Source organism: Thalia democratica, chromosome 9 (assembly GCF_965202585.1).
Source record: "Thalia democratica chromosome 9, ktThaDemo2.hap1.1, whole genome shotgun sequence".
Lineage (NCBI taxonomy): Eukaryota > Metazoa > Chordata > Thaliacea > Salpida > Salpidae > Thalia > Thalia democratica.
The window spans coordinates 16810730-16954908 of record NC_139173.1 but is presented as its reverse complement, the minus strand read 5'-3'; the positions used below and the strand labels follow the sequence as shown (position 1 = coordinate 16954908).

General features: G+C 24.8%; 5 protein-coding genes across 8 annotated transcripts in view; 3 read left to right on the top strand and 2 right to left on the bottom strand.

Moving 5' to 3' along the window:
- Positions 1-24914: 24914 nt before the first annotated feature.
- LOC145844095 (uncharacterized) lies at positions 24915-31556 on the bottom strand. The gene is made up of 2 exons (XM_082951442.1): positions 31061-31556; positions 24915-27018 (listed from the first exon to the last, which is right to left on the bottom strand). Exons 1-2 carry the CDS (start codon positions 31464-31466, stop codon positions 26951-26953), a joined length of 474 nt encoding a protein of 157 aa, XP_082807568.1. The 5' UTR covers positions 31467-31556; the 3' UTR covers positions 24915-26950.
- A 14418-nt stretch (positions 31557-45974) lies between these two features.
- On the top strand, positions 45975-66117 carry LOC145844047 (uncharacterized). Of its 4 annotated transcripts, none has more exons than XM_082951380.1 (18): positions 45975-46155; positions 46901-47301; positions 47508-47624; positions 48973-49052; positions 60755-60907; positions 61080-61145; positions 61248-61353; positions 61426-61481; positions 61557-61610; positions 61709-61931; positions 62414-62577; positions 62818-62878; positions 63113-63312; positions 63424-63541; positions 64890-65057; positions 65135-65284; positions 65391-65528; positions 65633-66117. In XM_082951380.1, exons 1-18 carry the CDS (start codon positions 45993-45995, stop codon positions 65771-65773), a joined length of 2559 nt encoding a protein of 852 aa, XP_082807506.1. In that variant the 5' UTR covers positions 45975-45992; the 3' UTR covers positions 65774-66117. The 4 variants fall into 4 exon arrangements, with proteins under 4 accessions (XP_082807506.1, XP_082807505.1, XP_082807507.1 ...); XM_082951379.1 differs by having other exon boundaries at positions 62809-62878; XM_082951381.1 differs by lacking the exon at positions 61557-61610 and having other exon boundaries at positions 62809-62878.
- A 9961-nt stretch (positions 66118-76078) lies between these two features.
- On the bottom strand, positions 76079-90413 carry LOC145843976 (DNA polymerase eta-like). Its single transcript, XM_082951277.1, has 16 exons — positions 90294-90413; positions 89448-89582; positions 87656-87787; positions 87141-87229; positions 84909-85072; positions 82961-83064; positions 81168-81287; positions 80328-80517; positions 80053-80219; positions 79754-79812; positions 78589-78681; positions 77875-78408; positions 77614-77708; positions 77298-77381; positions 76769-76919; positions 76079-76452 (listed from the first exon to the last, which is right to left on the bottom strand). Exons 1-16 carry the CDS (start codon positions 90389-90391, stop codon positions 76319-76321), a joined length of 2349 nt encoding a protein of 782 aa, XP_082807403.1. The 5' UTR covers positions 90392-90413; the 3' UTR covers positions 76079-76318.
- A 10561-nt stretch (positions 90414-100974) lies between these two features.
- LOC145844151 (histone deacetylase 3-like) lies at positions 100975-107966 on the top strand. Its single transcript, XM_082951514.1, has 11 exons — positions 100975-101156; positions 102285-102427; positions 102564-102676; positions 102980-103061; positions 103377-103504; positions 103891-103977; positions 104657-104795; positions 106429-106577; positions 106791-106870; positions 106972-107135; positions 107310-107966. Exons 1-11 carry the CDS (start codon positions 101004-101006, stop codon positions 107377-107379), a joined length of 1308 nt encoding a protein of 435 aa, XP_082807640.1. The 5' UTR covers positions 100975-101003; the 3' UTR covers positions 107380-107966.
- A 34887-nt stretch (positions 107967-142853) lies between these two features.
- LOC145844258 (uncharacterized) overlaps positions 142854-144179 on the top strand; it is a 10744-nt gene continuing 9418 nt past the window's right edge. The window contains exon 1 of the mRNA XM_082951637.1: positions 142854-143188. Within this exon, the coding sequence (XP_082807763.1) occupies positions 142903-143188 (286 nt within the window). The 5' untranslated portion in view covers positions 142854-142902. The remainder of the gene's footprint in view (positions 143189-144179) is intronic.

The window sequence follows — 144179 nt, the reverse complement described above, 5'->3', positions numbered from 1 at the left end:
AATGTGGTGTATGACTCGATAACCAAAAGGTTTTTTTTTCGATCAATAAACAATATATATTACTTTTCTATACCAAAATAAAATTATGTCTGGAATATACCATTATGCGTATAAAGTCAACAACATAAAGTTGCATGCTGTTTCTAAATGATGATTTTTATAAATAAATAACTTCAAAGTTTCTTTTCCTACGTAAATATTGATTATCGATTCATACACCATGGATATAGTTTAATTTCTTGTCCAGGATTAGATAAAATTATTATGTCAATTATTAAAAGTTTTTTTTTACCCAATAATACAGCAAAAGTTAATAGAAATTAAAATGGGATTAAAAATATCTCTTTCTCTATGTAATAAACAAAAGTTAATATGTTTTTTTTTAGACATCGGCTATTATTTTTACTTGGTGAAACTAATATTTACAGTAATGCTATTTTGGTTGTAAGTAGGTAAATTTAAATAAATTTAGTGTTTAGAATATTTTTATTACGTATTTTTTTGGTAAAATGTTTTTTAAATGTAGTGTAAACTTATTAAGTCTGTCATGAAGATTAACACGATTCTTTAAACACAAAAGCCTGACATGTTTAACTAAATGCTAGATAAAAAATATCTTTATATCCTAACTTTACATATCTAAACTAAAATAAATTAAAGGCCAAGTCAATATCAAAATAAACTGAATAAAAATTATTATATCTAATAAAATGTTTTATTTTAATTAACAGATTAACACGAATGTGGACGTCCTAACAAATGAAGAATTAAGAACGTACAATTGTTTGTTAAAGGTATTTTCACAAATAAAAAATATTTTTTATGTAATATCTTAACTTAAAAAAATTATAGATGATGAAAAGAGTAAAACAAGTCAAAAAGAACTTGCCTCTAAAAGTAAGTTTAAACGGTTATTATGAATATTAAGCATCTATGTTTATTAAAGTGTTAAAAATATTTTTACAGGAATTTAGAAAATTAAAGAGTGTAATTGCAGAAGAAGAAAGTAAAAGAGTAAGCTACTTTTAACAAAGCTAATAAAAAAACAAGTTTATAAAAAGTAGAAGATATTGCAAGCTTACTTTTTATACTTTATGTTTTTTGAACTGTATTAATTAACAACTTTTAATGAATTGATAAATTCTAGTTTTTTTTATAATATATGTACTAACAGCTTAATATAAAGCATAAAATTTAATTTAAAATGTTGTTTTTAAAAATTATTTTTACTTTCTCTTAGAACCCGTCTGATGATAAAAAAGCTATAAAAAAAGTAAGTTTCTTTTGTTTGTTTTTTTCTTTTAAAAAGTGTTTAGTTAAAGTGGAACTTTTTTTTTGCTTTAAACTTATCATTATTGTAGCCAAGCGAAAAAGTAGATTCATTTGATGACTTAAAAATTGATGACAGTGAAAATAATATGAAAAAAACTAAGAAAATAAAGAAATGCTGTAATTTTTTTTCAAAATTTTGCAGTAAGAAATTTCTAACGTAAGTTATTAAAGGTTGTTAAATATAGTGCTTAATTATCGACAGAGTTATTGTTTAAGTTTATAATGTTAGTTTCGTTTTACGAAAAATCTCTTAGGTTTCCTCTCAGCTAATAAGTTTCATAAACAGCTTAAAGTCTTAATTTGTAACTTATATAATTGATTATAAAACTAAGTAAATATTTCAATAGTTTTTGAGAACTTAAGCTGTACTTTTTCTTTAATTTTATTGTCAGTTTTCGCATATGTGTCCATATTTAGTTTACAAAGTATAAGTGACGGAGATTTTAATACTTTATTTAAATCTTAATTATAAAAGAAAAAGCCCTTTGTTAAAATTGATAATCAAAATCAATTTTTCTTACTAAATAGACTTAAGTCAAACGCCTATTTGCTTATCATACATCTTATATTAAGTATTTAAATAACCAATACATTTCAGAAGTTACAATATAATGTTTTTATTGTAATAGTTTAAAAGTTATCTTTTTTTAAATACTTAAGAAAATATAAAACATTTTATAACTTGGAGTTATATACTTTACAAAGTTATTAATAGAATAATAACTAAAAAGCATAGTTAAGCTACTCATGTTTACATATTTTAAACTTATTATACTAAATACTTTATTTTTACCATGTGCACACAGTGTGCCCACACCTAGAAATAAGAAAAAATAAGTTTTTTTTATATTTTTTCAAGTTGTGACCAAAAAGCCAAGATCCTAGCTCATTTATACAAACTAAATAAAAAATTCTGATTGAAACAAAAAATATGCCAGTTGGCGCGATGCAATTAAATCATATTCGCAAAGATAAATTTTGATTTCATTAAAATTAAAAAAATAACCGTGAAAGTTAAAAGATGTTGTGATGATATAAACATCTTTAATATGCTACATCAAGTAAAAGTTGAAATATAAGCTTTGTTTTCTTTTTTAATAGTAAAGTAAATTTAATAAAAAAAAGCATAGAGCAAATATATTTTATAGAGCTACTAAATAAATTCTGACAACTTTTGTTTGTTTAAGTTTGAAAGTTCAATAAGTATAGTCCCTGGATAGTTTAAAATTTCCTTCTTCCAGTTTAACGCGATTTTGGCACAATGTGATGCAGTAATTAACAGTTTTATATTTCTATATTTTTGTATTTGTATCTCAATATATCTTTAAAAGATTATAGTCCGCTGAATTAAACAGAGTGTTTACTGGAATTTGTCAATAAGTTTGTTTAACAATACATATTAAATTATCCCAGATAAGTACCTCAGGATGAAAATTTATACTGAGTACTTGACAGACTGTGTGATAATAGCAACTATTGTATCATTCGGACTTTAGATAGATAGGGATGTACTAATTTTATAGAAACTTTCCAATTATAACGAATGTGTTTTTAGTTTAAAAACAAATTGTTTCAGGGTTTACTTCCGAATGGTAAACTTTTTTTGAACTGGTTTGAACTGAACAACTTTTTTTAATTTAGTTTTTTGAGGTAATAAAAAAGATCAAAAAACTATTTTTTTAGTTTTAGCTTACTTTAAAACTTTTATTTCTATTCTCAGTAAAGTAAAAAACACTGTAGAGTTAGGTGTTGTTTTTTAATTATATGTGATTTTTATGAAATTTTAAGCAGTTTTACAATTAGAAATGGTTTATTTTATAGCTCAAAATAGATAAAACCAATGAGTGGTGTGTATTCTTAAGATCCATAAACTTTTCGCAATGTCAAGTTTTTGAAGAAAAACTGTTTTTATATATTGGTAGAAAAAGTTAGGTTTTTTACATACAAACATATCCTATTATTATTAAGTTAGTTTATTTTAGTATAGCTGTAATTATAGTTTTGATGCTATTTTTAATAGATAAACGTCACTGGTTTCTTGACCACCCTTTACAGCAACTCAGTATATTAAACGTAAAAAGCCATCTATTAGATACATTTCATAGTTTTGGATACAATCAAAAGTAGAAAATTTAAAAATAAGCTATAAAGCTTTTGTTTCATTTTAATTGTAAACTTTTTTCTTCATAGGTTGAACGATCGTCCAGGTGCAACAGTTCATGAGCTGACAAGAGAGTTTTTAGAAAAAGTATTTAGCAAATATTAATTTACTAGAAAAAATAAAATTGTAAATTTATTTTAGTCAATAAGTTCATTTTAGCCACCTTTTTTTCTAACTTTTTTATAAGCTGAATATGTTCTTACTTAAAACTTACACTTAAGTAGTTTTAAACTTTTTTTTGTTTCATCATATATAGCTTGTTATATAAATAGTCAGTTTTTACCTTATCAAATCATAATGCATAACTTGACTATAAGTTCTTACAGTATATTTGCTTATTTTTCTAAAAGTTGAAGTACGCAAAGAATAAAGTATTTCAAACAAAAATTTGTAACAAATAAATTTTTCAGCAATGGAGAAAAAACACAGAAATGTTAGTAAATAACGAGGAACCAAAAAAACTAATAAAAGATAAGAAAATTTCAATAGTTTGTTATTGTTTGTTTGAATAAACTCTTTTATATAGATAACAGCTTTAAAACATTCTATTTTTATACAGACGAACTCACTAGCGTCTGAAGAAAGCATTGCAAATTGTGTGGTAAGAAAACTTTGTTAAACAATTTTATTCAATCTTTAACATCTACTATTTGAGTAGCAAATTAACTATGCTGTATTTTAATATATTAAAGCTTCTTTCTATATTAAAACTAACTCTGGAATGTGTAGAGAAATTGTTTTTTTTTAAGTATTTTTAATTTTTTTTTAACTCTAAGTAAAAAATAATTAACTATCCTATTTAGCATTTTAATTTTTTTCTTGTTTTAAACTAAAAACTAGTCTAAACAAAAATATTATTTTTATCAATTTTCTCAAATAACTTGAGAAAAGTAAAAATAACTTTTTAATAAGTTATATTTTGATTTTTTTTTAATGATACTTTGCATTTTATCATATAAAAATTTTTAGTTGATCAAACTAAGAAACTTTAACTAACGTTTAAATTTTTGATTTTTTAATAAGTTTCCAGGATGTTATGGACAAAAAGACTTTCGACAAGTACTTGGGCATAGTCAATTTAAAAAGCTGTATTCAGTATTGTCACTGATCAATTTAAAAAATATAAGTCAGCTCTTACCGGAAAATCTTTACAATGTTGTACAAGTAAGTTCAAATTACATTGTAAGTAAATCTGGAAAATACAAATTAAAAGTAGTATTTTTATCAGTATGTACTTTTTTTTATTAGAATAGTTTGATATATTCAAAATTTCAATAAAATAACAGATAAATTTATCTCTCTTTAGTTAGTATACTTCAATTACTATAAAATGACTATAAAACATAATAATCAGGTAGTTATGGTATAAAAACCAATTTCCTATTTTACTTTTTAGGATTGTAATCTATCTGTTGAAGACTTTAATGAAGTAACAGCAGAACTTCTAGTAGAAACCTGGAAAAATCAGCTAAAAGAAAGAAAGGTGGAATTAGAAGAGGCCTTGTATTCAATATTTTATCCGATTCATTACGTAGATTACTGTGAACAAAAAGATTTTATCAAGTTACAAAACGTAATCAAAAGTTGGCTTTCAAACACCAAAAAAGAGTAAGCCATTTTTTAATTTAATCTTGTTATTAGAAAACTAAGTTTAACAATACTTTTTTTTTGTAAATACTTTTAAGTTATGTCTAGCTTTATATATAAAGAATAAGAAAACTACTTATTATAAGTTTTTAATAATAAAAACTGTGGCATTTACCTATAAACAATGATACAAAACTTTCTGAGCGTCGATTTTTTATTGTGTTCAATAAACTATTACTAATGAAAATTACAAACTTTTGATTTCTTACTTTTTTAGTCTTTTTTAAACCTTCCTGTATAACGCTTAAAAACATAATTTATGTATCAGGTGTATATTTTAGAAAAAAATATTATAATACAACTTTTTTCAGTTTTGTTTAAAGTATACAAACTTCAAGTATATTTAAACTAACATTAACTATTACATGCACGGTAGTTTAGGAGTAATTTTAATGCATCAATCAAATTATAATAAATACTTTAATACTTATTATCCTTGTTTGTATTAAATTTTTAGGGAAGAAATTATCCCAATCAGAAAATCAAAAAAATACATAAAAGATGCTGCATTTATAGGTAAGAAAGCTTTTCTACTTACATTTTCTTATTTTACATGTTTTAAAAATATTCTTACATACAGCTTAGTTTAAAAATATTTAGTTTTAGCAAAACACAGTACTTAATAAAATTCTTTTCTTTAAAACCTTCTATCGCAAAAGTATAATTTACAAAAACTTTTTTTACTTTTTTTACGATGATAAATTAAGGCTTGAAAGACACAACAACTTATTTACAAATATATGCTACTTAGTGTTATATAAGGATTTATTAGTAGTTGTAAACACCATAACAAACTATTCATGCATTATTGATAAGATACTATAACATAAATTTATTTTTGTTTTAAAGTAAGTTTTGAAACATTATTTTTCTAATGCTTACTGATTGTTAAAACCTTTTTCATATTGGTTCAAATAATATTCATTGATGCATTATTGATAAGATACTATAACATAAATTTATTTTTGGACAAGACGTTAAAAGGTATCCAAGTAGTGCGCGACTCGAAAACAGAAAGGTTTTTTCGTGCACCAGGTTCTAGAACTAAATATTTTGAGCGCTTTTATTTTTGTTGTTCAATAAAAATAGATTATACAATGAATGAAGTTTAATTAACAAAGTTATAATCTTTCATGATTAATGCAAATATAACAAAACTACTTTTTTGAGAAAATATGGTCTTATTTAAAATAAACTAGATAGACCTAATTTTTATTAGAAATAAGTACTTATTAGCTAATATTAGATGGAAAAGGGTTAAATTTGTCTCGAAACTGCAAGGTACGCAGTTCTGCCCGAGTTTGAGGTGCATACAACTTATCGATGCTCTACTTTGTTTAAATTCTATTATTTTTTCTTTAACACTTGTTAGCAGTTAATTTCAAAACAATCACTCATATATTTTTTTTTTAATCTGAATACTTATAGATGTAATAGTCAATAGAGGTGACTTTATCAAAAATTACACAAGTACAGTGAGAAGGTTTAGAAATAACCCCGATTTCAAAGATTTTCAAGACTCTCCTTACGCTCCACATAATTTAGAGAATGAAATGAAAAAAGTTGTCAAAGAGATTGTAAGTACAGATTTTATGAATATTTAAGCTGTTCTTGTACAAAAGTACTTTTAACAGCTTTTTTTTCAGTTTTTGAATAAAACTTAAGTAAAGTAGTATTATTAAAAAATTTTATGTAATTTACGTCTGTGAATATAACTATCATATCTGACTTTATTCTAATATTTTAAGAGCGTATTTGAACGTGCCCGGGTTCTAAAACATAAGTATCTACACAAAAAGTCGCAGGAATTGAAAAAAATTGTGCAAGCAACCGTAAAATGTAAGTCTTTATTTTAAGTAATATTTTTAACTATTGAAAATTAAATGCAGTAATGGTTTTAAATAAAATAAAAGTTTGATAAACCAATGAAAATTTTATATTAAATAATAAATTATTAGTTTTAGTAAAACTAAGTGTTTTCTTAAACTTTTTAAACAACACTGTCCATTCTTAATTATTCAAAAGGGCTCTCACGTTTAAGTATTTTGTAGCAACCTCAATTAAAGTTCTATACAACAACTTTATTTAAATATTTGCTTTTATTTAACAATAAAACTACTGGTTTATAGTTTGAAGGTTTAATTTTTTTAGTTTTTTAAGTAGAAAATTAATTTTAACACTAGAAGATATGTTATTTTTAAGAAGCAAAGACTTGTTTTTTACAAACGTACGCTTTTCGAATGCGCTTTGCACTAAACTTGACAGTTAACATTAGTTTTTTTGAACAACTCTCAGTTCACAAAATATATGTTTTTTAACAATGTATTTAATTTAATTTCTTTTTATACAAATTAATTTGCAATGTAATTTAAAACTGAAAGCAAAACATGTTTTTTATATAGCACATAAGTACCCCAATCCGGACTTACTAGCAATATTAAGAACTAAGAAAAACGAATCTTTGATAGAAAGATGTAAGTTCCATGTTTAGTGATTTTTATTTTAAATAAGTAGTTTTTAGTTTTAACTTTTATTTCATATTTTAACTTTTAACTTAAAATATTTTTTTATAGAGCTTACTTTTTTCTTTAACACTGTAAGCTAGTTTTTTTTTAAACAAAAAATTACTAACGTTATGTGTTAAAACTATATTGAGTTTTTGACAAAATTGCTGTCTGCATGTTACTTAAACTGACCTATTTCAATATGTTAAAAAGTATTTGTGTTGAAATATGTATATAAATTTTAAAACATAAAATACGAACTTTCAAATAGTAATCTACCGAGTCCACAAATTAAGACCGACCGGATCCCGACGAGGATTTGTTTTTAAAATTAAGGTCACGCTTAAATACTGCTTTAAACAAAAATTTCACTACAATAGTGATATAAATTCAAATAAAGTGTTACCTTAAAAGCATATATATATACATACATTAAAAAAAATATATATCTAAAACTACATTTAAACACTAAATTTAGTGTTTTAGAAGCATATGTAAAACTCTTTGAAAAAATCCATATAAGTGTAAGTATAGTCCTATATGTAAGTATAAGTCCTGGACAAGACATTTAGCTGTACCTGTGATGTATGACTCGATAACCAAAAGTTTTTTTTCATACACCAGGTCCTAAGACTAAAATTGTAGAGCGCAATTTTTGTCGTTTAATAAACTATAAAGCTTAAAACAAAATTTGCGTCACATGTTTCAACTTTAAGAATATTACATGCATAGGTTTAAAAAAAGGATTGATTTTATCAAAAATGTATTGCTAAGACTACGAAGTTTACTGTTTAAAGCCTCATATTTATATTTAATTAGACTTTATGCCATTTTATCACAATGTTTCATTTAATTGAATAATTTCTATTAAGTTAAACATTTATAAAAAATTAAATTAATGAGTTAATATAAAAAATTGATAACAGTTATTTTACTTACTATTTACATTAAGGCAATGGAATTTATTTTATTTATAACACTGGAGTTTAAAATAGTTTTTACATGAATCAAATATTACTCTTTTTGAACATATTGTTTAATTCACTTTTACATTATTGTAATCTCCAAAACTTTCTTTTGTTAATTCCAAAACCACAGTTTCACTAATAATTTAGTTGTTTTTAATCAGCTTCCACTGCGCCTACAATAAGAACGGGTTGTGTAGATTTAGGACAACTATACAAAACTGTAAGTGGTTAATTTTTTGGTTTAATATATATTATTATTACTCTGCTTATAAACTTTATGAATTTTGTTTTTTTTTATTAGCTTTAAAGCGTAATACTTTTGTGTTTACATTTATTATTATTAATAGTGTTCATCTATAACTTTTTTTCCTTTTTTTTTTGGTTCTTTTCTTAAAACATCAACAAGTATTAATCTGAAAATCTATTGCTACTCTTAAATCAGAGGTTTTTTAATGAGGTTTAAAAACAAAGTTGTACTTATTTTTTATCATATAAACTCAAAAACAATGTATTCATAATATTTTACATCAGAATCTTAGAAATTTATCAAGTTATATTTTATTTGCTTTTATTGCTCAAAAATGTAGGTTTATATAGATAAGTTTTGTTAGATCAAGCACAATTTATTACAATAACTAAATACTTTGTACATTTATTTGAATTTATACGTACATTAAAATCTAGTCTTTTTCATCAACTAAATTACAACATCTACAACTTTCCTACTCTGTAAATGTTTTTGATTAAACATAATAAAAGTTTCTAATAAATATTATACTTCTAACCAAATAAATTATTTTCGAGTAATATATAATTATCAGTGGACAATATTTTGAATATAAGTATTGTAAATAATTTAAAGGAACCTAAAAGTTCAAATAAAAGAGTTCAGCATAACTTGATGACGGGAAATAGGTTTAATTCAACTACGAATTCGCCAATTGCTAGCTCCATCATTTCAAGAAATCGAAGGTATGTTATTGATGCATGAAAAATTTAAATGTTTTTAAACTATAATAGTTACACATACCACACTAAAACATGTTTCAGCTTGTTTAAGATTAACGCAAGCGACAACAAAGCAGTTAAGTAAAATAAATAAATCCAAATATATGTTTGTAAAAAAATACCTTTATACTGAATAAAGAGTAAAATACAAGTTTTACTACAAAAGACTAATTTAAACATATGTTATCAATTAGAAAAATATAGTATTTTATCCAAATTACAAATGACTAAACATACACGTATAATATTTTTTTTTTATCGTAGCATTTATAATAATCATTTATTTCTGCAGCAGTTAATAACTTTTTGTGTTTAGTTAAATAAAGATTTTTTTTAATCTATTTTATTGAAAATAAACTACACGTTTGTTAAAATTAACTTTAGCTGAATATTAGGCATTTCAAAGAAGATTACTACATTGTTTTAACACATTCTAAATTCTTTTTTAAATGATTGATATTTCAAATAAGTACTAAACATTAAAAAATAAGTAATTTTTGCACTATATTGTTTGGAACATTTTTTTAACTGTTTTCCGAACAAAGTTTTCTAAAGTTCTTAAGTTTTATTTTTTTATGACAACTTAATTTTTATTAAACAACATGTTTCAGTATATAAAACTTTATATTCTTTCCCGACCGAATATGAATAATTTCTAATATATATTTCAAGGTACTGTGATCGATATGGTGTAAGTTGTGTAACACTAATCTGACTATTTTATTTATAATTTACCTTTATTTCAAAGCAGCTTTAAAAATTTGTTTCGATGATGATATTTCGGTTTTTATATTCATGTTTTAACTTTATTTTCTACCTATTTTCGTTATTTACATATCTTATAAGATTTTTTTATTCTATATGAATAATATTATTTAATTACAATAAAAACATCGGCGAAAGTCTGCAGAGTAGAAGCCTGCACTTTCGTTTGCCGTGAGACAAGCTCAAGTTTAACAAAGGGTTGAGGGTATCTGTCAAATTTGAACGAGCGTCCAAAATTTAACGAGGGAACAAAACTGCACGAGGGCACAAAATTACACGAAGGCACTTTTGCACGAGGGGATGAAATTGCACGAAGAGACTTTTGCACGAGCTGACAATTTTGCACGGAGACACTTTTGCACGGGTTGCTGCAACCTCTCGTGCAAAAATGACCCTTAGTGCAAAATAGTCTTTGTGCAATTTTGTCCCCTCGTGCAATTTTGACCCGTTCCCAAGAGTTGATCATGCCAATTCGATCCTCAGACCACAAGCTTTCGGTAGACTGAAACCGGTCTCAGTCTACCGAAAGCTTGTGGTCTGATGATTGAATTGGCATGATCAATTCTTTGTTAAACTTAATTACAATAGAACACTTAAATCTATACGTAGATTCTACTATAAAGATTTTATTTAAAGTAGTATAAGTTCATTGAAACTAAAGTGTCACAAAACCTAACAATTTGTCAATAATGTTTAAACAAAATTTAATAGTTTTGTCCATTATTTTTAACTTTAAATGCTTTAATTTCACTTCATAAAACTCCATCTTTGTTTTATTTACCTTAATAAATACTTAAATAGATTTATGCAAATTGTATATTTTATTCGCGACCTTTTCAAGCAAAAATAAAATATGAAACTGCATATAACAATGTTAGTTAATTATACTGTTGTTTAAAAACTTAATAAATACTTAGAAAATATAAAATTATAGGCACTACAGATTTAATAAGAAGCTTTAAATGTAACATATAATAAAATAAAGCTTTCAAGTTTTATTCAAAGGTATATATGCAGATTAATATTAGAATATAAAATAATAATAGAATAATTAAACTATGAACAAAGCAGAACTTGTTAACTAATTTGTTTCATTCTAAAAGTTTTATATTTGCCTGAACCGTTTTTATATAAGGCACTGAAGAAACTGGTTTGACATTGGTCAACATTAATAACTTATAGTGCTGATGAAATTAGATTTCCACAACTGATTTGAACTATCTATTCAAAATCTATGTACAGAACACACGTAATTTTAGAGCTTTAATCTACGTCCATTTAAACATATTGGCATCTACTAAAATGAATAGCAGTATGGATATTTGTAAATGCTCAATTTGCTTTTAATTATATTACAATTAAAAACGCTTGGAGTTTTTTAGTTTCTAAATAAAAATAACACAAATTTATTTTATTAATTTAAAGTACCTTTGTGTTTTTTAAACCTATTTGTTTCATTATTTTAACAACTTTACAGTGGATCAAGTGTACTCTCGTCAATAAATGAAGCATATAAGCAAAGCTTATACAATCCTTCACAAATCATAAGACATGCTAGACAAGAAGTACAGCCTTTCAGGACAGAACTCAAGCGACCTATTAGACCTAGGAAGCTTAAATCGTTGCCGCTTAGCGCCTCAATTAAATCAGAATTTCAAGAATTCTCAGACTACAATGACAAAGTTCCAAGATCCCTTCAAGTTTCTAAAGAAGACTTTTTTAAAGTTAAACTGACTTGTGGTACAGAGTACATGAGACGACGTCCTTTGAAATTAAAACCCCTAACAAATAAGAAAGTAAAATTTGATATGTTTGTCGAATAACTTTTACTTGTGTGTAATAAATCTTTATCGATTTAAACCTCAGCTATCTAGAAATTTTAAAACCATTTTTTTCTTAGTTATTATGTACTACATTTAACAGCATAACTTTTTGTCAGAAAATACACCCTACTTTAAAATATTTATTATAAAGAACTAAAATTTACTTATTTATACAAATTGGTTTCAAGCTAGAAATATGCGGTTCGAAGCTTACCAACGCCTGATTTAAACTTATTTAAAGAGTTATATAATTCAGTATAGACAAATCTAAAATATTTTAAAAAAAATTTTTCTAGGCCAGGGTTCGGCAGGCATTTGGTGGTCGCGGGCCAAATTTTCATAAAATAAGTATTCGTTTGCCGCATGCAGCTGTAGTGTTAACTCTTTTAAAATATCTAATGTAAGTTTCGATCATTCCGTAAGTTCTACCTAAGACCTTTTTTCGCTCTTCACTTTAAACCTCAGAATATTTAGAGTAAGTTTCAAAAAAATTCTATCACGGTTCAAATTTGCATGCTCGAAGGCCTCATATTACCGACCCCTGTTCTTGTTGATTGTTTAGAAATATGCACTTCGTTTTATCGTGAGTAAACACTAATAATTACTTTTTTTTAATCTTGTTGCAACTTTTTAATACATTTTTAAAAGGTGTTTAGTATATATATTTTTAATTGTTGTAATTATTGAAGACTTTTATCTAACAAATTAGGCCCGTGAAAGACTTTTTTAGTGAATCTTGTCCTAACTTATATAAGCCTGCCGATCCTGCTATAAATGTTAGGGTTCATCAGTTGTTAATCCGTGAAATAGTATCTCGTTAGAATTAGTATTCTTAATGTTTAATTAGTTTGATTACTTAACTATTTAATTATCTGTGTTTTATAAGTTATGCTTATAATACTAAGATAAATACTTTAAATAATTGAATTTTACAAAGTGTATAACACTTAAAAAATTCAAAATGACGTTGCTCTTCGTCCTTTAAAACATTTTTTTGAATAACGGAAATCATAGGTTTATTAATTTTTTTTAGTTTAAAAAATCAGCTATTTTACGAAATCACGATTGAGTATATAGTAAGGATTAAGCCTGAAGGTTCTCTAAATAAACTGAATTTAAATGGAAAGTGCTGTTCAGGTTTACAAATTATTGTTCAAATATTAGTTATAAATTAATTTTATTTCTATTAAGAAACGACTTACGTACCAAAAATACATGAAAACTAGACAAACAACCACAATTAGCAATTAGCGGTAATTTTCTACACAATTTTTTTCGAGCTTTATTAATTATTATTTTCAATTCAATTTCTTTTCTTATTCATTTAATAAACCACTAGTGCGCGTAAAAGTACTACACTGTCTTTCTCAATGTATTTAACAGTTTCTTTTATATATTCATTTAGAAAGAAACATAAGTAATATGTCGGGTGTTGCTTCTTCTTATAAGGTTAAAGAAAAATATGTTTAGTAGTTATAAACTTAAGACTTAATTATTGATGGTCATATTATCTTCATACTAAAAATGAAGAAAACTTTTTTAAAACAAACTTCACATTTCATAAGTGCACACGTTAGGTTAAATGTGAAACACGAAAACAAAAACAAATATTTTGTTGATTTCAAAGGTTTTAACTACACAGCTTCATGAAAGAGACAGACATTCTCAACAACATCAAAGGACATCATCCTGTACGAATTCGAACACCTATTGTGACATCATCTACAAAAAAAAACAGGATCAGCCTGGTTGTCAACACGGTTAAAACTAAATGTTATTTGTCTGCTGAGGTACGATCTCTCAATGTAGAAAAAGAAAGCGATTACTACCTAAAGTTAAAACAAGGCGCAGCATGACGCTATTCGGTTCAGAAACAGACTGTCAATTGGAAATAAACTACTTGTTTCAGAAGAATATCAATCCAAATCATATTATTATTATTATTATTATTAAAGTTTATTGTCAAACGATGGACCTAGGCATTAAAACCCAGGCCACTTAAACTGAAAGACACTAACATAAAAAGAAAAAAACAAATTACAGTAATTAAATAAACGTAAACATAAAACTTATACAAGGCACAAACTGAATAAACTAAAACTTTCACAACCAAAATATTCAACAATTCCAAAGTCACCAATCTCCAATTGTACATTCCAAAGCAACAAATCCCTGAAACAAGCATATCCTATCAAAATTTTTCAGAACCTAGCTCGAAACTCCATTAACCATCTTGAAGACCACTTTTCATCAAACACGAACTTTTCATATTAAAAAAAAACACATTTGTTAACAATTACTTTTTTTTTGCAAATTATACTCTCTTACACAACTTGTAGTAATTTTTGTTATACAAGTTCCAATAACTATTAAGAAATGCTTATTAAAACTTTATAAATTAAGGAAAAACAAAAAAGTTTATGAGCTTTAAAAAATAAACTTTACTCATCAATCAAATAGGCATCAAAAACTTACACATAGTAATAATTTATTCTAAACAAATTAGTTTTCAATATTCCCAGCAAAAAGACGATGTATTAAAGAATTTAACTGCTTTGTAAACTTATTTGGTCAAAAGTTTTTTTTACTGATAAAGAGATGTAGGGAGATAATATAGATATATGTTATTTAGTTTTTATATCTGGCTGTTTTAAACAATTATAAAACTATTTGTAACTGTATAAGAATTTTCAAGACTAAAAATAGTGTAACTTAATAGATATTTTAAATTTAAAAATAATTAGGTTTGAAGCAACAGTAGTTTTATACCAAATGACCTAGACAAAACATTAAACTGTATATATGGTGTATGGCTCGATAACCGAAAGGTTCTTTTGTTCACTAGGTCCAAAAACCAAACTTTTTGAGCGCTTTTTTTGCGGTTTAATAAACAATAATTTTTAAGAAACACACTAATTTATTTTAGGTTTAAATGTTCAAAATGACAGTTAAAATGGAACATGGTTTTTTACTTTTATTAGAAAACCAACTTTAACATGATTTTATCAAAAACTTTTTTTTTATAAACACAATGAAACTATAAAGTTTAAAAGCCAAAATATAAACAACCAAAAGCCTAAATATATAATTGATTTCTATAATAATGTAATTTAGGTTGAAAATTTTAAATTACGTCTTTAGTATCAAGCAGGGGCGTCGCGTGGGGTGGCACACTGGAGCTGCAGTCCCACCTATTCAAAAAAAAAAAGAAAAAACAAGAAAATTTCCCTTTGTTTCAGTTTTCCTGCTTTTTTTAATTGAACTTGATAAACTTGTTAGTTTTTCAAATTTTACATTCAATTTTCAAATATTCGTTAAGTGGCTGGCGCTGCAAGCTGAAACTGTGTGTGCTGCATTTTAAACATATACAAATATCCTATACAAAAAGTTGTTGAAAAGCTTATTTTTGGAGCTGCATTCAATGCAGCGTTATGTGAATTAAACTGAATATAAAGAATATAGTGAATATGAATATACTGCTAATTAGTTTTTGAACATTGTACATTGAAAAAACTACTAAATGTAAACAACTTGAATACAGTGAAAGCAAAGTTTAGTTTTTGAGGTGGAAGTTGCAAGATCAAAACCCAGTGGTCAACACATATACAAAAAAATCTATATAAGCCAATAGTTTTAACAAGTTTTTAAAGGATATTATAAAAAAAAATTCAAAACTCAATAAATTTGTGTGTGTTTTATTGATAATTCTTTAAAAAATGGTCATTAAGTTTTTTTTTTATATATCATAATTTTTTATTCCAGATTACCTTAAAGTAAAAGAAAACAAAGACTACCTATCTTATTTACATAAAATGATTGAATTTCTTTTAAATATTACTAACTTTGTTTGATAATTTTTAATATTGAAATAAGCAATATGTAGCTAACAAGTTACATGCAAGTTTTAAATGTAACTGCCTTATATTGATAATAAAAATTGTGTAAAAAATAAAAATTTTCAAGTTTAGATCTACAACCTAAAGTTTTCTCAACTTAATGTAAAAATATTTAGAACAAGATTATGATTAAAGATATAAAAAAAATATTTTAAACTAAATACCACTCAAAAATTGAAAACTCTATTCTTAAAAAATTTCAAAAAATCTTAATTATTTTGCTTAAAAACTTAGTTAACAATTGCTGAAAATAAAGGAAAAGGTAAGATATAGTGAAATTGTTTTTTTTTCTGTAAAATTGCTTACATAAAGAACCTGTTGTTGCCCTAGTTTTATTTTAAGCATCTATTTGATTTTGATCAAAATAACAAAAAAAAATTTAAAAAGAACTCTGATACCACTCCATGGTTTCTGTATGGTTTGACATGAAATTTAAATTGATATTAAAGCATTTATAAAATAGGTTAATACAGCTTGAGCTTACTTTGTAGACTTTAAAGTAAACTATAAATTGTTTTGAATTGCTCTTTGAATTGAATTTTGACATATAGTTAATTAAAGTTGGAGAGCACTAAAATTTTATAAAGAGAGGAAAGTACAAACTGACTTAACAAAAGAAAAACTAATTGTTTATCTCCAATTTGATTTTTTAGGCAAATACATTAAAGTTTTTAGATAAACTTACTTACACAACAAAAGACAATTCTCATAGTTAAACTTATATCAACCTGTTTTAAAACTAACAAGTTTTATCTATCTAATTTAAATGAAAAAGTTGTTTAATACAAAGGACATAGGGGGTCTATCATATTTTTATAACAAAAATTAGCATTAGAAATTGTATTAAAGCGTTACTTATATATTACAAGATACTTTTCACATTAAAAAAAAAAAGCTTTGAAATATCAGTACCGTGTAAAGATTTTCACAAATAGTTCAACACGAGCATAATTAATTTTTTAGGTTGTTTTAAAAAATAACAACATGCAAACTACAAATTATAAAGAATGGACTGTGGATCAGCTTAAACGCCTTGATATAAATGCTTTGTATGAGGTTGAAAAGCTCAAGTTAAAAAACAGCAGACCAACACCAGATATTTCAATTACCCAAGAGTGTACATCAAGAGGTTTGAAGTTTATTATATGACTAAGCTAAAAGTTTGAACTATATGAAAAAAATTATTTTATTTTATATATGTGTTTGTTACTTTAAAAAGAAAATATATTATGAGGAAAAAGTTATTATGTTTACAAAGATTGTTGCAGTTTTAACTAAAATGTTAGCTTTATAACTTAAGTCTTTAGAGCTAAGGTATATTTGAAACATTGTTTCATCCTAATATATTTTTTAGCTGACATTAATTAAGATTATTTTGTTTTGTGTTTTTGATTAATATTTATTGTTATTAAGTATTAAAGTTTATATGTTACTTTCAAACTTTTAATTTTAATAGTTTGCAAATAGGAACTACCTAAAATATTTTATTTTATTTTTAATTCTCTGTACTGAATGCTACTTTTGACTAAACTTTATGTTTTATTTTTTTTCAGATACATTATATGTTTTTAGTTAGTATTTCATTAATTAGATTATAATTCTTGTAGGTTATTTTACAAATTTTATTTTTTTTTAGTCAACAAATTAAGAACTATCACATAGATTTTGCTTTGTTTGTTAATTTTGTATATGATAACCAGGGGCGTCGCGTGGGGTGGCACACTGGAGCTGCAGTCCCACCTATTCAAAAAAAAAAAGAAAAAACAAGAAAATTTCCCTTTGTTTCAGTTTTCCTGCTTTTTTTAATTGAACTTGATAAACTTGTTAGTTTTTCAAATTTTACATTCAATTTTCAAATATTCGTTAAGTGGCTGGCGCTGCAAGCTGAAACTGTGTGTGCTGCATTTTAAACATATACAAATATCCTATACAAAAAGTTGTTGAAAAGCTTATTTTTGGAGCTGCATTCAATGCAGCGTTATGTGAATTAAACTGAATATAAAGAATATAGTGAATATGAATATACTGCTAATTAGTTTTTGAACATTGTACATTGAAAAAACTACTAAATGTAAACAACTTGAATACAGTGAAAGCAAAGTTTAGTTTTTGAGGTGGAAGTTGCAAGATCAAAACCCAGTGGTCAACACATATACAAAAAAATCTATATAAGCCAATAGTTTTAACAAGTTTTTAAAGGATATTATAAAAAAAAATTCAAAACTCAATAAATTTGTGTGTGTTTTATTGATAATTCTTTAAAAAATGGTCATTAAGTTTTTTTTTTATATATCATAATTTTTTATTCCAGATTACCTTAAAGTAAAAGAAAACAAAGACTACCTATCTTATTTACATAAAATGATTGAATTTCTTTTAAATATTACTAACTTTGTTTGATAATTTTTAATATTGAAATAAGCAATATGTAGCTAACAAGTTACATGCAAGTTTTAAATGTAACTGCCTTATATTGATAATAAAAATTGTGTAAAAAATAAAAATTTTCAAGTTTAGATCTACAACCTAAAGTTTTCTCAACTTAATGTAAAAATATTTAGAACAAGATTATGATTAAAGATATAAAAAAAATATTTTAAACTAAATACCACTCAAAAATTGAAAACTCTATTCTTAAAAAATTTCAAAAAATCTTAATTATTTTGCTTAAAAACTTAGTTAACAATTGCTGAAAATAAAGGAAAAGGTAAGATATAGTGAAATTGTTTTTTTTTCTGTAAAATTGCTTACATAAAGAACCTGTTGTTGCCCTAGTTTTATTTTAAGCATCTATTTGATTTTGATCAAAATAACAAAAAAAAATTTAAAAAGAACTCTGATACCACTCCATGGTTTCTGTATGGTTTGACATGAAATTTAAATTGATATTAAAGCATTTATAAAATAGGTTAATACAGCTTGAGCTTACTTTGTAGACTTTAAAGTAAACTATAAATTGTTTTGAATTGCTCTTTGAATTGAATTTTGACATATAGTTAATTAAAGTTGGAGAGCACTAAAATTTTATAAAGAGAGGAAAGTACAAACTGACTTAACAAAAGAAAAACTAATTGTTTATCTCCAATTTGATTTTTTAGGCAAATACATTAAAGTTTTTAGATAAACTTACTTACACAACAAAAGACAATTCTCATAGTTAAACTTATATCAACCTGTTTTAAAACTAACAAGTTTTATCTATCTAATTTAAATGAAAAAGTTGTTTAATACAAAGGACATAGGGGGTCTATCATATTTTTATAACAAAAATTAGCATTAGAAATTGTATTAAAGCGTTACTTATATATTACAAGATACTTTTCACATTAAAAAAAAAAAGCTTTGAAATATCAGTACCGTGTAAAGATTTTCACAAATAGTTCAACACGAGCATAATTAATTTTTTAGGTTGTTTTAAAAAATAACAACATGCAAACTACAAATTATAAAGAATGGACTGTGGATCAGCTTAAACGCCTTGATATAAATGCTTTGTATGAGGTTGAAAAGCTCAAGTTAAAAAACAGCAGACCAACACCAGATATTTCAATTACCCAAGAGTGTACATCAAGAGGTTTGAAGTTTATTATATGACTAAGCTAAAAGTTTGAACTATATGAAAAAAATTATTTTATTTTATATATGTGTTTGTTACTTTAAAAAGAAAATATATTATGAGGAAAAAGTTATTATGTTTACAAAGATTGTTGCAGTTTTAACTAAAATGTTAGCTTTATAACTTAAGTCTTTAGAGCTAAGGTATATTTGAAACATTGTTTCATCCTAATATATTTTTTAGCTGACATTAATTAAGATTATTTTGTTTTGTGTTTTTGATTAATATTTATTGTTATTAAGTATTAAAGTTTATATGTTACTTTCAAACTTTTAATTTTAATAGTTTGCAAATAGGAACTACCTAAAATATTTTATTTTATTTTTAATTCTCTGTACTGAATGCTACTTTTGACTAAACTTTATGTTTTATTTTTTTTCAGATACATTATATGTTTTTAGTTAGTATTTCATTAATTAGATTATAATTCTTGTAGGTTATTTTACAAATTTTATTTTTTTTTAGTCAACAAATTAAGAACTATCACATAGATTTTGCTTTGTTTGTTAATTTTGTATATGATAACTAATTCTGACTTAACTTCAATTATGTTTTTAGTAAAAGTTAGTTGTTTTAGATAATAATTTTTTGATCCTAGATATAAACTTATAAAGGTTATTTTACAACTTGTAGTTATTTAATTTGCAAACAAAAACCTTTTAAACAAACTTTGCTTTATTTGTTTATTATCTATATTGAAAGCTAATTCTGAATAAATTTTTCTTTTTAGTTTTTTATAAGTGATATTAAAATTATATATGTTTCAAAACGTATGTAGAATTTTATTTAATTTTTTAGTGTGTAAAACTATTTTAATAATAAAGTCAATTTTTTTTACTGCTGTAATAATTATAACTTTTTCAAGACCTTTGTGTTGCATTGTAAAAGTTTTAAAAGAAAATTCCTTCTCGTGTGATTTTTTTTCAATTTTAATGTTATTTTTTACTATTGAAAAATAAGTAAGTAACTCAAAAGAAACAAAGTTACTGTTTAAAGCAATTTGTTTTTAATTGCTTTAAAAGTTATTTTACTTTTTGAGTTAACTTTATAATCTACAAAAAAGTTATTAATGAAATTTTTTGATCCTTAGTTTTAATTTTTTAAACATGTTTTCGTTTTTTTTGTTAATAAAAGCATTGATACTTAAATAGTTAAATACGTAGTTTTTAATTTTTTTAAAGTTGTATTGTAAGAAGTTATTTAAACACGAAAAATAAATATTTTTTTAATCTGTAAAAAAAAAACTTATTTTGCTCTTATAATTAAGTTATGTTAATATATACAAACTTTTTATCAATGTATGATATATTGTAAATTTATGTACTGTATTATGATAAACTTTTTTAGCAACATAGTAATATATTTACTTCATTAAGTACTTTTAAACAAATTTCTCGTATATTTCAAATTAATTATAAAAGTATAAAATATATATTTTTAAGTATATCATGTTTTTTTTTATATTCATATTAAGAAGTATTTAAGCTAGTATCTTAAAGACTTTTAGCTTGAAAATTTCCCTATTTCTCTCTAACTCCTTGAGCTTTATTTTAGTGTTTCAAATTAGGGGATTTTTTTAAGTTGACAACTCCATCTGCAGCACCCCCTAACAAAAATACCACGCGACGCCACTGATGATAACTAATTCTGACTTAACTTCAATTATGTTTTTAGTAAAAGTTAGTTGTTTTAGATAATAATTTTTTGATCCTAGATATAAACTTATAAAGGTTATTTTACAACTTGTAGTTATTTAATTTGCAAACAAAAACCTTTTAAACAAACTTTGCTTTATTTGTTTATTATCTATATTGAAAGCTAATTCTGAATAAATTTTTCTTTTTAGTTTTTTATAAGTGATATTAAAATTATATATGTTTCAAAACGTATGTAGAATTTTATTTAATTTTTTAGTGTGTAAAACTATTTTAATAATAAAGTCAATTTTTTTTACTGCTGTAATAATTATAACTTTTTCAAGACCTTTGTGTTGCATTGTAAAAGTTTTAAAAGAAAATTCCTTCTCGTGTGATTTTTTTTCAATTTTAATGTTATTTTTTACTATTGAAAAATAAGTAAGTAACTCAAAAGAAACAAAGTTACTGTTTAAAGCAATTTGTTTTTAATTGCTTTAAAAGTTATTTTACTTTTTGAGTTAACTTTATAATCTACAAAAAAGTTATTAATGAAATTTTTTGATCCTTAGTTTTAATTTTTTAAACATGTTTTCGTTTTTTTTGTTAATAAAAGCATTGATACTTAAATAGTTAAATACGTAGTTTTTAATTTTTTTAAAGTTGTATTGTAAGAAGTTATTTAAACACGAAAAATAAATATTTTTTTAATCTGTAAAAAAAAAACTTATTTTGCTCTTATAATTAAGTTATGTTAATATATACAAACTTTTTATCAATGTATGATATATTGTAAATTTATGTACTGTATTATGATAAACTTTTTTAGCAACATAGTAATATATTTACTTCATTAAGTACTTTTAAACAAATTTCTCGTATATTTCAAATTAATTATAAAAGTATAAAATATATATTTTTAAGTATATCATGTTTTTTTTTATATTCATATTAAGAAGTATTTAAGCTAGTATCTTAAAGACTTTTAGCTTGAAAATTTCCCTATTTCTCTCTAACTCCTTGAGCTTTATTTTAGTGTTTCAAATTAGGGGATTTTTTTAAGTTGACAACTCCATCTGCAGCACCCCCTAACAAAAATACCACGCGACGCCACTGGTATCAAGTAAAGTTTACAAATATCCAAAACAGTTTAATTTGGTTTACAGCTGTTTGATGAAATTATAAGCCAATATCAACATAAACCAATTAGCAAAAGTATTCTTGTGTTTTAAACATTTGAAAATATTATGTTTTTTTAGCCTTTATGCGCTAATTAGTTCCGTACTAAAACCTTTCACAATTGAGAAATTTCAATTGAAAATGATAGATTATTAAGTATATATCTGAGATCAAGTTTGGAAGTTATAAACATTTTAAAGGTATATATTCTATATATATTTTTTTCTTCTTTATTAATTTTTTTATACAAATACAAACAATATAAAATAAAATTTTTAAGTTAATTCAACTTTTTTTGTTTACAAAATTAAAACTCTAAAAATTACCAACAACAAAAGTATGATGTCGTCAAAATCATTATTAAACTTTTCTTATTTGCTGTTGTTGTTATGCAGAAAAAAAATGTACCCATAGAAAAGTCCTACCAGGTATTATCTACTATCGAGAATTTCTGTTTACGTTTCTTCTATAGTGCAGTCTAAATAAGGAACTGAAGTATGTAAGGGCTACTATTTTTTTTACAAAAGTTATCAAAACAAAGTTGTTCAATACTTGAACAAGCCAAGTGCTTGCAGTAGTAATGTCTTTTAAAAAATCTTTAATTACCTTTATTATAGTAAATTAATTTCCTAACCATTTTATTAATTAAAGAATTTCTTTAAAACAAATTAAGCAACTTATTCTACAAATAAATATATACAATAGTTAAGCTATTTTCGTCTAAAATTAGATGTATAATTTTTTGCTTTAACTTAATGTTAAAAACTTAATCAATTGAAATTTTTACAGTAACAACAACCGTTATCTGGCGTTTTTAAGCTACATGTTTTTTAATTGAATGGTTTTTGAGTGCAAGTTTTCTCAGTAGTAAATTTCCAAGCCAAATTTTTTCACGCATGGATGAATGCATTGTTTGGGCGTGTATCTTGCCCCGGCGTGTAATTTTGTTTTTGAGTGAATGCAGATTATCATAAAAACTGTAGTAGTTTAGCAAATACTTCTAAATAATTTCCGTTCAATATAAGAAAAAAATACTTTTAAAGTACACCAATTTTTAAGCAGTTTTTATAGTACTTTTCGTTTATTAAGTGTATTTTCTTCAACTAAACCTAATATGTTATAAAAGATTTCTTAAATCTATAGCTTATTTTAAAGTTTGTTTAAAAAAATAATCCTTTTACTGTTGCAAATAATCTATCTTTTAAAAGAATGAATACAACAGGATTGATTCAAGAATTGCAGAAATTAAAAACATTATAATAAATTTGTACATGCTGTATGCAATATGATAAGATATCTGCAAATCATTTCGTATAAGTTTAATACTTTTAGTTTTAAATTTCGGTTCCAACTATATAGTTCATAGTTTTTTTTTTAAGCTAATATTTTTTACTCCTATCATTGTAGTATCACATTATAAAAAGTTTAACACATGACTGTTTTCACCGATACAACTCAATGAAAAAAATATTTGTCAACGTTTACTAAACTTGAAAGTTATAAAACAGCCCTATTGTAATTTTAATAAAGCACTTAGAAATAATTTATAAATATTATTGCTGTTAAGAAATAATAAACTGAACGTTTTTATGTATTTATTGTGTTAACAATGATGTAATTTATAGTAATTTAAGCATTTAAGAGAAGGAATAAGTTTTAATTTATCAGCTTAAAAACTATAGAAATTTATTATGTAACAAATAAATTTATGATACAAATAATATACTCTTAACAACATGTGACAAACTGCACTATTATAGTCAGTTGTGTTTACGTTTTTTGATTTGTTATTTAATTTGAATTAAAGATGAGACTATATATTTAATTTAATTGTGATACTATAAAAAGTTGGTAACTATCGATAGATATCAAGTTACTTGACTTCAAAAAGCAATTCATTTCAAAAAACAGTATAACATTCAATTATTACAGTCTATTTTAAAGATGCAACAAGTCAGCTTTTTAAAAAATTAAGTTTCTTATTGACTCTAGGAAATTTGCTATCATATATAAGTTTGTAAAATAAAATTTAGTTGTTTATATTGTAACTAAAAAAATTACTTGTGTGATTAGCAGTTTTGTATAATATGTTAAACTGAAATTTAAACTAAAAGATCTATTTTGTGTCTAATTTAGATTACTTTAAGCAGAATAGCCTAATTTAACAACTTAATTATTTTAAGCATAATAATAAAAAAATATCTTAATAACTCGTCGCTTGTAGGTTTTGAACAACAATATAAGATTTAAAAAAATTCAGTTACACATAATAAATACTTTAAGGTAAAATATTTTCATAGTAATTTTTTTTAATCAAAAACGATAATAATAATAAAAGACGAAGTATCTATAAATACAAAACGATAGTTTATTGTGGTAATACAAAACTGAAAACGTACACAAACAATTTTAGTACTTTATATGTTTCCAGAATAGGTCTATACAAAAAAGTTATTTTTATTTCGGTAAATTCAAAAAAAAAATCAAACAAAACTAATAAAAAGCTCTGACTTTATGGAGAAACCAAAACAAAATAATGCAAACACAGTAGTGTAATACAAACGCAACATAATAAATAATTATAAAAGTGCTCACAGTGCAGTGGCAGCCAAAAAATAAACAGAAGGAATAGATAAAAATTTTGGATTTTTTCCTGATTACAAAACTGATTGTGTTAAACCAATTCAACTTTTATCAATAATCAGCTGGTAATGAAACAAGTTTTTAAAAGGAAAAAAATGTAATTATTTTATAACAAAATATTTATAAAAACAAGTTTGACAATGTTGTTCTCAACTATTGCATGATAATTTGCCTTCTGTGATAAGAAAATCAGAACAGATTAAAATGACTTCTTTGGAATAAAAACGTGTGAAATTAAAACAGTGAAAAAACTCTTTGTACAAGAAAGTCGATTCAAAAATAAGGTCATGACTTAGCTTCAAGACAAAAACAATTAATTCTAGAAACCTTTGAAAGTTTGATAAATAAATGAATAAAAGCATTTATAAATTCCAGTAAAGGCTTATAAAGCATAAAAAAATTACAGGATAACAATACAAAACAGGACTACTAATGTTAGCCGTGAAAAACCCACACTTTAAAAGACTAATGTGCAATGTAAAAAAAAAACATATAAAACTTGACCATAACATAACTTAATCATAATTAAATTAAATGTAATTATTAGAACTTGAACAACTAGAATAAAAAAAATCATGTTTTAAAATACAATCGTTTATTTCTTGAATTTAAACCTACTAAAACTTATAAATTAATTTCTATTTCTTAGTATAAAATTTATTTGAGACAGCTTTTAGTTACAAGCTATTTTTATTTTAAAACATAAACAAGCCATCTTTTAAGAAAAGTCAATTTTGAAGTACTTTGTACTACTGTTTATTTCTTTTTAATATAACCTTGGGTAATAGAAAATTTTTGAGTGAATCAAAAACTATGATTTAATTTTCAATCAAGCCGGCTCAAATTTCTTAACACAGTTATCTTACTTACCTTATATAATACGAAACTAAAAATTGCACAACTAAAATTGAGTTTAGAAACAAGGCATGTAAATAATCAGTCTTTTCAGGCAAGTTTAATTGCTACATGTTGAAAAAATTATTCTGTACCTTTTAGTAATTACTACTTTATGTTTGCAGTAAGCTATTACGTTTTAAAGTAAAAAAGCCATTTACTTCATTAAATCAACGGCTGCTACAACATCAACTATTTAAAAAATAATAAATTAACAGAAAAGCATATTTTAAACAAAAGCAAAAAGTAACAAAATCAAAGATAAACCAGAATAAAAACAAAAATAAATCAAGCTTCGTAAATTAAAAACTATGAAAAAACAAAACTAAATACATCTTATAATTTAGTGCCTTATGTGTCAAACAGAGATATAAATTATAAACAGCTGCAAACTTTTATATGGTACTTTAAAGTAAGATTCAAAATATTGTAACTTCATTTGAAATTTAAAAACTTCATGTATATGGGTCAATATTATTTCTAAATAAAGCAAAAAAATCTTCGTTAAACTACTATTGAAATTATAGTTCCAAACACTATGATATACTGAGTGCTTATCAATATTTTTAGGTAGATCCAGGGTGTAATATTTTTTGATGATTTTTATAAAAAACATATTCTATCATTATAAAGCATTAACAAAATATATTTGTATAAATTAAAATATTTCTGCAGCTATTTAAAAAAAAAACTACAACCAAGTTTCAAACTTTAAATTGAGTTAAATTTATCATATAATTTAAGATTACATAAAATATAGAAAATAGCTTTCTTGGTTGAATACTATAAGATTTAAAAGAAGCTTTGGACGGAAATTAGGTGCTGTAAAGTTTTTAATTTTAGATGCTGTCACAGGTATTGTAGAAATGATATTTAAGAACTAATTTTTATGAAGTTTACTTCCACCAGTTGTTTCATTTGGATTATTTTTATCAACTTGATGATTACCTAAAAAAGTTATTTATATAATACTTTTCAAGTTGTGTGTATGATAAATAGATAGACTAGTTTGTGAAATACTATCTTTTAAAATTACAACTATAAACATAAGTATATTTACATTGACAACCACTATTACAAAGGTATTGTTAATTGTTTCCAATATTTACAACATTAAAAACAACGAAAAGTGCTAAAATACTAATAGAGAATTAAATTAAAATTGTTCTAAAGTATTTAAACTGCTGAATTGCATACAAGCATAACAACTACAAACCAAATAAAGTAATTTCTCTTTAAGCATTTTACTACAGCATTTAAATTATGTAACTGTTATCGTAACAAGTAGTAATTCGATAACTAATAGTATTAAGGATTTTGTTTCAATTGAAATAAGTTTATACTTTATTTAGACCAAATATTTTCAAGAATCAATCAACAAGTTAGAATTAAAATGTTTACTGTTACTTAAAAAAAAAGTATTTATTTAAAATATATAACTTAAAAGATTTTTTAATTATATAAAACTTGTACATTTGCGACAACTAATGCAAAATTTAATTAAGAAGTATGTGTCGGTTTTTAGTGTTTATGAAAAACCATATTTTTATTTATATTCCAGTGAAGTTACTTTACTAGGATCTTTTGTTAGCAAACAATTAAAACTATATTTTGAACAGTTATTTATATTTTAAGAAATGTAGCTTATTTAAATAATAAAACTACCAGTTTAAATATATATATATATATATATTAACAAACTACTAAAGTAGTCTTTTATTCACTTTTTAGTTAAATGACATTGGACGAAAATTTGAACTTATTTCACATAAAAGTAAAACAAGAGAACCTAGTAATCGAGTAGTAAACACTAGCACAAGTAAAAAGTAAACTTAAAACAAAATAACCTGTTCCCAAATACTACTTTGCTTGAAGTAAAAGCAGTATGGCTAACAACTTATGCCACATATAATTCTAATTGGGCACACAACTAGTTATACGTGTACTTAAAACGAGTTGCACAGCTTTTTATGTTAGTGAAATTACATGAAAATTAAATTATGTTTGGGAAATTTATTTCCATTATTTCACTTGTACTTTAATGATATAATAAAAGCACATGTTAAATTTTTAGTTTAAACTTGATAAGGTAGAAATAAGTTAAGTTGCAAGTAAAACAGTTAGTTTAAACTTGTAAAAAATATAATTCACTCTTAAATGAGAACTCGTGCAATAAATTTAAGTTACTTTTAAAGATTATTCTAATATTCAGCAAAAAAAAATCTTCTAGTTCTAATAAATAAACTTACACTGTGCAGCTTTTCTAATATTAAATTTCATAAAAGTAAATTTTATTTATAACTTATACATAACTATCCAGATTTTTAAGGCAACTGTTCAAAAGTATAGAAATTTTTACATTAAGGGCATAAAGAATATTCAAACTTTTTTTGTCTTATTTCTACTAACTATACTACAAATTGCAGTTTTAGAAAGCAATCAAAGTTTAAGAAATTCCAAAATAAAAGAGGTTAAAAAAAGATTATTTCACTAAAAACATATTTATTCTTAAATTATGGAGAAGTCATTTAAAAACTAACTTAGTCTAGGCTTTGTAAAATTTATGTAAATTAAATAAATCAATTTTCTATTACTAATTTTTTATTTTAAATAAACTTAAAATATAGCATTTTATTTATCATTTAACTTTTAATATTTGAAAAATACTCCAACATATTTTTCTAAACTTTGCAAGGAATACTTCTTAAAAATTTGAGGTTTATTGCTCCTAAGAAAAATAGTTATACATAGCATTTTGTAAATAAAACATTGGACACCTTATGCCCTTAATTTAAGATTTTTATAACCCAAGTATAACAAAAATTTAAAAACTTATAAAAACATGTAAAAGTCAATTCTTTAAAAACCCTTTACGCTTAATAAAAAATGACTTACATTTGAAACAAATTCTACATTCAAATTACTTCAATTAAATGATTAAATTTATGAAAACCCTGAAAATTTGTTTTATTTATAACATAAAAAATATATTTAACAAGTAGCCTTTTTATTGTTATTAAATTAGCATTTTCAAATAGAAGCCTGGGAAGCTTTTTATATTTTGAAACTTTACATCAATAAAAAAAATAATTCAAATAATTTACTTATAAATCTACAAACTGATTAAATTGGTGAAACAAAAAAAAATCTTTTGTGAAAGCTAAAGAACAAATAAGGTGAGGGAGAACAATAGGCTATTTTTAGGGGGGAATTTTGTAAAATAGTGAATAAACAAAAATTGCCAAAAATCTATCTCCTTATGCTATTTTTAAGATAAAAATCTCAAAATTTCAGGAAATGCTCCTTGCAATATTTAGAAATATCTCTCATAAAGAATTTTAAATATTTAACTAAAATTAGTTTTTTCTACAAAATTTAATTTAAAATAAACTTCTTTTGACCTATAATTTTTATTTTTTTAATTTATTTGTTACTGAAAAATTTTCTAAAAATTGCAAAGGTCATTTCCTGATCATTTGAGGAATAAGTCTTAAAAAACACATTGTTTATCTTAAAAACAATTAAAGACAGAGTTATAGTGATATGATCCAACTTATACCTTATGTAAAACTCAATATATTATAAATTATTTAAAATTAAATCAAGTTGTAAAAAAAAGGAAATACCTCCCCCTTATGCCTCTAAAAGTTGAGCTGATAGGTTAAAAACTTTAACATCGAAAAACTTCAACAATTTATTTAACAGAATAAAGCTTTTTGGTTATAAAAAGTAAGAAAAAATATTCTTTAAAAAGTTATCATTAAGATTTTCATCTATTAAGGGCAATAAAGGGGTTAAATCACTATTTTCACAATTTGATCTTATTTTATAGAGTTTTAACTAAGCTACAAGATGCTTTTTACAGATTTTAAAAACTCAAAACAATATTTGAGATATAGAAGGTCAAAGTCCGAGGCAACAATAGGTTCCTTATGGGAAGCGCAAAATTAAACCATGCAAAAAAAGACTATTTCACTAAAAATCCATCTTCTCCTACGTTTTTTGGGATAAATACCTTAAACTTTCAGGAAATGTTCCTTGCAATATTTGAAAAATTTTTGTTGCAAGGAACTTGAAAAAAAATTATAAAAAACACACAAAAAAAGTTTTGTTTTGTTTTTTTGTTGTAAAATTTTTATTTTTAAACTTTTTAGAATTTTGTTTGTTCCAACAGAATTTTTTAAATATTGCAAGGAACATTTCCTGAAAGTTTGAGGTATTTATCTCAAAAAGCGTAGGAGGAGATAGATTTTTAGTTATTTACCGTTTTAGTTTGCGCCTACAGTAAGGATCCTATTGTAGCCTCCGACTTTGACCTTCTATATCTCAAAAATATATTGATTATTTAAAAAATCTGTAAAAAGCAACTTGTAGCTTAGTTACAACTCATCAAAATAAAACTAAATTGTAAAAAAGGTGATTTACCCCCAATGCCCTTAACAGAATTAACTTTCATAATTATATAAACTTAAAATTAATTTGGACCCTGTTTTGTGTACTAACAATAAAATGTATAATATAACAAAATGGTTTTATAAAAGTATCAAACATACGATAATGCCTATAAGTATGATATTTAATTTCGCAAACAAACAAAAATGACAATTTAATACATTAAATAGTTAACTTTTGCTCAATTATATAATAACAAGTTATCACTAAGTTTGACCAGTTAAAACACTTAAAGAGATTGTTAACGTTAAATTTATTTAAATTACAAATTTAATTATTTTAAACATTTACCTTGTTCACTGTATATAATATACAAAACTCCAAACATACATAAAAAATATGAGTAATTGAAGTTAGGAAAGCAAAGTATTATATTATAAATTTAATTAAAAACTATATAAGCTATGCTTTTTATAAAGTTAGTTGTATTATAAAGTTAATTATTTTAAAGTTATATTATAGTTAACACAATGCAAAAATTCAATTTAAATAATGTAAAAACTTTAAAACTACAGCAAAATAATAAATTTATACTTACTTGACGGGCTACTTAATTTTTGCTTTTTAGCTGTGAGCAAATGAGGATCAGATGATTGTACTACTGGGTTAATTGAACTATCCTTCAAGTGCAATGCATTGTAAGCTCTAACATCAGCTGGTATATGTGTAACACTAACATGACTGTTGCAATTGTGCGGAGACTGCACAGTTCCCAGCAATTTCCATTCAAAGTTTCCATTTGTTGGCTGTTGTGTTGTAGGATTAAAATTCCAGGCTTCTGAAAAACGCTTAGCTTCTTCCTCTTGCATACATTTCACTTCGTTTTCTAATTGCTGGCAGTCTTCAACAGTCATTCCTCCAAAAAGGTTTCTTGCACATTTTGGTTTGTTCCTTTTTGGCGCTTCATTTTTCCATTGGGAATTGTTTCCTTTTCCTCCCATCATTAAGTTTATGACATAATTTGTAAGATAGATATGTATAAAACTAGATTACTTTCCAAATTCATGTAATAAAATTTGTAAAATATACTGTACTTTTTTCTGAAATCGTGAGGTATAATAACTTCTGAATAGTTAAAAAATAAAGTGCAAAAAAAAAAACAATAATAACTCTTTTATTATATAAAACAAAAAGTTGAATTAAAGAAAGTTGTTTTGTTAACTTTTTAATAGTTTAAAGTATTTTGAAAACTTTAGAAGCTAAATTAGAATGTGACATTTATTTACAAAAATAACAGTTTATAATTAAAATAAAAATAAGTGAAATTTTACTTTTTTATAAACTTATTTGATAACAGGGTAACTAAGTAAAGCAAAACTTGTATGTTTTATATTTTCTGTATATAATCTAAATTTTACAATTTTACATGTAAAAACTGTTTTATAGTCCAGGTTTTTTAGTTATTTGTGTTAAAAAATTCAGTTTTTTTACAACATTTTTCAAATTCAAAGTTTTTTTTTTTGCCTAACTTGTCAAACTCCAGGTATTTCCAGGTTTTTTGGCAACCTTGTGAAAATAAGTCAATTGTCTAAAATATTTATAAAGACTTATTATTTTTGTATAATTAGTAAACCTCTGTTTTACATTAAGTCAGACATAAACTTAAAATTACAGTTGAAACTTTAAAATTCCACATTTCTCTCATTCTTAGATAGAATTACAAATTTCATAAATCTAAAATATTAAAACTTAAAGAAATAGTTAACAAACTCTTTTCACTTGGTAAAAGTTTTATAACTAATAGCACTGAACTTTTTAACTTCCATTAACTACTGTAAAAATTGTTATTAAATTGCAAATAAAACTACCTAAAAGTAAATAAAAATAGTAATCTAAGGTGCTTTACTTTATATAATGGTAAAACAGTGGATTAATCTTTGTAATTTGTACTTTATTATAAGCCCTTCCTACTAAGTATAACAAAAAACATTTGAAATCAAAAATAGACAATTTTCTAACATAACTTTGATACTAAAACTCTAGATATAAACAAGTCATCTTCAGACCTAAAATTGGTTAGATTTTTACATTAAAAAATTACTCTCACTTAGGGTTAGGGCTTGATAAATAATAATTTTCTGATTGGTTGATAAAAAGATCATGTTATAAAAGTTTGTATTGTTAGGATACAATAAAAGATTAAACTATAATAACCTTGCGACTATCCAATTGAAATACTTAAGTAAGAAAAGACAACAACAACACTTGAGTCATAAAGTGTTATAGAAATCTTAAGTGCGAATTTTATTTAAAAGCATATTGATACTGCAAAAAAAACCTTCAACTACTCTACTACTTAAACTTGAAAAACAAAGTTGCAATAAAAGCTGATGCTTAAAACAAGCAACTTTAAAAAGCAAACAGCTCTAGCTTAAGGGTTGTATATACACTTATTTTATAACAAAAAACTCTAGTTAAGATATAACTAATTTTATCTTTTATAAATCAGTGTAAACTTAAACAAGGCTTACTTGAAAGAAAAAAACTTGTTTAGCTCATATGTTTACCTATATCTTATAGTAATAATAACTATTTTCAAATTTTTATAGTAAAAATAACTGTTATTTGTTGGCATGAGTTTCATTTTTGAAAAAGAAAATCAACTTCGCACTACAAACTCTTCGAAGTCATCAAAACAAAACAAACTACTGCTAAATATTTTTATTTCCAGTGCTACAAAAGTATTAGTATCTAGCAAATACTGATTTTTTAACTAAGTGAATGTAAAACATCTTTTTTAATTAGTTTTATTTCTTATAAATAATCGCACGACAGTTGTTAGACAAGTAATAAATTATAATGTCCTGGACAAGACGTTAAACTGTATCGAAGTGGTGTAAGATTCGAATCTCGATTACCGAAAGGTTTTTTCGTATACTAGGTTCAAACCCCAATTACATTCAGTTCTTTTTTTTTGTTATTTAATTAAGAATAATAGTATATTTTGCAAAGTAAACACTTTTTAAAAACGGTTAAAAAGTTTACAATTTTAATTTGAATAAAAACATTTTTGTCTAACATGCTTTTTAATTTTTTTAATTTAGCTTTAAGCATAATAGTCCTGAATATCAAAATTAAAAGCAAGAAATAATTTTAAAAACTTGTAAACTTATAGTAAACTATTTTGCTGTTCAAAGTACATAACAAAAAAGTATTTGTAATATACAAACTATTTTTATAGTCTATCTTACAGCAAAGAAAACTTAAAGCAACATGTAAGAAAGATAACTGTATTTTTGATAGTAGAAATTGCGTTTTATAAAGAAATAGACAATTTAATCATCTTTTGATGTATTGATTATAAAATTTAATAAATATAAATTAAAATCTTTATATTCTTTAAAAAAAAAATTATATTGACTTTCTAATAAAAAGTATATGGCGCAACAAGCCGCTTTCAAAAAATGTTTTAGAATATTGTAATTATACTTTCTTTAGCAGGGTTTCAAGTGTTATATAAATAAAAAGATTTAAATACTGAAAAAGATATTTTTTGTTTTTATTAATTCAAAATGCTATATACAAAGAGTTGTTAGGTGTCTTTTTTTATAAAATTTTTTAACTGTTCTGCTTTTACTTTTTACCTAAAACCTTCCATTAAATATTGCTTATTCTTCGCCATTGTTTAAACACTTAATTATGTGAATATACTTATTTAAAGAGCTGGTATTACAAACGATTTTAATGTATAAATATCTTAAGATTTTTACTCAACGAAAGAGTTTACTAAAGCAAAAAGTATTTACGAAAAAATTTTTGTGTTATGTTATACATTGTTTAAGTTAACAAATGTTGAAATAAAAATTGATTAACTTTTTAATAGCTTGATTATAAATAATTGTTGTGCTATAAAAAATTTTTTGTCTTACTATATTTTCTTTTTAAGTATTTAATAGTTGTTTGTTTTTTTACTTGAGTAACATAACTTTAGTGACGTATCGTACCAATTTTTTTCTAGCTATATACTACTTTTAGTTTTGTCTTTGTTATATTTTTTAGTGTATAAAAATTATCCCAATTAACAAGCCTCCAAAACCAGTCAATTTAAATAAAAGACTCACAAAAACTAAATAAACAGAAACAAAACATTACTTAGCTTAAAGTACATTTTAACAACTAAAAATAAAAATATATTAAGAAATTAATTTTAAGTAAATTGATTAAAAAAAACATAGATAGTAACTTACACGTGGAAGACTAAAACCACACTTAATACAATCAAAAAGTTTTTAGACTAATAGTTAAATAAGTCTAAAAATTTATAAAGCTAAAGATTTTAATAAAAGAATTTTAATGAAATTAACCAATCTATTTTTAGGGGTAAGGCGATGTTTGTAAGAATGAAGTAACTAAGATGTGGGTGCTAAGCTTAAATTTTTGATGAATGTAGCGAAATCATATACGATAATTCAAATATTTCTCTGGTCTTTGTTGTATCAATTTACTTTTATATTAATATCGTACATATACTATTTCTTTTAATATCATTAATTTAACAATACAATATATCACAACTACATACTATTTTATTTTGTACTTATGAAAGTAAAATACTTAACTTAAATTAATATTTTTATGTATACTGATTTTAAATCTTATGAGCTAAAGTGTTTTTTAAACATTGTTTTAATTTATTTAGCTAGTTTAGTTAAGTTTTGTATATAAACGAATAGCAGAGGTTTTTATTCATAGAAGTCCAAAGTTTAGAGTGATCGTACAAATTTATAACAAAGCACACAAACAAAGAGAAATAAACTTAAACATGTTTTTTTTAGTCTAAAAAAAACTAAACAGAACAAGCTTTAAAAAAACTTAAAATGGAAATACTAAATGTAAAAAATAACGAACATTTTATTGACAGTTTTTATAAAGTTAGCTGATTTTATTAAAATTTTGTTTTAGTTTATTTTGTGATACAATATAAATGTAAAAAAAAAAAACGTTTATTGCTTCCTTTAAGTTAAAAAATATATAGACCATTTATTACTGCTGAGCTATTTTTACAAACAAAACTAACAAAACTTAATTATTTTCATCAGATTGTACTAAATAAATACAAATAAACATAAAATAGACTAAAGATACTTTTTTAAAGATATTTTTCCGCTTACGTTACAATGTTTTAATTAAGTTATAAAATAAGTTTGTACTTATTTTATTATTAGGTAACTTTTTTTTTCCACTTTTCAAAATATACTGACGTTTATGTTTAACTATTAATTGGAAAGAATGGTGTTGTGTTTGTATATCAAAAAGTTTAATTTAATGCTTTATTTTAAACCTATTGTGCACTTCACGGAGCTTTAAACAGAACATATAGTCCTACAGTTTTTAGTATTTGACTATAGATGGAAAAAAGTATAGCGGTTGTAAATACTGCTGTTTCTAAAAATTAGATTTTCAAGCGTCTAGTGTTTAAGATTTAAAGACAAAAAAAAATCTTATACAGCTAAGTTTAAATTTATTAGTTTTGTAACAGCTCTGCTTTTTAAAAAATATTACGAGTAAAAAATAGTTTATTCAAGGAAATATTATGATTCAATATCGATTTTATTTCAAACAAACATTTTGATTTTTTCTTTTTAATATATTATTATTTCTGCAAAATCTATTTTTAATTTTTTTTAAATTTTATACGTTTAATTCAGTATAAAATATGAATTGTTAGTATGATAACAGAGCGTAATTTTTGTATAAAATGTCATACCTATTGTCACATGATAAAAGTTTTACAGATGAGAAATTTCAAACTAAATTTAAACCATTATGCTTTGATAAGTGCATATTTTTTTTTGTTGAAGTAGACTTTGGTTTTTCAATTTTATTATTATCAAAAGGATACCTAGAATAAAGTTTAGTACTAACTTTGATTAAAATGAACAGTTTATTGATGTTTTGTAAAGTTATTAGCTTACATTATATTTTTTATATCAACCTTTCACATTTTGAATTTTTGGGTGGTGATAAACTTATATTTTTCTAAACTTTTAGTTCTGTTATTTGTACAAAACTATATATTTCTATCTAGTTCTTTTATTAGTTACAAACTGTATAAGTTTTTATTCTTAGTAGTTTTAAAATTTTAAAACCTTTTTTTAAACAAACAAAAACTACTTTTAAATATAAAAAACCTTAAACTTAATTTTAAGTTCAGGATTTTTAGTATATATTAGAAATAAGAATTTCAGTCTTATTGTTTTTTAATTGAATAACTCGAATAAGTAGTTTAGTAAAATTTGAATTCTGTTCAAAAGGTAAACCGTTGTAAGAAAAATTTAAAATGTAAACTTTATTAAATTTAGTTTATATAAATAAAAAAATTCTAAAATAATAGTTCTATGTAAAATGGTTAATTTAATAAACATAACTGTAAATCTAAATATTAATTGATTTTATATCGTTTTGAGTAGAATGTCTGATTTGAAATAAAAAGCACACTTGTTTTACTTTCATCTAAAATTTACACATTTTTTAAATTGTTTGTATCAACGAGAGTAAAATACTTAATTCAAATTAACGTTGAATAATAAAATTGCTATCATGTTAATTAATAAAAAATTACTTAACATTTAATTTAAACCTTAATAGCTAAATTATTTTTTTAAATTGCTTAGTTTTTTTTTTACATTCATCAGAGCAAAAGTAAATCAATAATGTTTAGTAATATTTTAAAAATCATTAGAACTTTAATCTTTTTTAAGTAAAAAATAAAAGGGTTCAAATCATAAATTTTATTATATATGGTCTTCATAAAAGTCAAGATTTCGTTGTGATGTACTGTTATTTCTTAAATACACAAGATCATTACTGTTTATTTGCCACATATATTTTTCTCATAAAATGTTAACTATTAAAAAAAAAGTTCTTAAAATATATATTATTAGTTTAAATCTAAACTTGTTTTATAAAAGTTATAACTTTTTGCTTAATATTATAAGTTTTATCTTTTATTTACAATATTTAACTCTCGATTATTTTGTCTAAAATGAACTTTTTCCTTTAACTTAAGCTTACTAAAAATAGATAATATTAATAATTAAACTTACTAAAAATAGATAATATTGATAGTATTAAAAATATTTTAAGATAATAAAGCTAGGAGTTGAAAAAAAAGTAAGGTAACTTATTATAATTTGTTTTTGTAATAGTACGACATCTAGCTAGACTTTTATTTCAAATCTACTATTTTACCTTGATTAATGAAGAAATGTGGTACTATTTCTGCACAAATTATAATTCTTCCGTTGTTAATACTACCTAATCATTACCTAGTTTTAAAACGACATTAAAAAATTATATTCTAGCTAAAAAAATAGGAGTTCAGTTATAAAGATTAAATCAGCATCGAATTAATTTTTATCAATGTATAAAACTTATTTTCCTATTAAATAATTCTGTTTAAAACTGATCATATAGAACAAATCATCATAGTTTAAAGAATATTTAGTTATAATTAACAGTTTTCAAAAAATTGTGAGTTTTAAAACAATTATAATAAAGGCTTGTCTCCCAGAGTATGAAAAAAAGCTAAACAGAAATGTAGACATAATTATTTTTTAATTTCTCAAAATTTTGTTTAAAATGCTCGATCATTTATATACAAAATAAAACAATATATATTTATTACTTAAATGTTGGTTAAAAACTAAGACTTAAAATTTTAGTGTATATAAAACGAAATTAAAAAGTTATCAACATAATTTCTTGTTAAAAGTAGGTGTATTTATAAAAGTTTTACGCCACATTAAAATAAAATTTAACATTTTAAATTAGGCTCGGTGAGATTATAAAATTTAACGTTTTTTTTTGGTAAAAAATCATCAGTCTCAAACTCTACCCTTTGCAACGATAAACGTTTAGACTTAATTAAATAAAAAAACTTAAATGTAGACTTTTGTTTTTCTTATTAAGTCAAAACTTCAGTTTACATTTAAAATATTGTTAAGTCAAGATATAAATTCGAATATATTTTTTTACTTTATAAAAAGACTATTTAATCCAATGATTTTGATATTTGATCACAAAAATTCAAAAAAAGTTTAAATGTGCATTTTAAAGTTCTAAAATATTAAAAATTGTTTATCAATTTAAATCAAAGAATTTGATTCAAGTCAGCTGTTATTAGCAAATTTCTCAGTTTATTTACAACATTTGAAAAGTTTTAAGAAAAACTACTACATATTAATTTATTTTAATTTTCTTATTGGTTTTGAAAAACCAACAAGTTACATGCAAACTAATCGAATGCTTAATTTAACGTGATTTAAAATTGTTTAAGGTAAAAATAAATTACAGTTTCCAATATCTATATATGAGCTTGATATTAAAGCTACTCAAAGTTTTTGCTTTTTTTAGAAACTGAATATTTATTGTGAAAATATAACTTTAAATGACATATTTAAGATAGTAATCGGTTTTATTCTCATTACGTAAAAGCCTTTAAGTTAACTAAGATAGGTTTTAAACTACTTTTATTTGTTCGTGGTTTTAAGCATAGCTACGTAAACTACAAAATTAAACAGCATTAAGAGTCTAAATTTAGATTAACCTAATAAACATATACTTTTTAAAGTATAAGCTTATGCAAGTAAACTTTTAGCATCAGTTACAATTTTTTCAACATAAAATTAGAAATATGATTGCACTGACTTGAAACTTGAAATAATATAGACATTATTAATTTAAATTAGTAGCTTAATCAAATCTCTTAACTTAGCAATGTTAATAAATAATTAAATCAGATTTCTATTTTGACAAATTGATACAAAAATATTTCAGCAGAAACCTCTTAAAAAGTATATGTCTAATAAAATTTACCTTAATATGTATAATGTAAATGTCAAAGAGTTAATAACTTAATTACTACTAGCTATTTTTAAAATTAAATTTACACTTTTATTTTTTGTTTTCAAGTGGATGTTCAAACATACTTGTTTAAAACTTTTATTAAAATAAATTTAAATTTAAATATACAAAAGTAAAAAAGTAAACTGGTTATGTGATACTTAAATTCCAACAAAAAAAAGTATCACATATTAAGTTTCGTATATTCAATTTAGAAAAAAATCTAGGAATTAAGCTTATTAACAAACTAAAAATAAGCAGCGGTTTACCTTAAAAAAGACCTGTAATAACAATAATAACGTATTTGTAATTATCGAAAGTTTTTTTCGTACACCAGGTCCTTACTCCTTGGATCAATATTTTTAAGCGTTTACTGTTTTTCTTGTTCAAAAAACATATTAAAAATATTTATAGTATAAGTAAACTGTTATAGTTTTAGAATACATATAACTAAAACACATAGCTAAAATAATGTATCAAATTCTTTTAAAACCAATTAAAAATATGTCAAAGTTTTAAATGTTTTGATATAGAAAAAAAGACAGTGTTAAATATAGCTTTAGTTTAGCAACCTTAAAAAAAGAATTAAAAAACTATTAATGATCAAATACTTCTAATAATAAAAAAAAATTGTCTATGTTTAGCTATAGTTACATAGTTATTCTAATATAAAAAAAACATTGATAATCGATAATAAACACTGAAATTCTAAATAATTAAGTAATTAGTTCATTAATCGTTATATGTTTAAAGTATACTAAATTAAAGATCCTTTCCTGTATTTCTCAAACAATTCAGCTCTATAGTCTTACCAAAAACTCAGGTATTTCGGATATTCTTATAAGTTCTGTTCTGATTGTTTTACTAAAAGGTTACTATAGGTCAAAATGCTTACCCCAAATAAAAGACTAATTAATGCTTCAGCCTTAAAGTTAACTTAAAATCAGCTGTTTAAATAGTATATTTAAAAAAGTTTATATAAACACACTAGGAAATCTATCTACATTTTTGAAATTTCGTTTCTTATAATAGAAAAAAATCATAAACAAAAACTTGAGCTAATGAGAAAACATATATGATTGCACAAGTTTATTCCACAAAAACTCTAAATACTGTTAGACAAATAAAATTGCAAAATAGAGTTGATCTTCAAAGTCCAAGTCTACACACTACACTATTTCATTTCTAAGAACAATACTTTTAGATTAACTCCTTAGACAATTTCCTTTGTCTATCTGTATCATAAGAGCAATGATATTAATAAACTACATATTCAAAATTTATTTTTAACATATAAATTAATCAAATACATTTATACGTAAATAAAATCAAAAAATATGTGTATACATCAGCTCAAACTCTAGCCTCCTTTGCGTTAATAAAATTTTTTGGCAGACTTTTTACAGCTTTTGATCTAGAATATGAATTTAGAAGTCTGAGGAAAAAAAACAAAAGCTTTTTCGTAAACATTTTCAAACAGTCTGAGAAAGTTTCAAAGTTTAATTTTTTGAAAACTAGTTGTTGTGTGATTAATGGAACTAACAAGTGAAATTCTATTGGGTTTGGTCAACATCAAATCCTGTCAAAGTAAATTGCATCAACTTTTAAACTTACAATTTAAACACATTTTATTTTAGCAGATAAGTTTTTATTTAACAGAGGGTTTGTTAGAAAACATATGCATAAGACAAGCATATGAACTTATTCTTTTTTTATACAAACAATTGGTTTCAAGTAGGAGTCAGCAGGACTGCCTCAAAAACATTTCAATACTGATTTTGGAATAAAACATACTATTGTACACAGTCTAAAAGGTACATTTGTGTCTAAATCATACCTAAAATCAGACAATACAAAACAACTTCAAGACAGTTTTGATTTAAAAGACCTTAACTGTGTCCTCCAACTTAGCTTATCATCTATAACGATACCTTAGTATTTTACACTATTACTCTGCTCAATAACAAACCTATTTATCACCTTTAAGGGACATTTTTAAAGCTATATTGGAGACTAAAAGTTGTGTTTTACTATAGTAAATAGCAGTCCTAAAAGCACCAACTATTTATAAATAATGTCAAATTTAATATTAATAAAGCTATTTTTTATAACTACGATCATTATTACAGGGTTGCCACTTTTTGAGTCAAAAACCTGTCCTAAGTGACCTTAAACTGTCCTGAGTCTTTTTAAATCATAAAAAAACTTTTTTTTTTCACAACTAAAACAAATCAGTTTATTCAACAAGTTTAGTTATAAAATCACAAAACATTTCAACTAAATCAACTAAACCTAATTCCAAAAGCTTTAAAAAAATGTCCAGAGGTTTTCAAAAAGTCTTAAAAATATCCTAAATTTTTATAAAAAAGCAAAACTATATTGAGTTTGTGGCAACCCTGCTATTATAGTAACTCAGGCAGGCATCATACTAAAATAGTTTCATATTAATATCTAGCTAGAAAAGGAGAATTTTCTATTGTTCTTTATCTGCAATATACATGTGTTAGTAAAATTAACAGGGTTGCCACTCTTTGCGTCAAAAATTCTTACCTGAGTGACCTTAAACTGTCCTGAGTTTTTTCAAATCCTTTTTTTTTCTTCAAAAAAAAAAAATAAAGATTAAGTACTTCAACAAAATTGCTTATAAAATAATAAAATATTTCAAACAAATCCCGTTAAAATCTATAAAAAACTGTCTCAAGTTTTTTAAAACATCTTAAAACTATCCTGAGCTTTTTATAACTAAGCAAAACTATCCTGAGTCAGCCTGAGATTAAAAAAAAATCTTCAGTTATCATAAGCTGTCATGAGTCATCCTGAGATTTTCAATAACTTCAAAATGTCTCTTGAGTATCCTGAATGTGTTGCAACCCTAAATTAATAAGTGGTTTTACTGTATTATCCTGACTAAATAGAATTTTTAAGCAAATTAAGATTTTGTTTTGGGTTAAATTAATTTTTAAAAATAATACTTATTCAAAGTATTATTTCAATTTAGTCTTTAATTTTAAACTCCAAAACAAAAAGAAATTTTTATTTTTATTCTCTCAGTTTTTTGACCATTATTAAAGAGAAAAATGTCATTAAACATATATAGATAGTCTTTTTGAAAATAACTACATTCTACTTGGTAATTTGGTTTAATAATTTTAAACTTATTTTTAATAAAAAATACTACTAAATTAAAACAAAGATAGTGGTTGTTTTTTTTAAATGAACATGCATTTGATGTTTTTGCTTTAGAAAAAATCTAACTAAAGTTGATATCTAAGCCTAAAATTTGAATGATTTTTTATAGTTTATAATTTAAATATGTAATACAAATTAAATATTTACAAGATTTATAAATATAATATCACAATAGATTTATATAAGGTTTAGAAAAAACTAAGGTAAGTGAAATTTCTTCTGTAATACTTCAAAAAATATAATAATTAAATTTTAAAATTTTTTTCTTAATTAACTATCTGTTATTATAAGTTTTTCTCTTAAAAAGTCTCAAGGGGATTTTTTTTGGTAATTTTAGTCATGAAATTAAAAAGTAAAATTCCCAAATTACTTTTTCCAACATTTAAATAATTTAAAGGATACTTAGAATTTAAAGAAATCTACATAAAAAATTTGATATTCTTAGCTAAATAACATAGGAAAATATGTATTTGAAAAATATATCAACTTTTAAGACTATTTACAATTGAAAATTTGCTTGTATGTAGTCCTGGACATGATGTTAAACTGTTCTGGTGTATAACTTGATAACCAAAAGGTTTTTTGTACACCAGGTCCTTGGACCAAACCTTTTGAGCGCATTTTTTGTTGTTCAATAAACAATAATGTATTCCAATTTTTAAGATTTTTTACAAAATTGACTGTGTTTAAAACTTTTTTCTTTATTTTATAGAAAATGGCTTTAACTTTCTACACTTAAGACTTCATATAAAAGACATTTTCAATTTTTGTATACAAAAGCTTAAACTTTCAAAGTTTAGATATTACAATGATTTTTAGTATTTATATTCAACTGATATGTTTAATTTAATTTATTATACTTAATACACTATTGTTTATTTTGAAATCATATCAAATAACACCAGGTGCATCACTCAGGAAAAGTATAATAAACTTGGTTAGAAATATATGGGAGCTTATTTAGTGTCATTTTTTACTAAACTGAATTTAAACTTTAAAAAATACCTACAATATCTACATAAATTCTACAATAGTATTGTAGTTTATAATCTGTTACTAAAGTGTAAATATAATTATATTTAAAACAGATGAACATGATTAGTTATTTTTTTAGTTCGTAGATAAGCTAAAGTCAAAATTGTACCTAAATTTTGTTCAACCAATACAATAGACTTAGGTTAGACACAATTATTTTTTTACTGTAAATATTTTTTGGTAATTTAATACTAAAGATAACTTTTTAATTATTATAATTTTTAAGAGCTTAAATTTTTGCAATTTTAAATTTAACTTTAGTTACATACTATGTATTATTTTTGTATTTAGAATAGTTTAATAACAAATATTAAACAATATAGTAAGTTTGTGTACCATTTGCAGATTAAAATATTATAAGTATTTATATAGATAAAAATGTTTGAACAATCTTACAAAAAACCAACAAACCAAAAAGCAAATAAAACATCCATTTTATATATTAGACTTGCTAAAGAATACTAACATATAAACATATTGTTAATATAAATGTTTGATTTAAAAATATAGTACTTTTCTAAGGCTAAAAGATTAATTTTAAGTTTGAGCTAGCTATCAGTTTGTTTTAAAAAACGTTAGTAAAAGTATTAACTTCTAAAGTAATTTTTTAAAGACAAATATAAAACAACATTTTTTTCTAGACAAAACTTGTTGTAATCATGTTTGATGATAGTAGCTTATTTAAATTATTATATTTATACTTGTTTACAAATATTTCATTAGTAAAATAATAAATCCTAATTTTATAATTGTATAAACTGTTACTAAAAATCTCCAAAAAACAAATAATGTTAAATTAGTTATTAAGTTTTCAGCAAATAAAATGATCTGAATTTCATTAAGCTTTTACAATTAGTTTCAACAGTTTTACTGTCAGCTTTGAAATGGTTTGAAGTAGTTTCTCTCAAATTTGTGTTACAAAATTATTAAAAGCATGCTGCGCAATTTTTTTTTTCATTTGATACGGTTGAATGGTCTTGACGCTAAAACTTCTTTGTCATCTAATTTAAAATACCTGTATACTTGCCTAAGCTAAATCAAACTATATAACATATCTAGTTCTATTTTACATTTATTGTTAGTTACTATTTTTTCTTAAGCTTAACTATTTAATAGAGTAAGTGAAACTTGGTTAGCATTAAGTAAATATTTACTTATATGAAGCTTTAAACTAAATCAAGTTTAATTAGTGAGAATAATTACATAATGTTAAAGTATTATAGTTTTATTTATGTAAGTGTTATTTGTTTCAATTACTAACGGTCTAAAGATTTCAAGGAAATTAAAATAGTATAAATTTTCGAATTATAAAAGGAAAATATTGTCATAACACACAAATTGCATTTTAGTTATTTATTTTGTTTGTCTTGTAATATGCTTTATAGAAAAAGATGCTTTGGTCAGTTTTAATTACGGATATCATTCATGTTCACCTAGTTTTTGTTGTTAAGTCTGATTAGTTTAAATTAGTTTTTGTATAAATGATTGACTTCTTAGTTGTTCTGTTTGATAATAATTTAAAATTTATATAAAAAACTTACTACTGTTTAATAAATATTAATATTTATAATTAGTATTTTTTTTAAATGCTATGTTTTTTTTTACTAAAAAATTTAAACATAAGTCACTCATTTAAAAAAAAGTTAATTAATTAATTTTATTTAGCTCATCATCAGAATGATCTTGCTAAAAACTGATAAAAATACAGTGTAAATTTAGTTATATACAATGATTTTGAAATGTCTAGCTAAAGATAGTTACGTCATAAAGAGTTAAGTGTAAAAGTCTGTTTAGAAGGTTTAAATTAGAGTTAATTTATACTTTTCTGATTTGAAGTTATTTATAAGATATAATTGTTAAAACAAAAGTATTTAAGATAGTAAAAATTTTACTTAAAACTAAATTAAAAAGTACATTACAAAATACGACAAAAGTAATACTAAAAACAAGTTTTTTTTAAATGAATTACTTAATTCACTAAAATTATTATTACAACATGTTTTGTATGTGCTAATTATTTTACGAAGAAATATAGTAAGTTCAAGTTGAAATATACAGTTATAAAACTATTGTTGTTATCAAATTATTTATCTATATCTCTATTTTAAAAGTTTATAGTTTAGGTTATAAGGTTTTGTTTGTGAATTTTTAATTTTAGAATCGAGAAAAAGATTATGAACTAATATACCAAAAACTATGTAACCAATTTTGAATAAATTTATTGTTATATGTAGTTTGATAGACTTTAACACTGTTTGATTTTAGTTAAAAACAAATGTAACTAACTTTTTAATCTTTGTAATGCAGTACTTTGTTTTAATATAAACTATAATTGTAATTAATTTTTTGTAAATTACCAAACGTTTATTTATTTTTTAGTTCATTAAATTGTAATAAGTTTAATGATGGAATTTTTAACATCAAATACTGCGAACGAAGAGAATCAAGCCAGTTTTAAAAATAACTCTAAAACTTGGGAAGAAACAAGAAGAGTTGTTGATGCTTACTTAAAACGAAGTTTAAGTCAAAACACACATCTTGCTACGAATACGCTACATCCAGAAGGTTTTTATAGTTATAATTTTTCTGAAATTTTCAAAGTTTTTTGATTGTATACTTCTAAAATAGACAATAGTAATAATATACAATTAAGTTAGTATACTTTTTTTTTATGCTGAGCGATTTAAAACAAAAGAATGTTTCCACATTTTGCTTCTATACTATTGCAGTTTATTAAGCATATTTTTATAGTGTTATGTTTTAATCTACCTTAGTAATTATTTTAATGCCGTGTTTTATTGAATCTCATTAAGTTATTTTGATTTTATCATGAAATAAAACATTTCTATAATTGGTTTTTTTTTTGATGTAATCTAAGTGTGAAAGTTTTGGTATTGTAAAATCTAACAAATAAATAGTTGAAACAAAAGTTAGAAATGGGATAAAAGTAGTATATTTCTAATATATATCAAGCCAAATTGAAAATTTTTTTGTATGTAGTTTTGTAGTTGAATTTTAAAGTATGAATAGTAGCTTACAGTACAATATTAACCAAGTACAGTAGCAAATTAAATTTGTTATTTTAATAATATTACAAAGTTCTTTAAAACTGTTATTCTTATCAATTATCAAAAACTTGATTACAAGAAACATTTTATAAAACTTTACATATTTTTGTTCAGAATTAGCTTATTAAAGTAACAAGTTAAATTTTTTACAAAGTTGTTTATAATTACTACAATTAAACTTAAACTTTTAGATTATTCATAACAATAATATATTGTTTTTTTTAACAAAAAAACTTAAACAGGTTATCACACACTGAAAAAGAATGGAAAACTTAAAGATGATAGTTCAGTTGAACTTCAAAAGAGCACATCAGATAATTTAACTGATAATCAAGACTTACTTACAAAAAGTGCTCCTCAGACTGAACTTAAATCTGTCTTTAGGGCAGCTTCTAACTGTGATACGATTTGCAAACAACCCTCATCATATTTTAAAAATCTACATGATAAAGCAGCAGCTTTTGACAAGAGCAAAAACTCAGATTCTAGTTTTATAGGAAAAAATGAAAATGGCTATAGTGGTCTTATATTGAATTTGGATACAGATATTCGATGCAGTGCATGTTTTAGTGTTGAATCTCATAGTTCGCGAACTGTCGAAGAAAACCAAAATAATTTAATGAAATATAATTACGCATCAACTGTTAGTATTCAGAAGTTACTGTAAATTAAAATCAGTTTGAAATATTTTTATTCTACTATACAGCTTAGTAGTGATGTAATTTTAAATTAAGATCAATTTTGAATGTATTTATTTTAGAATATTTTATATTTTATGCATGATTAAAAAGATAAATACAGTAATTAAGAAAAATAAGTAAAAGCAAAGTTTTTGTATATATTTGTCAGGATTCAAATGAAGATGTTTTTCAAGAAAAGCCTACTTCTTCAAACCAACGAGTACATAGAAGACCAACAAGTTTTTACAAGGCTATGAACAGACAAAGTTATTTAGATGATAAAACAGTATGTTAAGTTGTTTTTCAAGCCATCAAATAGATTAGATTAGGGACCAGGAAGTTACTTAACTAATTTTAAAAACTGATTGTCAAGCAAAAATTTCTGGCCCTTCATGTATCTTTTAGTTGAAAAACCACAAGTGCAAAACAATCAATACTTAATTAACGTACAATAATAGTTAACAAACAGGCTATAAACTTTAATGCTATTAGATGTTGAAGCTAATTTATTAAAGCTATAGAGGGGGTTGTCAAAACTTCTTTTAAAGTTGATATAATTTTATACATCTTCAACTTATCACCCGTTGGTTTTCCTTGTTTTGAATGTTCAATAAGTTTTTAATTTATAAAACTACAAAGTCGAAAAATTCAATAGGTTGTTTATTAACAGACTAATTAAAAAATGTGAAAAGTACTGTACCATTAATTAAACATGTACTTTTTCCTACAGTTTAAAAAAATCTTTTTTAAACTTTCTCCTTCTAATCTAATTTTATAGTTATTCTTTAATATTTTTTTTTGATTAATTTTATCCAATCTTCAAAGAAAATAAAAAAACACTGAACTGACTACTTTTATTTTTGGTCATAAAATTGTTAGTTTTAATTTTCAAATCTTTACATTAAAAATTTTTAGTTAGTGCAATAAACATTTCCTAAAAAAATGAGGTTAATTGCTTAAAAAGTCATGGAAATAAAGATTATTTATAATTTTTTCGTGGTTTATATAAAATTGGCAAAATAATTATATTTTTTCTATATGTATGTAGTTTAAAGTTTAATTTCTGATTGTATATAAAAAGTTATATGTCATAGAGTTTTTATGCTTTTCATTAGGAATCGTCAGGTCAAGTAAGAAACCTTTTTAATATGATGAAAGAAAACCTATATTTTACAAATATTTTTTAAGAAAAAAAGGAAATAAATTATTATTTAAACATACCCCTAAAATTATTTTAAAATGTTTTTTAAAAACAAAAACGCATTTTATAAAATTAAATAAAACTTTTTGCATTCCTTAGAGCTTTCAAATAAGGGTCAATGTCTGTTTATGTAAAAAAGTTTTAGACCCCTATTTTGACCTTAATATTTTAATAGTTTTTTAACTTTATTTTAGTAGAACTTTTAAAATAGGGCTGTCAACAAAATATTTTTGTTTGGTAATTTTTTTATTAGGCTACCAACATTTGTTAAAAAAATATATATTTTGTAAATGTTGTAATCATATATTACAAATTGAATTGATTTCGAATACTTCAGTTTGTGTTGAACAATTCGTAGATTTAATTTGTTAAACTTTAGACAAACTACGTAATATTAAACAAAACTTCTTATTTTACCAATACTTTAACACAGCAACAAATGAACAATCTACCGCAAGTTTGTCATTCAAAATCAAAAGAAATCAATGGCTCAGCAGAAGACCTTGGTCAAAAGTTAGTTTTTTGTGTAATGAAAGTTTTTATTTTACTCATTTACTACCCTTGTATTTTTTAGAAATCTTTTGTTTTGATACTTTAGGCATGAGTTAGGTAAGTGTAAAAAGTAGCTATAAATCATAGCAATAAACAACATTAATAAAATAAAAAATACTTTTTTTTACTACTAGTATAATTTTTTGTACTTTTTAATGAAAATTTGTTGACAGTAAACTTACAGAAATTAGTTTAATAAATCTTTGAAAACAAAAAAATAGCGTAAGTGTACTAATTTAAACTCTAAAATGTCATAGACTTGTAGAGTGTGTTTGAATTGTAACACCAACGCAAACAGTTTCTTATGGCAATAACAAAAAACAAGTGTATTAACACAAACTGTGTTCTACTGATTAACGTATTCAAGCTTCAAATTAGTTGTTTAATGAGATTACTTATATTAGGATTGCCAAAAAACCTAGTAAACTGGAAAAACTGGGAATTTTACAATTTAGGTAAAAAACCCGGAATTAAAAATTTAGAAAAAAAATCTGTAAAAGCCTTAATTCTAAACATTTTAAAATATAAAATGATAAAATTTTGATTAGATTCGAAAAATCTATCATATAGAATTTCTTTGTATCATTTAGAAATTTATTAACTGTAAATCACACTTAAAGTAGCATTACAGTAACTTTCAGTATCTTTTTATACTTTTTAAGACATATTTTTACTCTAAACTTAATGTTATACAGAAAATTGACAAAAAAACCTGAAGGAAATTTATAAAACTGAAATAAAACCCAAAAAACTTTTGGAAACCCTGTTACCCTTCATTTGTAGCAGTATACTTTCCATAATGACAGCTAAATTTATTTTTACAATAAAATATAAGCTTAATTGCAGAGTTAAATGTATAAAACGTTAAACTAACTAACATAAGTTTAAATTACATTGTTAAGTACTTCAAAATACTAATGTGAAAAAATATTAGATTATAGAAATTTTCTAATAATAATACACATATTATTAGTAATAAAATGATTAAAAGGTTTTTTTAAATTATAACTTAAGTTACCGATAACAGTGTATATATATAAAAGTTTTATAACTAGGAAATTACTCAATATCTTGTCAAAATTAAAATCTAATAAAAGTCATACTTAATATTTTTTAAAATATTTATGTAAGTTGTAAATAACTATTTTTTAAAACGAGTAAAATGTTATTTTATAATAATAATGAAAATAAACTATAAAAAAATAGTTTTTTCATTTATAATATTTACTAAACTTAAGTTCCCCCAAAAATGTTTTTAAATTGTATTAAAATAGAAGGTTAATAATTTTTTTTACTAAGCCCTAAATTGTTCACTGTTACAATTTGTTTTATAGAAGTAAAAACAAAATGTTAAAAGTAGTTTTTTTAATAGCAGTTGAGTGATATTTAGAAAATAAAACTAGATTTGCTAACACGAAAATATAGAGTTTAATTTTACAACATGATAGTAAAAAAATCGTTAACGGTTTTCTATAAGTTACCTTAAATTTTTAACTAGACTAAACAAAGTTGATATGAAAACTTTTTTTTTTTAACTCAAAACCAATATTTATTTATAGTTTAAACTTGAAAAATAAATGAAAAACTATTACTAATATTATACAATTAATAATTTATACAGTAGTTTTAATGTATTTTTTATAGTTGTTTGCTATAAAATCAGCTTTACTAAGTTTGTTTTCTATTGAAAACACATTCAAAATTGCTTTGAAGCAGTGTTACTTTTTATAGCAATAAGCGTTTATCCAAATACGGAATTGATTGTAACAATAGAATACAGCTTTCAAAAGCTTGTCTGCAGTTTTACTGGTCTCAATGATTATATTACGTACATTTCTTTTGTTTATTTATGACGCATTAGCTAAAGGTGGGGTTTCGAATGCTTAAACTATTACAACATTTATTAAAGTTGAAACTATGTTAGTTTTTTAGTTAAATATAAATAAATACGTTTAGATCTTATCAGTAAGTATTAATGTTTTTGAAATTACAAAATAATATTTAGCCAAAAAATAAAAAAAAGTAAATGCGTTTTTTATTTTTATAGCAAAATAAAAGTTGTTTAAATATTTTGTTTATTTTTTTGCATTTTATTTTACTATAATATAAAGTACAAACTTCTAGTTCACTGAATACTTAGCTAATAAATATTTATTAACATTTGCAAAAAAGAAGTTTAATTGGTTCCTTACTTTTCTAAATAATTAATTTCACTGAAAGTGTGGTGAATTTATTGATTTAATTTTACTTCAAAAATAATCAGGCGTTCAAACAAGGACACTAAGTTGTTTATTTTTTCTTTAAATAATAAAAATATTTTTGTTAGAACAAAATTGCTTGTTTGAAAAGGCTTAAAACTATTTCTTTATTCAATTTGTTTGGTATCAATGACAGTTTTAATGTAACCTATAAAAAATTGCATCTGATGTTTTTTTTGACAGAACTATACTTAAAAAAAAGTTGTGAAAAATATAATTTTGAAAGTTTATATGATTTGTAGCTTGGTATTTTAAGCATCGATATTAAGTGAAGTGCTCAATTTTGTATAAGCAAAGGTATACTGTTATAATTTATAAAAAAAAAAATAAAAAAGAAACATACACGAAACAGTTTTAAAAACTGCATTTTGATTATAACATAAGTTAGATATATATATATATATATATATATATAATTATTAATAATTATCTTGAAAATAAGTTATAAAAAGAGTTAATTTGCGTAGTTGATGATTTATTTTACTGTTTACTACAAAAAAACTTCAAAAGTTTTTTTGTTAACTGAAAGTTAACAATTTCGATAACTATATTGTATAATAAATATTAATACTATTTTTAGATCAGAAAAAATACAGTTAAGTTTGCATCAAAAATAATGTTAAATCACTTGTCTTTGTAAATATTTTTTATAACATATTTACATTTAAGTAATATTACATTTGTTTAAATTACGTGAATTAAAAATATATGGTTAAAACCTTTGACGTAACTTTTTAGTTAGTAACTTGTGAAAAGTTTGTATATTACATTTTCATATGGTTTTCAATTGTTTTAACACTTCTTTATTGTGTACGCACGCTGAAGGTAAAAACAAAAAAAAATTAAGAACAACTTCCGTGTATGTATTGAGTTTTATACCTAAATTAATGAAATAAAACTAAGATAAAATAAAATAAAAATAAAATAGTCCTTTAAAACTGACTAAGGTTAAGCAGCTCTATTGAATAAACATTTTTTTTTTCACTAGTACAAAAAATTAATTGTTGCCCACTTAAATATAAAAAGCTTTATCTGCTGTATAAGTAACAAATTAAATTTAAAAACAGGAAATTAAACACTGTAGGGTTTTTAAGCATAAGTCTAAAGAATAATTCAGAAAAATATATTAAAAACTAAGATATTTAAGTCTTTATTTTAATCATAGTTATATGATAAGTTTTTATAATCTCTTTTGTTAGAATTTTTTTTTACTTAAGAGGCAATGAAACTCATAATTTTTGTATCATTAACTAATACGTGACTATCTATAAAAATCTGCTAAAGGTAAAGTATGTATCTATTAAGTTACTTGACATGTCATTCAAAAAAAGATGTGAAAATTAAATATATTGTTTACAACTAGGATTCGGTGTCAAAAAATTGCGATCTTTTCAAGTATAATTTCAAGTGTAATAAAGTAGTAAACTGCACATAACAATATTGCTTATCTATAATATTTAATTTGCACATCTTTATTTAAATAAGCTCTTTACATTTCAGTAAATTGAGCAATCTTTTTTAGTTAAGACAAATAACTATAGAACATAGTTGTTCAAAAATTTTGCATTAGTAAAAAAGTGTTCCTATTTTTTAATTTAAACTAATAAAAAAACGTAAATATGGTTTAAATTTGAACTTTTATCATTCAAAATTTGTGTTTGATTATACAAAAAAAAATCAATTATTATTTTCAGACAATTTCCAGTTTCTTACACGTTTAATTATAATTTTCAAGTGCATTTTCAATAGCCATGTACTCTATCTTAAACAGCCAATTATGTAATTATATTGTTTGCTAAATCTTTAGAATTAAGCTTATAATGTTGTATTTTGTGCTGATTTTTCATAACTTTTAAGTATTGTTTAACTCTGTATTTTAAACTTAAAAATTTTATTGTAGTTATATGACATAACATAATTAGCTGCGAAAGTGTTTGATCACAGGGTTTCAGCTAGTTTTATTCGAAAACAAAGTAAATTATGAACAATTTAAAGTAGTCTTTGTTTTAATATGTTAACTCATTTTTATTTTAATTAACTATCTAAGTTTACTTTTTTATCTTTTTTTTTTTAAAGCTAAATTATATTGCATAAATTTAATGATAAAATATAGACTTTATTTTACCTATTATCTTTAAACTTGTAATATTTTGAAAACTTTTATTTTCTTTACGTGTTTGAATTTTAAAATCATCTGAATTTATAAAAAAAATATCTATTAAAGCAGAAACTTTACATAATTATAAAAAATGCTACACGCAAATGATTTAAATTAAATTGATAAAGACCTACAATTTCCAAGAAAATTGCTAAAAAACTGTAGGAGGAAATAAATTTTTGGCGAATTAATCTTCTTTTTTTTTAGTTTGAACCTTACTTAAAAATATATATAGTTTGTTCAGTTTTGATTGTTTATATACCAAAACTACATTGTTATTTTTATTTGTATATCTCTCTAAGAATTTAGTTACTAAAATAAAGTTTACAAAATATGACCATTTTTTTAGAGCAAAATTCTGACTATCCTACGGCCTTAAAAGTATTTATAAGCTAATGTAGAAATTTAAAAAAAAGTTGCTATAGACTTAAGAGTTTTCCATTTACTTAAACTAATTTTAAGTTCTAAATCATAGTGTAAACTATTAAAAAAGCACTATTTTTCCGAAGGAAACTGCAGAAAAGAAAAAAAAATTGCAAGTTCCTAAAGTCTTGTAATATTATACATTATTAATATTCAGTTATTTACATTACCCTAATATTTAAATTAGCGTTTATTTGAATTGTATTGGTATACCTTTTAAACTTATTGTTTTTAAATATTAGTAGTCTCTGTATAAAGTTTCAATATACAGCTCCGTAAAAAAGCTAAGATTTTTTGCTTGCTTTAGTTAGATAAGGCTATTTGTGAATAACTAACTTAAAATAAAAATACTTTTTTATTAATATAATTTTTTTTGGAGTTGTACTAAATAAAAACTATGATTATGCATACAAAATGTAGTAAATTTTATCAAGAAAAAAAAAAAACGACACTATATGCAGTTTTTTATTGCTATTCTATCAAGTTTAAACTTAAGTTATAATCAGAGTTTAAAGAATGCAGTTTTGTAAAAAATTCTTAAATAACTAGTATATTTAAATATTTATATTTAAATAAGCTCTTTGCATCCCAGTAAATTAAGCATTCTTTTTTAGTTAAGGCAAATAACTATACAATTAAATAACTAGTAAAAAAAATGTATAGCTATTTGAGTTAATATTAAAAGAATAAGTTAATAAAAGTTTTATTAAATAAAGTTGATTGATTTTTGGTATTTAACTTCCGTGTTGTTTTTTAACAATAAACCACTAAAACTATAGTACTTGCTAAATATAGCATTTATAAAAGAACCCTCTCTATACTTCAACTCTAAAGTTGTTTTCACTTATTTATTTTAAAAGTTGCATTTATTATCATTTGTTTATAAGTAACTAACTTCCAATAATTTCTTACGTCGTCATTAAATATAGCATACCACAAGCAAAAATTTAGTATAAGCTAAGACTGTATAGTTATGACTATAAATAGTATACTAAAAAATAATTACTTTTATTAAATGAAAATACCAAGTAATTAGTTGTGATCGATAACCTAATAACTTAAGCGTGTTTTGTGTCAAAGTTTCTTAAATAGTTAAATTGCAAGACTATCAAAATTTATATTAGTTAATTAACTAATTTAGAATTTGGAAGAGCGTTTTACAAAAACATATAACTCGTGTACTAGCTATTCAACTCTGTATTTTCCCTTACAGTTACTAAGGGTATTTAACCTTTTTGAAACTCGCAAGATTATCTTTAATGACCAATTATAGACCAATTTAATACTCATAATTCAATATATGCGCGCAACAATAAAAAAGAACAAAATTTACTGCAATGGCAAAACCGCACTGCAAACAGATTTCAAACAATACTACTTTAATACTCGAGTTGTATACTTCTTTAAAATGTTATTAGATTAACCGAACGCTTCGAATCAATCACAGCCACGTAAAAAGTGTCGATTTTCCATGAAACGTGCCCGAGCGAGTAATTGTTTGTGGTGATGAATTTATTTGACAGCTGAAAGAGAATTTTTACATATTTTTTAAAAACTTTATAATCTGTTATTTATTTTAAACGATTTTTTTTCTCTATTTACAAGTCTATTGATTGATAATTGAGTATTGCTCATTAAGCGTTTAATCAGTTATTTTTTACAAAAGAAAACTTTTAATTAATTTGATAGAACTTTTCTCAAGTATCAAGTTAATCATCAAGTCCCACTTTAGTTTCACTAAATTTTTCGGCAGCAAATTATAATATCTTTTTTTCTATAGTTCGGTTCCTTTTCAGTGTTTGTTGTGTTTTATTTTGACGACGGTTGTGACTAGGAAAGAGTGCATCACATGCTTAGCGTTGGCGAACAATAGAAAGTGTTAAGCAGCAGAATAAACAGTCGCCGAAACTCAAGTGTTTAAAGCATGCTGCCTACACAAAGACTGTTTAAGCTACTTTGTTGTCTTTCTTAATTTTACATTACCTCACCATTTATCTAGTAATTTTTTTTTGTAAAAATTTCTGTCGTTGAGTATTGATATTAATGTACATTGTACAACCTTGTTCTTTAAGTTTTAGTTGTGTTATTGTTAGTTTTATTAAGTATGAGTGTTGTACATTATGTTTTCATTTTCTAAAATTTTATATCTTGCAGATAAAGCTTCTAGATCTAAATATATTTTACTTCATATATAAATTATGAAGCATTCTATTTACAGATTAGTACTTCTAGGTAAATTGTAATTAACATAACATATAGTTATCGAGTTTCACATAAACTACGCAAATTAGAAACTTTCCAGATTGAATATAACGTAAGCATACTATGTAACAGTTAAAGTGGGGTCACACTCTTCCATATGCTCCAACCGACTTTTCTAAACAGCATATGATTAAAATATTGCAATCCGCATTGTATTCCAAGATAGATGTCAGACATCACTTGCCGCGATCGTTTTGTGTCAATATTAATAGAGCAGCTTATAACGTTATTGTTTGATTTGAGCACGTGTTATTATATTTTTATAACGGCTGAGATTGACGAAAAACAAAACAGAAATTTTTTAATTCGTTTTTTAGGTTGTGAGTATTTTGCACTAAGGTCTTGTAAAACTTTGACCTTGCATGACTTTTAATTTGTGAACAGTGTTAAAGCTTACAGTACTTAGTTGCTAATTATATAATTTGTTTAATTTTTTGCAGTGTTTAGTTTTGTCTTGTGACAAAAGTAAATGTTTTCGTGTGCCACGTGCGAAGGAAACCGTCGGAGCTGCTGTTTCATTGTGTACTTAAGCAGCAACTAAACAATAAAAACTAGAGAAACTCTTACGTTTAAAATTTATTATGATATTAAATTAATAAACAAATAAAGTTTAAATATAAACTAAGTATTCTTTAATAGTGTTTAAATAGTAATTTTGATGCTTAGTTACTTATCTAGTGCTTTTCGGGATACCTTTGATAGATTTATTAATTGACACTTTACTAAATTTTCTCTTAAAATTATTGTATAACAAATAAAGAAATAATTTGTACAACTAACTTATTTTTGTTAATATAAGAACTAAAACTTAACAGATCTAACTATTAAAATATATAGTTTTTAATAGGTTTTAGGGTTTAGGTAAATCAGAGAGGTTGATTAATTTGCAAAACCCTTTTTAAACTTCTCTAAAAAAAGTTCGGAATAAAAATTGCAATTTAAAAATATTACTTTGATTACTTTATGCTCGCTTTTTGATGATCTTATTATAAAATTTTAAAATAAACAGCGTATTTAGAGAAATGTATTGAAATCAGAGTAGTTATATATTTATGCTAAATAAAGGTACTTTTAGGGAACTAAGCATAAAAGGTTCTTGAAACTTAAGATATGATGTTATTGATAAAACTTATATTTTTGGTAGGTTTTAACAAAGAATATTAAATATGCTTAATAAATGACTTATTAAGTTTATCAACTGAAATTTTAGTTACGTATATTAGAAGTTAAAATTGTTCTTCGCTAACTATTTCTTACAATACTAAATTTTTCATCACAATAAGTTGCAAAATGATATATTACAGTAAATATTTTGTGGTTTTATATACATTCATCGATTTGTTGTAAAAGTTTAGTTTTTAAGAAACTATTTATTTTAAACTAATTTAAAAAATCATTGTAGAAAAACTTAAGCTTGATTTTATGTTTGATCAAAAAATGATCATGTAGCAAATATTTTATTATTTGTGCTGATAGTCTACATTATAAAAAAAAAGTTTTCTTTCGAACAAATTCAGAAATATAAAACAGTTTTAAAGATTCATACGTTATAATAACTTAACACGTTTTTAGAATGTTTCTTTCACCTACTATTAATTTATTTATATAATAAATTAAATAAGTTGGTAAATTTAAATAAATGCTAAGTTCACTGTTTCAAGTAACTATTTCTTATGTGTACGTTTTTAAAGGAACAAATTTCTGTATTTAGGTTTTAACTTAGTTATACTTACAGAGCTAAAATAACTATGTGTTTTTTACTAGGTTAAAAGTAAACACTATGATAATTTTGTCAATAAATATTTACTAAGTCGAATACCTACCAACGCATGCAAATAATAAGTAATAACATAGGTAATTCTGGCTCTTTGTAGTAAGTTTTATTGGTCTTTCGAGGAAGTTGTAGTCTTATATTTCATAATCTCATGTGTGAAGTTTGAATTCATATATTTAATCTGACTCTTTATTGCAAATTAATTTTTTTTTTATACTGCTATTGAGTTAACTTGCAATGCTGCATTTAAGTTGTTGCGATTTTTTGCTACTTTCCTTATGCAATGAAAATTTATTTTAGCAGTAGTTTTATTTTAGCTTAGTGTCCTTTCAATAGTTCCTAATTAGCCGAAAATTTTTATTTCTTAAAATATTACTTTCAACTGTTAGTATTCATCTTAATTTGTTCATATAAATTAGTTGTTTACCCCCAATTTTGGTATTCAAATTAAAAAAAATAATAATCATATGGAGTATTTAAAAATTTTATAGTTAACAATTGAAATTTAAAATAAAGTTTGAAATTATTTCTTAAGTTTCAAAACGTAGTTTTCATGAACTAAGGAAGATTGGCTATTTATTTATACATAATAGATATTATTTATTTTCAAATAATTAAATATTAAAGCTATAAATAAAAGTAGATATTAGTTAATAAAAACTTCATAAAATCTAATTTTTATTTAAAAAAATCATAAGTACTACTCGTTAGCTAATCCTCTATTAGGTTTTTTAGTTTTTTATAATATAGTTTTATTAAAATTAACAGAAGTGTAATTTCAGTGAATGCTCATATTTTTTGTTGTACTTTTCTACTTTTAGCTTGAAAACAATAAATTGGTATTTTATTCTGCAATTGCTTTAAAAAATAGCAGATGTAAGAAATATATTTTTGTTTCGAAACATCGACTTTCAAAGGTAATAACTGTAAAGGCGTTTGAAATAAGTTTAGGTATAAAGTTATGCAACAGAAAATTAAGGATAGTTATTAATTCAAAGTCGAAAAAGGCTAAACTTCAACCCAGGTTGACTGTAATGTTTAATTGAGAGAGAAGGACTATGAGAGAATTAAAAGAAATTATTGGTATATAAAATAATAGCAGCAATAAATAAAAATTATTGTCACAAGTTACCAACAAAGTGATATTGATGTATTATAGTAATATTGTTTTATTTAAAGACTTTTAAAGATGTATATAGTAATTTATTCTTTTTTAAAACTATAGTATATTAGTCTGATTGGTTAGATATCAAAAGTTTTTAACGTAACCTAATGTTTTATTTATACGTGTTTGTTAGTTTAACTATATAAACTTTAGTGAAATAGCTTAGCTCAGTATCAAATGGTTGATCATTTTGTTGTTATTCACTCATTTGATAAATATCCTTATTTCATTATCAAACTTTTGGAAAAAAACACTTTTATAAAATTCTCGATCGTACCAAAAAGTTTTGAGGTATGTTGATTTTGGTTTTGATTAACTTTAAATAATTAAGATGTTTAAATTAATAAACATTTTCACAGTACTCTTTCTTTATTAAACTAATATATGTTTCTGTGGGTTAACAAGTTGACTAACTTCAACGGAGCTTTGTAAAAAAATAAAGTTTTTGATATTTAAATTATCTAGCATATTACAACCAGACTTTAATTTTTAAAGATGATGCTTATGTAACTTGTTCTGCTATTGAATATTTCTACATTTGGCTTAAACTTCGAGTAAAAATAGGTATTAACTTACGAGTAAAATAATGTAAACAAGTTTTGACTTAAGAAAACTTATGTTATCTTTGTTTATATGTTTATTTACGTAGATATATAGTTTAGGATATACATGTGACTTTCTAAGGTCATAACAGTTTGCATGCTAATATTTATTTGCATTGGTGTGACTCTTTGTTAGTTTTGTGAATACACAATTAAGCGCTATAATTAATAATGACCTAGCCAATTAAATATAACCAAGTTCAGTGAGCATATTAAACATGTGTCCGCCAGAGAGCGTACTTGAACATTGTTTCGTATTTTAATCGCTAAATCCGGTAAAAAAATGTATTGCAATATATTAATATGTTGTGATGTTTTATAATTTTAAAACTAAATGTTTTGTTAAACTTCTAAAATATGTAGTAGAACAAGTTAATGTTTTAGGTCTAAGTAATTTTGTTTTTACAATTAAGTTATAAAAGTGCTTATTTTAATCTATAAAACTGTTTCTGAAGTAGTTTTTCACAGTATGACAACAAAAATTTATATGTTTAACAATGAAAACTACAAAGATTAGAGTTTCTAATTCATAGAAACATGTATTTTTATCTACTGTCTGTATGTAAACGAACAATGTAATCTTAATTAAGTCAGAAATAAAATAATTCATATCTATCATAGACAAAATATTGTTATTTATATTATACTGTATAAAAATGTTAAGTAAATTTCTATAAAAAACTGGTTTAGACATTTTTTGATAAAATTTTTTATGATGTTTTGCCGTATTTAAGGAATCTAAAATTAAGGTAATAAAGGAAATTAAAAGATCTTACAAAGGTTTTTGTAATAAAATCGTACTGTCGTGTTTTTATGGTATAACATTTTTTTATTTGGTTTATCTTTGTGTTTATAAAGTTGTTTAAAAAATATATTGCTCAAGCAATTAGTTTTAAATTTTGATAGTTGCGTAATAGTTAAGAAAATTACATATAACTTTATATTTAATTTTTTTTTATATGAAGTATTTTAATCATAACGAAGTTTCTTTAAAATCATTTAAGACAATTATACTTAACAGTATGCAGTCGCGACCACTATTAAAGGAATCGGTTAAAAACATAGAAGTTCAAATTCGATCATCTGCGAATAAAAGCTCCTTGCCTGGTAATGTCAGCAGAAATTTCTGTGAAAAACTAAAGAGACTTCTACTTCATCCACCTTCGTACAAAAAGTTTGTTTGAAAATGATTAAGCTTTATATATGCAATAATCTTTTATACTTTTTTCATATTTAAGTTTGTATAAATTTTGTAAGTTTAATTATTTTCTACCTTTTAAACTTAACGTATGTTCTGTTTTGCTGTATAAAGAATATCATGTTTTAGATAGTTTTGTTTCTTTTAGGAAAAAGAATAAGTCTAAGAAGACATTAGACAAAAAAGAATCAAAAAGTTCTGCTCAAATTCAGCCGTAAGTTATAGTTATACAATATACACCAGTTGTAAGGTAGCATTAAAATTTTTGTTTGTTATATTCTGATGTGTATTTAAAATTGTTTAACTGTATTTTAAGTGATGAAGAAAAAACCACTACAAAGAAAAAAACAAAAAAGAATATGAAACTGTTTCGTTCTTGGTCTATAAAACCTCAAAATCGTACTAAACAATCTCCAAAAAACGTTAGTTTTTAAATTTTTGTTATACATCATTTTATTGAATAGTATAGATATAGATAAATTTATTTTATACAGAAGAAAAATGAAAAAAGTACATTGGAGAATAGCTTACACGAGAAAAAAACATCAAAGTAAGTGATTGTTGGACAAATTAATTAAAACTTTTAAAATATAACTTTTTATTTAAATTAATAATATCTTTAAAGTGAAAAAGGAAAAGAATGTCAAAAACAGAAAACTGTCTCAATAAATGAGCAAAGGTTGTTGTAAACAATATTGGATATGTCTTAAATTGATACTACTATGCTTCAATTTATTGGTGTTACGTAATTTGTATTTTAAAAAGTATTTTGAACAGTGCCCGATTAAACCGACCGCAAAACTTGGAAGTTTTAAAAAAGAAAAACAAATTGAAGAACTTAATGGGAAATGAAAGGCATCGAACAATATCAACGACTTCAACGAACTCTCACTCTAGCTGCCCTTCCATCCCGTCAGCTGTCGATTCTATTTTTTCCAATAAAAAAATCCACGAAGCCCGCATTAACAACGAGTCCAGCCCCAGTAAATTCAAACCTCTTGTGAGTTGCCTGTACTGAATTGATATGAGTTTAATTTTAATGTTATCAGTTTGTCTTTAAAATAATAATAATTAAAAATATCGTGATTATGTCACAAAACAGAAACTTATTATGGTGCAGTAAATTCAAATTAAAAAATCATTAAATTGAAAAAAGTTTAAAATATGACCTTAAAATTTTATAAAAGGTACATATGGTAATATTTAGTGTGAATTTTTATATATTATTTTGATAATTTATTTTAACATTATAAAAAATGACAAAAAAATAAAATATAAACTTTATTATAATCATCGTAAATGTTATAATTTATTGTTTAATACCATGAAAATTAAAAATTACGCTTTCTTATATTTTTCAAGGTAACAGAAAGGATGGTGTTGTTAAAAAAATATATTATGTATATACTGTTCTAATAAAATTTTAAACCAAGAATAAATAGTAGTTATGATTAAAAATAATAATTAGAGTTAATTTTACAGAAAAGGCATCAAACTAGCGTGCAAAACGAAGACAAACACCAGGTTAAAATCAACAGAACATCCTTGTCATTTTCACATGGCGACATCAACCGGTTAAAATATGATGAAATTGCTGAGGCTCTCGAAAAAATATCTCTCCAATTTAATAGACAGATACATTCAATGTAAGAATAAAAACTACATATAGCTAGATTAAAAAAAAATAATTTAGAATGCCTATAAAGTTTTTTTTTTGTGTATAGAATATGTTTTTACACTAAGAAAGTCAACAAAACTTATATGTTATTTAGAGCACCAAGTTAACTTATAAAGTGAAACTACTTTTTTGTAATTAAAATTATTTTACATGTACTGTACACTAAGCCGAATATATATTAGAAATACAATTTGCTTAGTTTAATCAGGTCCTCGTCACCTATGAGTAGAATTGATGCAACAAACTGGGATTTAAGCTCAAATGACACGGTGAGTTTAATAGTTGTTTAAAAAATTATCAGTTTTATGTATAATTTATTACCTGCCTTATATTAAAATGTTTGTTTTTTTTGTGCTTAATCATATAGAAATACTTAGTTAAGATTTAAGAAAAAAAAGAAGACTAATAGCAAAGAACACATTTTTTATAACCTCGTTGTAATTGTATTGTTTTATGTTATTTAATTTACTTGCAAAATACTTAAATACAATATTTTCTGTAAGATTTCCCGTTGTTCATCGATGCAAACCACGAACACGTCACCTGAGCACAACGTCATCATCTCCTCGCCTCACAGCGAACACCAGAACAATTTCAAATCCACAAATTCACTTCTGGTTCCTGGAGATGCCAACTTTGTTGCACATGGTCCCAGTAGACCATCAACTGCGGGACCTTCGCCAGCCACTACAATAAGAAGCAGGTCGGTTGCAATCCATTAAAAGTCATTTTCTTAACTTGATTATTTTTAACTGTATTTTTTTTTATTTAGTTTGTAGCTTGTGCTTTACAATAACCTAGCGAGTTTATTCAGGTCGCTTCGTCGCCACACGCACTTCACCGCACAATCTCCGTTCGCAAGCAATCGGGTTGTTGACAGTCTTGCGCAAGAAGATGACTTGGACACAGTCGATGCGCTGCCAACCCCGGAGGTTCACATCACGATAACAGTAAGCTAGACATGCGGATGACCTGTTAAAATTTTCCGTTACTCGTCACGTGTGTGCAAGTTGTTGTTATCCAAGCATGTAAAAAATATTTGTTGTAATCTGGTTTTTTATTATGATTTTTCTGTTTATAAACCTAAGGTTAGATTTGGTCACCTGAAAAGGGTAGTTTTTTTTTTGACTAAAAGCTTATGTATTTGAAGTTACTGTTTCAGTTACGAAACTAGTAAAAATTCGAAAAGTAGGTTTGTAATATAAATAAACAGAAGTATTACTTATTTGAAATTTTTTAATAAAAAATAATTTAATAAATTTATATAATCAAAAAATCATGAAACTTAATTTTATAGAACTGTGCTGTCCTTTATTTAATAAATTATCTGGCTCAAAATTTCCTTAGGTGTCAAGGACAGTTTAGTACTATTGTTAAGAAAGTGTTTTAAAATTAAATTTGTGTAAGATACATCACTCCCGCCCTGAAAATAAGTTAATTATTGTTATTATTGCACACATGTGACTTGTAAAAACTTCGTGACTACTCTGCATGTTTGGCTCAGTGTTGTCTGTTTCCTGTTTTTTATTTTGATTCCTTTTTTTCAAATAGTTTATAAAGAAACTGCGTAACGTCTTTGTTGTAGTGTAATGTTTGTAAACTGTTCATGCTAATGCGGTTTTTACTAGGTGATTTGTGTTTCTACTTATCATCAAAAACAAGTTATGGAGGTTTACAAACAGCATTAACAATAAATTACTATAGTTAAAATAAAACTCTTAAGTTATATTTTTCGATGTTTGAAACATTTCTTTTTGTTAGTTGAAATAAAGTTTATTATTTTACTATCAAAACAGAAGCTTGCACTAAATTAATTATCAACTTAGAAATGTTGTTAAAGTTAAAATTATCTTTTATTACATTTGATTTATAAATTAAGACATATATCTATTCAATTGATTTTAAATTAATAATTAGTTTACAATCTCAAATTTTACTTTTTGGACTTGTATAATAAAATGAAATATTTTAGTTTTGTTGTGTTTTTTAGATGAGATTTTAAACGGTTATTTTATATTGAAAGACTTGTATACAGTAAGTATATTTTAGAAATAATAAAGTAGTTTTAGATTATATTATAAGTTTTCATTATTAAAAAATCTGTTATTTGTAACTTAGTTTTAAATATTATATATAACTATAGGTCCTATTCTGATTTTTTTCATGCAATTTAGAACACCATAATTAATCAAGCATACATGATAATACGCAATAAGCGTAACAAACGATTTCGCGTACAAGCTACAAATTTATCAATGTTAAGAAATGTTGCTATTAAAGGCGCCACCAGAAGACAGCAAACCTGACGATGAACTTCCACTCGACTCTGACGTTCCTTCAACTTCTACTGGCATCACTCGCCAGCCGTCCATTGACGAGGACCAGCTGGTCAAAATGCTCGTTCAAGCGCTGATAGAGCGAGGCGATCAGTATGAAAGGAGCCTTAACGTGAGTTTATTTTTGTTTTTGTTCTTTTATTTATGGATTTTTTTGGTTTTCTAGTAAACTTTATGTTTTGAATACAGCTAGCAAGTGGTTTCGATCAACGTCGACATGTTGCTAATTACCTCGGAAGTGTTACGTACCACACTTTTCACAACATTGCCGGAAGATTTGTCACGAATGTAACGCAACTAGTACAAGGTGCTACATCAAGACACCCGGAAATTCTACCTGTAATAATTCAATTTTATACCAAATAAACTTAATGTACTAGTTTTTATCAATATTTTCACGCGTTCTGATAATGAAGCAAATAAATATTATTTTTTTTTCAAACAGGTCGTCGTTGCTTTTAACATGATTCGAGTAATGACAGATTTTGCAAGTACTGAATCAACGAGGCAGAACATGGACCACATACTCGACCTGTCAACTCGATATTTGACGCAGTTCGTCACTTCGCTGGGTAGTTCTTGGGTAAGTTTAATATTTTCAAAATAAATTGTTAATTTGTTGCTTTAAAGACTTTATTATTCTTTATATTAATAGTTTCAAACAAAAAATCTTAATTTTATTAACAGCAAACGCTCCAGAGTTATTTGACTGAAACCCAGCAAGATCTAGAAAGAGGCACCGACTTGAGTATGGCGTCCTCTAGTGTTGATATTCCTGCTGATAGTCAAGCTGCATTGCAACAAACATACGAAAGTGAAGTTGACTAAAATGTACCAAATTTCACTGGAATTACAAACTAGCTGTCTGTAGAAGTTGAATTGTAAATGTTTCACGAAATGAATATTTTTGTTATAATTTTTTTCATAATTTCAATGAATGAAAAAAAAATGAGTTATTAGTTTTGCAATAGTTGGAAACATATAGAAAAATAAGAATCATTTGTAACTGTTAAAAGTGCCTTAAAACTGTTAATTTAACCATTTTTTTAAATTTAAGTTAAACTAAATAAGGTTTAAAAATTGTGTAAGAAAATAAAGTATGTAATTTAAGCTGACAAATTGTTGATATTTAAATTCGAATAACTGTTATGAATAAAGTATAGTTTAAAAATATCACTAGTGAAAATTAAGCTTTCTTAATTTATTATATTAAGTTATTAACTTTTTGAAATATTTATTGTTATTCATGTATTTTATGAACCTTATCGAAAGTTTTTTTTTTATCGTTTGTAGATACAATAAAGTTTTATCTTTTAATAAATAAGGTTTTATTTTTTACAATATTCTTTTTGAGTTTGGATTTATGTTTTTATATTGCTTTTACAAAAGTTCACATCTTGTTAAAGTTTTTATAACAAATGGATTTTAATTTTGAAAATTTAAATTTTTTACTACCAGTTTTTACTTAACAGTTGGTGCAAATTGAAAATTCTTCAAATTTCATTCTAATGTCAATACAATTGACTTCTTCAAATTGTTTTTAATTTTTAAAAACTTCTCATTGAGTTGTTTCTGCTGCAATAAAAAATTACTATCTTCAAGAACTAAAAATTTATACCAAACTGTATAGTTCAATTAAATATAAGTACCTTAATTGAGCTTAACGTCGATAATTTTTTGCTGCTTTAGTGTGATTCTACAGTTTAATCATGCTCTTTCAGTTTCAATCATAAGTTGAATAATTAATAATTTGACTAATTAAAATCGCCAAAAAATAAAACTCTCAAAACTTCTACTTTTAATCTTGCACTAAAGTTTAGTAAATAAAAAAGAAATTTTTAAGTTAAGAGGTGTTATTGTTTGTGTACATGAAGTTTTTTTCCTGCCTTTTGTTTTCTTTTGCTTTAAAAGTTAAATTTTGTTGAATTGTTTTTAATTTTTTGTTATATGCAGTTAATAAAGAACTTCTACATATATATGCTCTTGTATAGTTTTAAGATTTCAAATATTTTTATTTTGTCTTTGAAAATGTCAATAAATACAGAATATAAATTATTGGAAAAATTACAGCGAAAAAAACTGTCGGTATTTTGTATTAATTGAACTAAAAACAAGGTTGCCACTTTACCTGGAAACCTGGAAAACAGTGGAATTTGAGAAATTTTGAAAAAAACATGGAATTTTGTTTAAAAAACCTGGAATTTTTAATAATTTAACATTTTCTGTTGTAAAATTTTGATTTGACACAAAAAATCTATCATATAATTAAGATTTTTTGTCATCATCAAAAAATGTTTTTATCAAAAAACACATTTATAGTAACTTTACAGTATCTTTTCAATATTTTTATACTACTTAACACAGTTTTTAAAAAAGAAATTTTGAAAACCTGGAAAAAAATTTGAAAAAACGAGTGGCAACCCTGTAAAAAGCTACTTCTTAAATAAGTTGATTGATTTTAAAAACCAATGTTTTTATTTGTCTTTTACTTAACATCTAAGTTTAGATTTTTAAAATTAGTTAAAAAATACAAGTAGCATTATTTATAAAAATATATTTGAGCGATCCATAGGTTTATTTATTTTATTATTTAGCAATTGGTAATGCAATGTTTTCTTAAACTTTAAACTGCTTAAGTATTGTAAATAAATGTCTTTAACTTAAATATATTATTTACTTAAAAAGTTTAATTACTTTTTATTATGGTATCTATGCAAAATATACAAAAACTAAGCGATTGTTCAACAACTAATACCATAAGATATGTTATAGTATTTTTTTTTCACTCTAGAAAAGTTTATTAGTTATTTGATAATATAAATGATTTTATAAACATTTATTTTGAACCTGCTCTGAACTAAGCTACATAAAAAAAAAACTAATGAACGACAGTATAAAATACACCATTTCTAGAATGTGTGTTTAACTCACAAAAAAAAAAAAAAAACATTTAAATTAGATTTTTGTTTTATTTTAGAAGTGAGAATCAAGAACTTAACGATACTTTAAATTATATTGTGTTGACGAATTTTTTTTATACAAAATAGGAATTCGCTAAATAAATCTAAGATAAAAAACTTTTAACGTTTTTTTGACTAAATACAAACAGGTGGTCCAGTGCAATAGAACTAATTCATGTTTCTTCATTATGAAACAGCGATTACTCTTGACTATGACTCTTTGATGATTTCTTATAAGAGCGAACAATGATAACGGTTTAGCTAAGTGTTAATCATCGAAAGTAACATGATATTACTTACCAGGGGTAACGCGTGGGTTTGGGGCAACTGCACCATCCTAAAAAGTACTATCTAAAACGTTTTGTTTTCTAAGTAACTTTTATGTAAAACTTCTATTTACATAAAAAATTTTTCAAAAATCGGGTGCACTTGCTGAAATATTCAGCGCACTTCAGAAAATATATCAATGCAAAATTTCCATAAGCATGTGTTTATAGATTTAGATTACCCTCTAATAGAACAAGTTTAAGTGTCATTTTACAAACTTGTAAATTATTTACATCTTTACAAATATATCTTTTTTATCAGATTACTAATAAGATTTACTCTGTGAGTTATTCTTTTAAGTTGCATTAAGAGTGAAATCTTATACTCATTAAAACTGACAACGTCTCAAACATTTACCTGTTACGATTCATTAATATGCACTAGTTATAACTAAAATCATAGTATTTCACAACTGTAAACATAAATAAAATCTTAAGTGTTAAACTATTTTATACCCATTGATAAGTCACCTCTTTACTACGGACACCCTAGATTCAGTAACGAACGTTACTAAAAGAGCGTATTTTGGTGCTAAAAATGATTTTAATACTAGTACGGTATGACTTATAGTGCTAATTGTCAGATGGTAAAAACATCTTATATATATGCTGGTAAAAGCAAAAATATTTCACCAATATAAAATTCATTTGGGTATGTAAAACTTATTAAATGTACAAAGAAACGCAGTTAATGAAGTTAATTTTACTAGTTGAAATAGTTTATTTTGGTTTTTCAAACACAGTTTTTTAAACCTTTAAGTACTCATATCAAGATTTAGAGACCTGAATTACTTTTAAAAATTAAAATTAACAAAAATTATGTTTATTTCAAGACAGCTAAGATTCTGTAAAACACTATATAAAATTTTGTTCATGGGTTTTTACAACCCATAGGAATTTTGTGTCTTAGTAAAAGCAAAATTTAAGTACTATTTAAATTATTAGTATTTGTTAAGTAGATTTTAGTTGATTTATTCGAATGAATCTGGTAATGTACTTTCGTTAAAAAATATAAGTTCTATTAAATAATTTTGTGTTACAGTTTTTAAAAAAGAATTATATTAGTCGATTGAAAGTTATATTATGAAAAGCCTACATTTAAGAATTTTTAGACACTTAATTAAAGACAAAAATCAAAGGTTTATAAACTATTTAAATATACTACACGCCGTTCAAGGTAATCGTAAGGTTAACTTTTATGTTTTTGCGACTTTAAACTTTACATTGTTAAATATCTTTAATATTTTTCAAAAACCTACCTTTGTTAGTTCACATAAAACGTAAAAATTGAAATATAAGAAACTTTTTGAAAACTTAAAGTCAATACATTTAAAAAAAGTTAATTTGAAATAAACTCATAACTTATGCTTCACAGAATCTTTAAAAACATATAAAATTAACAATAAAATAAATACAAAGTTTTAAAACTTATAAATATGCCTTAACTTAATAAAGAGTTTACAGACAAAATATATAAAAATACAAAAATACCTAGAGCTAAATTAAAGTTGAAACCTTAATTTTTGATAATAATTAATACCCATATAACAAGAAAAAATAAGTTATACAGATATCGTTGAAAAATTCAGTTAAAGTAAGAGAATAAAAAAACTACGGAAATAGAGCTAAAAAAATCAAAACAACCAAAAATATTATTTTATAAATATAAGTGTACAAATAGCTTAAAATTAGCAAACATAGTGCCAATATTCAAAGTTTAAAATCTTGAATTTGGAAAAAAAGTACAAAATGAAAAAAAAAATTAAAATATGAGCTAGGTGTCATTATGTCTTTCAGGTTTTCCCGAAATGGGCCATTTTAGAAACTTAGGAGAACATAATTTGCAAAAGGGCTCGGGTCATAGAGGGGCCATAATTTAAAGTGTACACTAAATATTCTGGAGTTTATGATGAAAAAAAAATCTTAGGCGTAGTTATGGGTAGTTTTAAAACTTACACTAGATATTTCAGGAAGATTTAAAATTTTCACTAGACCAGGGTTTTCCAAAGTGGGCCATTTTAGAAACTTAGGGGGGTCATAAACTACAAAAAGCCATATTTTGAAACTTACACTAGACATTCTAGAGTTGATGGTGAATAGCAAAAAAAAGTCGTAGGGTAGTTTGTTTAAAAATATTATTGAACAGAACCCTTTCTTTTGCTTTTTAAATTTATTTAAAGGGGGCATTATTAAATAGTTCAGGAAACTCTGATATATATTGATTTTGATTTTAAGTGTTGTTTTAGAAGTAAATATAAACTAAATAAGCAATAAACAAAATACTCTCAAACAAACTACTTCTTACCAAGATGTAATAGACAAGGATCTTAGCTTAACAGGGTACTAAATTTTGGACTGAAATGCTTAAAGTCCAGGGTTATCTTGAAAGATTCCAGGTTGATATGAGAAAAAATTTACTAAAAAAACAATTAATTAAAAACACAATAGATTGGTTGCACTTTGGGATATTATTTTTCTATGATTTAGGATTTTAGGAGTATACCGATAGTCTTTACTGAGTTTGTTGATTGGGTTCTAATGGCATTGATCTAGTTTAGATTATAGCAATTACTAATATATTTTTATCAAATTTTTAATAATAGTAAAATATTCAATTTAATAAGTTGATAATTCTTTATGTAAGTGTATTTACTAAGCTGTTGATATAACTGTTAAAAAATAGTTAAACCATTTACTAAAAATTGTTAAAATACAAATTTGAAAACATCTTAGCTTATCTTTGTTTATTTACTTATAAAGAAATTATAATAATAAACAGTTTAAGGGTCTTTCTTTAATGTATTTGTTTACTTTGTTTGTCTTGTGATAGTTTAATCCATAGTTATAAGTATATATTTACAATTAGGAATAGCTCATAGTTTAGAAAATATAAAAAACAATATTCCTTTTCCTAGAAGAACATAGTTCAGGGGTTAACAAACTGTGGCCTGCGATGTATTTTTTGGGTAGCTGTCAAATTTGCATGAGCGTACAAAATTGCACGAGGGGATAAAATTGCACGAAGATACTTTTGCTAAAAGACACTTTTGCACGAGGGGATAAAATTGCACAAAGATAAATCTGCACGAAGGGTCACTTTTGCATGAAGACACTTTTGCACCAGCAGACAATTTTGCATGGGTTGAATTTTTTTTTTTTTTACTATCACTGTTACCCCTAACCCTTACCCTCGGTCAGGAACTTCTTTTTTACTCTTTATTTTATTTATTAGTTTATATTTTATTATTCTCGTGCAAAATTGACCCTTGGTGCGAATTTCTCTTCGTGCAAAAATATCTTCGTGCAATTTTGTGCATTCATGCAGTTTTGTTCTGTTGCAATTTAGTACCCTCGTCCAATTTTGTAACTTCATGCAATGTTGTCTTCGTGCAATTTTGACCAGTTCCCGTATTTTTTAGCTGAAAAGATAATTTTTAAAAACTATAAGAAAATTCTAGAACAATAAAAAAGGTTTTCGAGGTAAAAACTTACAATTAGGATTTAAAACTTGATTACTAATAGTGCTTTGTAAATGCTTATTATCATGTTTTTTTGTTTGAAATAGTGTTTTTATATTAAATACTACTGACTTTCTAAATTACAAAAGCTCGCGAAAAACTTTTTCTAGGAAAATTGGCCTGCGACTTATAAAAAACTGCCTTTGTTTTTTTAGCTTAAGCTTTTACACATTAGATACACCACTTTACTTTATAGTTTATTATGTTAAGTTCAAGTACATTAAAGAAATGAAATATCAATCAACAAACTCAGTAAATACTGTCAGTAAACTACTAAAAAATAGGAAAATAGCATCCCAAGTGCAACCAATCTATACTTCATTTAGTTAACTCGTCTTTAAGTAAGTTACTTTTCAGATCAACCAGAAACCTATCTTTTTAGCAAAAAAATGTGTACTACTTAAATACACAATTTTACCTTTTCATGTTGAGTTTAAAACCATGTTCTATTTTGTTATTTTCTAAATACCATTTTTTATATATATATTTTTTTTTTAAAGCTATTATAATTAACTGAGTTCACATTAAAAACTGATGAATTTTCAAAAAGCGCCAGTTACACCTTATTATAAAACTCAACAAAGTCTTAACTAAATTGAAGTACTGAATTTCACTATTTATACTAGTCATAATGTAGTATAAAGTACTATCATATTCTACAATAGTTTTAACTATTTTGCGCTACATTTATTAGCATTTTTGGTATGAACATTTTGAGGTATGAAATAGTCTAGCTTAAATTGATGGGTATTCTAATAACAACTTTAGTATTCAGATATATTATCTCTGTTTCAAGTTAATAGTAAGTGAAATTTATAACATTATCTTGATTATTTTTACTGTTTACTCTTTTTTTTTTTTTTTTATTTGTTGTTTTTGTTTTCCAAATGTTCCGCAAAAGTCTTCAGAATTTATGCTTGAATTTCCGTTTGCCGTGAGGTAAGCTCCAAGTTCGCTAAAAACAATTTTTGATCAAAACACCGAGAACAATGGACAACAAGGTCCTACTTGACTTGGACATGGGGCTACTTTTTTATAAAATTTGTCATCTAGTCAGTTACTATCCGTGGTGTCTAATGGTCACGCAATGAATAGTACCTAGGGCATGTTTAGAATGGTTTAATGGAGCCTGTTAAAAAGGAATTCTTTACTACTCAACGAAAATTTTATATAACTAGAAATCTTATTCATTTTAGTAGATTCGCTTGTGATTTCCGAATAAATTTATTTGTGTATAAAAATAGCCAAATTCCATAGCAACATGTAAACATAATATAGATAAATCAAGGTAAGACCATTTTTGGGCTGTGCTGTGTGCAAAAATTTTGAAACAGCTAAAACAAGATTTTAATTAAACATTTTCACAACGTCATTAAAAATTAAAAATTTTGATAGCCTGTTTGTAAAAAAAATCTCGACTAGTTTGCAATCAAAAGACTAGTATTAATAAACAAATTAAAATGATGAACTAGCTGTTGCATATTTACTTTAAATGAATAATTCTTAATTACTTGTATAAATTAAACTAATATGAAGTAATCTTTTACTAACTTTTAATATTTAAAAACAAAATTAGGTTACATTTTATTTTATTTATTCATTGTTAAAGTTTACTAAAAACTAATCATGTTTTTTAACTCCTTGACTACGACTTCGATACAGTGAATTGTAAATACTTTCTTAAACTGGAACTTAACTTAAAAGATAAAACTTGTTAATAATTTAACTTAAATGTAATTAATTACTACTAACACTGAACAACCCAGTATATTTATTATTGTTTTATTTTAGACTTGAATAGTTAAATAAAAGATTATAAAACTAAATTATTTTAGTTTTCAAAGGTTTTCCAAAAGTTATTATAAAATAACTTTTAGTTATATTGTCTTACTTCTATTTTAATTGGGTAGGTGTTAAATGTGCACGATGCGACACTTTTTCTCGAAGGGTCAATTTTGCACGAAGACACTTTTGCACGACGCCACTTTTGCAAGAAGCCACTTTTGCACGGGTTGAATTTAATTTTATAAATTTTTACTATCAGTGTTATCCCTAATCCTAACCCTCGGTCAGTAACATTTTTTTCGTCTTTTTTGTTTTTTATTAGTTTTATATTTTTTGTTGTTTTTTATAAGTTAATTAATAACTTTTTTTTTCCTTTTTTTTAGTATTTAGTTTCTTTGTTACCTCTAACCCTCGGTCGGTAACTTTTTTTCTTCTTTTTTATTTTTTTAATTTTATATAATTTTTTTCAATCTCATGGAAAATTGACTCTTCGTGCAAAAATAACCTTTCGTGCAAAAGTATCTATGTGCAAAAGTGTCTTCGTGTAAAATGTCCTTTCGTGCAAAAGTTTCTTCGTGCATATTTGACCCGTTCCCATTTTAATTTGTTTTATGTTAGAGTATTGGCTAATAAGTTAATGTCTACCGAAACTCTCTTTTACCTTTTTTTTTTTAATAAATATTAACTTTATACTGATAAGCCTACGATTAAGTTTAAAATCGAAAAATGTAATTATGAATTAACGTAGACAATAGTATAACAATAAATTCATTTATACTACTTATATTTACTTTTTAATAAATAAGTTCTGTAACATTTTAGTATTCTATACACTTATTTCATTTTATAAAGCAGATTTTTCTAAAGTAGGCAGTTTTGCTCCCCTAGAGGTGATTTTAATTATCAGGGGCAATAACTAGTAAGGTACGAAAAGTTGCGCAGGTAACTAACTTGTCAAGTAATGAATTCTAATAAAAGGAGCGATTATATTTCAAATCTCAGCCAAAATGGCGATTATGCAAATGAGTTTTTGAAGTCCTATTCTAATGTGTTCTATTTAAAAAATAATTTGTCATTCAACAAGTAAGATATGTGTTTACCAGCTAAAAAGTCTAGAAAAAATGTATGAATAGTCCACTAACAATTAAGAAAGACAGTTTAAATGATTACTGTCAAAAACGTACGTTTAAAGTCTTCGTAACTAAACAATAGTTCCGACGTTAGAAACTGGTAATATTGTAAATTGACAGTTACAGGATGCTTCGAGTTTGACTGATATAAATAAAACCAACGACTAAATCTTAGTTCAGTCTCTTACAATTATCTTTGATAAATACAAATAATAGAAATGTCTTGGTTATATTGTATTATTAATAGTTTTTATAACTAAACTAAAAATTATTTTCTGATAAATTCTAAACAAATATTTTTCTAAAAAAGTTTTAAAATTATAATAAAAAACCTTAAAATAAAGACTTGATAAAAAAAGTTAAAAAGTTATTAATATAAACTTGTCTTTAAAAAGTTATTTAAGTACTCATTTTAAGAGGAAGCTAATCAATATAAATCTTACTAAAACACATTAGTTTTAAGCTAAAGGTTATTATTTAAAAGTAGTTTTTTATTTGTGGTTTAAAGTTTTGCTTGTCATCATAAATTAGTTATCCAGTCATAGAGATCTTGTAAAACTTTTAATTTCTTATCAAAAATTAAAGTTGTCAACCTAAACTCAAATGCTTTATCTCTAGAGCTAACCATAGACACTCTTCACACCAAGTAACACACAGCTATTATGTTTAAAATTAAAAGGCTTTAAACTTTTAGATTGTAATCAACTAAACTGATAAAGTTTTCAAAGCAAACTTTTAACAGTTTATATGGGATTTACTACTTCTTTTACAAATTTAAAAACTATCCGTACCACCCATAATTTAAGAGCTAGCTCTACTTTCTTTGTAAGAAGCTCAAGAGTTCGATTAACTGCTTTCTTTCCATCCTATCAATTAAATACTCAGTTTTACTAAAAATCTATTTTTAAGTAAACGACAACGTTTTTCAAGTGTTTGTCCATACAATGTACGATTTCTTCTTCAATAAAAAATTATTCAGTTATAACACAGTTTAAAGAATAAAAAGTGTAAACCGCATATTAACTAATACATAAAAGTATTTTTTACCTTTTATATTATATCGTGTTATCATTTCAAAAAACTTGTATATTAAATTTATATTTTAGCTTTTTATTTCAAAAACAAAACTAGTGATTTTAAATTTTAGCTAGTAGGGATTTTTATCAGACAAATACCCATCAAGCAAACTTTCTTACTGCTACCAATAAAACTGAATACATTAAATGTAGTAAAATTAAGATAATAAATAACAAGTTATGTTTATTGATATTTAAAATAAAACAACTATCGCACAAAAAAAATGGCTTTTTAATATAGATCCATAGAACAGTAAGGTTTTGTCATTTAATTAAAATAAAAACACTCTAATACTTTTATTGTAATGGGCGTAATGGCATTATAAAGTTTAGTTTTTCAAAAAGTATATTTAAATCATCATTAGCACTTACTTAATGCTAATTCTAAAAAAACTTTATGCCTTTAAACTAATTGAAACACAAAAAAATAATGATTGTTGAAAGTATATTTTAAATGATCACAAACTTAAATAAATTTAGATTTAACTTTTATTATTAGCAACAATCTCAAAACTAAATTACAAAACTGGTATTAAACAAAAATAAATAAAACACTACGAAATATAATTTAGTAAAAACTATTGTTTTTTAGTCTGTTTTTCGACAGCCTTTTTTATTGCAGCTGAAGCTTGAAACCTTGCTCTAAAAAATCCAAAAGGAATTTGTTTCGGCGAATTCGTCGTATGTTGAAATTTAATGGCCGATTTTTTATCTATAGTTATTTCAATATTACTAATTAGCTATTTATGGGTAACACTACTTGGTTTATTTAAATTTATATATATTTTTAACTTTAAAAAAACAATTCTTATTATTATTCACAATTTAAACTTACAGCTTTCATTTTGAAAAATGTAACTCGTATAATAAATCAACTGAAAGTATTAACGCTTAAAAAAATCTTATTTTTATTTACCAATAAAACAATATCTTGATATACAATAAGTTATTTTTTTAACAATCAAAACGTAGAAAAATGTTTTACAATAATATTTAAACATAAAATGCATTATATGATAATTACAAACCTATATTTTTATGTTGTTTTTTGATGGTTGTAATACTATTTTTACTAGGCAATAGCTTCGTTTCACTATTTTTTGTTAAAAAATGCTTTATCGAGCTCTTTTTATTTGAACTTGTAGACTGTTGATTGTTCATTCCTAATGCTTGCCGTAACTTTAAAATTAATAATTTGAGAAATATGTTAGATAGTTTTTTAATATGAAGTTTAATTTTTTATGGCTAAAAAAATAGTAAAATTTCTTGATAAACTAAAATTACAACTGTTATAAACTTTTTTTGAGTTTAGAACTTCATTTTTTCATGTTCTAAAAAAATTATCGGTGATAACATCTGGTAGTTTTAAAAATAGATAGACAAAAAAAACGACAATAAGTTTTTACAAATGCTTACACTTAACTTTATCTATTGTATTAAAAAATTTCAATTAAACTAATAAGTAACTTTAAAACAATAATGAAGACAACAGAAACTCATAAATTTTAAAATCTAAATACTCAAAAAAATCTAGTACTTAAAGTATAACAAACAAACTTCACATTGAATTGACAAGGGTAATGATTGAAAAACTTGCATGTCGATATTGTCTTGATTACTGTAATTATCTTGCCAAGTATGCTACAAAATTAGAGTTTTTAGCAAAACTTAACTGAAAAAATACAATATAAATGATTTTTTTAGTTAGTTAACTTACTTTAGTACTTTAGCTTTTAAAAATAAAAAAACTACTAATTGTGTGTATTTATGCTAATTAAACTGTTTTCAAAATCTCTTATATAAAATTTTGGTTTGTATGTAATAATTTTTTCAAATTAAAAGTTTGCAAACTTGAAACTCAAACAAACTATACCTGATTTTCTTCAGCTTTGTTTTCATAATTTTGTTCAGAACTAGAAGAATCAGATTTTTCTAAATCCTTTTTTTCTTCCATAAATTTTTCATTATCTAAAAGTATATAATATAAATTTAAAACAATACTTAACTTTTTTTTGAACTTGTAAAATTTAAGCATACTTTAACCGTCTAAATATAGACAGTAAGACAAGATGATTTTTAGATTGTGTTATATATATTTTTTAAAACATAACGCAGCCAGAAGTCTACAACTAACCTTCAAGAACTTTTTCATTATCCTGAGACTCAGGTAAAGTATTCTTATTTTTATTTTTTCTATCCATCATTAACAACTTCTCTATTTTACAAAGCTTTTTGGGTTTTGTTATTTTATTCGAAGTGTGTTTATTACCTGATATATCTTTAGTAGAAACAGGCTTGAGAAATTTACTTAGGGAATGTTCGTTTTCAAAATTTATTCTATTCTCTGTTTTAGTTATTTTCTCTTGTTTATATGCATTACCACTACGATCTGCATCAGATGTGGAATTATCTTCTAGTTGCGGATAAGTATGTTTTTTGATTTTTATTTCGCTTAAAAAATTAAACTTCGAAGTAAAGTTTTTGGAATCTTTTTCATTTTCGTACATTAAATTGTTTCCCCCGCACTGAAAATCAAAGTCATCTTGATATTTATCAATGTTTTCTTCTTTCAATCTTTTATTATTTTTATAAGAACTATCGATTGGTTCCGAAGAACGTTTTACTCCAAATTGTTCACTTTTAACAGCTGGTTTGCTCATACAATCACCTAAAAACGACAATAAAGTTGTTTTAATAAAAAAAAGATTTTTTTTAAGGAGAAGCTAAATAATAGATAGATTAAATCACATCGATCGATTTTACATAAATTTATAAAAATGCAAATGTTGCAACTTAACTTTGCAAATGATTTTTTTTTTGCTATACTAAGTTAAACATTTTTTATTACCATTAATAACGTAGTCTTGTGGTTGATTGTTTTTTTTACTACAGAGTTTTGATTGTGTTTTTGTTAACAATAGTCCTAGCTTTCCGTTTGTGCCTAAATAAAAAATTATAGAATATAAAACTTAAACATTTTAAGTAATTTTAAAACGTTAATTTGCTATTCAAAATACTTAAGTTGGAAACTAAATATAAGTTTGAAAAAATACGTCAGACATATTACATCTAATTGTAATTAAGTACAAATCTTCAATTAACACATTCGAGAGTTGCCAATTTTTAAATTGAATAAACGTATTTAAGTATCATTAAAATAGAGTTGCCAGAAAGCTAATGTTGCCACTACAACTGAATACTCAATAAACATTTTTTGTTTTAACACGTGTCATGCTCGAGTAATTGTGTGGCCATTTGCTGATTGAAATCTGGCAACTATGCTTTAAACTAGCCATAAAAAACCTAGGTTTTAACAGGGTTGCCACTCTTTGAGTCAAAAAATCTTCCCTGAGTGAACAGAAACTTCCCTGAGTAACTTTAAACTTCCCTTAGTTTCCCTGAGTTTTTTTTCAAATCGTTAAAAAGTTTCATTATTTATTAAAAAATTACAATGTTAATTTTAAGAATATTGAAGAACTAGCCGCAAGGCTAAAAAATTTCTAAATAAGCACTTAAAAATAAATAAAATTAACTTTTTTGAACAAAATATTGAAACTGGATTAACTAAATCTCATTCTAGATCTAGAAAAAAATTCCCTGATATTTTATAAAAAATCTTAAAATTTCCCTGAAATTTTTAGAAAAAACCCAAAAATCCCTGAGTTAAAAAAAAGAATCAAAATTCCCTGAGTTTCCCTGAATTCCCTGAGTGTGTGGCAACCCTGTTTTAAAGTAAAGTTATAAAATATTGCTTTTTGTAATACAGCAAATTATATACTATCATGAAAACTATACATTATAGGATTGGCAGTAAAACATAGTAGCGAATAAGTATGCATTTTAAATATTCAAAAAACTTTTAGCCACCAAGATACTTAGCCTTAATTAGCCTGAGTTTCCTAGGACTTTAAAATTAGTCTAAATTAACTTTAAGTAATAACCTTGACGTTTTCAAATTTTAAAACAAAAACTAATGTTTAACAACTTCATATATCATAATAAAATATGTATACCACTTTCTGTTGATTTGAAGTTTTTAGAAGACAATCCCATCATCGTTATTGCTGGAATCCTATAAATATATAGTATTTGAATATACGGTAATTAAATATAGTAATTATAAGTTAACTTATAACTTTTATTTCGCAATGCTAAATAAAAATTTTTTTTGAGAACTAGTATTTAGACGTTAAAAAATTAATAACAATGTTTATCAAATATCAAAACAATAACCTTTTTTTTCAATAAAAACTAGTTATAGCAAACACAAATACTTTAAAAATTCATTTAAAATATTATTAAATGAACTCACCATACGTCTTCTTTTTTATTTGAATTTTCATTAAGTTGCTCAATTACATGCAACGTATCTCTGGTTATCTTGTCAACATCATAAATGTCGAGAGGACAAACTCTCGATGAAGGGCGTTTTTTGGCACGCCCTACTGAACAAGTCAGTCCGAAAGCAATTCGCTTGTTCTGTTTTGCAAATTAAATATAAATTTTTAATGTATAGTTTTATTTTTTTAAATTAATGTAAAATTTGTACTATGTATTTTTTAGTTTACTAATAACAAAAGTACTAACTGCATTTTTTTCCTTCTCGAGCCTTTCGACTAGTTCGGTGGCAAGTTGCCGCATCCAATAGCTCACTTTAGTTCTTGTGTCCAGGCAGTTTGCACCTGTAAAGTTTTTGCTGCAACCAACGCTTTCCGCTAGATGGCGCTCTTTTACTTTTTCGTGGTCGATTCCACGGCACACTTCGTACAACCAATTGCTATTATAATTTTTTTTGAATATTTTTTATCAAATTAAAATTACTGAGATAGATTTTAATCATTCACTTAACTTACAAAAAATGTTTAAATGTTTAGTTGAAAGTTTTTAGGCTGAGACATTGAAATGTTTTTATTTATGATAATTTAATATTACAATAGTACATTTAAGTTAATGATTAATTCAACTTTAAAGTTTATTGTATATCCATTTTCTCCTGTTAATTAAAATGATTTTTGTTTTAAGTTTTTAAAGGCACTTTCTTAGTTTCTTAGAAGAAACTGAATGTTTTTATATAAAGTTAATTTATTTAATTTAATTTTACTATTAATTAAAGGGTCTCTTGAAAACAGGCATGTAGACATGAATATATTGGAATTTTTTTCGTTTTATACTTAAATAAAGTGTTAGGAAAAAAGTTAAAAATCAGAGACTAAATATTGAAATCTAATTAAACGTAAAACCAAAAAAACCATCAATTGTTCCTTAAATAAATTCAACTACTTAATTTCTGATTAGTTTTTTTTTATACAGCCAGCTTTTATTAATGAACAACTTGTGTCCAGTTACTATTTATCATTTAGAACGTGAAAAATATTTAAGAACAACTATTAAAGAAAACTTTATTTACAAATAAACTAAATTACACACCCAGTCTTCATTCCAAACTGACTGGTCAACGCACCATTAGAAACTTTGACAAGCTCTCCAATGTAAGTTATATTAAATGTTGTTTTCAGTTGGTTGCCTAACTTACCTCCTAAATTGCGTCTGTTTAAAATTTTTGTTCTTACTTAGAGCCATGTTATTTTGCATAGTTATTAATGTATCTAGGCAGGTTTGTTCTCAATATCAAGAACTTCATTTAAATTTTAAATAGTTTAAATACTTCAGCTTTGAAAATTTATCTTAATTAACTAGTTTTACTTGTCTTTAGAAACATAATAATGTAGTTAAATAATTAAGATAATGAAAAGCTTTAAAAATCATATATATGAAAAATATGTTGGGAGTGTAATGAACTGCTGCAACTACTTGAATCATTCATTGTTGAACGCTGAATATTAATAGAATATATAGAGCTTGCTGCAGTTATTTGCAGCTAGACAACAATGACCACATATGGAAGCAAACTCTTTAAGCACCCAAATAAGCCAATGAGAACAAGGGTTAATTACTGATGTAACACTTCATAAAAAACATAACAAATACATTTTGATGTGTTCAGTTAGTGTGTTGTGGTGTAGCTGTGTAAAAGACCTACTGAAGGAAATCTTATTTAGAACTTATTTGTGTATGTTGTTGTAAGTATTGTTTAAATTTAGAGTTAGTATTTAAATTGTATGTTAATTGCATTAAATTATTTGAGCTAGGTTTACATGTTTAAAAGTTTATTAAGCCTTTTATAGTTTATTGCTCACTAAAAGTTTTTGTTTAAATTCTAACTAACTGTTTCAAGTCTTTTGAAATAGATTTAAATAGTTACCAGTTCTTTAATTGTTTTACAATTTACTGCACTGAAACTTGGTTTATTATTAAGATGCACTTTTGCCAAGTGATTTAAAAAAGTTTTAATTGTAATTTGTATTTTTGAAGTATAGTGCTTGTATTGTTTTGTGGTTCTTTATATAACACATACTGTCTTGTCTTATTATATAAAGTAGTCTAGAATAGTTTGAAGTATTGATAGATAAAACTTACTGATAAATTATAAGTTAGCACAAAAGCATTTTATATTTATTATGTCCAACTTAAGTAATATAAATAGAAAGCTGTTTGCAGAGGGTCCTAAGCATAAGCGTGTTAGAAAGTCACCCCGTCTGCAGAAAAAGTATGAGCAAAAATTTCAGGTTGACAATCCTTCCCACAGACAGTCAACCAGACCCAACTGAGACTTTGGATATTGGCCCACCAATATCCATAGCTCACAGGAGATCTTTCAAAAACGTTAGTACTTAATCATGGAAGTATTTAAAAGTTTTCAATTTCACAGTTGTATAACTTATTTTTAAGATTAAAGAATTAGTATTATAACCTCACATCAAATACTTTATTTTTACATTGACCTTTAAAAAAGATTTAAATTAATACTGTAATATAATCTACTAAAAGTTCTGTTAAACAATTAAGTGTAGTTTTAATACTAAATACTTTAATTAAACAAATAATTCAAGTGTTAGTAAACCTACTTAATTTTTGTTTTTATAAAATAAAAGCAACGATAGTAGAGGTAGGTTCTAGATTTAAGTTCAGAGTAAAAATACTAAAAACAATGTGTAAACAAAGTTTAAAGATAAAATGAAACTTACTATATAAATTTTAATGTATGATAACTATCGTTTATAGAATTAAAACAAAATTATCAAAAAACATAAAATAAGATTTTCAAATGCACTTAGTATAAATACTATCAAATATTTAGGGTTAAACAAAACAACACTTACATTTTACCGACTTTAATTGTATTAAATAGGTTTGGAACACTTTGCATTGGCAATATTGTTTGCTTATTCGGTTTATTTATTCCACAAGCAAGCTTAGCTAGCATCTGTAATTATACGATTGTATTTAAAAAGAATATTTTCAGATGTAAATTTTATAAAAGCCTTGACTATACTAATATTTTTGAAACTCGCACAACTGTGATCACTATGTACAGCGTATAGATTTTTTTTTAGTTCACAGAAAACTCAGTTGTTAATAGTTTTGACATAAACTTTTTATGTTGGAAACACTAGAAACAGTATTAAATTAAATACTCAATTGACAAAGTTTACGACAGAAAGAGTCTTGAATCAATTTTACGTAGACAATAATTGTTTTGTGCACTGCACACTAATTACTCACATTGATAAGATAAATTGCATAAAAATATCAAATTTTATTTTAAATGATGTATATATTATGATAAAGTAACCAATGAATTGTTTGAAAACTTCTCTCTTTTAATGAGTGAAAAAAGTCGAGAGCGAAACTAACTCAATTAATTTCAAATACTACAACAACTAAAAAGTGACCTCCTATATAAAAAACTGATTGAGAAATAAATAGTAAGTAATAAATAGTTTTAAAGACAATAAATCCAAACAAATATTACAAAACTTAAATACCTACCTAACAAACTTTCAGGTCAACTGGTTAAAAGTAAAGGGGTTGGATAATATTTTTACAAGTTGATGTTGTTTGAAAATATTTACATTTTTTAGCAGCTGTTTTTTAAACGTTTTCAAAACTGAAATTAGTTTTTGAGAGATAAAGGTACAAAGTCAGAGAGTTCATCAGATTCCTTATGCAAAGACAAAGTTAATAATGCTAAAAAATACTATTTCAATAAAAAGTTTACAAACAATCGTTATCAAAATATGTCGGTCTAATTCTTGCTGAATAATAAGCAACCATAACATAGAAATTTTATGAATTATGAGTAAAATTATTAAAAAAAAAAAATTACTTATGATTTAAGTTATAAATTTTCTGATTTTGTTATTGATTACAATTCATAAAATTTTTGCTTATGATGCAAAGGACACTTCCTGAAAATTTGAAGTTAATAATTATTTAAAAAGAAAATACAGCTTTAGTAATTATTTCAAACTTTTAAGATAATAAAAAATGAAAAACTTCTTCTCTATTCGTTTGTATCTAATATTTTTTACTAAACAAACTATACCTCGAAAGTTAATTTTCACTTTATCTATAAGAGTATTTTATAGTAGTATATAAGTTGAGCTTTTAGAAAATTACCAATGTAAACTTTTGCATTAGTTCCCTCTTATGACCTTAAACTTCTGCATTAATTATCAGTTTCTATTTAAACGTTAACATTGTATATTTCAAAGTTAAGGTTTTAAATGGTATTAATGTTTTTATTTTTAACTTAACTTAGGCGCTTTTCTAATAAAAAAAATTCCACTAAAACAAGAATGGGTAACGTAAGCCAAGTAACATTTTATTAGCTTTAGAACAACTAAGAACAACTAAAGTAAAATTAATAAATTCAAACTTTTTTTTCATAAATATTTTGAAATGGACTCTTTAATTTGATTTTCAGTACACATTATTAAATAAGTAATTTATTAATTTTTTGCTTTTGTTTGTTAGAAATATAAAAGAGCTCAAAATAATATTCCTGATATATTCCTTAAATTATCATCAGGGAAAATACAATTAAAACGGAACTTATATAGTACAAAAATTGTATAAATTAATGAATTAAATAAACGCATTAAGTCTAACTAACAAAAAGTAATTCTATTTTACAAAAAATTGTTTTTATCAAATAATGCTATAGTATAATAAAGTTCATTATTGTTACAAATTCCTTTTTTATTTTGTTATATGACAAAATTAAGCGGCATATTTATGCTTTAACTATAGCAAATGAAGTTTTACTTTATTATGAGATACTCCGGCGCTACACCTGAATGTTGTTTCATTGTAAACTGCTTCCCTCATTTTCTCTACAATTTTAGCTGCGATGAGCAATCGCAAATGTGAAGAATCAGTTTCACTTCGGGATTCTTCCATGTAACCACTCAATCCTTCGAACCTCTCATCTGAAATTTTGGTTACTTAACACATTTATTTAGTAAAAGTAGTTTTTAATTTTTCTGTAAAACCTTTGAATTCTAGCATTAATAAAATATTTAGACTTTTAATAATGAAATTCATTCAGCAACAGCTTTTGTTTATAAACAGGGTTCGTGCGCAAAAATTTTTTTATTTAGCCTGACTGAGACCAATTTAGCCTGACATTTTTTCAAAGTAAGGAAAATCCCCTTTAGAAGTCATTTTAGGTATTGGGAGGTCTTGATTAGTACTTTATAGTCTCCGACTTCAATCAGCTTTATCTCAAAAATATTTTGAGCCTTAAAAATCTGCAAAAAGCAACTCGTAGCTTAGTTATAACTCAATAAAATAAGACTAAATTTTGAAAAAGGTGATTGATCCCCCCCTACGCCCTTAACATAACAAATTCAGTAATAAGTTTTAAAATAAGTGTTATATCTAATCTATTACTAGTGTAAAAAGTTTATATATATTACAAAACACAATTGTTCAATTTAATTAATCACTAAGTAAAAACACTATAACCAGAAGATTTATATTAAAACCACCTGCATTGTCGTGTTTTATTAAAATTCAAACAAACAGCTAAGTTGTTGAACTAAACTGTAATGTTTAAACTGTATTTGTTTAATGAATTTTCATAATTATGACGTATTTATATACTCAAAACAAAATAACGAAGATTCTTAAAAAACTTTAAAAATTCAACAAACGGAACAAAATTTTCAAACAAAATTATTTATTTTTACAAATACTGACTGATTTTGTCTTTAATAACTAAATCTTTATTTAGAATTATATTCTCATCTCAATTTGATCTTAAAAAGATTTCTCAACTTTTTTCAATCAAAAATGTTCAAGCATTTGAACTGAGAAAAACTGATATTCTCAAATTTTTAATAAAAACTGACTTAGCCTGACGTTTTTCAACTTTTTTAAAAAAACTGATTTAGCCTGACTTAGCCTGACGCGCACGAACCCTGTAGAAACTAGTAGTATTGCATCAGTAAACGTTAATCCTTTGGGGTTGTTTTACACTTTATTTTCTTACCTACTTTTTAAAATTAATAAGTTATTTGCTAAAATTATAACAATTTATATATTTTATTTCTTAGTAGTATACCTTACTTGTAAATAATACATGAGCCTAAGAGCTTTTGTTATTTGTACGTATGGCGAGTACCATAGTTGTGGTATAAGAGAATGACAATTTAATTTTAAAAGCAAGCTCTTCCGTTGATATGCCAACAGGCCTACATTTAGCGCAGAAAATATGTTTAAAACTAACTAATTAGATGCTTGTTGGAACTTAACCTGTATAAAATCAAATATAATACAATAAATTTATTATGAAGAAAATCAAGAGTAATTTAATTATAAAAACAAACACTTTTCAGTAATATTTTGTTAAGAGGCTAACACATCCAGTAGCTAGTGTTAATTACAAAGTATTACGAAAAAAAGCAGTTCTTTTTGTACAAATAATAAACAATGAGAAAATTTTGGTAATTTAAAATAAAAGCTTTTTGAATTAAAATATACTGATCTTTAAGACTGTTTAAAACTTTTTTTTTATGATTATTATGCCAAAAGTTAATATTAATAAATTACTAGGCAAAAACTATAAGATTGCCGATATTCAACCTAATTCATCTAAAACTAGTAAATGTATAAAAACTAGCCTGAGTTAGCCTGAACTCATTGATAAAATTTAAAAATAATAATATAACTTTAACTTATAAAAAATTATACTTAAAAAAATAGTTTCAAGAACTGAAAAATCTGAATTAAACAAAATTTTCAAGCACTTGAAAAAATATAAAGCTAAAGTACACTTACTGTACATAAAAGTATAATCATTTATGCAAACTTTACAGATAAGAAAATGTGTGCAAAAGTTATTTTTATAGATGCCGGTGTAAATGTCTATCATCGATGTTCTACCAACTGAAAAATCAACTAACGCTCTATCAATTGAAAACCAACTAAATAGCTTTAAAATAGTAAATCTTAAATAATAAAGTGAAGAAACTTGAACAAAGATTAAACACATACCATAATCACCAGCAGTTTCATTAGAATTTAGTGGATAACCAACAACATGAGTGTTTTGTAAATCTTCTGCTGTGGGAGGATTTTCTCCACTGAATTACATAATTAGCTTTAGCCATAAATTTTACATTTATTATTATTTTTTACTTTTAGAAGCTAGTTTGAAATGAAAACAAGTTTTTACACTTACAGGTTTATTTTAGCATCATTAAAACATAGTTCTACTATACAGTTATTTTTGTCATTATAATACTTAATACTTTTATAATTTTTATTTTTTTTACCCTTCTTCCTAATGCTAAATACTTTTATTTTTATTTAAATGAAAAAAAAAATCATTTTAACTTATTTTAGTAAATGTGCATAGCTTTAAAAAACAAAAATGTTTGTAACTTGCACACTGTATTAAGCATTTAAAAATAAAAACATGGTTACTGTGTTACTTTGTAGAAAAGATGTTAAAAATTTTGTATTACTTAGTTCAAGTTACGAACAAATATAATATAAAACACTCAAACTTATTCAAGGAAGACAAAATTTGATCAACAGTTTCAGTGAAATCAACATAAGCTTCATCAATGCTAGCTCTTTCAACAAGACCTCCAAATTTCAGTAGAACTTTTATTACTTCAGCAGATGCGTCTCTGTACCTAAAAGTCATTTTATTATTGACATTTTACCGATTTCATTATTACTAAGTTTTTCTACAGCTTTGTTTAAAACAATAACTATTTAATTTTACAAAAACTAGATTATAGTAAACGTTATATTTAAGTTCTATCATTAAAGTTTATATAAATTTATAAGGTTTAACAATTTTTTTAAAACTACAATTAAAATAAAAGTTCATATGTAAGGTAAAACAAGGAGTATAATAAAACACTTAATTTTTTTTTGCATACTTTAATTCTAATAAATATTGTTAATTTTTGAAGCAACAAACTTAAATGAATTCTTAGGTTAAAGTTTTAGAAAATGTTACGAATCAAAGGCAAGTTTTAAACTATTTCAACTTACTTTTAATCACCATCTTTAAGATAACATGAAGTAAAACTAGTAATTATAGATAAAAACACTCTATATATTATAATATTGTTTAATTAACTTGCAACAAACTAATATACTAAGAACAAAGTTTACAAATAAAACTATAAGTGTATGTGTTAGTATGAACATTTTTATATTACCATATTTATAGTACAATATAAACACTTTTTCGATATATTTACTTGGTAAGTATGAGCCGCATTTCAGTGTATTTATTTTATTAACTAACTTGTGAACAACTTAGTGACTTTGATTTCTTTTATCTATAAAATTACTTTAAACATTGTTAAGCACTTATAAGTGTCTGAAAACTAAAATAAAACTCAAAACAATCAGATAAACTAAAATAAAAATAAGGTGCACCTCCTCTATGATCTTAATTAAAAATTAAGAAATATAAGTTATCAGTAAAGTTGCACATTTTAAAATTGTACACAAAATACAGTATAATAAAATTATCATTTTTAAGTCTTAAGATAAAACAATTGACATTCTAAATTGACTGTTAATTGAGAAAACCCGGTTTGTAAAATTGTTCATGTAGAAAAGTATATAGTGATAAAATACTATAAAAATTTGAAAAAACCACTACTTACATATTGCTGTCCGCAACATCATAGTTAAAAACTTGTAATTTAGAAGTTGTTGTTATTGTTAGTTAATAAAAAAGGCTGATGAAGAATATTTTTAATGTAGAAAAAAGTGGTAAGACTTAAGTTTAAACCAAGTTTAGTAAACAAACCATAAAATTTATAAAATATATAGTTTGATAGCATTTTATTAGGTTCATTAAAGTAGAACAAAAACCAGTAACAAAACAAATTAGTTCTAAAAATTTTAAGTAAACAAATAATTTTACCTTTGATAAATTTGTTTTAGAAAAAAAAATAAAACAAATGCATTATGAAAATTAAAACTATTCTGTTTAACTATTTGAATAATGTGTATAAATATTATTTAAATTGTGAACAAAATTGTAAACCAAAGGAGAATATATACTGTACAAGTAAAATAAATCTTTTAAAATTATATGATATTAAATCAATCAATTTTAGTTAATTAAATACACCAACAGTTGTTATATTTATTTAATTTAATCTAGCCAATAGACATATAAAATGGAAAACTATTTTAAACCTAAAGATTTATTGTTATATTGCACAAGTCTGTTTTCTGTGGTTATAAGTTTATGTGAACAACAAACATTATTTATATTAAAACTTTTTAAGACTTGTTTACAATAATTTAAAATAAACTTTATACCTAGTAAGATCAGCTTTTCCATTGGCAGTTGGAACTCTGCACAAAGTTATTTCTGGACACACTTTTTTTGCATCATCTCCTCTCATTTGGCGTGTAACTCCCATACTTCTAGCCTCATAACCAACAGCAATTATTCTAAAATAATATTATCTAATAAGATTAAGCATATTTAAAACTAAACTTAAAAAACTTGAAATACACATTAAAAACTTACAAATTGATATGATAGTTTTAATAATTTGATCAATACTTATCATAACAAAATCATCATATCAATAAAAACAACAAGTAAATTTTTGAAGAAACACTTTGATTATGTATCAAGTCGTAAGAGTTTTGTAATAACAAATATCATAAATCGAAAATTTCAATATTAGTCATATAGTTTGAGGTAGTGTTGTACCAGTTAGTAGCAAAATAGTGCTAATTTTGTAATTGATCTGGCCATAATTTGTCAAAATCAAGATCTAACCAAAACTTTATTATAAAAAAACATTTGTATTCGGTTTAGGCTGGTTCTAGACTTAATAAATGGTCCTATCTGGTTCCGATTGGGTGAAGTTTAGGTCAAAGTTCCAGATCTGACAAAGCTAACTATGCGGCAAAGCTTTGTCAGATCTGGAACTTTGACCTAAATTCATGTTCAATCAGAACCACATAGGACCATTTTATCAAGTCTAGATCGAGCATAAACCAAGTAGTTCTTTTTTTTAATGAAATTTTGGTTAGATTCATATCTTGGCAAGATATGGCCAGATCTACTATCCATTAACATTACTATCCAGTAGAACACTATTTAAATAACTTTTTTATTCTTAGATATTGTTTTTAACATATAAAAATAACCCTCCACCCTTCCAAGCATTGTATTGTACAACAGCACATGGTTTTCCTTTGATTTGAGGATTCCTTCGCTGTTCAACTTGCACATAGAAGCAGTCCATGTCTATAAGTACTACAACCCTCTTTTCATTGAGCATTTTTGTTTTATTCAAAAAAAGCTTAAAATATAATTAAAACAATAAGTATTTTTCGATTCACTTTAATATATACATAAACTAATAACTTATAATAAATATTTAAAAAAATAATGTTGTTTACAAATACTTTCAGGGTTGCTACTCTTTGGGGCAGAAGAGCCAGCCTGAGTGACCCAAACTAGTCTGAGGTACATCAAGCTAGTCTGAGTTTATAAAATAACTAAAAAAAGTATTAATAAGCTTTAACTAATAATATGAACTTATTAATAACAAACTTCAAAGTGCTTTCTTTATCCAACTGAGTTACATTTTGCTGTCTTTAATAATCACCCCAGTTTTTAGAAGCTGTTAGTTGTTCCCAAAAGTAATTGTGTTGCCACAGAAAAATGTGCATTGATTGAATAAAGAAAGTACTCTTCGAACTGTTGTTAGTAATGTATATTCCAACAAACTCTTTGGTATCTTTATTAGCAAGTAGTTTATGAACATTTAAACTAAATAAATAAAATTTATAAGACTTAATAAAAACACAACTTAAAAATAAACCAAAAATCACTTGGCTGAGATTTAGGAAAAATATCTTAACTATCCTGAGCTTTAAAAAAAGTCAAATTTTTCTTTTCTATATTATTTTTGACTCTAATTTCTATTTGTTTTAATTTTATTTGAAAGCTGTTAACTAATCAATTAATTTTACATGTTCAAACACATCAGAGTTAGGTGTTGAAATAAAACTACAATAAAGATTTTGATTAGCTGAAAAATTTTACAGGATAATATTGTTTTATTTCAAATATTTAGCTAAAAATACATTCAATCATAAAAATATTTATTAATTTTTTACATAAAAATAGGTTGATTTTGCTAATGAATTTTGAAACCATGATATACAGGGTTACTACTAGATTTTCATAGAGATAGTAAAAATAATGTGTTATTTTCTGAAGTCAATAAGAAAAATTGTAATATTCAATGACTAGAAGGCGTTCTTAGACACTGATATTTCTTTATAATTTATCTTAAATTAAAGTTGTTCAGTCAGTTTGTGTTTTATAGTTTAAACTAGTGATTCTTAAAAAATGCATAGAAATTAGCTATTTTTGTCACAATTTTTATTGTGTAGATAAAATATAAGTAAATGTAAAGGTAATTAAAAAATGGTCAGCAACTAGATAACAAGCAGTATTATTTTTAAGCTTAAGGCCATAGAGGGGTAAGCAATGTTTTTTACAAAATTGATCTTACTTAATAGAGTTTTTACTAAGTTTCAACTTGCTTTTTACCGTTTTATAAAATTCAAATTATTTTTTGAGATATGACAGATCAAAGTTAGGTTGCATAATAGGTTCACTACGGGAAGGGAAAACCTTAAAAGCAAAAGAAGATTATTTCATTCAAAATCTATTACATTTTTCTTCAAACTTTCATTCTAACCTTTATACAATAACAAAAAAACGTTACTTTGGACTTAAAAATTTTTAAGAAAAAATACTTTTTTTTGAAAAAAACATACTATTTTGAAATTTTTTAAGTTAATTTTTACCTTAAAATATTTGATTTTTTAAATAATTAAAATCATAAGAAAGTTTTTCTCTTACAATACAAGGAACATTTCCTAAAAATTTGAAGAAGATTGCTTGAAAAATGAAGGAGGAGATAAATTTTAAGTGATTTTTAAAATTTTCAAGAAAATTGGACACTAAAAAATTTTGGTTCAGACGTTGTATCGGAAACTTCTTACAAAAATTATAATATCTCAAAAGTTAAACAATATTTTTGAAAACAATAAAACTGGCTTGTTTTTTGTACTTAAAGCTTTTATATAAAAACTGAAGTTATTTTTTTGTAAAAAAAAGTGTTGGACCTTCCCCCATTATATTTAATTATTAAAAAAAAAACATATCTAGATCCTGATATATTTTTAAACAGATTTATAAACACCATTTTTTCATACTTGACTATATTTGAATTGTTTCATTTATTGTTTTTTGTTATTCTAAAATTGTGTGATATTTTAAAAATTCACTTTAAAAACTGTATAAAAATTTTATTGTAGATACCTAAAAACAAGAAAGAAAAATGTGAACGCTCACAATTATGGTCAATGGATTGGTGTGGAGAAAAACCTTTTGGTCATCGAGCCTCATACCATACACTTTATAACATGTTTTGAGCAGTTTTAATTATGACAATAAAAAAGAAACTTAATACCAATGAAAAATCAATATTTTTTATTATTAACAGTTTTTTTTTTTTTTTAAGTATTAAAATTTAAATTAACTCAAAACAATTTTTTTTATAAGGAAAAAATTGGTGTGCACTCTTTTTTATACCCATTTCTGCCAATATTGACTATAAAAAACATAGTCTACCATGGGCACCACACAGTCTCCTCCCTTAGATTTAAATTTTTACAATCATGTACTTTCACAAATACATTGATCAAGGGAAAAAAATACATTAGTCAAAAAATAAATCACAATAAAAAAAACTACTATTAAATAATACTGTACATACTTAAAAACTTGTATTACTTGTATAGTGGACTTATCAGCTGTTTTTTTTTCAAGTAATAGTATTAATAATCTTACAAGTAAATAAAATTCAAACTATTAAAGATCTTTAAACATAATATTGTACCTCTGTAAAAAAAAACGCTATTCATATAACTCATGAATTGATATAAGAATTAATTTAAGTAAAATAAAAACTAAAAAACCTATCTTTAGCCACATTGTCAATGGAGACAATACAATAACATTAAATCCCAAATCTAAAAAAAAAACCAGGCCATCTCTGCCCAAACCCAGTTAAACCACCATCAATCAGCCCAAAAATATACCAATACCAAAAATTTATCTTAGTTGTTAAAAAATATAGGGAAATTAAGTTTGACTTTGATCTGTTCTGATTGATTTTTAAGTAAAACAATTTTTAGTCCAGATTGATTAGATCAAAGGTAGCTTTGGTCTAAATTCAGGTTCTTGTTTATTCTCTATTCAGGTTCTTGATTATTATCTATTCTGATTCGAGGTTTCTTGAAATATCCTCCCATACTTAACATTCAAGATAGAATAAGGTTTCAGAACCAAAAAGAATATTACTCTAGGGATATAATAATTTATCACTTTAAATCTTGTTGAATGATTGTGATTTTTATTTGTTCTTGTAAAGTAAGGCTTAAAGTTAAATGGCAAAGTATAACTTTTAAATTTGTGCATAAAAACTTTTAACTAATACTTAAACATGTTTTATTTTTTATTTTTATACTATTAATACTTTCATTCCAACCTTTAAAAAGACTGCATCTAATGCTCTATTTATAAGTTTATCAATCTCAGTAATTTAAGTTTTACTAGCCCTACCCAAACACAACAACCTTATCTTACATGACTCATCAGAATTTAATTAAAATACAAGGAATTTTGATTTAAAAAGTACCTTGTTTTGTATAAAATACCTATTGTCTTCAATCACTTAGTTTTTACTGCTTCAATATGGTCAGACCAATTGAGGTTACTATCATTTGTAACAACGTGATACTTATAGCTTTCTACCTTTAATATAAATGAATTACCTATTTTTATATCTAAATTTGTATTTTTACATACTTCTGTCTTACCAAAATTAAAGAGCATGTACCTTGTTTATTTACATTAAGTTTAAGCCTGTTGTGAATTAACCATTTTGATACATTTTCCAACTTGTGAGTTTAAGTATATATTATCTCTTTGATAGGTGTTTTTCTTCAGAGTAGTATATAACAGGGTGTCATCTGCAAAGTTCAAGACTTTTAGGGTTGTATTGTTTTGTAAATTATTGATGTAAACTAAAAACAATAAGTAGTATGTAAATTATATGAGTAGTGGGTAGCTTGAATACTAAAAGGTCATTGAACAGCTTTTTTCCGGTGCATAACTTATTTTAAAAATATAACAAAATACATTTTATTTTTCTTAAATTTATTGGAGTATTTTTGTAGTAAGTCTCATCAGAAATTTTATCTTACTAAGTTAAACTGAATTGAAATTGAAATAAAATTATACTATAGAATAAAGTTTTTAAATATAAAATGACGTAATAATTGAATGTTAAAACTAATTAAAAGCTTATACTATAGAACTGTTGCAACTTTGTATGGTGAAGCTTTTCACCAGACTTAGTTCTCCTTGCTTTCTTGAAGGCAAGTTGAAAACACTTCGAAATACTTTCCTTTTCTTTGGTTATCCAGGTAACTTAGTTTCAAAATTTATAACAAGAGCTAGAAGTTCAACACCTTTAAAAATGATTGGCCCTCGAAAGTGTCCAGTATACTTAAAACTTCCTTACCTTGGAAATATTTCTGAAGGTTTTCTAAGAAAATTTCTGAGGAAATAAACAAGGTTTTCAGCTCTGTTCATTTGAGAACAGTGTTGTATACTGATTGACCTCTAAGTGAAATTTACAAAGATGTTTCTCCCACCCATGAAAAAAGTAACATCATCTATAAATTTAGTTGTCACTGTGGTAGTGACTACGTGGGAAAAACATATCAAAGGTTTCATTTAAGAATCGATCAGCATGTTTAAAAATATTGAAAAGTTGGTTTGGTGGTCATTTGGAGAAATCAACAAAAAAATACTTTTCTGCAATTGGGCAACATTTGTTGGATACCAGACAAGATTTATAAATCTTTATATTTTGTAACTTTAAAGTAATTAGTTTCTTGTTAAATTATATTCTAAAGTGTAGTTTCAATTTTAATTCTTATCACTGTTTTATTTTAGATTGTTTTTAATCTAACAAGTTTTATTAGTATACCAAATTTATACAGCATAAGCATTTAGTTAATTTTTAACATTCAATTATTACGTCATTTTATATTTTAAAACTTTACTCTACAGTATAATTTTATTTCAATTTCAATTCAGTTTAACTAAGTAAGATAAAATTTCTGATCAGCCTTACTACAAAAGTACTCAAATAAATTTAAGAAAAGTAAAATTTATTTTGTTATATATTTATAAAAGATCTTTCTTCACATCTGGTCTTTTGACTATATTTTTAGCTGCTTATTTATATCTTTTTTGAGATATATTATTATTTTGTGTTCAACAGACAAAGTATTTTTCTTTTTTGATCAAATAATTTGGTCTATTGAATATGGCTAGGAAAAAAATTTGATCCATGAATTATTGTCTCATTTTGTGCGGTCTGACATCTTCTTGGACATCTTTGCTACTCATTCTTAAGACAAACAAAACACAAACAATTTAAAACATTAATACTAAATCTTATTCAAAAAGAGTATATTAGCTTTAAATTATTGTTTTTTTTGGTCCAGAAACATTTAAAATAGATAAGTGGTTAGTAGATCAAAATTGCTTAATAGCATGAACTTTATTTTTATTCTAAACTTTTAGTTTAAAATTTTGCATTTATTTGAAGACTTTTTAAATTACTACAAAAATAGAGGAATTCCCCTTTGCTAGTATACCTATACAATTTGAAAAATAAATAGTAGTTCTAACAAACAAATAACACATAACTTGCATTTGTTGTTATGTATTTAATACTTATGTTGTAAACCGTAAAAACGTTTTCAGTATTAGCTTAGATGTTTTTTTTCAAATACTGTTAATACAAACTTTTGAGTTTTTTAGCTAATACTTATTACAGGTTGCTATTTATTATTTGTTATTTGTTTGTTTGAATTTTTTTCTTTTAATTTGTTAGTTTTCCACAAATTCTATAATTCGAATTGAGGAACAGTAAATACTAGCCTTTACTTAGTTCTTAGTATATCTTATCTTGACAAACTAAAATCGAAAAAAAAAAGATTTTTAATTGTTAGTTTGTTAGTTAGGTAAATAATCTTAGTTCGTATAGGCTACGTTTTGAAGAAATATTATATTTGGCTCAAACTATTTTGTCAAAGATATCAAAGACTCGATAACCAAAAGGTTCCTTTGTACACCAAGTCCTTAGACCAAACTTTTTGAGCGCTTTTTTCATCGTTCAATAAACAAAATATTAAAAGCGATTTAGGAGTACGAAACCTATGTACTTAAAATGGGAACGGGTCACTTTTGCACGAGCGTCACTTTTGCACGAGCGTCACTTTTGCACGAGGGGACACTTTTGCACGAGCGTCACTTTTGCACGAGCGTCACTTTTGCACGAGGGGACACTTTTGCACGAGGGTCACTTTTGCACGAAGGGTCACTTTTGCACGAGGGGACACTTTTGCACGGCGACTCTTTTGCACGAGCGTCACTTTAGCACGAGGAAACACTTTTGCATGGCGTCACTTTTGCACAAGCGTCACTTTAGCACGAGCGTCACTTTAGCACGTGGGGACACTTTTGCACGGCGACACTTTTGCACGGAGGGTCACTTTTGCACGAGGGGCTTTTTTGCACGGCGACTCTTTTGCACGGAGGGTCACTTTAGCACGAGGTGACACTTTTGCACGAGGAGACGATTTTGCACGGCGAAATTAAAAAAAAAAAATTTAACTTAAATAATATTCGCTTCTAAACGCAAGTTCTTTTGAATAATTAAAACGTGGTAGGTTTTTAATAAAATTTTAATATAAAGTTTTTATTTGAAGTTTTACGTAGAACAATATAATAACGTACCACGGTTCAATAATTTATTATTATTAGCTTAATTTAAACAGACTAGTTGAATACACATTATTAATTTTAAATAAAAACAACTTTGAATACATTAAATGAAAATAATCTGAATTTTGTTACTTTTTAAAAAGAAAGATAAACTTAATTAAGTAAGGCTTCAAAGCACGAATTTTGAGTATTATTTTTACTTATTTTCTCTTGATGTTATAATTAGCATTATATAGCTATTAAAAATTTATTTTATTTTTATTTCAAACATTTGTTAAATTAAAAAAAAAGATTTAGCTACTTTATGAAGTGTAAAGGTATTTCAAATCTTACCTGATGTTTATTTTTATTTTTAAATTTAGCTTGAGAAGAAAAAAAGCAATAAAATAGCGCATTTTTCATGATTTAAACTTAGATTATTTCATCACAATAATGTTGCATGATCATGATAAGCCAATGAGAGAGTAACATTTGAAAGTTTGAACTTATGTTCATCAAAAATATCAAGAGATGCTTACACCAGCATTCCATGATCATGAAATAAGCCAATGAGAGCCTAACGTTAATGTCCTTGGAGCGTAAGGTTTTTATTTTTGTTGTTTGTTGATGCATTTAAATACTTGATGTGGATCGTTCTACACCAAAGCGTAAATAAAAAATAGTTTATGGTTAAAATTTTGCTTTCTACGTTAACCTATAAATTTTATATCAATTTATGTTTTTATCTTTGTTATAAAAATAAACTATTTGTGTTGTTTTATTTTTTTTATGTGTCTTCCAGTTTAAGTGGTCTAGGTTTTGATGCCTAGGTTCATCATATGGACAATAAACTTGTAACCGTATAGTAAAATACATAAAAAGACATAGTTGTTGATTAATATATTAAAATTCAAAATAAACTAGAATAACTTACTTACACTTAAATTTTTTTTTATCCTAGTTTCTAAATAAATTAACTTTATTGTCCCTGGTATGATTTTTTTATAAATAATTTTGTTTTATCTTTTCGTTAGTTTGTTTCTAACATTAACTTTTACTGTTTAAGATTTTAGATCTTTCACTTTTTGCCTTTAATATAGGTATATTATAAAACTTTAATTTTCTTTTAATGTTACAGACATGGTAGTAGCTATAAACCTTTTAATTGGCCTGCATGCAAAATTGATTATCCGTGCGAAAAAGTCATCGTGCGAAAATGTCGCTCTGCAAAAGTTCATCGTAAAATCGTGACGTTGTGCAACAATGCTGCCGTGAAAAACTGTCATCGTGAAAAAATGTCGCCGTGCAAAAGTGTATTCTCGTGCAAAAGTGACCCTTCGTGCAAAAGTGACCCTCGTGCAAAAGTGTCCCCTCGTGCAAAAGTGACGCTCGTGCAAAAGTGACACCCACCCACTTAAAATTGCTAGATTAAAAAAAAATTATAATACAATTTTTCCTGACATATTACTTACTTTTGAGTTACAATCATACTAGGGAAATTTTTAAGCTTAATTTCTATTGATAAATGTTCTTAATTTAAATGCTTACATTTATTTGTTTGTACCATTAGGTTTTCAGCCCAAGTTTCAAGGTAACAAATACATGACTATAAATACAAGTAAACACAAGTCTATTAGTATGTAAGTACTATATATAAAATCTTTAACAAAAATTTTAATGATCAGGGCTACCATTATTTAATTAATTATTAAATATTAATTAATTATTAATTAAATTTCAGTGTTTGAAATAAATAAATTATTTGTTACTACGAAAATTTTAAATGTTTAACAAAAAAGGTTACTTATAAAGTTTCATTTAATTGACTTCAGCCTTTTTACTTGACATTTAGCTTTGAAGACAATTAAATATTTTATTTACTTATAATTTTTCTATTCTTGTATTTTATTAGTTTTTGTTAATTACCTAGGATGATATCCACCAATATCAAACCGAAATTATAACATATTTGATGTTTTTTATTAATAATTTTAGGCTGAAAATCTATGTTTTAAGAAGAATCTAAAAAGATAATTTGTTTTTAACAAACTATATAAATATATAGTAAGAATTTAATTGAATTATTATAAATTAAGATATTTAATTAATTTTATTTTAGAATATTGTAATTGATATAAGTTATTGTATTAATATAATTGCTTTAAATTGTAAAGTAAAATAGATTAAATATTTATGTTTTATTAGTTTATGGTAAGCTTAGTTTTATTTATGTATTTAGAAAATATAAACTTTTAGCCTAAATTTATTGTTAAAATAGACATCAAACATAATATAATTTTAGCTTGATATTGGTGAGATATCATCCTACTAGGTAATTGCTGTTTTTTCTGCTTATGATAGTGTTTATTATTAAAGAAAGCCTGAATTGTACAAAGTTGTTTAAAATTCCTGAATCCTGGAATTTGACAATTAAGAAAAAAAAATCAGAAAAACCTTAATTGTAAGAAATTTTGAAAAAAAAACCTGAAAAAAAACAAATCTTCAAATAAAAGTTACTAAAAACTTTGATTTTCAACTACATTTAAAATAATAAAATTTCGATTAGATGCGAAAAATCTACCATAAAGATAAAAATAGAATTATATCATTAACATTTTTTATGAAAAAAATGTTTAAGAGTATATTTACATTATCTAGTCAATGTTATTATACCATTTAAGACAGTTTTTTGTATCCGTTTAGTTTTTTACAAAAAATAAGAAGTTAAGAAAACTTGGAAGATTTTTATAAAAAACCTTCAGCACCCTGATAATAGCAGACTTTAAATGTATTTTTACATTGAAAAGTAATTGAAATTAATTTTGAAAAATAATAGCATTGTTTAATTTATGTGTCTTAGCTTCCAACGGGTACACAATTGGCTGGCAAGTGACCATTCACTATTTTGTGATTAGAAATAAAGTTTTGTATTTTGGATAAAACTCGATTTTAACTTTATAAGACTTTTTTTTCTGCTAAAAGTATTTTATAAATAATGTAAGTGGAATGTAATTTATTTTTAAATTTTTGAAGTTCCTAAATACCTATAAATACTGCATAATTTTACCTCAAAATAAAAAAATAATTAGACTAAACAAAAATAACTTAAATAACTGTATAATATTGCTGTTCTTTACAGTTTTTATTGTATAGGGGTACAGTCCTGAAAATTATATGAGTTGTTTAAAACCTCAAGTTTTTCTTTATTTTATTTTTAATTACAAATTTTGATTTTTACAACTTAACAGGTACTTTCAAAGTAGTTTAAAAGATGTATAAAGGAAACTAACTCACCTGGACTCTCACTTTTTTTATTTTATAGAAAGACAGTTCTATAAAGCTTATACCAACAAACTCTTCTACTTTTTATATTTGAAGACTTTTGTATTATTCAAAAGTTATGCTTGACAAAAACTTTATAACCTTTCAGCAATTATGAAACATGTCAACAGTCATATTTCAAAGCTTGAGGGGAGTTCAAATTTTTTTTAAGATAATTAACATTGACCTTTTTTAAAAGCTACACTTGAGATATAGTCTAATTAGTAAAAATGTTTCTGTACAAGCTAACAAAGCATAAATTTTTCTCTACTGATTTTTTAGAATTTTGAAAAAAATACTTTAAATTTTTTTTTATTTTGTTGAGCTTTATTTTGCTCTTTATTTTAAAAACAGTAAAAAGCTACTTCTAACTAAATTGAATTTGTTTAAATTATATAATCTTGTAAAAATGTGCCTTATTTGAATCAATACTGTTAAGTTTAATATTTGATTAGTTAAATTTTTAATTATTAAGTTTATAACTGAAGTGATAACATAAATAATTTAGAATCTTCCATTATATTACATATATAACTGTCCAATTAGATATATATATATTTTTTCAAACTTATAATTTTTTTTAATAGCTTTTATCTACTTCTAATTGCTACTTATATAGACTTTAACTTCTTCAGTACCTGTTTAATAAATTCTTTATATCCATTATTATGGCAACTGCTGAAGAGAACAAGGATGTTGCATATTTTCTCGATATGGATGTAACTAGGTTTCATTATGGACCAAACCATCCAATGAAGCCTCACCGAATTGCACTAACACACTCATTAGTTCTAAATTACGACTTGCATAAACAAATGCAGGTTACTTTATTATTTTTTAATTAAATTTTTATGACGTATAAAAAGTAAGTTTTTTTGTTAATTTTACTTACTAAATATCTAAATACAGTTTAATTAACTTGATATTATTTATTTAACTTAAATTTTTTGACCATCTTTAAAAAAAAGTTATAATAATATTTAAAAGATCATCAAACTAAGGAAAAAAGTAGCTAACTTTGATTTGACCACATTAATAATAAATTTAATTAATAAAACTTTGTTTGCTATATATTAATTAAAAAACATGTTTGAGCTGTTTAACTCAAATTTTAAGAAAGGTTTTTTGTACCATTACACAAGTCTTTTGAAACTAATTGAAAAATAAAACTTTATTACTTTTGAAATATTTTTTATTTTTACAAAATTGTGTCTAGTTAAGATTTATTCCTAAATCTCAGGCTAGTTTTTATGACAATTCTGTACTTTTTTTTTTCTAAATTATAATTTATTACAAAATTCAAGTTATTCAGCTTCACTGCAAAACAGATTTTCAAACTGTGATTCTGCAAAAAAAAACTATTAAAATGACAAACAATGCAAAAATTGATAAAAATGCAGTTAAAATTTTAGAAAAAACATGCTGTGTAAATTTGAATTTTATATAAAGGCTAATTAGGTTACTATACAATATTCAAAATATATTAATAAAGTATAGTTAATATTTATCATCATTTCTTTTTTTCTCAAAGTTATTGTTTTTATTCTAGTAATTAATTTGTTTAGTAATTTGCATTTTTTAAGCCTTGTAGCTTCAAGAAGAGCTTTTTTTGCTTGTTGTTACACTACTTAAAAAGGTTTCTTATTAATTAAGGCTGATTTTTATCAACTGTTTGCGCTCAGATTTATATTTTTGAATAAAATAGTGGCAACTCTAGTACAAATGACTTGGACTTTTGTTTTGATCTGTTTAATTTTTAATATTTATAAGGTTTGTATTTAATTCATGAACCTATTTTTTATGATACACACACAAAATTTTGTTTATAGGTTCTAAAAACAGCAAAAACTCATTTTATTTAGTTTTATTGGACTTCTGCTTCTTTTTTTTTCTCAGACAATAATTTCAAAAATTTTATAATAAATTTTAAAGCAACATTTCTCTTTCAGGTATACAAACCTTATAGAGCCGGATTTCATGATATGACTAGGTTTCATTCAGAGGAGTACATTAACTTTTTAAGTAATGCTGGTCATACACATGTCACTCCTCCAATAAAAACTCTTCCATCATTCAATGTTGGAGATGATTGGTTTGTTTATGGTTGTGGACTTAATTTTATTTTTTTATGAACTTATGGTTAGCTGTTTTAGAAATTAAATTTAGTTTAAACATTTAAGTTTTTTTCATTTAGTTGTATTTCAAAAACTAAATAAATTTTATTTCAGTCCTTTGTTTCCTGGCTTGTACAACTTTTGCTCTATGTACACTGGAGCTTCACTTCAGGCTGCTACAATGTTGAACCACAAAAATTGTGAAATTGCTATTAATTGGGCTGGAGGTTAGTATTATTTTTCATATTTGTACTTTTTGCTGAAAAATTAATAAAATAATTGGTGAACATTTATTTAAATACTAAGTGTTGACTTAGTTATTGAACTATTTGAAACATACTAAGATAAAAACACAAATTTTAACTAAGTACATACATAAGATTAATAAAACTACCTATACTATAACTATTTTAAATAATTAGTTTAAAAACAAAGTTGCAAGACATGCTTTATATCAGTGTTTTGTTTATTAACTGACACTATTCTTATATACAAACCTCTTCTGCATATCTTGAAGTACTTCTTTTTAGGTTTGCACCATGCAAAAAAATTTGAAGCTTCAGGATTCTGTTATGTCAACGATATTGTTATTGCAATCCTTGAACTTTTGAAGTTTGTGGTTTTCTAATATTATGAAATTTATTTTGATATAATATTTAGAGTACTTTACATATTTCTAAAAAACACACTTTAAAGATGAAACTAGACCAGATAATAAATTTATTTAACTTCAAAAGTAATAAAAACCCTGTTTTACATCTTATTATTATTCACACTGAGTTAAGTTTCTGGAAATTATTTTTTTTTTTTGATTTAAAAAAAACAAAAATTTTCTTATTATCTATAAGCAAAATTATGACAAATTGTTTTTTATCAAGTTTAACTTGAATAAGTGTGTGCAAGATGAAACTAAGCTATTTTTACCAGGTATCACGCTCGTGTCCTGTACCTTGACATAGATGTACACCATGGTGACGGAGTGCAAGAGGCTTTTTATCTGACTGACAGAGTGATGACCGTGTCTTTCCACAAGTATGGAAACTTGTTTTTCCCTGGTTTGTAACTATAAGTTTATTCCTATCTATCCTTGACTGGTGCACTGAATTTTTTGTAGGTAAACAACTATATATTTTAACAAGTCATAAATGGAAGTTTACTTAGAATTTCGAATGTCATTAATAACAAATCAGAAATATTTTTTGTCAAATTAGTACTAGTTTTAAAATCAAACTAACAAAACTAAACATTTCAATTTTAGATACAGTGAATTTAATGAACTAAACAAAAACTGTATAACTTAGTATGCTAAAAGAATTTTTTTTGATAGATATATATTTTTTTGATTTAGTTTACAGTTGATCTTTACAAGAATATCACAAATGTTTTTAAAATCATTTAGTTTAATAAAGCCTACTAATTTCAATGTGAATATTTTACTTAGGTACAGGGGATATGTATGAAATTGGAGCTGAAAGTGGTAAATATTATTCTGTAAATGTTCCGTTGCGTGATGGAATTAATGATCAGGGTTTGTTATTTAAAGTTTTTAATATTTACTTTGTACTTTTCTAGCGTTTGTTTTGGAATAGCTTAAAGTATTTGTATTTTGTCAGAATAAAACCTTAAATGAGGTTAAACAAAGAAATTAATGCTATGAAAAAAGTAATCTTATTGTAAATGAGACTTTTATACAGTTTCCAAAAACTATTCAATGCTTAATTTTAATTGTAACATGAAACGTTAAGTTATTTTACAACTTAGTACAATATTTTAAAAGGTATATATTACAAATCAAAAAATGACCTGCCATTGAAACTATGAAACGAAATAGACTAACAAAAAAAATCTAATAAAAAATGATTGTCAACTTAACAATAAAGCTGTGTTATTACACTTTATTTTATAATTTTTTGAACAATTAACAAATATAAAACTTGTGTTAAAATCTGTTTTTGTTTAAAACATAAAAATACATCATCTTAAATGTACATATATTAAGTTCACTTCGCTTATTTAGATTTTGTCACACCATTAAATTTACGTGAAACAGTTGTAAATTATAAAAAGATATTGAATAGTACTTGTTTACTAAAAGCTAGAGGTTTTTAAAAGTTTATAATCTTATATATATAGATAGTAATATTTAATTTTATAACTTAAGTTTTCTAAATGATGTATATAACATTAATAAGAATATTTCTTTTTAGCATACACACAGTTGTTTTGCCCCATCATGCGAGGTGTAATGGATCATTTTAAACCAACATGTATTGTAATGCAGTGTGGTGCTGACTCTCTTGGCTGTGATAGACTTGGATGTTTTAATCTAACAATTGATGGGCACGGGTTTGTTTGTATTTCTATACTATAAAAAATGTCTAGAAAATTTTAGTTGTTGATAAACATTTAAACTCTATAGAGTTTTTTTTATTTTATGGGCAGTGAAACGTCGTCAGTCATAAAAATTATTTGCTTACAGTAATTGTTTTTTTTTTAAATAAGTCAGCCAATAATTTTTTACTTTGTGCTAAACCATTTTCCTACTTTTCTGTTATGAGTATTTATAAACGCTTGTTTTCTAACCGTGGCAAGTCCTTAAAATTTATTGGAGAAGAGCATAGTCAATTTGAATTGATTATTGTAAAATATATCTGGCAGACATTAATTTGTTCCTACAAAAAGTTTTGTAACATATTTAGTAGTAGTATAATGATATTTCTCTCATAATTTTGAATTTAAAAACGTATCCGAGTTAGATGTACTATTTAAATGTTTAAAATTTAAACTATATAAATGAACAGTTTTCATTATATAAAAATAATGTCTTAAATTTGTTTTGTCATTATTCTACAGAAACTATACATACTTACTCATTAGCTGTATATAACAATGTAGAATAATTAAACTTTTTAAAATGTGTTTATTTTTTTTAATGAATCTAGAACTAAAATATAAATTGTATATTGATAAAGTTTATTATGTATATATATTAAATACTAATCAACTGTTTTGTCATAAATAAAAAAAACAGTTATTTACTACAGTTATAAAAACTAGAAACTAAACATAGAAATTTGGTACCTTCATTCCTTATTTTACGTTTTACTTAGCTTGTACGTTTTTTTAAAAGTGTAGTAAAAATTAAGGTTAAGCATTTTGCAGAAAATTGGACAGTTTTAACTCTTTTAAATACATTAAAACTAGTATTGAAAGCAGAAAATAATTAAAAGTATAAACTTTGAATCAAAGTTAAAACATGTTTTTCATAATTAATTTTACTAAGTTATGATTTAGACTAATTTAAATATTTATTTTTTGTTATGTCCTGCATTAAATGGTAAAACTTTGATATTCTGTTACTCGATATTTTTAAATATTTCTTTCGTGAAAAAAATAACAAAAAAAAATTTACAAAAAAATCAAAAATAATAAACTTACAATAAGAACAATCAAAAAACTAAACATTTTTAAAAAGTATTTTTTAATAATTTACTTTAAACATTTTTTTTTATATATCAATTTTGTATTGTGTGCTTTTGTAAACTTTTTGCAAAAGAAATTTTATATTTCTTTGGTGATTGCTGCATCAATTCAGCGAAACAACTGTCAGCACCATAGATATTTAGTTCTTAGTTATTTGAAGCAGTTATTTTAGCCTTGCAATATTTTAGTTGTCTAAAAGCAGTTTGACACTAATAAATCTAAAAAAAACACTACCAAAAGTTTTTTTTTTTGTATATAAGCTGAAGTTACTTTTCGACTAAGATACGCATGTAATATTTTAAGTGTTTTAAAACATAACTAAGAAGCACTATTTCGTTCTTAAATTCTTGTACATTTTACAATATAAACTTAAAACTTCCTTGCAAAATGGTTATACAAATTAAAAAAAAGTCGAATAAGCTTTGTACACTCTTAGAAATTTGAAACATAAAACGTTCCTGTATTCAAAACTGTTAACTAAAACTTTGATTCATAGTGAATGCGTAAAGTTCATGAAATCGTTCAATGTGCCGATGATGGTGCTCGGAGGTGGCGGTTACACGGTGAGAAATGTCGCACGTTGCTGGACTTACGAAACTTCCATCATTGTTGGCCAGGACGTATCTGATGAGCTGCCCATGAATGGTTGATTGCGGATTGTTTTAAAAAACAGTTAAAGATTTAACGATAGCTGTTATTACTACTTTAGCTTAGAGTCTCTGTATTTATTCTGTTGTTTATAATAATTAATAAAAAAGCTTAGTTATACGGGATGTGTTAGTTACTAAAACTATTTAAAAATTTAATTTGTTAAGAAACTATCTTTGCTTTTTATAATTTATGATTTTTGTTTAACAGAGTACATTGAGTATTTTGGACCTGATTATAATCTGAGACCAGATACCAGTCGTGTTATGGAAAATCAGAACACAAAACAGGTTTGAATACTGCTAATGAGCTATAATTTCTAATAACAGTATTAAGTATTTTTGTGCATACTTGAGTTTTGAAGTTTCAGACACAAAATATTTTTTTTTAGTTTTTAGAGCAAATGAAAATCACGACCCTGGAAAATTTGTCCCGACTCGACCACGCACCTAGTGTGCAAATTCATGACGTTCCGCTCGACTTGCTTTCGTTTGAGAACTTCAAAATTGAAAAGGAAAACGCAGACCCTGACCTTCATGAGCCTAGCGATGAACGGTGACCTTTTACTAATTAGCCTGCTTAGCTTTTTTTTATCTTTGTTACCAAACATTTTTTAAGTAAAAGTAGTACTTAGTTGATCATAAACAATATTCTCTCTAAATCTAAACGTGTTTGAATAAAGTACATTTATTAAAAATGCTAGTCAACTTTTGTTTTTATTTGCTTCAGAGTTGAAAAAAAGAATGAGTTCTACAATGATGATAAGGATCAAGATCAAGAAGACGGAACTAAATCATAAACAAAGATGATCTTAACTTATTATGTAGTATTTAGTAGGATAACTTGAAAAATTGTTGTTGCTAGTGAGCTATAAAAGAAGAAATGGTTGAAATTAGAGTGATAACTTATAGTAGTTTTTGTTCTAAGTTGGTTACAATAGATTGCTTATCCTTGTTAGATACGTAGTTCCAACAATTTTTCAATGCAGCAGACAATCGAACTTTCAATCGTGTTCATTTAGTATTTTATGAAAATTTACTGTACCATTGTTCTATTTAATTAAGGCTTATTTGAATTTTAGAACTAAACTTATTTTTTTATTTTGTTTATAATACTTAATAATCTTTTTGAATCTGTGTTGTTTTTTATTAATTACATAACTATAATGTATAACTTAAATATAACTGTTCAAAATATAGTTTTAATTGTTTGCTAACAAAAGATCCTAGTGAAGTAACTTCACTGGAATATAAATGAAAACAAATTATACAGTAATCTTCCTTTATTCTACCAACATATGTTTCTGTGTGTCACCGAATCAACACACTTCAACTGGGTTCTGTATATTTACTGGAATATAAATAAAAACAATTTATACAGTAATCTTCCTTAATTCTACCAACATTTGTTTCTGTGTGTCAACGAATCAACACACAGAAACATATGTTGGTAGAATAAAGGAAGATTACTGTATAATTTGTTTTAACTTAAATATACTAATTTTAGCTAAATTTGAAAAAAAAATCAGTTATTTTTTCTGTTAAAATAAAATTATTTGTTGAATATTCGCTGCACTATTTTTTTAATTTGAATAATATATATTTGAATTCAAGAACTCAACTATATATTTAAATTTGTTTACAAAACATGATATTCTTTATATATCAAAAACCTAGTTTAAAATTACAAATATTAAAATGTGTATTTTTGTTTATTAAACTATAATATGAAGTTAAACTATGATAACTAAGGCTAAAACTTGAAAATTTTTATCAGTTATTTTTATTATTAAAAAAAAGTTGAATTCTTTTTATAGATTTGATAATTACATTTTTAATACTGAACAGAAGTTTAAATTTTTATCCTTACATAAAATAATTTTATAAAATTATAATATTGATTTTAGTAAAAATTGTACAATCAAAATTTAGTAGTTTGATTAAAGTTTTTATCCTTGAACTTTATCATGTAAAAAAAAAACTATAAAACACATTTAACTTTTATATTATATTTATAATTTATTACATTAAATTCAATGAAAAATAACAAGTTTATATTAAAGAAAAGTAAATGTTTTAAAGCAATAAAAAATAAAATTTTACATTATGTGCTTTTGTAATTAAGATTAATGTTTGTAACCTAAGATGTAAAATAATTACTAAAATTAAAATCTGTTTTCAGCTTATGTTCTCATCGTATAACATTTAGAAATATAAATAATTGATAACGAACACATTAAAGTCAGATAAAGATCGTTAATGACAGGGACTATCTTAAATGTTTATGAAATATGTAACACTTAATCAGAGTATTGATAAAAATCAGGATAAACACTAGTTTTAGATAACTAAAAAAAAACTGGGACAGGTCTCTTTCTCCACGAGATTAATAGACAACTTTAATTTTTAATTCTCCTTTAATTAGACAACTTTAATCTCCACGAAGACAACTTCGTACGACGTCTATTTTTTTAAAAGGGTCAGTTTTGCACTAGTCGTCAACTTTGCACGGCTTCGCTTTTGCACGAGATTAGGGCCAGAGTTAGGTTTATCATTATTATTGCACGGTCAGTGGTAGAATAATAACATGCAAAGTGACGACTTGTGTAAAAGTGACGCTGTGCTAAAGTGACTACTCGTGCAATACTGACGCTTCTGTTAATCGTGTAAAAGTTAATTAATAAGTCCATTTTAATCTTTGCTATATCTTTTACTAAGCAGAAATTTATCAGCAAAGACGAAATTAGTATTAATTTCTTTTACATTAAGTAAAGGAGAGCAAGCAACTATTTAATTACTGTAACTAATTTAGGTACAATTGAAATATACAAGCCGCAATAACTACATTTTAAAAGTTAAAAAATTTATGGTAAAATCTTAGAAACTATCCAAAACTATATTCTTTATCATCACTTATCTGACTAAAAAATTTAAAAAAAAGTCTGTTAATAATATAATGTTACTAACTGATAAATATAATTTCTACGGGTAGTTGTCTAAATTGCGCGAGCGTACAAAATTGCACGAGGATACTTTAGCACGAAGGGTCACTTTTGCACAGAGACAATTTTACACTGGTCAAGTTTTTTTATATTTTTTTTTTTACTATCACTGATACCCTTACCCTCGGTCGGTAAGTAATTTTTTTTTAATATATATTTTTTTTTACTATCACTGTTACCCCTAACTCTTACCCTCGGTCAGTAACTTTTTTTTATTAATTTTTGTTTTATATATATATATTTTTTACTCTTTTGCAAAATTGACCCTTGGTGCAAAATTGTCTTCGCGCAATTTTGTTCCCTTGTGCATTTTTGTGTCCTCGTGCAAATTTGACTTCGTGCTATTCTGTGCACTCGTGCAATTTAGTAACCTCGTGCAATTTAGACCCGTTCCTAATTTTTACCTAGTCAGCATTTTTTCTTCTGAACTAAACTGTAAACTTTTCATTTATAATGAAATTTACATCTACTCTAAGCTGTATAAAAAAATAAAAATTCGGCAGCGAATTCCAACTGACTTCATTTTGTTTCCTTGCTAGGCTTGTCATGTTTTACTTATTTTTCTAATAAGGTTTACATATTTCATTTATGAGATTGCTTCCGTGTTAACTGTGAATTTTGTAACGTTAATTAAACAGTTAGGTGTGTGTTCGTAAATGTAAGAACTTGTAAGAACTAAGAAATGTAAGTGGGTTGGTTTTTTACCTGTACAGCTTCTTTCACAAAAGCAGCTTTTAGTTAGTAGATACAAAATGTCAGACAAAACTGGATGTTTTATATTTTGTTTCAAGTTTAATGACATGATCAGATATAAATACATTTTTAAAATATACTTTTCATTTACTTTTATTTTTCAGAGCCCCAAAAACCTATTTGTAAACAAAACAACATACTATTCATTATATATACATATTTATTTATGTGTATGTGTTTTCTCTGAGTAGGCTTAGTGATTAGTTTGTTTTGTCTTTTTAGTTCTATAGGAGAAGCTTTAAACATAAAAGCGGCAATTTTAAAATTACATGCAGCTTCATAGAGCAAATAGTTTTCAGTTTTCTTTTTTAAAGCTTGTTACTATTTAGTTTTGTATAAACTAAATATTACAATTGACAACATTTCTCTTAAATAGTTTTCATAGTACTAATTTTAAAACTAGATAACTTAAAACACTTATCCTAAAAGTTTTGTAACTGAGTTTCATTAGCTTATTTTCCATCCTTTGCGGCAGAAAAATTTTTAGAGAAGGTATTTTCTGTTAAAGATTTTTTATTGCACTTTTATTGCATATTGTACTATCAGCTAAAATAAATCCATAAACAAAAGAAATGAATTCATCACACAATTTTAACATTCTTTAAACGATTTTTTTTAGGTTAACACTTGAAAAATATATTTACAACTCTATATACATATAGAGTTATACACCCCCCCCCCCCCTCAGTATTAATTTTTAATCTTATTTATATATTTAAAAAATAAATTCTGGATAAAAGATTATTTCATAAATTGTCTTTTTTATGATTTTGTTAGTGATAATTTACACAGAATTACTAATGTTTAAAACTTTTTTTAACCAAAGCCACATATTTATGTTTCAAATACCACCCTAAATTATCAAAAAGCCTTTCATTTGAAACCATTTTATACTGCATGGTACATAGTAGTACAATTCTAAAGCATAACAACTTAGTTTGTATAATGAAGAAAGGGTAGGGATAATTTAACTTTTAAAAATATTTTAAAGAGACACACATTCATAGTATTGTTAGTTAATTTGTCTTACATATTTAGCTTTTAGCACTAATTCTAGTTATTTTAAACAGTTTCATTGTTGATAATGATTAGTTCAAAGTCGAAACGTAGTTAAAATCAAATATACAATGAAAAGAAACCGTGTGTATCTCTTTAATATGTTTATAATTTATAATAAATTGTGTTTTAAGTATAAAATTTATTAAACTTCTTTTATATGTTTTTTATTTTGAAGAATAATCTAGTTAGCTATTTATAGTATTTAAAGTTTAAACAAGATTTTTTTTAATCTAGTTACATTTTTACTAGTTTTTTATAAAAAAAATTCAAAGCTTGTCATTTTAATATTTTTTATTGCAGAATCGCAGTTTGATAATCCGTTCAGCGGTAAAATTGAGTTACTAAACTAACAATAAACTTGTTATAAACATACTTTTAAAAGATCATTTTATGAATAGTAGTAAAAAAGTTGTAAAAAACTTTGACATTAATTAAACAGAAGTACTTGCTCATCATCTGTCTCTTTTTATTGAGTGAAATAAACCACTTTTGTAACCTGTTTAGATTATTAAAAGTACTAATGCTTTCTTTTTCAATTTTAAAGTTTCAACTATTTGTATAAATTTTAAAAAAATATTCCTCAAATCAAAAACTTTGTTCCATTTAATTTTTTTTGTTTAAATATGTGTAGTCTGTAATATTTATCATAAAAAAAAACTTTTTTTGTTTATTATTTTTCAAATAAGCTATAAAACATTTATATATAATATAATTAGCGCAAATGGTAAAATAGCTAATGCTTACTTTTGCAGAGTTTGGTGTTAGTGTTTTAGAAGTTCTTCTTTTTTATCAAAAACATAATTTCAATTTTTATCCTTATATCTGACTAAAGATTTAGAACGAACGCGTTTGATAGATACATACTTTTAGTAACTTTTTCTGACAATATACATTTTCTAAAATCAATAGTTTATCGATGGTAAATAAAAAAAACACTTTAAGGTAACTTGGATGAAAGTTTTGTTTTTAGATGACTATGTTTTATCAAGTAAGTCAATACAATAACAAAAATCCTTTAGTGTGAGTAGTTATTTATAAGATTTTTAGAAGTTTTTATGTATAGGCTTGTAATTTACTTTAGGTAGTTGCTTAACTTATTTTTTTGAAAACATTAAATTTATTTTACTAGAATTTTAATTTTACAAGTCGTATAGTAAAAAGCAATAATAGACCCGCTATCAACCGTAATCGAATAAACGTTTTGTTCTTTAAAAATAAAATACTAGTTAACTATGTAAAGAATACGCAATAATTATAAACATTTAAAACAAAGTGACACAGCAAAATAATAATAAAAATCTTATTATCATTTCATCGTCTGCTTTTGTTTCCTAAAATGTTGTTTTCTTTTATACTTTTACACTTAGTAGATTACAAATTGTCGCAGTCACTTGCAAGAAGCATCAACTCATTTTTTTGTACTTGCAGACGTCCTTAAAAGTTAGTGTTGGACGACCGCGGTTGCGTTTGTCATCGACCAACTCGCTCAGAGACTTTTGAAATCGCTCTTCGTCAATCCTTAGAATATGACCAAACCATCAAAGCCTGCGCTGGCTGAGGGTAATGTACATTGTAGTGAGACCAGTTAGTCTCAAAACTTCCTCGTCGTTGATTTTTTGTTGCCACGTAATTCTAAGGATACGACGGAGGCATCGTAGATGAAAGTTGATGTAGTGAAAGCAACTAAATAAGTTCACAAACAATTGGACTTTATTTTTGTTAATGTACCAGCTTCTGTAATTTCTCTAGATGAAATCCTCTACTGTAAACAAGAGTTTGTTAAGAGCAGTTGATAATTGCCTAAAAAGCTTTTTTTCAAATTGTAAGCAAAGTGCAAATTTTTCTTCCTCTTTCTGATTAGTACTTACACTTAAAAACTTTTTTTTAATATATACATCTTTAATTCGTTCTCTTTTTCTGAACTATAAATAAAAACATAAGTTTATTTTAATGAATATAGCCTTGTCTTTTTGATGAGTATAAGTATTCTTAATTTAACTTTTTAGCTCAAGCGTTTAAAAATTGGATAGTTTATTTTTTAAACGTTTTAAATATTGCATTTTAAGATTTAAAATATTTCTTTCTGTAAAAATTTTCTTAACTAGTTTCTTATTTCATAAGAATTTATTGAGCAGTCGTTTTATATTGAAAATAACTTTTCATAAACTTGTATCTAACTATAAAAAAACTTGAAAACTTTATAGCTCTACATAACTTTTCTATACATATCTTAAGAAAAAAATCACCTTAAAGTAAAAAATGCTCTAAAAAAATTACTTTGTATACAATAGTGAACAAAAAAAAAAGGTTTACTAGCTTTAAAATTTCCATAGACGATGAAAATGTTTTAAGTAGTGTTCATCTTTTTATACCAATTTTGTTATTAGGGTCTAACTTGGGTGCACGACTATTCAACAATTAAAAATCCGACCGTTAAATTTATAACAGCTTTTAGTTATTGTGAATTATGTCTTTTAATGAAAACCTTTCAATTTTTATCTTTGTGATCTTATTAAGTAGACCTGCAATAATAACATTTTTTCAAATTAAAATATTTTCTTAGATATGATAAAAAAAAGTTTTTAACGTTTTTGAACTATGGATGTTTTTAGTAATTATGATTTTTTTCTTTTAATTTTTTTTTCAACTTTTTTTACCATCATAATCTTGTTGACTAGACGTACATCAGCGTTTTAAATTTTTTTAACTTTGAGTTATTCTATGAGATATGGTACTTGATTTTTTTTAAGTTGTCAGAATTTAAGCTGTTGAATTGTAATCGTGCAGCTCGATGTCCAAAAAGCTTTTCTATACACCAGATTATTTGACTATATTTTTAAGTTTTGGTTTTTCTACAGTGTTCAATAAATTTAAATGTTAACTTTCTTTAATGAAGTATAAAAGCCCGAATTTCAGATCCTTATCTTAAAAACAATTTTTCTCATACTAGTGTTACTAAATATAGTATTTTATCTAAATTTAAAATTTAATTAGAAACATAATCAAAACATTTTTATTTTGCACACTATAGATTACAGTTTTAAAACGAATATAGTTTTTTACAGTTTTTAATAAATACATATAAAAAAAATTTTAGTCGAACGAAACTTTTTCAAACTTGTACCTTTTCGGCTTTTGTACACCCTAAGCAAGTTTTATCGTCCTGGACAAGACGTTAAAAGGTATCCGTGGTGTGCGACTCGATTACCGAAAGATTCTTCGTGCACCAGGTCCTTGGACGAAATAGGAAATAAATTTAAGCGTATTTTTTTATTGTTCAATAAACTATATAAATATGTTTTATTTTACTAGTCGTAATAAATTTCTACAAGTTATTAGTTGGTTAAAGGGGTTTGTTATAAGCATATATATGCAAACGGTATTGTAATATTAAGTATAAAAATAGATTAAGCTATAACTTCTAATACAGGCAAAAGTTTTAAATTCTAAACAGTATAAATCATGTTAAAAGAAATAAATCCACAACAAGTTATTTTTACGATAAAATGCTTAAAAATATTAAAACTACTTAAAAAATAAAATAAACTCAAATACCTTTTTTTGAAATACATATTCAAAACTTTAAATTGTGTCAACAAATATTTGTTATTCTTTATCAAAAGATATGTTATAATCTACATCGTTTATTTTCTTTTTGTAATGTTTACTTTTTTTAAAGCTAATATTTATAAGTTGTTAAATATATTTTTGTTATAAGAGTACAAATAGTTTGCTACAAAAATCTATTTGCTTATTTCCTTAAGTATCTTTGCTTTCAAAACAAACCCTTTTATTTTTTATTTGGTTATTAAACAGTTTGTTTCTTTAGGGGACTTATACATGTTTGTCGTTTAAATATTTATTTGTAAACATTTTTGAAATAAAAAAGTAGTTTCTATATAGTAGTGAACAGGGACCACTTAAAATCATTTTTCGTTCATAGCAATGTGTTTTAAAATTTGTACTGCCTAAGATTTTAACTATTTTTTAGACTTTAGCAAGATTGCGTTTTTTAATATTGTAGTTTTTATTTATTATTGATAAACTTGAAAATATATATTCTAGTTTGTTTAGGTTTACCCTTAAAGTTTTGTAAAATTTTATTTTAAACTTTAATTGTATGTACCATAGAACATACCAAAACTGTTTTTTTTAACGTATAGTTAAAAACTTTTTAAGGTAGTAATTAACCTTTGTCGTAAATTATTTTCAAAGTTTGAAAATTTGGTAGGTAAGCTTTTCTCGTAAATTTTATTTTTTTAAGTGTAAAATAATTTAATATAAAAATATTTGAAACTTGATGTTTTCGTTCGTTTAAGCGGTAGATTTTTAGTTGAGTTAAACATTAACGAGAACACCACCCTGCCATAAATTTCAAGTAAGACAAACAAAAGTTGAAAAGATTAATAATTTACCTTTGCCCGTATCATGCTACAGCGTGTGGCGAAATACAAACGATAAAAAAGACCAAGTTGCTATTGGGTACGTGTATTTCTGCCTACGTATACATGTAAGGCAAAAATTTAATTGGTCGATCTACGTCAGCTGATGTATGATCTATTTTAGAATTCTTATTTTGTTTTCTCATTTCTAACTTTAACACGTACTTTGCTCTTACAAATAATTTAGATAGTTTTCGCCAAAAAATAAGTTTGTTTAAAATAATTAATCCCTTGAACTTTGCGACAACTTAACTAAAAAATACAAAACAATTGTACAAAGTATCTAAACAAACAAAACTACTAATGTATTAAATTTACGAAAACTTCACAATACAGAACTTTTACTGCAACTTTTTTTTTTTGTTTACAGTTTTTGATACATTTTGGGAAAAAAATAAAATAAAAATAATTTTTATAATTTTGTTTTATAAATTTTCAAGCAATTTTTGACACCTTAATGGTTAAGTTAAATTATTTTAAACTAATTAAAGCTTTTTTTTGTTTTTTTCTTGATATTTTGCTAAACAATGCAGTTTAAAGTTTAAATAGCTACAATTTCACTCAAAAGTTTAATAAACAAAACTTAACTAAACTAATTTTTTTAATTCTAAAAATATATTAGTTACTTTTTATAAAGTTAGTTGTTTCTGATTAACAAATTTAAAAATGAAAATGATTATCATATTAGCATGCCATTAAAGATTTTTAAATCCCACGTTTTTAAGTTATTTTAGAACAAACAAGCTTCTAATAGTAATAAAGATGAGTTTGCTTAAATTAAATATTTGCTTCAAACATGTTAAATTCAAGTTTGTATCAATATTTTGATACCCTCTTTGTTTAATACTAAACTTACTCATGCATTTAAGATTAGAAAATCTTTTTTTTTCACTAGTTTTGTCAAAATTTTATCTTAAAGAAACCTTTAAGATCTTTACTTATTTAGTTATTTTTTAATTAACCATCATAATGATACTACAACCGATTTTAATTTTATTAATATAGAAGTGTTTCTTTTAGAAAAATCCATATGGTGTATTTTTAATTTGGTATACACATTTTTCTGACTTTTATTAAAAAGTTAAGTATAAGTCAATACATTGCAAAATAATTTCAACATAATTAGCTAACATTAAAACTATCTTTGTTAATTTATGTATAATTAAGTTTAGTAAAATTCTATTTAAAAGTACAGAAATTTTTATTAACCATTTCTACTGGCCTTAACTTTGTTTTTTATTCTACTTAAGTTTATATATATATATATATATATATAGAAATAACATACACAAAATAAACTTTTGCTTGGTACAGCTGTTTCTGCGTTTAATACGCGTCCTCAGCCAAGTTTTTTTCAATGAAAAGCAAACTTGTAAGTACAGCAATAAAATTATACAAAATTAGGTATTACGTAATAATAGATAGTTGATTTTAGACAAAATTATTAACAGAGTTTTTAGATAAATTGCTTTCTATAATGTATGCATCCAGTTTGTAATTCGTTTCTTTTGTTTAAAGATTCAGATTTCTTAACTTTTAAAATTTCGATTTTTTCCGCATTGCACAATTTACATCCGTTTTTTAAACTGTATTTATTTTTCGTTCTTGTTTATATATATATATACATTTTCTGCTAAAACTATTCAAAGATGAAAAATCAAAAGTATTTAAATAGATTATTAAAATATTTTTAACAAACAAGACAAAACTTTAAATTTCGTTTTATACTTGTTTTTGCTATTGTTTACTTCGAAGAAAAATAACTAATGAAAATGATTAAAATGGTTTATTTATTTATTTTTAAAATTAAATTTGTACTGTTCTTTAAGTGTATAAATTAATTTTTCGTTTCTTGATAAATATAAAAGACAAAGACTCTGTACTACAAATAAAGGTTTCAGTAATGACATTATACTTTATTTAATAATTTTACTAGTTTAACACGTTTTAAACAGATTAATTTAACCCTCTATGTAGTCAAAGCTGTTTTTCTTCAAAATTTAAATTAAAATATATATTTGGTTGTTTAGTTTAAAATCACTTAATTTAATATAATTTATATAGATATTTGAAAAAATTATTAGTTTACAAACAGATTTGTAAAAAAAAACGCTAAATACTTAAAAATAGCAAATAATTTTTTGCTTTTTTTTTTTTAATGGTATGGTTGTATACTCTATATTTTGTCTTGATAGTTTAGTTTTTACCAAATAATATATATAAACGAAAAATTTAGAGTCACTTTTGTTGTATTAAGTGTTTTTATAAATATTGAACAAAATTTTATCTACATATCTAAAAACAACTAAAACTTTAAAGTACATTTTGACAAAATTGATTTTTTTTGCGTTTTTATGTTTATTTTATTGTTTTAAATTACTATTCACTTAAATTAAGTACTTACTTTAAACTAAATTAACTATGGTGTGTATAACTACAGCAAATTATCAATAAACTATGTGTAACAAACTTTAAATTTTCTTATAAAATACTGGTTCTGAAATAACAACATATTAAACACCGGAGTGCTAGAAGAGTCTTATTGTGTATGTAATAGAATATTTTGATACTCTTGTATTTATAAACTAAAAAAGAATCACATTACTTCAATTAGACATCACTATAATGAGAAATAGTATTAAAATTTATATTTACTTTTGCTTGAATTTAAAATTTTTTATTTAGTTGTTATTCTTTTGTGACTGTAAGTCATGTAAAAAAACATTTAGAACTAAAGCTTGTTAGAACTTAGTTTATACAAAAAAAATGTTTTTATAATTTTCTGTTTCAGTAAAATTTTGTTCACTTAGTGTTTTATTTTATACATTAACTTAATTTTAAACAATTTGCCTAAAATAGTTACGTAATTCACCTCAAACTTTACCATTGATAAATAAATAAAGCTAAAAAGTTATATCGTAAACAATAGCTTAAAGTACTTTATAAAGTTCATATAACTTATGGAAAATTTGAAAATGACCATTTTTTATACTAAATAAGTCTTTATTTGAAAAAATTACTATAAATATGCTTGAAAAAAAAATACAAATGGTTTATAAACGAAGTATATACAATCAAAAAGTATAGATTTATATTCTATATATATTCGTAGTAAACAAATTTGTACAATAACTCCGCAAATAAATTATAGCAAATTTGAACAATGAATTATATAAAAGCTTAAATACCTAGGCAAATTTACTAACTTTTATGACACCGAAAACCGTTTGTTTGTAAGGAGCAAATTTGTTTTACAAGTTTACATTTATTAACAGTGAAATAAGTAGATTTAGTAACATTCAGAAGGGACATTTTATTGATAGTTGAGTTACCAATTTGAGAAGTTTTTTTTTAAACACACGAGCAGAATGTAGACCTTTTGTTATATCATTTTCCTAGATGATTTAAAAGCTATTTTGGTTATAGAGTTTTGCATTTTAAGTTGTATTTAAAACCATATGTTTTTATTTTTTAAAAACAAAATCATTCTGATTATTTATAAATATTTCTATCGAACAAATCCAGAAAAGTATCTTTTCGTTCAAATTTAGTTTTTTACTTAATTAGAGCATCTTGACCCGTCAGTTAAAAAAAAGCAGTTTGTTCACAAAACTAACAGTATCGAGCGTTAATATTTTTTTTAATTGAATATAGGAAGAGTGATATGTTTAAGAAGTTATTCATATTTGTTAAAACTTTTTTTTATTATAATTTTAAAACAACTGTGAGTAAATTTTTATATTCAAAAGGATGTTTACTACATAAACGGTCATTTCTAAAACCGATGTTGTTATTTTGTAAATTGGCACAACATTGTTATTGGTTTTTACTCTAACTTTTTGTTCTCTTTCAGTTCTTTTTAAAAACTACTTAGATAAAATAATCTATTAAATCCAGTAAACAATTTAGCTAACTTATAATGAGAATCAGCGCAATGAATAGGCACAATCTTAATCAAACAAGTGAAAAGGACCACCTTGTTAGATGTAAGCGATATTTTAAAATGGGATATTATCAATTATGTGACGAGCATTGTTCAATGGCTAGGTCAAATATTTGCTTTAGTCCAAAACCGCCATCGTTATTATACATTGCACAAAGTTCACCTATGCACTAGGATTTAGCGTTTATTCAACAAAATTTCAAACTAAACCAGTTTAATGAATGATATATTAAAAGTATGAACATGATGTTTTGTAAGTTTTACAAAACACTGTTTATAAAAAGCATTCGAAACGTTTTTGGCAATGATAAATACTACACACTTTTGTAATACTAGACAAAACAACTTTAGACATACCTGGTAAACTTTTTTTATTATTAATCAACTACTTTAAAATTGCACCTTTTTTTTGAGTAAAATATTTTTTTAAATTTTTATTAATTGAAAAACGTAAGTAATTTACAGTTTGACAAAAAAGAAAAAGAAAATTTTTCTTCCGTTTTCTAGATAAAATTTTCAACTTAAACTTAAAGTTAAAAGTTTTATACTTTGTAGCTAATAAAAACTACTGTTATAAATACTTCATAAACTTTCAATATTAAGGCAATATTTTATTAAAAAAGAACTTCTTACTATAAAAAATATAGTAAACATAAAAAAGCTTACTATTGCTATTAAAACATTTCATTTTTAAGTAATAAACCTTTTTAACCGTACATAAGTTTTAATGAATGCTTTCAAAATAACTTATATCGTGCTAGTACAATTTTAAATAAAAAGGTTTGTATAAGATAAATTTAAGAAAATGTTAGATTGTTAGAAATACTTAATTGGTAAACTAAAAACACAAAATAAATTGGTTTTAAAAATTTCAAAATATCATTAATAGTTTAATTATTACTCAAAAATAAAAATAGTTAAAAAAATGCTTATAAATTTAAGATTATTGTTTAGAATAATATGTATTTGTTTAAAAGGTTTACATACAACTTTTTATTTTTGATAAGTTACAATTCATGAGTACTATTACTAGTCAAATTAGTTTAAAAAGACAGTCCGTTGAAAAAATTTAATAACCTTTTTGAGTAAACGCAACATTATTTTTTTCACAATGAATCGCCAAGAAGGGATTTTTAGTTATAAAATATAAAAAATGATTTAGATCAAAAACAAGTTTCAAAACCCCAAAAAAAAACAAGTATCTAAAAAGAATTTTTTTCAGTGAAACAATACGAAACAAAAAATAATTAAGCGAGGTTTTATTTATCTATTATTTTTTTATCGTTATGCCTACACAATCTGAAAATTGTTATTGTTTAATTTAGGACTACAAGTATAACACTATACTTTGACTATATTAAAATATATATACTAAAGTACTTAAGTATTTTTGTATTTATTGACTTCAAAAAATTACTTAAAACTCTAGAACTTTATGTTAATTACAAATTAATTTCATACTTAGTTTTAAAGTGCTTTTATATTTTCATCGCTTACTAGTTTTATTGAACTTATAATATCTCAAAACTAACAATTAAACTTGAAAATTTGCTTAACTTTTCAAAATTTACTTAACTTAAAGCAAAAAAAAATTAAAATTGTTCACTAATCTAAAAAATGTTTAACCGTATGAAATACATGATGAAAAGCTATAAATTATAATTTTTTTATGTCGAAAAAGAGCTGTGTTGTAAAAATATTTTTTCTTTAAAATAGTTTAAATTTTAAGTTTTTTTTATTCTAATTTATTTGTAGAAAATTTGCTTGAGTGTATCTAGTTTTACAAACAAATCGAACGATTATTAACTTCCGCAAAAGTTATTTGCATCAAGACTTATGATCAATCATTAGAAAAAATGATAGGCTGTTATCAGGTGTAATACAAAATGGCCAACTTTGCTCACTTTACGAATACCGATTTAGGATTTATTCGCTCGCTCGTAAAGTTTTCTTTGTTTGCCGAGGCTCCTCGCATGTTTTTTACTGTCCTAAGTCCTTAAAATTTTTTTGTTCTCTCGTTTTGCTCAACGCAGGTAAAATATTACCGACAGCGTTTTTAGATTCAAAATAGTGTTAGCTTTTGAGAAGAGCAGAGTTTTGTTTGACTTTTGTTTTGTTCAAAACTTTTTGTTATGTTTCCTTCAACGAGCTCAGAAATTTTACAAGCACCCACAGCTAGATACCCAACAGCCATGTACCAGCCGACAGCGGGGTATGCAAGTCCGCCCGGGGCGATATCCGCCAGCTCTTATCAAAGCTCCATGGTGCCCGATTCTCGCGGCATTCCCACTTACAGCCCGGCGGTCATCGCGCCGCCTTCTGTAACGCAGTTCGGACAGCAGTCTACTATCATGGGGGGTTCCCCTTACCCTTCCATGAGCTCGTCCCTGACCATGGTCAACGGGGGTGGCGAGCACCAGGGAAATGGTGAAAAAAATTCAGCGGCGGTGTACGCAAGAAGAAACTACACTCACGCGAAGCCGCCGTACTCCTACATCAGCCTCATCACCATGGCAATCCAAGCCTCGAAAAATAAAATGATGACTTTAAGCGAAGTTTACCAATGGATAATGGACTTGTTTCCGTTTTACAGGGCAAACCAGCAAAGGTGGCAGAACTCTATAAGGCATAGTTTGTCTTTTAACGACTGCTTTGTAAAAGTTTCTAGGTCTCCAGACAAACCTGGAAAAGGTTCATACTGGACATTACATCCGCACGCAGGAAATATGTTTGAAAACGGTTGCTACTTACGAAGGCAAAAACGTTTTAAGTGCGCGAAAAAGAGGGCCGCGAAAGCGCAGCAACAAGCCAATGAAGTTGCTCAGCGAATCAAGGAGGAACACAAGTTGCCTCAGTTACAAGAAGATAACAGTTTACAAATTGAACAAGCAAACGTAAATGATGTCGACGAAAATCAACAAGCGATAATGATGGAGCAAGCTCGAGTAAATCAAGAAAACCATGAGTCGTCACAGATAGAACAGAAACCAATACTTACTTTAAACGTTAACGAACAGTCTGTAGAAAACGAACAAATTCAAGATAATGGACAACTTCATACTTTAGAATCCGTAGAGCATCAACAGGAAACCCAGGATCAAGTACAAGACGATAACTCTCAATTGCCATCTTTACCAACAAGCTTGATTCAAGCTGTACCGAATACAAACCTTCTCTACTCGCCATCATACCCAGCGAATCCCGCGCATTTCGTTCAGCCGAATTTTGGGCAAAACATGACATACGGGGATGTCAGTTCGCTTGGCCTAGTACAAAACAGCAACTCTCAGTACACGCTTCATTCCATGTCTACCGCTTCGAACGGAAACCTGATGAAAAGCACCGAAACCAATCAGCAGCAGTCCTACCACCCGTTTTCAATAAACAGCTTGATAAACCATCAGCAGAACATTCCCGAGCTTAGAAGCAACCCTTACCAAGACCAAATGTTTCAAATGCAACATCAGTACCATCACAACTTGCAGCCGAACTCGCACTTGACCCTACCGCCTGCGCCCCTTCTCACCAGCGCCAACCCTTACAGCTCTCAGTACGGGAGCCACCTAGTCAACGGTCAGCAGCAATCAGGTTCGCCCCTTCGGGAGCATCAGACTCACGAGAGCGATGCGAACAACGACTTGATAAGCGTAACGTCTCAGCAACAAGAAAGTTCGGAGTCGCAGCAGCAGCTGGTGAACCTTTCCAGCTCTACCGTCGAAGAAACCCCTCAGCAGTCTATATACTACGGTGCTCAGCAGCAGCAACAACAACAACCGGAAAACATGGTCGGTCAGCCGATATCAATGCCGCAAGCGTGAAGAAAGTTTTATTACAAGTTAGTTTTAAGTATCTTAATTGAAAATACTTTTGGTAAACAAACAACTCTTAAATAAAAAAGCTTTTAAGGCTAAATGTTAAACTTTTATTTGTTTACTAAACGTTTTTATTCATAAATAACACTTGTAGGATTTTTTTTACCAAACGCAGTAAAAAAAATCTTTTTATTCTCAAAGATGCTTATTCTCAAAGCATTTTTTTTATGTATTATCTAAATTTTGTATTTTATACATTTTATATAAAAATAATTTTATAGGATTAAAACCTTTTAATGTTTTTGTCAAACCGTTGTTTTTTAATTTTCTTATCTAACTAGTTCATCTTTATTTAATTTTTTTTAAGTTATTTAAAGTACTTAGATATATTAACCAAAGCTTTAGCAAAACAGTGTTAGTATACAATTTAATTTTAAAAAGAGAGTTATAAATAGATTTAAATCTAACTATAAAGTAACAAGTTTATACATATATTCTTTAAATAGTTTTATTAAAAATGTTTTTCACAATATTCTGTTTGTGGTTTTTTCAGAGGTATAAAAATTCCAAGTTTATATCTCAATGTAAAAGTAAGCTAATTTCTTTAAATAAAATAATATAAATTTTTATAATATATAGAAAAGAAAAAAAGTATAGTGGATAAAAACAATCAGACAACACAAAATATTTGCAATATTTGATCTTGTTAGGAGAAAAAAGCTGTTGAATTTTTTTAGAACTTAAATTTTCTAGAAATAAATTTAAATTAGTTTTACTTTAGTATCTTAACCAACGCTTGTAAAGTTTTTTTAACTAATTTATTTTAATCGTTTCTAGAAATAAGTTTTTTTAATAAATTCTTTCAAGCTTAAATCATAAAAGCTTATGAGCTCTAAAACAGAAACAAATTTAACAAAAAACGTATGCAAAGATGTACTACAAAAATAGCTAAAACAGAACTTTTTTGAGATTTTTATTGATAAAAACTTATCAAGTTAAGCTATTTTATTTATACACTCATTTTTGAAAAACTATTTTCATAGTTCTTTACTTGTTCAAGATAATCTAAAACGAAAATCAACAAGTTACTACGTTAGTTTCTACTGATTCGTGCAAACATGAAACGGTTTATGGTGTTTTTCGTTTTATTTAACTTAAAAATATGTCTACATGTCTAAGGAGTTTTAAAAAACTTTATTGGACTTCTAATAAGACCTTTTTGTTACTTTTAGCAATTTGACAAGCATTTGTACGTAATTTAAATTTTTTTAAAGATTAAATTCTTTTTTAGTTTTGGATTTTACTCTCGCTTAAAGTTAAAATAACTTGATATAAAGTTGTTGTATATAAAAACAGTTAACCTTAAGTGTTTAGAGACTTTTTTTTACATTTTTTTTTTGCAATTCAACGAAATTCTGCTCTACAATGCTCCAGTTAGCTTTTTGTAAGTTAAAAAAAATATTTTTTAAATGGTTAAGACTAATCAACCTTTTTATATTTAAGTTAATTTAACTTGATTTTACTAATGAAAAACGTACTTTAATTTTTGACTGTAGTGAACTTATTAAAATCGTTATTCATTGAAATGTTTTTCTTTGTTTTCTGTAATAAAATAACATATATATATATTCTACTAATTATGTTTTATATATGTATTGAAATAAAGTAGTTTGATAGTTAAAGGGATAACTTTAACTGTTAGTAATTATAACTTCGTAAATCATAAAAACATGTACAAAAAATTTATTAAAGTAAAGCATTTCTGAACTACAACTTTAATATTTTCAAAAGGATATCTTCTAATACTTTATGAAAAAGAAAAATTGAAAAGTTGATCTGTAAAAGTTTAAATAACATTTAAGTAAATAAAAAACATTGACAAAATTAACTCATCTTATTTTGACAAAAGAAAATTAAAAAAATTTTTTATACTAAACATAGGTAATTGTTGTAAAAATCCTTTATAACATTTTTTACATTTCAAATATAAGATCATTTTAATACATATTAAATTCCATTTCTACATAAAAGATATTATAAAAGATTAAACACTAAAAATAGTATATATTTATCTGCTACGTTGAGAGGACCTAATGTTTTTATATTTATTATCTGTACAGCTTAAGTATATAGTTAAGCTTTAATTTTTAAGCGTTTTGCATGATGTTTTTTTTAAAGTTTTATACACAAACTTCAATTCAAATACTAGTTTTTGAAGGTTTTTTTTGTTTAAATTTTGTATTTGTCAACGTATTTTAATTAGAATTAGCTAAGTTTAAAAAATTTAGACTTAATTTTAGTTTATTTCTTATTTCAATCTTAACAACAGCTTCAATTTACTATTAAAATTCCACTGATCAGATTCTTTTGATGTTATTTTTTTAGCTGGTAGAGCTTTGCAGCTTAGAATAATTAAATTGACAATCACGATTTCTTGTTTTATAAAGGCTTTTTAACCTTTGTGCTTTTAAACAATTGCAGCAGCGGTACGCAAATCTGTAGTAGCAGGTACACAACTTTTACATTGAAGATTTTCTAAGTAAAAAAACTTTTCTGACTTTGTGTAAAACTTTTTCCCATTGTATTTTTACTATTAGAATCACAAAAAAAACGTGTGGTCTGACATTTGCTTATGCTTGTATTTAAAAATCTGTAGTAAACTAGAAACTGTTCTTTACCAGATACATCAACTTTTTCATCTCGCTGTGCATCAAAACAAGGAGGTATACGTAACTTACTAAATCTGTTTTTTTAATCTTTAGCTAAAAGCGTGCATCTTCTAGCAATTGTGGTGACAGACAGTAGAGCTCTTTTAAAGCGATCAGCTGATTTACTACCTCCATGTAGACACTCTACAAAATCAAGAAATATATAAAGTTTATTAAACAACAAAAAAAAAACGCTCAAAACTTTCAGTCTAAGGACCTGGTGGACAAAAGACCTTTCGGTTATCGAGTTGCACACCACGGATACCTTTTACGGTCTTGTCCAGGACAAAGAAGCAACTTTTTTTTATTGTATTTTTAGCTTAAATAAAGAAATAAATTCTGTCCTTTCTTAAAACAATTTCTAAATTTATTGAGAGCAATACTGCATGATCGTTTTCAGTATGACTTTAAAATATATGTTTTAAATAACTGACTAGATATAAGAAACTAGTTTTGTAGTAACTCTTATAGATATAAGCAGAATTGTGTTGATGTTTACACAGGGGTTGACGCAAATGCTTCTTAAGTTTATTAGGCACCAGGTCATGTTTTTTTATACTTGGTCTTACAGAACATTCACTGGAATACTTTTACCTACAAAACTGGGTTTAGTATGAGGTTTAAAAGCCAAAAAGACATGTATAACCATTCAAAATTATTTTTTTTGAAGTTGATTTTTGAATACAATCGAGCCTATTAGACATTGCTATAGTAGATTTAACACGATTAAACTAATCGTTTAATATGTAAAACTTAAATTTTCTACACTTTATTAATTTTTTTTTTACCATTAGAATTATAATTTTAAACTTCATGTTATGAGGTTAGCCAATTTTATTTTAAATCTGAAAACACAGGGAAAACCTGTAATTTGAAAATTTAGGAAACATGACCTTGAAAGACTTATAATCTTTAATATTTTATTATATGTATATAAGGATACCTAGATAAGAAAAGACGTTAGTATTCAATTCTTTATTTTTACTCAGATTTTTTTTCAATATATCAAAATTAAAGAAGCTTTGAAGTATTTATCAGTTGTTTTCTGCTACTAATAACGTTTTATACTTTAAATTTTATGCTACTTTTATACCTTAAATTTTATGTGCTTACTAAAAAGAGACAACAAAACTTGTACTTCAAAAAAACTTGGAACGAAATCTGTAACTCTGAAAGAAACTTTAAAAAACTATTAACCATCCTGTTTTCTCAAAAGTTATCAATTTAAATTACTAGGGATTCTTTAATTTCTAATTATTTTCTTAAAATTATTAACAAAACCCTTTTACCGTGCACATAAAAAAATAATCAAAAAGTAAGTGTTGTGCACACTAGTGTGCCAACTATGAAGACTACTACTTTAGATTATAAAAAAAACTTAATCGAAACTCGAATTCTTGAATTTTTTTTATAAAAGATAATTTTATTTTTACTATGTTTAACCTTTTAAAGCTACTTATATATTGAAAATTATTTTGTACCAATTTTTTTTACCAGTTCATACAAACAACAAAAGTCTTAGAGTTTAAGTTGTTCTAAACTTAGGCTGGGCAACGTACGGCCTACTAACAAAAATATCTTGCCTGCGATTTGTTTTCTAGCTTAAAAACATCTTGTAAGAACCTAAATACTTTTAATAAAAATGTAGTTTAATTTAACTTTAGTACACAATGTTTCTTATTAAAATATGATTCTTTATTGAACTAAAAGAGAAAAAGCGCTCAAAAAATTGGTCGAAGGACCTGGTTTGTAAAAAAACTTTCATTTATCGATCCATACACTATGGATACAATGCCAAGGACAGTTTTGAGCATTATTTTGTCCTAGAATAAAGAACCATATTGTTAAATGATGGTTCTATTGCAGTTATGGTTCTAAACAGTTTTTTAAATTTGTAGAGTACCATTTAAAACTACATAATCCTGTAAGACTCTTTTTAATAAGTCTGGCCTACAAAATACATTTTCTGTTAAATTTGACCTAGACTTTAATCAGTTTTAGAAAATTTTTCTTAATTTAACTTAAGACTCATGTGTACAGATATAACGAGAAACACTATAATAGTTATTTTAGTTTTGACTAGTGATGTACCGGACTCACTATCCGGGTCCGGGTCCGGCCGGATATTGCCATTTTTGTCTGATATCCGGATCCGGCCGGATTCTAATTTGAAAAAAAAGTCCGGATCCGGTTCCGGCCGGACTTTAATTTGAAAAAAAAAGTCCGGGTCCGGTTCCGGCCGGATTCTAATTTGAAAAAAAAGTCCGGATCCGGGTCCGGCCGGATCTCTGTTAGGATCCGGCCGGACCCGGTCTAGTTAGTAAAAAAGAGCATACTGAAAAGTATTTTTTCAAAAACAAACCCTGTGTAAATTAATAAGAGTCATTTTCGTCAGTTAAAATTAAACACCTACCGTGATTGGCTCATTTTGTACACATGACTAATTTACATTTGTTTACATTTAAACTATAAAATAAACATTTCATGAAATGCAACTCTTTACATATGTTGTAAAATTGAAAACTTTGGAATGAATACTTGCATTATTTATTGTTTAAAGTTGAGCTCAGAGAATATTTAGAGTTAATACGGTTGAATGTACGAGCCAATCATAAGAATCATCTGACGAAATGTTTTAAACTAAATACTGATGCAACAAAACATCAGAACATGACAGGCAGTTTATATGTAATCAGTTAGTTAGTTTGGTGTGTAGCTTGAAGCAACAAAATATCTTGAACTTTTTTGTGAATGCTTATTGTAAGTAGTGTTTTGTTTTAAAAGTGAATATTTCATCAAGTGTTTAATTGTTTAAATATTTAATACAGGTTTATAGTTTAATAGTTTATTAAAAATTTTTCAGTTTCTTGTTTACTAATAGTTTAATTTAATTTTAGTTTTTTGTTTTAAGTCTTTTGATATAGATTTAAATAGCTTCCAGTTTTTAAAGTGTTACCAAAGTAATTAATAATTTTGTATATGCTAGTATTTCTTGTTGTGTTTTATATAAAAGATTCATCACTCAAAACTGTCGTGTCTGATTATAGAAAGTAGTCTCAGTTATAATTTAGTATTTGTTAGATATTAATTAAATAAGGTAGTATTTAAATATGATGGGTAGTACTAATAAGTTAAGTGTACCACAATCAGTCAACAACTTTACTACCAAATTGTCAACCTTTGATAGCTGTTTTACTGATTATTAGATTAAAGTATTTTTTTCAGTTTTTAAAATCTCTTTCTGACTCAGGCTTATTTATACTCATTCTAACTAGTTTTATTGACTTAAACAGTGGCAACCTTGCTAATTTGAAAATTTTTGGGAATTTTAGAAAATCTTGGACTACCTCAGGCTAGTTTAGTTTTATATAAAAACTCAGGCTAGTTTTCTTTTAGATTTGAATGAGTTTGAGCTGATCCAGTTTCAAATATTTTGTAATTTTCTAGTGTATTGTGTTTAAGAACTTGATTTCAGATTTTTAATTGTAAATAACACCTAAATTTGTAAATCTTGTTGCTAGCTGTTCTACTTATTATTAGATTAAAGTTCTTTTTTTTTTAAGTTTTTAAAAACCTCATTCTGACTTAGGCTAGTATATTATAGTGATGTACCGCACTCACTATCCGGGTCCGGGTCCGGCCGGATATTGCCATTTTTGTCTGATATCCGGATCCGGCCGGATTCTAATTTGAAAAAAAAGTCCGGATCCGGTTCCGGCCGGACTTTAATTTGAAAAAAAAGTCCGGATCCGGTTCCGGCCGGATTCTAATTTGAAAAAAAAGTCCGGATCCGGTTCCGGCCGGATTCTAATTTGAAAAAAAAGTCCGGATCCGGGTCCGGTACATCACTAGTTTTGACCGACCAATATAAAGTTAATTGGCTATACTTTTTTGTTAATCTTAACTTTATATTTTTTAACATTTAAAACCAAAACTCAGGATAGTGTTTTGACTGGTTTCCTGTGCAACCGCTGAAAAACTGGAATAAACATGATAAAAAGCGATTGCATATGGTTTTGTTTAAAAATACTTTACTAAGAAATTCATATCTATATGTTAAATTATTGATAACAAATAAAGCTCAGTTCATATATTTTAAACAACTACGCCAAAAATGTCGTATGTTTACAGGTTTTTTTGTAGAAAAAGTGTATAAATTGTATAAAAATTTTATAGTTACAAAGTTACAAAACTTAAATTGGTATTAAACTTTTCATTCAGTATTAACCAATCAAAAAAGTTTAGAAAAACTATTTTTAAATAGTTTTACAACTCAAAGGATTTAATTTTTAATTTTACTTTCGATCATATCACATACTGTTTTTATTTTTACAACATTATAAAATCATTTGTTTTACAATCGTTTTTTTATCAATTGCAAAGTAATTGTTCACCTCTGCTAATTTTTGATTTTAAAAATGTTTTTTGCTTTTAATTTTAGTTTGATTTTTGTTTTAAATTAATTCAACGGAAACTGTTTGACTAAGAAATGTTTTATATATAACTCAAAAATTTTTTTCTATTATTAAGTGAAACTTATCACTAATTTTGATTAGTTCAACATTGCTCGAAAATAATCAGACTTGTCAAGCAGCTTTTGCCTGTCAACTTTAGTTACAAGCTCATCAGTACGATAAAAATCAACACTATTTTTATTCTCTCGACCTCTTAAATTCATTTCAAAAAACAAGCTGTATGGTAAAAATTAGTTTTATATGTTCTATTGATCCAAAATTTCTATAATTTTTTTTTAAACTATTATATGAAGATTTAATTGTAAATAAGCTATATAATTTTTATTGAACACGTTTAAATCTGTTTAGAATAAGTTTTTAAACAATTTTAATTTTACAAAATTTAGGTAAAACAGTTATAGTAAGCTAGTTAAAATTAGTTCACAGAAAAAAATTATAATAATTAAGATTAATGTTCATAATTGAAACAAAAAGCGTACACAGATAAATCTAAAATTGATAAGCAAATTATAACTTTTAGTATATTGTTGACTCTTGGCTTAAAACCACAATTTTAGACAATTATTAATTTAATTTAGATAAATTTCAAGGTATAAAAATATTTTTTTATTATTATTATTTTATAAAAAAAAGCCCTGAATTCAGTTTTTTTATTTGACTCATTATATTAATATTAATTCAATCCTTTTTTTTATAAACTAGTACCAATTTTACCTAAATATACTCTGATATGCTTGAATTTTCGAATATGCAACATTTTTGTTTTTGTTTATATTCTTCACGCATAAATAATTTTTTAAACAACAGTATAATTAACTAACATTGTTATATGCAGTTTCATATTTTATTTTTGCTTGAAAAGGTCGCAATCTCTTGCCACCGAAACCGGTCGCGAATAAAATATACAATTTGCATAAATCTATTTAACTTTTAGTATATAAAAAAAGGTGAATTAGAAATAAGAAAAATATTAAATTAAACGTAGTATGCAGAAATTTAACTTACGTATAAAATCTGTACTTGAATATTTAAGTAAAAGCTAAACTTGGAATTAAACTTCAATATATATTTTAAATTAAAACTACTGTTCTTCTTTTTTTTTTACTTTAAAAACAATATTTTAAGATATACTTTTCTGATATAAGCAACTAGCTAAAATAGACACAATTTAGAAAATAGTTTTTACAAGCTAATTGAAAAGTATTTGTTTTAAAGCTAAAAGTAAAACAAAAAAGTCTAAGGTTTAAAACTAAGAAATGATCATACTGAAATACCGTATTTATTCTTTTTTTTCGCATTTTCGTATATAAGATACACTCTTAAGTTTCTTATTAAATATAGAATCAGTTGAAAAACTCAGCTTGAGTAACAAACATATACTACTAAACTTAAAAAGTTGGACTAATTTATAGAAAGTTGAAGATACAAAATAAAAGCTTTTGATTAAAAAAAAGTAACTTTCTTATATAATTTTTTATTATCTTAGCAATTTTTGCTATTTGTCAGTGTATTTAAAAATATTAAACATAAAGCACACTGTTTACAAACGGTTTAAATTAGAGGATATTATTTTTTTTAACAACTTAATACTGTAGCATTAATTTATATGCTTAACAGTTAATCCCTAGTATTTTGATAGCTAGCAGTATGTAAATGACTAAATATTTATAGTAAGACTTTGGTTTTTTTACCGTTATAAAAGTAATTTACAACTATTTAAAACTCAAATTGATCTACCGAGTCTAGATCTTTATTTTAAATCAATATCATCCAGCCAAATACTTTTTTTTTTAATTTATCTAAATTTACTAACTATAAGGTATAAGTACTACAAAATAAAAATCAAGATATCTATGTTGACTTAGTGAATAAAATTAATTCAAATTAAGTACACTGAATTTTACTAATTGCATACATACTACTTTCCAAACAGTAGAAACAGAAGAACAATTATACATCAGCAGAAAAGTATAATGCTAAAAGAATGAATCTGAATTCATATTACATCTTTTTAAATTGATTAATGTAATTAACCCACACATAAAAATTAAAGTCTACCAAATATCAGGTAGTTAAGTACTAAAATTTGTAATAAAGAAAGCCTGAAAAATCAGACTAATTATTTTCAATGCTACAAATAGGCTCTCTTCATAAGCGATACATGAAAAAGACAAACTCGATGGAGTTGATAAAAAAAAAACAAGATCCTTGATAAGGCCAGAAATTTTTAAATAAAATTTCAAACTGAACTGAGATGACTCTAGAGCAGGGTTTCCCAAAGTGAAAAAAAAAAGGTCTTATGTGTATTTTATGGTAGTTTAGAAACTTACACTAGATATTCTTGAGTTGCAGACTAAGAGAAGAAAAAAAAAAGGTCTTCAGTGTTTTTTATCGTAGTTTATGAGTAATCTTGTTGAAGGAGGCCATTGCTTTTTCAATTTCTTTAAAGGGGGCCATTTGCAAAAAAGTTTGGGAAACCTTGCTCTAGAGCAGGGTTTCCCAAAGTGGGCGATATCGCCCCCCTGGGGGCGATTTTAGTAAATCGGGGGGGCGATAACTAGTAAGGGGGCGAAAAGGGGGCGATTTTAAAATTTTGGGCTGTCATAAAATTTTTATTTTTTATCTTGCTATTTTACTAATTTTAGCTTGCTATTAAATATTTGACTCTGAGATAAAACTTAAACAAAAAAGTTTATTTTTTTTATGTAGAATATAGAGAAAAATCAAGTACTTATGACTCCTACTTTCAAGTAAATTACATATTTTCATTTATATGTTTTCTCATTTGACAATTACATAGATCATAGACGATCGGAATCCCTCTCACCATAACTTGACATATATGTTATTTGGGATCATAAATAGTTTGTAAAATCTATTTTATCTATTATCAACTATAACCTCATGATATTTTCAATTGATTTTTGAAAAGTCACTAAGTTAGACTAAGAAATAAAAATAGAAAGGGTTACTAATTTACCTAAAAACCTGGAAAAAACTTGAATTTGACAATTTAGGCAAAAAAAAAATCCTAAAAAATTAGGTACTTTTAAGAATTTCAACATATTGTATAGTCAAAAGTGTAGTGTCAAAATTTTAATTTGTCACAAAAAAGCTATCATATAGATAAAAACATTGATCCCTTCGAGGCAGATCTTTTTGAAGTAAACGACTTAAAGGAAACCTTCTCAGACTTACAAACTAACCTTTAACTTAAAGTAAATTTTTCTAAAGAACGATATGAAAGCTTTTGGACTAAAAAAATAAGGCAAAAGTATCCAATCATTTGAGAGGAATTTAGATTGTTGTTTATAGTTTTTCCTTCTAGCTATGTTGTTGAAAAAACTCTCAGTTCATTATCAACATCTTGAGCAAAAGATCTAATCTAGATATTTGTAAAGGAGGCTTTATTTTACTGATGAAGAACCAGATTTAAAAAAAAACTTGTAAGCAGTCATGAACCTCATCCTTCACATTATATTAGACTTCAGTAGCAGACATTATTTTATAAAAGTTTTTTTATTTTATTTGATCTTTTAAAATACTTCTTTTTTGACCTGGTTTGTAATGTATCTAAAAAGTCTTTTTATGATAAAAAATTTATTAAGTTATTTATTCTACAACAGGTTTGAATAATGCCTAATAAATATTAATTACGGTAGACTTCCTCTTGATTTCGCACTTTTTACACAAAAAAAAACTGCAAATTTATATTTTCTTAAATTTAACTTAAATAAAGTCATTTACGAACTAAGTATTAATAAAACAAAAATTACATAATATATGATATCTTATATAGATTTATTTTTTTAATGAATGTTCGTTTTATGTTTTAGTTGATTTCATGTTTATTCATTACGTTATTGTAACTAGCATATTTAAATTTATTATTTTGTAAAAAAAACGGTAATAATTTTTGAGTTTGCACTTTTTATTTTGTTGAAAGTGCGATTTCAAGTGAAAGTCTACTGTATTAATTAAATGGTTTATGTTTTAAATCTGTTAATAGTTTTATTTTGACCTGGTTAATTTTGTAGTTTATATTTGTCGTTTTATATTACACTAAAAGATTTTATAGCGTAGTGATAAAAGTATTTGTTTGAAAGAAATTTATTTGACATATTTTTGTTATTACTTTTTTAATCTGTATAAATAAAAAAGTCTTGATAACCATTAAAGTTTTTATTTGATTTATTATTGTTAAAAAATCTATATATTAAAAAATTTTAAACTATTAATACTACTGTTTTTTGTTTTATCTTAATTTTTAATATATTAACAATTATAATGTGTTGTTTATTTTAATAGTTCAACACTACCTTTAATAAATTATTATAGGCTAATAACTAACGGCTTGATTAAGTTACTTAGTATTAACTACTAAATGTCCGAAATTCGTTATATGAGAGATTATTAAAATGTCAGGTTTCAATTAAGATTTCAGATCGGTAATGTACGGTTAAGATCCAGTCAAATTTCTACCCGCTAAATAACTTGAAAACTACTTGTGCAAAAAAAAAAGAATTTTTGATACTTAATATTTTGTAATACACTTTCAATTTGGTTTTCAGTTCACAATAGCTTTTCCTAGATCACAATAATACTAAATCATTTTATTACAATTTTGATCGAGTTGTTTAATTTTCTTATATGTTATTTTATTAAATTATACAGCCCGCAATTACATTTTTTTAAAGAGTTGAAACTAGAAAAGATTTTTTAGTAAATATTAATTGCTGGTTACAAAAGTTGTCCACCACTACCCTAAAAGTTTCATTATTTTTAAAACAATTCATATTTAAACAGGATTGATTACAGATTACACAAGGCTTTTTAATAATCAACTATTTTAATACACTTCACTGGGCGTATAAGAAAACAACTGTAACTTATTTTCTCAAGCCCTGTAAACTACTTTGAAAACAGCCACAAAAATGCTTGCATAAGAAATACCAGACTAAGTTACATTTCAAACACAACTTTTTTTGGCTCAAAAGTTTGTACTCAAGAGAAAAACTACTTTGTAAAATCGTGGGGGGCGATTATTTTTCAAATTTCTGAAAAAGGGGCGATTTAGTAAATGAGTTTGGGAAACCCTGCTCTAGAGTGACTTTTCTAAAATGAAGTTAAGATTTTACCAGGGTATTTTTCTTGCGTATTGCTGCAAGAGAAAGTCAGAATTTTAATCGAACCGAAATGAGTCAAGACCAAAGACACAGATTGTAAATTGTAAACTAAATGTGAGATTAATAAGTAAGAATGGTTTTGCTAAAGGCTGAGGTTAAAGGGTAGGTATCAAGTATGCACGAAGGGACACTTTTGCACGGGTTTAAACTTTTTTCAGTTTGTTTATAAAATGTTTATCTATTTTTACTATCACTGTTACCCCTAAATGGTCGATAAAATTTATTAAGCTGAAATGTCATTAATAGTTTTTAGTAAACTTATAAGAATGGAAATTAACAAAAAATAAAAAATAATTATCTAAATTAAATTACAGAGCTAAAATTATGCTTAAATCTGCTATAATATATTTTTTAAGTCTCATAAACTGTTAAAATTTTAATACTAAACTAATTGAAATAAACTATAACATATAATTAATAGTAAAAATAATATAATATTGAATGATTAAATAACACAAATTTGGCCCCTTTGACTAGCTGTATTTAAAAATTTTTACTGACTTATTCTTCAATTTTCTTATCATTGTCTTTCGAATAAAAGCATAAGTAAAAAACTATTGTAAACTGTTATTTCACTTTATTAATTAATAATTTTAAAAGTAGTTTAGAAACTTCGCTAAACAGAGTTTTTTAGTTGATGAAACATAATACAATATAATAAAATAATACAAAAAACAATACAAAAGTTTTACTGAGCAAATTTTTATAAGTTTCAAAAGGTTTAATAGTTTTACAACTATTTTATTTCTCATAAGTAAGGTAAGTTTTAGGTTTAGTAGTTTATATTACTACATATGACATTGTTATAACTTGAAAAAAAATATATACCAATAATTACCAAAACCAAGTAACAGGCAAGCTTCACGTTTGTTTTTGTGAAACTGAACTTTTATCGTCATTCAACCTGAAGAGCTAATTTTTTATAAAATATGACTGAAATATATTTTGTAAAATATGTAAACAAATCGGAAATAAATTTACTACTTTAAAAAATAAAAATAAACTAGATAGTTTTAGTAATTTCCTAAGTTGAAAAGGATAATTGTTTTCTAAATTTTTGTAGTAACTTAAATTACTATTCAACAGTTAATTAAGTCAGATCAGTAAAGCTTTACTTTCCAGTATTATTTCTTTTGTTTGGAGGTAAAAATAAATCTAAGTAATTACTACCTTTCAGCTTATATAAAACTGCCATGTCTGTAACAATCCTACCTAAATGTCTATATATTTATTAATGGTAACACTAGGTAGTTTTAGTTTTTGTTTTAAACTTACAATCTGTTATAACTTTATAAAAGTTTTAGCCAAAAGTTAATATATACTTTCAATATTTTTAATGCAAATGAGTTGAGTGTCGTTTAAAATTTATTTATATTAATGAGATTATTAACTGAAATACTAGAATAGATTATAAAACAGATTAACAAACATAATGATGGATAATTGACTGAAAAATATTATCAAAAGTTAAACACTAATATTATAAAAAATAACTCACATTTTAATAAAAAAATGCTTTAACATTTTGGAAAATACTTACATAATTTTGAAGTGTGTTTTATTAGCAGTAGGTACATACTATAAAACTTATTTATTTATTTTTTTAAATCTAGGTTACATGACATTTCTAATTCAAAAAATTCAAATTTAAAAAATGAATTAAATAAAGACCAAATCTGAAATAATAATATATATTAAAAAAAAAAAACGTATGTAGATTTTTTTATATTTTACAAGCTTTTTTTTAATCAAAATGTTTAATTTTTTTAAGGATTACTAAAATTTAATAAAAACAGTTATATTAAAATTTATTTTTTGTTTATTTCTTTTTTAGCCAGTATTTATTTCGGCCATCATCTCATCAACATAGTTTAGATGTTTTATGCCATCGATAATAAAAAAATTACTATGCCGCAAGATCAGCTACAACAGCTACCGGTCGTAGAATTGTCTCGGATGCTGTTGTTGTTAATCTTGTGGTAAAGTTCATTTTTTATTTATATCTTAGAATATATTTTAAGTTAAAAAAATGGTTTTATATATTAACTAGGTCTATAAAAGTATTTTTACTTAAAAAATATATTTCCAATACGTTTTGAGTTGTAGTCCTTTAAACATTTTTAAAAGAATTAGAACTGTTTTGTCGGATCTCGAAATGAAACAACCAATTAAAAGCGACTCAGATTTGCAATTGACGCGTCGTGCACAAAAAAAAAAGTGCTATTCCATTTTCAAAAGCTTAGACACGTCCCTAAAACAGTTGTTTTAACGATGTAAACTTTATGAGTATAGTTTTTTTTATTATGCACAAAAGGTTATTTAGGTGCCAAAAAAATTTATTAGATGGATGTTTTGTCTTATTTTATTAGAAAAGCCTACTTTCAATAAAAACTAAAAGTTCCCCTAACATGATTTTTATACATCAAGAAGCTCAAAACGTAGAAAACTAGTGCTTTTTAATCATAATTTATGTATTTAAGTCTAATGATAAATACTTTAAGTTAACAAAACTCTAATTTATTTTTTGAATGTAACTAAAACTAAAAAAACATTTACAGATGTAGAAAATTGTGTAATTTCTTAGTTAAAAAAATTTATTTTTCAAAAAAGATTAAAATTTGCATTAAAGTTTTTTTTTTTAATAGTTTTACTGCTCATAAATTTAAATGTTTGTAAAACAATTTTCTTTGACTCAAAAGCCAAAGCTGAAAATAATTCAAATGACAAATACCTCAAAATTTTAAAAGTTTTTATAAAAGCAAAGACACGTGACACGTCACTTAGCGTAAGAGTCATTTCACTGAAGAATGTTAAAAAAAAAGTGAAAAGTTATAGGAATTTTTTGAGATATATTACTCAGGATAAAAAAAGCCAAAATGTTCCTTTTTTTCTACGAGGTCTAGCACCGACCAAATAAAACGATCTAAAAAAAGGCTACACTATTTAGCTATTAAATTTTGTATAAAATACACCCTAAGAACATAGAACCAAGATTTTTTTTTTGATGTTCTTAAGTCGTGAATTTTTTTTCAAAGCGCCTCTTATTTTAGAATGATTGTATTTCATAAACAAACTAACGACTAAACTATTGGGCGAAATGTTTCCCAGAAAAATAAAATAAAATAAAAAATGTTAGTTATGTTTACAAACATAATTACATCCATTTAAACATATAGTGTAAATAAAATTTTCGATTTCAGAAACAGGTTTGCCAAAAAACCTGGAATCCTAGAAAAACCTGGAATTTGACAATTGAACCTAAGAAAACTTGTATTTTAGAATTTTGAAAACAAACTTAATTTGAACAAAAATCACTAAAAAACCTGAATTTTTAAACAGTTTTTACATTTAAATTATAATGTAATTTCAATTTAGCATTTAAAATCTGTTATAAAGATTTTTTTTAAAATTACTAATTTTTCTATTAAAAAAAATACATTTTAAAAAGTGGCTGTAACATATGTTTTCAATGCTGTTATATTAAGGACAGTTTTATACCTCAAACTTTATTTAATAATAAAAATAGACCTGAAAACTAGTAACTTTAAAATCTGAAAAAAATTTAGAAATTTTGTAAGAAATTTCTCAAAAACCATTAGCTAACATGTAAAAAATTTAAATCTGGGATCACAATACCTAGAATCCTGGAAAAATCTGGAATTTAACAGTTTAGTCAAAGAAACTTGACCTGGAATTTTGAAAAAAAAAATCACTTAAAAACCTGGAATTATTAAAAATTTTCTAAATATTAACTAGCAAAAACTAGATTTGACACAAAAATCTATCATATAGATAAAATAAATTTCTCTTCATTAAAGTTTGTTTATATTAAAAAAACACATTTAAAGTTGCTTTACAGTATCTTATCAATATTTTTAAAATACTTAACATAGTTGTTTACCTTAAACTTAAATTTAAACTAAAAACAGACCCATATATGGGCACTTTAAAAACTTAAGAAAATTTACCACAACCCTGTTAATTGTTAAGTTAAGAAATAAGTTTGTATTGACTTAAGTAACTTTAGCTAGCCTATAATGATTTACATTATGTGGTCACATGATTGGATTCTTGGTGTAATTTTTATTGTAGTGCTGGTGAACACTTGTTTGAGGATTTGAGCTTCATTACTTTCTTACACTTTGTGGTTTCTATTGTTAATGTTTTAACCTTAAACATTATTTGAGTTTTCCAAATGGCCTGCTTACCTGTGGTTTTAAATGTTCAACCTAAAGAATTTTCTAAGATTTTATTCGGACCCCTACTCCATCATCTCACAATTAAAAACTTCAAAAAGCAATTGGGAGTTTTTGTCTAATTAAAAAAGAAATAAAACTAAGAATCAAAATAATCAACCTCACATTAAGTTCTACTTCTAATTTTATTTTTTTATAGTATTAGGATTGCCTTACACTCATGGGAAAATTTGAAATTTATTTTTAAACTTAAGGTAACTAAGATAGTTTTGTTCTTTGTGAAAAACACTTTTTTTTTACAAAAATTAATTTTGGCATTTATATGAAAGCTTTAAATACAAACCACAAGCCACTTTTTTATAGAATTCAAAAATATCATTTAACTTTTGAGGTATTTTACTTTTTGTAAAAAGTTTCGGATACAAATGTATGGACCTCAAATTTTTAGGGGTCAATTTTCTTGGTAATTTTAAAATTCGCTAAAAATCTATCTCCTCTTTCATTTTTCATTTAAACTTTTTTATAAAATTAAGACTATATTTTATGACCTAGTTTTTTGTTCTTTCTTAAAAGTTTTGTTTTAACTAAATGCTACATTTAAATATTATTCAATTTTTCGCTAAATCCATACCATAATTCTTTATTACAATCCCCATATCTGAGGATAATTTGTCTAATGCAGGGTTTCCTAAACTTTTTTTCAAAAGGCACCCTTTAAAGTATTTAAAAAAGCTATGACCCCTCCAATAAAAACTACCATTAATAACCCTTAAGACCTTTTCTGTTTTGCTGTTCATCATCTCCTCCAGAATATCTAGTGTAAATTTCAAATTATGACCTCATGGCCCCCCTGTGGCCCCTTTGCTAAATCTAACTAAATTTCTGTCATGGCCCCTAAGGCTTAACTTGGGCCACTTAGAGAAACCCTGGTCTAATTCTTTGTTTAGAAATAACTTACAAAACAACAGGTTTAGAAACAAGAAATCTAGTTAAATTAAATATGGATAAGAGGAGCGGGTCAAATATGCACAAAGAGGCTCTTTTGCACAAGGAAATTTTTGCACAAAGACACTTTTGCTTAAAAAGTCATTTTTGCATAAGAGTAAAAAAAATATAAAATAAAAATGAAAAAAAAACAATAAAATAATAAATAAAAAGATAAATCAATTTAAAAAAAACAACTATTACAGACTCAGGGTAAGGTTTTAGGGATAACAGTGTTAGATAGAAAACCTTATAAAAATTATTAATCAAAAAAAAAAAAAAAAAAAAAAAAAATATTATAAACCAAAAAAAAACTGACTGAGGGTAAGGGTTAGGTGTAATAGTGTTAGTAAAAATAAATAAATTTTCAACCCATGCAAAAGTGTTCCTTTGTGCACATTACACTCCTGCCCATGGATAACACTTGGTTTTATTTTAATTTAATTTTATTATTTTAATAAAAAGTATAAGTTTAAAAAAGTAAAACCAAGGTAATTATTATCCATAGTTAAATGCAACTTGATTCTTTGTATTAAAAATAGTTATGTTTCTATTCTGCTTCAATTATTCTTGAAGCTATTTTAGTTTAAATGCTGTTTTTAAAGTTCCAGGATGTTCTAAAAACTAATAGTTTTATTTAAAAATTCTTTCTAAAGTAAACAAAATACTTAATTACTTACTATTAATCTACTATTTTTTCTTAATTGCTGTACAGAGTTTTTCAAAATAAAAAGTTAAGCTTTTGAAATCTTGTTTCAAGTTTTTTCTTTTAATTTGATTTCAAAACATAATTTTTCTTTCAAATATTGCATGCAAAAACCCTAAAAAAAAATTCATCATCAAATCTTTTTTTGATATTATTTTTTACTTGTTCACTATGTACTTTTATGAACAGAACTTTCTCTTAGTAAAACAATGAGGTTCCTTTAGAGTTATATTAGCCTTTAAATTACTCTATGAGCACTGTTAAGTTTAGAAATAAAAAACCAATTGAAAAAATAAAATAGCAAAGATAATGAATTTTAATGAATTTTTTTTTATTTTTCATTAAAACTATGCAACACTTAATTAAGAAAATGGTAAAAAAAATCCTATTGAAAAAGATATTTAATTATATTTGTGTAGTTAAATCAAATCTTAAATTTAGAAGTTTTTTGGGTTTTTTATAATTTCATAATTTAACAATTTCAATAACAATTAACAAAAAAATCAATAATTTCAACTAACCTAATTTCTAAATTGGAGCAGAAAGCAACAAAAACTATTTCAAAAGCAAAAAATTAATTTTATATCACATTTTTATTTCAATATCTAGTCACCAAAAAATCTAAGTCTAATTGCTAGCCCACTGTGCGATTCAAAAGGGTGCAAAGCAATTTAACTTATTTGTTTATTACCTTTACCTATATGTTATATTTTACACAATTGTAAAGATATTAAAATTAACAATGTACAAGAGATAACTGGACTTAAAGTAATTAATGTTGCCTCTCATAGTTTTGTTAAATATAGGTTTAAAGTAGTAAATTAAAAACTATTGAAAGTATAAATTTTATAAAAAACTTATAAAGTTATGTTAATTAAATAATAAAATAGATTATTTTCATATTTATAATAAATATGATATTCTATAAAATAAAAATAAACTCATAATATAATATACAACTATATATATAGTATACAAACAAATATTTAAACAACTGTTGTAGAAAAATTGTTTTTGAAATAAATTAAAAACTAAAGTTAGAATCCCATCTACAGCAATGTCAACAAGTAGATATTGTAAGTTCCAGAATGAATCCTCTGAGAATAGTCATGCCAGGATTTCAGGTTCAGGCATTTATAAATCATCAGATAGTTTTAACATAAAGAATAAAGATTGTTGTGACAAGTATGAAAACTTCGATTCTGAAAAGGAGTCTGTATTAAACTGGTCTGATCAAAAGATTGACGAAGAATATAGCCAATATCAAGATAATCTAGATAGAAATTTTACTTCAAGAAAAAGAATACATTCAAACGGTGAAGAAATGTTTAGTCATACAAGAAGTTAGTTATGTCTCTACTTTAATTTTTTAAATTTATGTTGGTTTTTTAGGTATTAAGGGCATAGGGAGGATAAACACCCTTTTTTGGTTTTTGATCTTATTTTGTATAGTTTATACTTAGCTACAAGATGCTTTTTACAGATTTTAAAAATTCAAAATAATTTTTGAGATATAGCCGGTCGAAGTTGGAGGCAACAATAGGATTCTTATGGGAGGCTCAAACTAAAACGACAAATAACAAGAAATCACTACAAATCTATCTCCTCCTACGTTTTTTAAGATAACTACCTCAAATTTTCAGGAAATGTTCCTTAATAAAATTTGAAAATTATCTCCTAAAGAATTAAAAAAAAATCATAAAATAAAAATTTTATAATAAAAAAACTAAAAAAAAAATTTTTTTTTGTTTGTTTTTTATATAAAATTTTATTTTTTAATTTTTTAAAAATTGTTTCAGACATAATTTTCTAATTATATTAAGGAACATATCCTGAAAATTTGAGGTAGTTATCTCAAAAAACGTAGGAGAAGATAGATTTTTAGTGAAATAGTCTATTTTTGTCGTTTTAGTTTGCGCCTCCCATAAGGAACCTATTGTTGCCTCCGACTTTGACTGGCTGTATATCAAAAATTATTTTGAATTTTTTAAATCTGTAAAAAGCATCTTGTAGCTTAGTTAAAACTTTATAAAATACGATCAAAAACCAAAAAAGGGTGTTTATCCCCCCTATGCCCTTAAATCATTCTTTTTATTGTCAGTTTTAAATGGTTTAAGAAAAATTCTGAAGAGTTATATTAATTTTAAGTTGTAAGAATAAAATTGTTTTTTAAAACAATAGTACTTCTACTGTCTTTGAAAAAATTAACAAATGCAGGCTTTTTATTTTTTAAGTACTTTCATTTTGTACTAAAATTTTTAAAGTGAAAAACAGCTGAAAATATATACAATTAATAGTAATAATAACAAATTATACAGTATCCTTCTTTTATTA

Excerpts from the sequence above, each read along its gene's own strand:
- LOC145844095 (XM_082951442.1), bottom strand. The coding sequence starts at position 31,466 with ATGATGGGAGGAAAAGGAAACAATTCCCAATGGAAAAATGAAGCGCCA. Across the intron at positions 27,019-31,060 it reads AAAATTAAGTAGCCCGTCAA|GTAATCATCAAGTTGATAAA; the intron begins GTAAGTATAAAT and ends TAACTTTTTTAG.
- LOC145844047 (XM_082951379.1), top strand. The coding sequence starts at position 45,993 with ATGATGGAATTTTTAACATCAAATACTGCGAACGAAGAGAATCAAGCC. Across the intron at positions 47,625-48,972 it reads GTTATTTAGATGATAAAACA|CAACAAATGAACAATCTACC; the intron begins GTATGTTAAGTT and ends ACTTTAACACAG. Across the intron at positions 60,908-61,079 it reads CATCCACCTTCGTACAAAAA|GAAAAAGAATAAGTCTAAGA; the intron begins GTTTGTTTGAAA and ends TGTTTCTTTTAG.
- LOC145843976 (XM_082951277.1), bottom strand. The coding sequence starts at position 90,391 with ATGGACTGCTTCTATGTGCAAGTTGAACAGCGAAGGAATCCTCAAATC. Across the intron at positions 78,682-79,753 it reads CTTCAAATCAACAGAAAGTG|GCACAAACGGAAAGCTAGGA; the intron begins GTATACATATTT and ends TTTTTTATTTAG. Across the intron at positions 76,920-77,297 it reads CCTTGTCAATTCAATGTGAA|TTACGGCAAGCATTAGGAAT; the intron begins GTTTGTTTGTTA and ends TTAATTTTAAAG.
- LOC145844151 (XM_082951514.1), top strand. The coding sequence starts at position 101,004 with ATGGCAACTGCTGAAGAGAACAAGGATGTTGCATATTTTCTCGATATG. Across the intron at positions 102,428-102,563 it reads TTCAATGTTGGAGATGATTG|TCCTTTGTTTCCTGGCTTGT; the intron begins GTTTGTTTATGG and ends ATTTTATTTCAG. Across the intron at positions 103,505-103,890 it reads TGGAAACTTGTTTTTCCCTG|GTACAGGGGATATGTATGAA; the intron begins GTTTGTAACTAT and ends TATTTTACTTAG.